This window comes from Sminthopsis crassicaudata, chromosome 1 (genome assembly GCF_048593235.1).
Source record: "Sminthopsis crassicaudata isolate SCR6 chromosome 1, ASM4859323v1, whole genome shotgun sequence".
NCBI lineage: Eukaryota > Metazoa > Chordata > Mammalia > Dasyuromorphia > Dasyuridae > Sminthopsis > Sminthopsis crassicaudata.
Window position 1 is genome coordinate 334744054 of NC_133617.1, and position 144179 is coordinate 334888232.

Sequence of the window (144179 nt, forward strand, 5' to 3'; positions counted from 1 at the left end):
AGTTTGATAACTTTTTGAGCATAGTTCCAAATTGCTTTCCAAAATATTTGGATTTGTTCACAGTTCCACCAACAATGTATCAGTGTCCCAGTTTTTTCACATCCCCTCCAACATTCATCATTATCTTTTCTTGTCATCTTAGCCAATCCAAGAGGTTTTTGCATTTCTCTGATCAATAGTTATTTGGAGCACCTTTTCATATGACTATAAATAGTTTTAATTTCTTCATCTGAAAATTGTCTGTTCATATCCTTTGACCCTTTATCAGTTGGGGAATAGCTTGAATTCTTATAAATTTGAATCAATTCTCTATATATTTTAGAAATAATTTAGAAATGGTTCTTTATCAGAACCTTTGAATGTAAAAATGTTTTCCCAGTTTATTGCTTTTCTTCTAATCTTGTCTGCATTAGTTTTGCTTGTACAAAAACTTTTTAACTTAATATAATTAAAATTATCTATTTTCTGATCAATAATGATCTCTAGTTCTTCTTTGGTCACAAATTCCTTCTTCCTCCACAGGTCTGAAAGGTAAACTATCCTATGTTCTTCTAAATTACTTATAATATCATTCTTTCTGCCTAGATCATGAACCCATTTTGACCTTATCTTAGTATATAGTGTTAAGTGTGGGTCAGTGCCTAGTTTCTGCCATACTAGTTTCCAATTTTCCCAGCAATTTTTGTCAAATAGTGAATTTTTATCCCAAAAGCTGGGGTCTTTGGGTTTGTCAAACACTAGATTTCTATAGTTAACTATTTTATCCTGTGAACCTAACCTATTTCCCTGATCAGCTAATCTATTTCTTAGCCAATACCAAATGGTTTTGATGACCGCTGCTTTATAATATAGTTTTAGATCTGATACAGCTAGGCCACCTTGATTTAATTTTTTTTTCATTAGTTCCCTTGAAAGTCTTGCCCTTTTGTTTTTCCAGATGAATTTTGTTGTTATTTTTTCTAGGGCATTAAAATAGTTTTTTGGGGGAGTCTGATTGGTATAGCACTAAATAAATAGATTAGTTTAGGGAGTATTGTCATCTTTATTATCTTTGTTCAACCTATCCAAGAATTTACCACCTATAAATTTACCATATTACCATATGTTACCACTAATGGTAAATTTTTTAACTTGAAAAAGCTACAAGCTAAAACCAAACTGGAAGAAGTGTTGCTTTATGGGTTTTTTTGTTTGCTTATTTGTTTTTCAGATGATTATTTACTTAATGTAGCTTCCAAAGCTGAGATGTAACAAAGTACAGATGATTCTCAGCTACTTGTGATAATTTTGGCCTAACAAGGAACACCAAGAAAAAAGGTCCTCCATCAACCAGCATCAGAGCTTCATTGTTGGATGTCTGTGAAACCTGGATAGTATACCAGCTCCCACATCAGGAAACTGAATCACTTCCATTTGAATTGTTTAGGAAGATTCTGAAAATCATCTGGCAGGATGAGACACCAGACCCTTTCTGGCTAAACTGCAAAGAGCACAACTCCATTGTTCTGGCCACATTTCTTGAACGCCAAAGATATGGTTCCCAAAAATATTTTTTAGAGAACTCACACAGGGCAAATGCTCACAAGGTAGTAGAAAAAGTCATACAAGGACACTCTCCAGGTTTCTCTTAAGAATTTTAGAATTGATTGTATGACATTGGAGACACTGGCATACATGGATACCCTCATCAGAGAAGATGCTGTGCTCTATGAGCAAAGCAAGATTGAATTAGCTCAGAAAAAGTTAGAGAAGCTACTCACCCCAAATTTTAGGGATTATTTGTGTCCGCCCCATGGCAAAGCATTCTCTTGTTGGTCTGATCAGCCGCAGTCAGATATACTGTAATTTGACTCCAACATAGCGATGTCATTTTGGTCCTCCTTGAGAATGAAGGACTAATCAAACAACCTCTTACTTCTCCCAAAGTAGGCGACAGATATGAGATTTCCCTGTTTTATTTGTTCTAACAGAGAATACTTTTGTTACTATTTTCCCTTCCTTGATATTTATGTAGTTTCTTGTTTATATTGCTTAGTTAAATGTTATACATTGGATTTTTTTTAGGTTTGAAAGTAGAAATATAATATATTGGAAGAGATGGGTCTCTGGCAACGTGTTATGTGATGGGTTATTTCAAAACAGCCACACTAAACATGGGAGAAGCAAGGAATGCTACATATGGCACTAGCAATAGTTTCAGTTTAAATTTTTATGCCTAAACAAGTTTTAGGAGGACCTGTTTTACCTTTTGCTTGCTGGAAAATACAAATATATCCAGCAATGTAAGAATCTTCTTTCAGTAAGTCTTTCCCTTCTTTGACAAAAGAGTTTCATAAAGTGTTTAAATTCATTCTCTCTAGCAAGTAACTAAAAAAATTAGTATGAGTTAAAAGCTAAGAATTTTTAAAAACATTATTTTAAAATTTGTCACTAAAAAGACTTGTCAGCAGAAAGAACAAGCGGCTTTTATATATTAATTTTTGTTTGGGGTGTGCTCTTGTTCTAGAGAAATCGTTGGCTTTTAATGAACTTTGCCTCTTAGCTTTTAAGTATTTGATGGACTCTGCTCCTTGTGGCTAACCAAAGGCTATTTCATTATATAATCAAGTAAAAACAATTTATATACAAGCAACTTGTTGAGTGTTGATAAATTATAACAGATCATTGCTGGTCTTTGTAAGTGGGAGTGGTTCCTGGAAGCATCACACTGTATATTTTCAAAGAAGGAAAAGGGAAAAAAAAAAAAAAAAAAAAAAAAGAAAGAAAATTTCTTCTTTCAGAGTTAGGCATGTATATTTGTACATGCATGTATATTTTTTAAACTAAATATTATATTCCAAAGTGAGACAAGAAGGACAAGCATAAAGGGAGATTTTAAAGTTGTCCATGTTTGCCTCTAATTGTTTATAGGGTCATCAGCTTCAAACTAGAAGGACACAGAGGTTCTCTTAATCCATGTTATCTCATTTTACAGATAAATAAACTGAGGTCCAGAAACTCAAGTGACCTATCCAATGATGCAAAGATAGCAAATGGTACAGCCAGGAGTTTACATCATGGTAAGGAGGTCACCAGTGAATAAAGAGTGTAGGTCTGATGTGCTAAGATAGTCTAGAGTAGAACTTCTTAAACTTTTCCCACTCATAATCCCTTTTTGCCTGAGAAATTTTTATATGATCTTAGGTAAATAGACATATGTAAGTAGATATATAAATCAAACATTTATTGATAATAAATCATAACTTTGCTATCCTCACACTCAATTATAAGACTCCATATGCAGTTGCAAACCACAATTTAAGAAGCTACATTCTAAAGTAAGCATTACTTTTTAGTTGTATCACAAAATTGATACATACTGCACATTGTCCAAAACCACATTATAATAGGTAGAAATCAGTTTGACCAAATTGGTAAAAAAACAAAACAAAAAAAAAAAAACCAAAAAAAAAAAAACCCACAATGGTTGGGAAGGCATCAAAGATATAAAATTATCTCCCAAAATAGATTGTAAACTTCTTAAAGTCAGGAACCATGATTTGTTCTGTTTTTGTATCTACCTTACATGTTGAGCAAATAATAGGAGCTGAATTAATAATGTTAAATTATAGGTTTCATTTATATAGGACTTCATGGATGTATAAATTACCTACATTGAGCTTCATAATAATTCTGTGAAGTAATACAACTATATGCACCTAATCATTACTCATTATTTTTCAATGAAGGCCTTCTACAATAAGTGCCTCCTCTTGCTTTCTTCTTACTCTCTTCTTAATTCTCTCTTGTCTTTTGAAGACAAAAAAAAAAAAAAATGGAGACTCAGGCAGTTAACAAGTGACTTGCTTGTCATTGTTGGGAAACAAGATGTCAGGGCTTCAATATTGGTTTTCTGATTCCTAGGCCAATACTTTTTACACCATACCATTCTGCTTCTTATTGATAGTTAACTGATTTGAATGAATTTTTCTCTTTTAGACTTTTAGAGGGATTTTTTTGGACATTGTGAAATGATAGTTTCAGATTCAATAACAAGGAATGATTAAGAACATGATAAGCATGCACATAAATAACCACTTATTTAAGTTCTTAAATATAGATGGATTTCATGTTTTGATTGAAACTTATTCCTCAAGGCTGCTTGATCCAAGAACCACCTAGTTTTTCCTTTCACTAAATATTTCAATCAGGTAGTGAGTCTTAAGCATTTATTAAACAACTGCTACATGCATAACTCCCTCACAGGTCTCAGAAAGGAGAAATTAAATGACAGCTTCATCCTTTAGATTGCAATACCTTTCAACATTTTAATCTATTTTTCTTAAAATGCAAAAATGTATACATTAATTCATGGTATGTAGTTGGACAAAACTAGACTTTCCAAGTAGGGAAAACTTATTGACATTGGAATCTAAACTTTAAAATTTTCTGTCTTCAATAAGTTCTGTTAACAACCAGAAAACTAAATGATAACTCTCTCAATCATTTATTAATTTTGTTGTTGTTGCCTGATTCACACATTTTTGTGAACATCTAAATCCCTTTATTGCTAATTGATGAATATAAGCAAAAATAAGTTTTAGTGGAAATAAAATGAAGATACTGAGAATCCCAGTACATTGTTTTCTGAACATGATTTTCCAGAAATGATGATTATAGTTTATTTAAGAGAACTGACAACATACTTGAACATGTAATACCTCAGATTTATTATGAAAATTTCATAGGATAATCTCCCCTTTTATTTTCAGAATTTTAAATTTGATATTTAATTGGAGGGGTTAATTTGTTTTTTTTCTAGCTTTTTTCATTGCATGCCCAATTCATTGACCTTCTCTTTCTCTATTTTATGCAAGTAAGCATTTAAATATAGAAAACTTCCCATAATAACTGCTTTGGCTGTATCAGATATATTTTGGTATGCTGTCTCATTATTGTAATTCTCTTGAATTAAATTATCAATTGTGTCTATGATTTGCTGTTTCACCCACTCATTCTTTAGGATCAGATTTATTTAGTTTCCAATAAATTCTTGGTCTATTTTTCCAAGCCATTTATTAATGTAATTTTTATTGCACCATGATCTAAGATGCATTTACTATTTCTGCCTTTCTGCATTTGATTTTGAGGTTTTTATGCTCTAATACATTGTCAATTTTTGTGTAGAAAAAAAAGTATATGCTTTCTGTCTCCATTCAATTTTCTCCAAAAGTCTATCATACCTAACTTCTAAAATTCTATTTATTCCCTTAACTTATTTCTTATTTATTTTGTGGTTTGATTTATCTACTGTTGATAGCAAAGTTGAAATCCCTTCCTAATATAGTTTTGTTGTCTAATTCTTCTTGCAGTTTTCTTAGCTCTTCTAGGAATTTGGATGCTACATAACTTAGTACATATATATTTAGTATTGATATTGCTTCCTTATCTATGATACCTTTTAACAAGATGTAGTTTCCTTCCTTATATCCATTTTTGCTTTTGTTTGATCTGAGATCAGAATCAGATCAGAAACTCTGCTATTTTTTTTTAGAAAGCTTCATAGAGTAAAATAATCCAGAAGTCAGATTCTAGTCTAGCTGTACTTCTATAGGAAACTTCTCTATTTTAATCCCTAAATGATCAATTGTGCAATATCTCCTGAAAAACTCTGGTAAGGGGGAACACCTTGCTTCCTGGTGCAATTCATTCCACTTTGGGATAATAGAATTTTTAAAAATAAAAAAGGAAGAAAAAAGCTTTTTCCTTCAAAAAAATTTTCTAAATCTATTTCTGCAATTTACATTGCTCAGAATTCTTTCTCCTGGTACCAACCAGACAAATCTAATCCAGCACATATTTACTCAATAGAAAGCAAAAGCTGAAATAATAAAAATGTAAATCTACCTAAAAACTTTATACTATCCCAACAGTGTCCACAGTTTCAATGAGAGAGTAAGTGCATGCTTAAGAGAAATCCAACAGGGACGCACATAAGTAGAGAAACCCATATATCTGTGTCAACTCACAACTCTGAAAGGCAAGCCTTGATGCCCTTAGTCTTTTTAGAGAACAATCTTTATTCTAAATTATCTGCAAATGTGATTCTCCTCTATTCATTCACTTTCTGGTCTTTATAGCTCTTCTGCTTGGCAAATCTGCCCCTCTGCTAACAGGTATTACTATCTGAAAGGTTTAGAGGTTTAGGGTTCAAAGTGAGTGTGTTAGGGCAGGGGGGGAATATAAGTAAGAATCACCTGATTTTCTTCTCTTTTCCATTATACTAATATGGGAAGGCAGATTCTTTTTATACTACAGTTTTTTTCCTCCTAATAAATGGCCCAGGAAGCATGATCTTCCCTTTATCTACACCTCTAACTATGTTCTTGGAAACTACAGGTTCCCAAGGTCTAAGCCAGTCAGTAAACATTTATTAAGCATCTATGATGTACCAGGCACTGTGGCAAGCACATGGGATATAAAGAAAGGCAAAAGACAGAAAAAGAGGTAAGAAAAATGGGATACACCCATTATATACACTGCTTTTTCAAGGTGTTTAGCCACATAAAAAAGGAGGAGATATGGAAAAATAGTTAGCAGTGATTGTTCAAATGAGGGTTGTTGTTTTGTTTTTGTTTTTGTTTTTCTTTTGTTTTGTTTTTTTAAAGAATGGGAAGACATAGGTATATTTGTAGGTATTAGGGACAGAACAGAGGGGACAATTATTTATTAAGTGCCTACTACCTGTCAGGCTCTTTACAAATAATTTATTTTATCTTCAGCACAATCCCCAGAGGTAAATGCTATTATTATTCCTGCTTTACAGTTAAGAAAACTGAGATTGATGGAATTGAAGTAATTCACTCAGGGTCATATAGCTAATAAGTGCTATCTTTGCCAAAAAAAAGTTCCAATGGGACCACAAAGAGTTAGACATGAACAAAAAAAAGAGAAAGAAATTGAAGCTAACTGAGAGAATGGAGACAATAAAGGGTGCAGTCTCGTGGAGAATATAGGGTAGAATGGAATTACTTATGCATATAGATGGATTTGCCATGGCATAGAGAAGAGTCACTCTTTGTATGAGACAGTGATGAAGGAGAAGATAGTGACAGGAGACAGCTGGGTGAAGTAAGATGGAGAACTATGCTCAAATTTTTTTTTCAGTAAAATATGAAGAAAAGTTTTCAGGTGAGAGGGTGGAGAAATGGACTAGGAGAAAGTTCAAGGAGGTATGAAAAAGTGTGGAAATGTTGTGGTGAGCAGCAATAAGTGAATTAACTTTGGATGTGTAATAGCAGCACTAAGGGTCCAGTTGAGGTTATGTGAAAAATAAATTATTTGTACTGACCATAATAGGTGCTTTTGCATTATTTTTTCCAGCTTCATTTAGAAACATATGTATAGGTATGAAGGCAGCAGATAGTGGGACTGATCTAGTTTGAAGCCTTGTAGGACACAATTAGTAATAAAAGAGACAAAAGACACAAGAGAATACGGTCTAGGATTGAACTGGTTTACTAAGGGGTTAAGATGGGAAAGGGAAGAGAGTATCTTTATTAGAGGTGGTGTTCTGAGAAAGAATTGAAGGGTCAAGGGTTTGGAAGTTAGGATATTGAAAAAGAGCAAGATTTGGTATTAGAAGGTAGGAGGAGAATGAAATCCCAATAGATTGTGATTAGATAGAGGAAATTTAGAGTGAATGGACATGGAAGTTGGTGCATTTGTGGATAATGGCAAGATCAAGGTTATGATCATCTTTGTATTATTGAGATAAGGTAGAAAATAGATCATGTGAAATAAGTAAATTGAAGAATTAAGAGATTAGGATATTAGAGGCAAAATCAGTATGTATACTGAAGTCTCCTACTATGAGGGGAGGAATTGAAAAGGAAAGACTGTGAGCCAGATTCAAACTAATTTAATCCAGTGGGTATCTCGATTCACATAGAATGTCTATCTGTTCTATTTAATATCTTATAAAAATTATGAATAAACAACACCATAAGCTTCTCTGTTGTTTTCATCTTGAAGCTCCAAGCCAAAATTAAATCTTTATTATGTTCAGATGGCTATCTTGTCTTAGATTTATATATCCCAGTTAATCACTGATACCCTTTTTCCATCCCCCCTTACATGTAATTAATTACCAGACTTGCACTCAAAACAATAATGAATGATCTTAGTTTTATGTCAAGATCAATATATATTCTTTTTTTTTTCCTGAGGCAAATGGGGTTGTGATTTACCCAGGATCATACAGCTAAGGCTCAGTATATATTCAAAGATACAAATTAAATCAAAAGTTTTCAACAGATTTTTAAAAAATAGAGAAACTCTGAATTTAATATATGTCATCTATAGATAAAGGCAGAACTAGAACTCAGGGAAACTAAAATACTTTTCTTTTTTTTATAAGTTAAAATTTATTATTTTCAAAACTTATGTATAGATAATTTTCAACACTCACCCTTGAAAAACCTTGTGTTCCAAAATTTTTTCCCTCCCTTCCCCTAGATGGCAAGTAATCCAAATTTCAAAATGGCAAAAATGTGCAATTCTTCTACACATATTTCCACAATTATCTTGCTGTACGTGAAAAATCAGACCAAAAAAGGAAAAAAAATGAGAAAGAAAACAAAATTCAAGCAAACTACAATAAAAAAAGTGAAAATACTGAGTCCCCACAGTCCTCTCTCTGGATACAGATGGCTCTCTTCATAAGACTACTGGAACTGACCTAAATTACTTTGTGAAAAGAGCCACTTTCGGCAGAATTGATCATCATATAATCTTCTTGTTGCTGGATACATTGTTCTCTTGGTTCTACTCACTTTACTTAGCATGAAACACTCCTAGAAAGTCACTAAGAAAAATAGTTCAATAACAATACATAGAATTTTTTAATGTATTTATTTATTTAAAATTAAATGCAAAATTTAAAAAAAATTAGGAAAAAACAGAAACAAAAGCCATTGCTTGTCATATTACCATCAGAACATCAGGTAGGATTCAAAATATGTAAAAATAAATTTCCATTTCAAGAAAGTATATGTAAATAATAGAAGACATTGCGTTCCTAACTGTCCATCTTTGCTTTCAGGTAGGTTTTCTTTTGTTCTCTGCTGTGCACTTTTTACTTTATTTTTTTTCCTCTTTCCTCCCTTTCATTTTCCCCAAGCAAGCTACACACATATGCACACACACATAAATATACATATATCTAAAATAGTGTTAATATGGTTGATAAATAATGTAGATTTTTCTCTTGATTGGACCTTTTTAAAGCTTGACTTTGAGATCAATGATTACTACCCCTATTTTTTTTTTAATAAATTCTACTTCTAATCATTGTTATTGTGTTTATCTCATTTCCTATCCCTAACTCTTCTACTTTATTTCTACCGTGCTTTACTGTTATTTAACTTCCTTGCTGCCCCTCACCCCCATGGATCATTCCCTTATCTCTCCCCACAACCTTTTCCTTCCTCTTTAACTAATCCCCTTAATTTATACACCCTCCTATATCCCACCTTATCCTATTCCCTCTCCCCTTATTTCTTTATATATTTAGAGTGTACTATACTCTTCTTGGTATATATGTGCAGTGTTCCCTCTTTAATGCATTTCCAATGTGAGTAGGTTTTAAAAACTAACAGCCTTCTTCTCCCATCTAATGTGAGGAAACAACCATAAGAGTCTCAAGATGATGGCAAAGAAAAGAAATACCTCAATTCTTTATGATATCACAATCTTCTGAGGCAGCAGAGGTGTACTTAATCTTTTTGGCTCTGAAAGAGCAGCATAAATGTTACACTATGAAAAAGGTGAACATAATAAAAGTAGAAGTCTAATATTCAACCAAAGAGTCACATATTGTAATATTTCAAAAGTTTAAAGTAGTAAGCTTTTGTACCTTTAAAGTTGCACTGAGATTTTTAGGATATTATCTATTAGCAAATACACATAAGACAGGTGATTTGCAATTGAAAACCAAGACAAATGAATGGATAGAAGTATCCTGGGTATTCTAATTCCATGCAAATATGACTAATTGATAAGTTATTATTTCTCAACTACTCACACAGGCTGATTAGTTGGAGCAGATGGGTCTCTTTAGGATGACTGATGTCAGTTTTTGATGCAGTTCCAGAGAACCTGTTTTGGAGGGTGGGGAACTAGAAGGGAACCTTTTATTAAATACCATCACTCTTGAGCCACAATAGCAATAATTCTTTGTCAAGTGGTCAGATGATGACTGTGTAGGATTCTTAATGAAGCTGAGTAAGGTATTTAGAACTCCCCTAACTCGTCCAACTTCTATAGCTAAGCTGCTCCCTGATCCCGTGTGAGCCCCTTTGCTTGATCTGCCTTCTAAGGCTGGGGAGGAGTAAACGATTACAAAGCATTTTGAAAAGTCCACTAAATAATTAAATCTGTTTGTTGAAAGACAGATTTCAGAATAACCCTTTTTAGTTTCCTAGAAAAACTTGGGGTGGCCCAAAACTTTCGAGTGCCATAAGAAGTTCAGAGAAAGGAATCACCACTTAGTTACAACTTCAAAGTATAACTTTATTATATTGAAGATATCGGATGTGAAATAAAGAACTAACTTTCAGTAACAATGGTTCCTTACACACATCTCCTTTGTCTTTCCACTGACCATCTCCCACCCTGGAATGCCCTCCCTTCTTACCTGTGCCTCCTGGCTTTCTCATCTCATTTAAGACTCAACTGAATTTTGCCTTTTAAAAGAGACCTTTCCAATCGAATATTCACACCCCACTATTTGCCCACTTCCTCAACTTACCCCTGGTCTAGGGGGGATTCCCTCTGTGATCATCTCCTATTTACATTGTAAATGATGAGGTTCTGAATGGTGTTTTGGACAGAGAGAAACTAAAAAGTTGATCCCTGAGGCAAGCAGGGAGAAGGCACTGATAGAGATAACTCCATGGTCCTTCTGGGGAGGTCTTCCAGTTTGAAATCCAAGTTATGTCAAAGCCCTGAGACCCACCCTCTCAGGGGATCTCCAGAGCAGTCTCACTTTGCCAGGTCCTGTCAGGAATCGCAATCATGTCCCTGAGGTTAAATTTTCCCTATAAAATCTACTTATGGGCCATCCCTCAGTTGCTGCCTTCCTTTGGGTCAGTTCACCACAGCACTCTGCCTTTTGGGACTTTCTTCTTATCCCCCCAATGCCATGTGGTATCTCCCCTAACTCCATTATCTTTCCCAAGCTAACTCTTTTAGGGTGTTGAGTCCCTTCAGAATTGAGCCTGCTAGCTAAGGGCTTGCCCCAACCTCATGGGGTGCTCCCTTTCTACTGAGGAACTTTTGCTCTCCCACTTATTTCATATTTACCATTCCTGGTATCTATTGTATCCCTTCTTTTTTGTAGCCTTTCCCTAAATAAATCTTTTGCCAAAGAGAATGTCCATTGTGAATTCTTCACATGACCTAACACCCCAACTTTTGGTGTTTACCATCATCTGGTATCTACATCACCCACATCATTTTGGTGCTAGACTACATCACTTATATCTTATAAGTACAATTTTTGGCATGTTATTTCCTCCATTAAAATGTGAATTTCCTTAAGAGTAGCAATTGTGTGGGGGCAGCTAGATGGTACAGTGGATAGAGCACCAGCCCCTGAAATCAGGAGGACCTGAGTTCAAATGTGACCTCAGACACATAATACTCCTAGCTGTGTGATCCTGGGCAAGTCACTTAACCCCAATTGCCTTAGTAAAACAAAATAAAACAAAAAAAGAATGGCAATTGTGTTTTTGTCTTTCTTTGTATACTCAGTGCTTATAATAGGTGCTTATTAATGCTTATGCATTGACCTTCAGAAAATGTGTTCCAGAAGACCAAAAGTAAACTTCAGCTAAACTGATAAGATTGAGTAAAGGCAAAGGTCAAACAAAATCTGCTAGTTCTGCTAAAAAGACAAATAAACAAAAGCATAACTAACAAAAACTCTAAGTTTTAACCTCAAAACAAGGTCAGAAAGGTATGTTATTGGAGCTGTCCTTTAAACAAATTATTTTCACTTGTGTTTATTTGCTTTTTCTTTTTTGTGTTTTCTCCCTTTTGTACTAAATTTTCATTCACAATATGACTGATATAGAATTATGGTTAAAATGATTGTACATTTCTTATCAGAAATGAGACCAGACAGAGACAGGTTTAGGTACATTCCCCCAAACAATCTGGGGAAGAGGAGATTTCAGTGAGGACTGGAAATTTACAGAAAGAGGGAGCTAACTTCCTGACTATCTAACAAAGAGAGACATGTAAGGAAGGTCTGAAGTAGTAACCTGAGGGGTGTCTTTTTGTACAAAAATCAGGATAATTTCTAAAAGCCTTTAGGAGTAAGGGTCTGAACTCTGCAATAATTCTCACCAAGCCTTAAGAAGATGGGTAACTTGGCTTTAATTTGCTCTTAGTTACTAACTTTGTAACTGAAATAATATATGCCTGATTATTGCTGTAAATAATTATAAACTTTAAATTTGACTGAATTAATGTGAAACCTTGAAATACATTTTCAAAGTCAGTTCATTTTTGGGTGTAGGGTTTCCAGCACTGATATTGTTAAGAGTGAAAGACACCCCAACAATGTTAGGGTCTCCAGGTTGGCATGGTGAAAGAATTAGCGAACTCAGTTTGTCTCCAAGTTAAGGGACAAAGATTTATTACACTGGCAACAGCTGGTTGAGTTCCAAAAGGATTTGAAAAGAACCAGGAGCAAGAAAACAAATTTGTAAGAAAAAAGATAGAAAGATTGGGTGCTTCTTGTCACCAATATGCTAATTTTATGACTTAGAGGTTAGATATAGAATTGAGAAGTGGTCTGATATGCACCTCAATATTGAATTTTATGGTTTAGAGGTGATATTGAGTAGTGTGGTGTGAACCTCACCATTTGTCTCAGAAACCCTGTTATCACTGACTAACAGATTGTTTTCTAGCAGCCATCATTGTCTGTGGAACTATAGCACTCCCAAGGCCAGATGGCTTTAGGGTTACTGCCACATCTCCTCCTAGAAGCTGCACCCCATCAGCACATCTATACACAATTAATGTGTATGGAGAGATGGGAATGGGATGATTGTAGTATTGATGGGGTATAGAGTACAGAAGCACTGAACCTTGAAAATTATATTGGGGTTTCAATTCTCTACCTATGTGGTCCACTGAATGTTGGAGAGCAGAGATTGAACCCTAAAAGTACATTGGAGTTTCAGGCTGGTGTTGTGAGGCGTCTCAAAAGAATTTGTAGACTTAGATCTTCAAATCAAGAGGCAAAGATTTTATTATTATACCATTGACTAGTAGGCTAAGTTCCAAAAGAGATTTAGCCATTCACAATGGGAAAGACATGGGCTAAATTCACTAGTGGAACTCCCCATTAATAAGGGGAAAGATGTCTTAAAGTGGGGCAAGTTCATAATGAAAGTCATTGTGATGCTTAGTAAGTGGACTAACTCTAAAGGGAGTTAGGGAGTTAGCGAAGAAGTCGGCTACCAATGGGTTCTTTTTTTTTTTTTTTTTTTAATGGCTTTTTATTTATCAGATATATGCATGGGTAATTTTACAGCACTGACAATTGCAAAACTTTTTGTTCCAATTTTTCCCCTCCTTCTCCCCACCCCTTCCCTCAGATGGCAGATTGACCAATACATGTTAAATATGTTAAAGTATAAGTTAAATACAATATATGTACAAAAAGAATCGGACTTTGAAATAGTATACAATTAGCCTGTGAAGGAAATCAAAAATGCAGGCGCACAAAAATAGAGGGATTGGGAATTCTATGTAGAGGTTCATAGTCATCTCCCAGAGTTCTTTCGCTGGGCGTAGCTGGTTCAGTTCATTACTGCTCCATTGGAACTGATTTGGTTCATCTCATTGTTGAAGATGGCCATGTCCATCAGTATTGATCATCATATAGTATTGTCGTTGAAGTGTATAATGATCTCCTGGATCTGCTCATTTCTCTTAGCATCAGTTCATGTAAGTCTCTCCAGGCCTTTCTGAAATCATCCTGCTGTTCATTTCTTACAGAACAATAATATTCCATAATATTTATATTCCACAATTTATTCAGCCAATCTCCAATTGATGGGCATCCACGTAGTTTCCAGTTTCTGGCCACCACAAAGAGTACTGTCACAAACATTCTTGCATATACAGGTCCCTTTCTCTTCTTTAAGATCTCATTGTGATATAAGCCCAGTAGTAACACTGCTGGGTCAAAGAATATGCACAGTTGGATAACTTTTTGAGCATAGTTCCAAATCGCTTTTCAGAATAGCTGGATGTATTCACAATTCCACCAACAATGTATCAGTGTCCCTGTTTTCCCACATCTCCTCCAACATTGCACATTATCTTTCCCTTTCATTCTAGCCAGTTTGACAGGTGTGTAGTGGTATCTCAGAGTTATCTTAATTTGCATTTCTCTGATTAATAATGACTTGGAGCATCTTTTCATATGGCTAGAAATGGTTTCAATTTCTTCCTCTGAGAATTGTCTGTTCATATCCTTTGACTATTTATCAATTGGAGAATGGCCAATGGGTTCTTTTATGGGTGAAAAATAACCTTGGGATTGACATTATAACTTGATCTTCTGATTAAATACAATAACTGTGGAGCCATGATAATTTTGTATATACAAACAAAATGATCTTGTCAATGTTCTTCTCTGCTTGATTTGGAACTATACTCAAAGGGCTATCAAACTCTGCATACCCTTTGATCCAGCATTGCCACTTCTAGGTCTGTATCCCAAAGTAATCATAACAGAGGGGAAAAGACCCACATGCACAAAAAATATATATAGCAGCTTTTTGTAATGGCAAGGAATTGGAAATTGAGTAGAAGTCTATCAGTTGGAGAATGGATGAATATATTGTGGTATATGAAAATAATGAAATGTTAGTTTTGTAAGAAATGATGAGCAGTCAGATTTCAGAAAAGCCTGGAAACATTTAGATAAATATGAGCAAAGTTAGCAGAGCTAGGAAAACATGAGAGAGAGAGAGAGAGAGAGAGAGAGAGAGAGAGAGAGAGAGAGAGAGAGAGAGAGAGAGAGAGAGAGAGAGACACAGAGAGAGAGAGACAGAGAGAGAGAGACAGAGACAGAGACAGAGAGAGACAGAGACAGAGAGAGAGAGAGAGACAGAGAGAGAGAGAGACAGAGAGAGACAGAGAGAGAGAGAGACAGAGAGAGAGAGAGACAGAGAGAGAGAGAGAGAGAGAGAGAGAGAGAGAGAGAGAGAGAGAGAGAGAGACAGAGAGAGAGAGAGAGAACCATTATAGCTCATAAGCCTGTAAGAGAGTTGATTACTGATGGGATTGGCTTTAAGCCTTTGCCTTGTGCTCTGCCCTGTGGAGAAACTTGCCCTGTAACAAAGGCTGTTTTGGAGGGACTAAGTGACCAATCCTGCTTATTAACCCTACTTCTTTGAAAGCTGTAGCAAGACCCAAGTCCCTGCACCTGGCTGGTAGGGTAGCCACAGCCAAACCCCAGGCCCGGCACCCTATGCACCATGGCGCCATCTAGCTGCCTAGAGTTGGATACAAATGTCAAAGCCAAGGACTAAACTGCCTGAATATTAGGAATTTTCCTCACATAGTTCAGGGACAGTGTACTTTTTTTTCTTCTTTCACATAAAGTCCCTAAAGCAGCAGAGGAAACCACATGCACCTGAGGAACTATTATATTGTCCCAGGCTTAGAATAAGCTAATATTTGTAATTATATTACACATGAATGAATTAAAAAAAACATTTTTTAAGTATTCACTATGTCCTAGGCAGCACTATGCTCAGTGCTGGAGATACAAATACAAAAAAGCGAGACAATAATCCCTGGCTTTCAGAAGTTTATATTCTAATGGGGAACAAGAGACTTAGTATGAAAAGGGTTGGGTATAAGTGTAGTTACAAGGCTTGGAGATTATAGGGAAGCATCAGGGTGTATTTAGGTCTATGTCAGATAAAATAGAAGTTCAACAATCAGAGCCCAACCCTCTGGGTGGGGCCTTTAATTCCTGTGTGAGGTGGAGAGTATAGGTGACATGACATAACAATGATGGCTGGAAAGTAGTGAATTGTAATTACTTATATTGTTCATTTTCCATTTTAACTGTTGATTATTTGTTCTGGGGTAAAATATTTCAATTGCATTGAATATCTTTTTCATATTATTCTTTCTCTATTCTTTTTACCAATTCTGGATTTAGTTCTGATGAGTAATGATCAGTACACAGAGAACTGATTCAGAATTCTACTTGTTTCTAAAAGCACTGGACATGGATTCAGTTGGTCTGAGTTCAGTCTGGCCTTTACTTACTATATATTATTAATTACTTGCTGTATGATATTGGGCAAGTCACTTAACATGTACACCTCAGTTTCTTCAATTGTAAAATTGGGATAATAACAGTAGTTACTATCAGTCTATAGGTTTAGTGAAAAAAAATTTTTTTCCTTATCTATTCATTAAACATGCCTTTTTTATCTGTTATTTGTTTTTTTAATAGTATTTTATTTTTCCAAATATATGTAAAGATAATTTTCAACCTTTTTTTTCTTGAAACTTTGTGTTTCATATTTTTCTCCCTCATTTCCTTACCTTCCCCCTCTCCAAGACAAGCAATCTGATAAAGGTTAAACGTATGCAATTCTTTTAAACATATTTCCATATTTGTCATATTGTGCAAGAAAAATCAGATTAAAAGGGGGAAAAAAAAAACAACAAAAAGGTGAAAATACCATGCTTTGATCCACATTCAGTCTCCAGAATTCTCTCTCTACATTCAGATGGCATTTTCCCTCCCAAGACTATTAAAATTATCTTGAATCAGCTCATTGTTGAAAAGAATTAATTTATCACAATTGATCATCACATAATCTTGCTGTTACTGTGTACAATGTTCTCTTGCTTCTACTCACTTCACTTAACATCAGTTCATGTAAGTCTTTCCAGGCTTTCCTGAAATCAGTCTGCTTATCGTTTCTTTCTTTCCTTTCTTTTCTTTCTTTCCTTTCTTTCTTTCTTTTCTTTCTTTTCTTTCTTTCTTTCTTTCTTTCTTTCTTTCTTTCTTTCTTTCTTTCTTTCTTTCTTTCTTTCTTTCTTTCTTTCTTTCTTTCTTTCTTTCTTTCTTTCTTTCTTTCTTTCTTTCTTTCTTTCTTTCTTTCTTTCTTTCTTTCTTTCTTTTCTTTCTTTCTTTCCCAGTTGATTCATTTTATTTCATTTTTTTATTCTTAGGAGGCTTGTGTTGGAGGGGAAAAGTAATAATTTTTTAAAATAAAAATAGCTTTCTATTTTTCAAACTATATAACAAGATAGTTTTTAACATTCATACTTGCAGAACTTGGTGTTCCAAATTTTTCTCCCTCTCTCTCCACGTCTCCCCTCTCTTCCAGATAGCAAATAATCCAATATAGGTTAAACATGTGTAATTCTTTTAAACATATTTCCACAAATATCATGCTACACACACACACACACACACACACACACACACACACACACACACACACAAATCAGATCAAAAAGGGAAAAAATGAGAAAGAAAAAACAAACAAGCAAACAAACAGCAACAACAACAAAAATGGTATAAATACTTTGTGATCCACATTCAGTCCCCATAGTCCTCTTTCTGGATGCAAATGGCTCACTCTAGCACAAGTTCATTGGAACTGGCCTGAATCACCTCATTGTTCAAAAGAGCCATATCCATCACAGTTGATCATCACTTATAATCTTTTTATTGCCATGTAAAATATTCTCTTGGTTCTATTCACTTCCCTTAGCAACAATTCAGGTAAGCCTTTCTGAAATCATCCGGCTGATTGTTTCTTATAAAAACAATAATATTCCATAACATTCATGTACCATAACTTATTCAGCCATTCTCCAACTTTTTCTCCATTCAGTTTCTAGTTTCTTTCCACTACAAAAAGGACTGCTACAAACATTTTCGCACATGTAGGTCCCTTTCTTTACTTTAAGTTCTCTTTGGGATATAGGCCCAGTAGAAATTTTGCTGAATCAAAGGGTGTGCACAGTTTGATAGCTCTTTGGGCATGCTTCCAAAATGCTCTCCAGAATCTTACCTGTTATTTGTGTGAAAATAATATTTTAGAGTCACCACTTGGTGACAGAATCTGGCTTTCCTAATGGTCATATTTTTGTACCTTTTCTAAACAGTTTATTAAATAAGATAAATTTTTTGTTCACTCTCTGGTTATATGTTATGCATTTAAAATTAGTAGAACCTAAACTATTGAAGTTTTTATTCTTATTTTGAAGCAAATCAAAAGCACTGGTGACCATAGAGATTACTGTTCGCTGTTGTATTCAACTTTCTCTTGGTATTCCATATTTTTCCTTCCTACTTTTCCTCCTTTCTCTGTTGGATTTAGATTATCTGAGAAGGCACATCAGAAAACTCAGATTTTAAGGCAAAAATCTCTAGATGGAACCAGAGCTTAATTGTGAAAGAGGAACATTTGCAACAAAGACAGGCACATTTGATTTTTATTTGGTGTTCTCCTTTACGGTCTCTCCCTTCTCCCCCTGCTATATTCATATGGTTGCAACATCTTCCATATTACTGAAGTCAACTAAAAAGAAATCAGAGTATTCTGTGGCAGTGAATGAAGCCTCCCTTTATTTTCTCAGATTCACTTCCGTTCAGCCAGCTCAGGTCCCTCCCTCTTGCTTCTATTTGTCCATGACTCTTTATCCCCTTCTTATATAATCAGCAAGTCCTTCCCCTCTCAACCACATATTAAGGAAGGCACAATCCGGGGACTGCTTTCTGACTCAGCAGTGCAATTAAAGCGACTCTGCAGCTGTTAAAGAAGAAAGTAAGTGATTTCTGATCTATTCTCCAGAGTTTAGCAGAATAAATTAAGGTATGTATGGGGTACACATGTGGAGCAGAACGACAGGCCACAATAGTTTTGCTGTCATTCATATCTATGTTATGTACACTTAGATATGGCCCTTCAAAGCTTCACTTAAAGTGATCCTAGAACTATTCTGATCTCCTATTGGTGGAGGGTAGAAACATAGAAACGAATGTTGTGGATGCTGCCTATTGAGTTGCTGTCTGTATTAATTTTTTTGCTGGATTGTTTTCTTTGTTACAAGAGAAGACTTTTTCGAGGTGAATTGGAGAGGGGTACACATGAGAAAATGACTGATGTAATTAAATAGAAAGCCTCACATCTCTTACTGTAATGGCAAAAAAAAAAAAAAAAAAAAAAAAAAAAAAAAAAAAAAAAAAAAAAAGAAAGAAAAGAAAAGAAAAAATAACTCCAAAACAAAACTAAAAAACCTCAACCCAAGAGCAAAAACTAGGATTATTTCTGTAAAATTGGGGACTGCATGGTATGAGGCAATTGGAGATTAGGCCATTTCTGAATACTTCTGTTTGAAAAATCAAATTATTATAATAGATAAGACTAACAATTTATCTACATATTTACACTTTTTTTCAAACTGGTTATCATCATGTTAAAGGCAAATGAAAATTGTGCAATATAACCTACGATATAACAAATATTTATTAAATATCTACTCTTATCAGTTATACAGAGCACTGTGCCAGGCCCTAGATCATGTATCATAATAATCTTGTATTAAAAGACAAACCTATAAAACTCTAATATTGTCCGAAGTGAATTTTCAAGTCCCAGGATGATCTAAAGTTAGAAAATTAGGTAGCACTGGACATAAGTTTACAAATATAGCATGCCCCTTCAATATGACACATTCCATTTAAGTCATGGATTATTATCTCAAAAGCAAGCCAAGCAACTTATGGGGAGAAGAGAAATGTAACATGCCCTCCTGGCAGTTACAATTACTAGTCTGTCCTAGGCCCAACAGAGTACCTTTGACCACTGGCCTTTGCAGTGTCAACTCTACCTGGCTCGCCTCTTCTGAGGCCTTCAAAGGCCTCTGGCCACACTTTCTTGAAGAGTAGTTTAATAACCGATAGCCCAATCAAGAACAGCCACGTGTAATCTTAAAAGCCTTTATTATACCTACTCACATAATGCCCTGATTTGTCAGCTCCCTAGTGAATATCTGGTCAGAAGACCCACGTGTTCTCTACTAAACTCCTTACTTCTCGTCTATCCATCAGCTTGGCTTGGCTACCCCAGGTTAGGGAGCCAGGTTAAAGAGAGCGACTACTGTCTGCAGTGGGCCTGTGAGGTGACACACACAGCCAACCAGCGGGAGAGCCATCACCCATTACAAAGCTATCTCAATATGGCCAGGATCCCACCCACAGGGCAGTCCTAATATCCACAGAGAATACTTCCAGGACTCAATCTCCTATTGCGCTGTGGCGCTGCCTATTTAAAGGGCCCTTACAGAGAAATATTTTTCTTTAAATTTTTTAAAATTCTCAGTGACCTTATAGCATATAATTGTTGCTTTTCAAAAATTTGATAAAATTAATGGTAGGAATTTATCTTTCAAATATGAGCAGACAATGGAATGGAGCATGACTATTACAATATTTTTCATAAGCACATAACTAGAAGGATCATCATAGCAAGACCTGCTATCTTTCTCTTTCCACATTTATTTTTGTCTATCACAGCTGGTACATTACAGATGTGAATAGAGTCTTTTTGCATAAAGGAGCATGCATGTATATAGTTTTATTGTCATTCATATGTAAGTTATACACATGTATATAATTATGACACATAAACATATATGTTCAGGATCCCAGTCCTGTTTGCGAGAATAAGTATAAAATGCTATCTGTGTGTACACCCCTCTATGAAAGATTGGGACTAGAATACACTGTCCACAGAATATACAGTGCTCATAGAGATAAATGTTTCTTTTTTAAAGTAGTTGATATAAAGGCAAAAGAGAAATGATTTGAAATTATAAAATACTTCATTATGGATAACACAAGTTTCAAATCAACCCCAAAGGGGAATCAGAAATAATTCCCAGAGTGTACTCAGGATGAAAAATCAGTTTAGAATATGTATTAATAGGAAGGCAATGTTGTCAAATACAAGACTTCTGGCTTCTTAATGGATTCTTGCTGAGAGGTTACTTACTTATTAACCTGTTCTAACTTGACAGTTTAGAAAAATTGGCCAATGAAAAATAGAACCTAATTTTTATGAATTATATCTTTTATCAATGATATACTATGTGTTCAATATATAGTATATAAAAATGAATTAGATATTTTCCTCAGTTTTGATTTGTAGCTTGCTTAATTTCCTGGATTTATGTTGTTCTATTTGTTGTAGTTTCAAGTTTCCCTTTCCATACCCTAAACGGAAGCATTCCTAATGGCTAACGAGGCTCAGCCTTGCCCATGCGACATTGGGCATAAGATTGAATATGGAGGCCTGGGATATGAAGTGCAAATCGAGCACATCAAGGCTTATGTTAGCCAACCACCATCCAACACAGACAAAGCTGTGCTTGTTGTTCAAGATATTTTTGGCTGGCAGATGCCCAATACCAGATATATGGTTGATATGATTGCAGCCAATGGATACACGTAAGTAGGAAACACAAAATGCTGTTTTTCTTGAACTTTTGTTTCCATTTTTCCTAGTACAATTTTTTAAAAGGTTAAAAACTTCCAGGAAGATTTTATTCATGTTTTGGATTCAGATTATGCTTGTAGGAGGATTACACTTTAAAACAAATACCTTTCCTCCAAACATATTCCAGACTGTCACTGATGCCTAACTCTCAATCCGTGGGGTTTTAGGATAAGAGAAACTCTGGAGACCTGTCCTTTGTCCCATAATTTTGGCAGCTGGAACAACTTTTAAGTCAATTTGAAGGCCTTAATAATGAACATAGGAGTCTGCTTTGATTTAATGTTCCTTGAGCCAACTCCCTATTCTGAAGTAGCTTTGAACTTCCCAGTTTTTTAGCTGAAAGTCACTCATTTTTCAACTTTTTGTCCTTTGTTTTGTCCCTACAATTTTACTGAAACTCTCCCACCCCCAGCAATTACCTTTTAATCATTGATTCCAATAACTTTTTCTCAATCTTCATTCTTCTTGACTATTCTGTTGGAGATGACATTGAAGATCTGATTCTCTCCCCCTCTTCCCACCTTTCTGGGTCCTTTCTTATCTTGGATTACCTTTTTCTATTTTTGTTACTTCCTACCAGTCTGGTCACGCCCAGTCTTTGCTGAGTCATTTTCTTCTCTATATGCCAAATATGTGGATGCTCTTCAATAATTGTTGCTGAATCATCTTCTCTGTTCTGTGTCTATATTCCTTTCTTTGGTTGTCTCATGTACTCCCATGACTTATCCAGACAACTCATCTTAAGACAGATGACTCCCATTACTGTATACTTAGTTCCAAATTTCCATTGAGCTCTTATCCTGTACGTCTAACTACCTACTAGACAATGCTACTTGCATGTTCCATCAACAACTCAAATTTAATATGATCCCAAATGAATCTTTTCTTTAAACTTGTACCTCCATGCTTTCAAAAAAAAATCATGGAAAGACTTATACAAATTGATGCAAAACAAAATAAGCAAAACCAGGACGATCTACCATGAATAATTTAGCTCTTTTCACCAAAACAATAATCCAAGTCAATTCTGTAGGATTTGTAATGAGAGGTGCTGTCCATCTAAAAAGAAAGAATTGATAGCATCTAAAAGCAAATTAAAAATATTTTTGTCGTATTTTATTTCCCAGGATGATTTATATGTAAATGTGTTTTGCAATGACTGTACATGTATAACCTATGTCAAATTTCTGGCCTTCTCAATTTAGAGGGAGGAGAGGAAGAGAGAGAATTCAAAATACATAATTTTGGAATAAAAATAATATTAAAAAACTTACAAGTAATTGAGAAAAAAGCCAAAAAACTTGTACCTCCTCCTACTTTCCTATTTCTTTTGATGGTACCATGATTATATTAGTCATTCAGATACCAAAAACATCTCTGACATTTCCTTTTCTTTCATCTCATAAAATCTATTGGTTGCCAAATTATTACTTCTGCTTCTACACTGGTCACATTGTCTCCTCTGTACTCATATTATTACCCTTATCTTCTCTTACAATATCTGAGATATAGTGCTTACTATATATGACTCTGAATAAATATTTAAAAAATGGGATCTTAAAGATAACTTTGTCCCTTTCCAAATTTTCTGTGGGAACTTAGATTCTTTTTCTGATATTGTCATACCTTTGTATTATACTTATATATGCTCCCAAGTAAAATATAAACTCTTTGAGGAAAATCACTGTCATTTAAAAAATATTAAGTTTAATTTTTTTTTTTGAATGAAGATTTGACTTTTCTCGTTCCTGCAATATACCACTGAGAAAGCAAGAAATTACAAATTCCAATTATAAACATATATGGAAGAAAAATAAACTCCCATATTGGACATGTCCAAAAAAATACCTTAGTCTCTATTGTGAATCCATCATCTCTCAAGAGGTAGACAGAATGTTTCATCATGAATCCTTTGGAATTGTGATTGATTATTATGTTGATCAGAATTCCCAAGTTTTTGAAAATTGTCTTCGTAATATTGCTATTGTATACATTTTTTTTTTGAGATTTTCGTCTCCAAATTCCCTCCTCTTTCCCCATCCCTTTCCTTGATTAACTAACCAATTTGGTATAGATTATACAAGTGCAGTTGTGTAAAACTTATTTCCACCTAATATTATTCTTATATGTGCATATGTTGTATTGCTCCTTCACACTCATCCTATAGTCTAGGCGACTATATGTTCCTATAGATCAGGAACTATGTCATTTTTATTTTTGTATTTCTAATGCTTAACAATAGTTTGAGTTGTTTATTTGTTGAGTGAATCTAGTCCTTCTCTCCCTTCCTTCCTTCCTTCCTTCCTTCCTTCCTTCCTTCCTTCCTTCCTTCCTTCCTTCCTTCCTTCCTTCCTTCCTTCCTTCCTTCCTTCCTTCCTTCCTCCCTCCCTTCTTCCTTCTCTCTCTTCCTCCCTCCCTCCCTCCCCCTCCCTTTCTCTCTTTCTTTCTTTATCTTTTTCTGTGTTCTCCTTTGCAACATGTCTAATATAAAGATTTTTTTTTGGTATGACTGCAAATGTTTAATCCAGATCAAAGTGCATGCCTTCTTAAAGATAGGAATTTGAAACTAAAAAATTATTTTAAAAAATATAAAAATTGTTTTTCTGTATAATTAAGAAAAAAAATGAAATGAAAACATTCTTTGAAAAAAACGAAACAGTCTATTTGGTTGCTGGTCAGGATAGTTCTTTCTCCTTATGAATCACTCCTATTGTGTAGGGAAATTTCTGAATCAGTAGAAGGTCAAATTAGATCAGGGCTAAAAAAAATGCATAAAATAAAACACATGTAAAGGAAACCATTTACACTGAAATACGGTTAGCAATTTTTTTTTTTAGGTTCACAGATCCTAAGTTAAGAATTGAAATGCAGTTATTGAAACTTTTTTTATGTTCACAGATTCTAGGTTAAGAATCTTTATGGTTTTTCTGATTCTAAAATATGATTCTTTTCTATATCATTCTGTTATAGGCTTTAAGTTAAAAAATATATCATCATAAAAATATAAATATTAATTTGGCCACTGTGTTGGAGTATAATTGCTTCTTGCCATTTAAAATTAAAAAAGAAAAATGGTCCTTGAGTTAAAAGTTTATTTTCTTGTCCTTTGACATTGAACAGTAAAGAAAAAGTAATTGGTTTGAACTGGGTTGACCTTTTAATAATCAACTTTAATAAATATCTACTTGACAGAAAAATGCCCACAGTGAACAAACATTAGATAAGGAAAAAGTACATGAGGTAATTTCTTTTTTTAATTCTTATTTATATATAATTTTTTTATTTTCAAAACACATACTTAGGTAGTTTTCAACATTCACCCTTGCAAAAAATCTCATTTCGATTTTTCTCCCTTCTTTCTTCCTACCCCTTCCCTAGACTTCAAGTAATCCAATATATGTAAAACACATACAATTCTTCTATATATATTTCCACAATTATCATGCTCCACAAGAAAAATCAAAGCAAAAAGAAAAAAAATGAGAGAAAACAAAATGCAACCAAACAACAAAAAAAAATGAAAATACTATATATCTACACTTAGCTCCCACAGTCTTCTGTGTACAGATGGTTACATAAGGTATTTTTAATGAAGAAAATGTCATGGTCTTACAATTCATATGACAAATCTGTCCCAGAGAGTTCCTTTAAGTAAATAAGCATGTGGAACCACTGCAGAAGACCAGGAGATACCCAGATCTGCTGGGGTAGACAGCTTTCAAACGGGCCAGCTAGAGCCTCCCTATTTTTTCCCCTCTTATGTGACTTTGAGATTTCTTTAGTAGAAGGAACTCTATTGGCACTACCAACGCAAACTGGCATCTTTTCTGCAACTTATTGTCTTAGAGAATTGCCTGGACCACTGGGATTTGTCAGGACAAAATCAGCATGTGTCCAAGGAAGAACTTAGATGGAGGTCTTCCCGTATCTAAGGCTAGCTCTCCATCCTCTAAGACACACTACCTCATATATAATTTATTAGTATTTTCTATAGTATTTAAAATTATTTTTGAATCATATTTTCTGTTATAAGTTTTGAACTAGTTATTGCAGAATCAAGGATTTTCCAATCTGGCAATAGGATGTTATTTTACTGGGAAAAGAATTTTATCTTCATACCCTTTAGTTTTTTGTTTTTTTTTTTCTTTATACCCAAAAATTCTGTCTGTGAAAGGGGTGTAGGGCAGAGTAGGGTGCACAGGTCAACTTCTTGAATTGTATAGACTACCAATTAACTAAGAATTATGTGTCTGATGAATAATAGGCTGGAATACTGAAGATGAATTCACTTTTCTATTTCATAGAGCAATCTGCCCAGACTTCTTTGTAGGGAAAGAACCTTGGCACCCATCTGATGACTGGTCTACCTTCCAAGAATGGAGGAAAACAAGAGATCCTAGAAATACTGATAAGTATGTGATCCTTTTATTCCCTAAGTAGTATGGTTTTAGCAGTTGGGCCTTTCATTTTTTGTATCTCCAGCACCTTTCACACAATATACTTAGTCTTTGAGTTGAATTGAATGGACATGTTGAATGAACCCAATCCATGCCATATGGGACACAGTCATGAAGCAGGAAAGGAGAAGTGGCGATTCTTCCAAGGCTGAGCTGCTGTCCATAACTTCCTGGGCCTATTTAATAGCACAAAGACTCGTATTAGGATGTCTGTGAATATCTGGAAAGTTGCCTGGAGAAGTGAAAGAAGCATAGCCAGTGATTTAATACTTTCTGCTGAGTCCAGCCCAAATTTTGACATGTTCTGACGTGACCAAGAAAGCAGAAGAGAGATTTGACGGGAGAAGCCTGGGAAGAGTAAGAGAAAGCATTGAGTCCTGAGAAAGCTTGACTCAGTTAAAGAATGATGAATGATGGGGTATGGAGAAAATGACATATTGATTTAGTGAATGCACATAAGAGAGGGAGGGAATTACGGTGAGCATCAGTGTTGAGTTCCAGCTCTATATTGAGCCTTGGTCTGGAAGAGGCCACCTGTCGGGGCAGGTGGTGATTTGTTTCCTTATATCACCCACCTCCATCTGCTAAGGGTACAATGGCAAAGATGTATAAACCAGATTTTGTCTATTACAACTCATCTGAATTATGAGCCCCTCCTAATTCTGTTTCAACAAATATAAGGAACAGATGGATGTTCCAAGACATATCATAGTATAAAGCTCTCTTTGGATTCTTCAGAGTTAAATCAGCAACAGTGCTATTTCTGACAGAAAGTACTATGCTAAAAAGGATTCAAGCTTAGGTTTAGCCACAGACTATGTGCTATCCATCAGAGAAGACCAGTCAAAGTAAATTTGGAGAGTCTCAATATCAGTCTCAAGCCAATAGCATTATTTATATATTTATTCATTCACCCACCCACCCATTTATTTATTTATCTGTTTATTTAGCCAATCATGAAGTTGTTTGGTATCAGCATTAATGGAGTACTTGGACTGATGAAATCACAGCTTCTGACAGTTTGCACAGTTTATTAAATAGGAGAAAGGGCTCTCACAACTCCTATTGCTCCTGCTACTGCCACAAATCTCCATGTTGAATCTTTCAGTTTCTTTTCACATAAGAGAGGGGAGGGGGAAAGGCATTGTATCAAGTGCCTCTTTTGTAAGGTATTTCATTCCTAGGATTGTATTGCCCATTTTTGTGTTTGAAGCTTCTGTTACTTATTACTAGTCCCTACACATTCTTTTTTTTAAATTTTTAACATTTTAAAAAATATTTCATTTATTTATTTTTATTAAAGCTTTTTATTTGTAAAACATATGCATGGGTAATTTTTCAAAATTGATCCTTGCAAAGCCTTCTGTTCCAAATTATCCCTTCCTTTCCCCCATCCTCTCCCTTAAATATGCTAAAATATGTTATGTTCAATATATGTATACATATTTGTACAGTTATCTCGCTGCATAAGAAAAATCGAATCAAGAAGGAAAAAAAAACTGAGAAAGAAAACAAAATGCAAGCAAACAACAGAAAGAGTGAAAATGCTATGTTGTAGTCCACACTCAGTTTCCACAGTCCTTTCTCTGGATGTAGATGGCTCTCTTCATTACTGAACAATTGAAACTGGTTTGGATCATCTCATTGTTGAAGAGGGCCACGTCCATCAAAATTGATCATCATATAGTATTGTTGTTGCCGTGTATGATGATCTCTTGATCCTGCTCATTTCACTTAGCTTCAGTTCATGTAAGTCTCTCCAGACTTCTCTGTATTCATCCTGCTGGTCATTTCTTACAGAACAATAATATTCTATAACATTCATATAGCACAATTTATTCAGCTATTCTCCAATTGATGGGCATACATTCAGTTTCCAATTTCTTGTCACTACAAAAAGAACTGGCACAAACATTCTTGCACATACAGATCCCTTTCCCTCCTTTAAGATCTCTTTGGGATATAAGCCCAGGAGTAACACTGCTGAGTCAAAGAGTATACACAGTTTGATAACTTTTTGAGCATAGTTCCAAATCGCTCCCCAGAATGGCTGGATGTATTCACAGTTCCAACAATGTTACCAGTGCCCCAGTTTTCCCACATGACCTTCAACATTTGTCATTATCTTTTCCTGTCATCTTAGCCAATCTGAGAAGTTGTCTTAGACCAATCTCAGAGTTGTCTTAATTTGCATTTCTCTGATCAATAGTGATTTGGAACATCTTTTCATATGACTAGAAATAGTTTCAATTTCTTCATCTGAAAATTATCTGTTTATATCCTTTGACCATTTATCAGTTAGGGAATGGCTTGAATTCTTATAAATTTGAGTCAATTCTCTATATATTTTAAAAATGAGGCCTTTATCAGAACCTTTGAATGTACAAATGTTTTTCCAACTGATTGCTTCCCTTCTAGTCTTTTCTGCCTTAGGTTTTTTTTTTTTTTTTTGGTACAAAACCTTTTTAACTTAATATCATCAAAATTATATATTTTCTGATCAATAATTATCTCTAGTTCTTCTTTGGTCACAAATTCCTTTCTCCTCTACAGATCTGAGAGGTAAGCTATCCTTTGTTCTTCTAATTTGTTTATAATATCATTCTTTAGGTCTAGATCACCCTACACATTCTTACAATGCAATATTCAATAACTCACATAGGTCTGATAACTTCTAAATTCATTTAGTGCTCTTTTTCTTAGGATAAGTGAAAGACAAATAGACAGTGAAGAAAGAATGCTTTGGTTTTACTTTAAAATAGGCTCTACTTACTTACCTCCTGTCTTGAATTCATTTTTGGTTATTCAGTTAATCAGACAATAAACATTTATTAAACCTATGTGCCAGCACTGTGTTAAGTGTTCAAGGATACAAAGAAATGGGAAATAATTCCTGTCCTCAAGAAGCTCATAATCCAATGAGGGAAGATGGTAATACATACAAAAGAAATTGAAAATGGGAGGTAGGAGAAGAAATGGAGGAAAAGGAAATGGAGGTATCTGACCTAAGATTAGAGGGTGGGAAATTATGAGGTGGAAAATAAGGAGATATCTGCCTTATTGGAAGGAATTCTCTAATATCCACCCTCCATTCTGTTCAACCAGAAGGAAGGAGGAAATTCAGGAAAGTATAGATAAATTTCTGGGGAACATGATGAAGACTAGGAGTATGGCCAGATAGGTTATTATAGTGCTATTACAATGGAGGCAGAATGTGATCTATGAACATTTTCTATATAGGAAATGATACCTAGGCTAGGAATATCTTACTCTCTCTCACCAGTATGACCTTAGGATCTTTCTTTCTTAATATTATATCTGTTTTCCACACTGGTAGTTACTTTGTTGGCTGATTGGCCATCTGGACTTACTCCTTAACAAAATCCCTTATCTTCCCTTGTCTCCAACTGTCTAGCCACCCATTCTCATCAGCGGGAAGGCTTGGATGCTTTTCAAGTGATACTTCTGCCTCAGGCTGAGTTATTTTAACCAGGTTTCTGTCATCCCAATGAGCATCTGTTTGAAGGTCAAGGTTCTTCTATTCCCACCCTCCAACTCCACTTCTATTAGTGTGTGCTTATATACTTGGAAAACTAAACAATGATCATGGGTGCATAGAATGGAGGCCTAGGAATTTGTGTATTGACTCTGTTCTTTGCACCTGAGACTTAACTTACAGACATGGAGGAAAGAAAAAACATGTGAAAAGTGAAAAAAAATTGTTTTTTATTGTCTTCTAAAGAGAAAAAACAATGCTGATTTGTTTCCTTGTGGAATCAGATTATGTTCAACATAATGATTATCAGGGTGGTTTTACAGCCATACCTGTGTCAAAGAAAAGGAGAACCATAATTATCAGAAGGAATGAAATTAGACATAAAAACTAGTGTTGTCAAACTGACATTTTTGAATGGCCTTTCATAGTCTGCACAGAAATTTCCATCTACCTCCTTTAATTAAACCTGCTTTTCCTTAAAACCATCAGTGTTTTTGGTTTTAACTTAATTTTTTTCCCTTTGCTTAATTGATAGTAATTATGTCTGTCAGGAAGCTGTGGTGTATAATATGTTAAAACAGTATTTAAACAGTAATTAGATGTATTTAAATATATTTTATATTAAAAAAAGTATATTTTTCTTCTATTTTTTCCCCTTGAAAACATACAGTATTTCAAATACATTACTTTGTTATAATCAGGGAATTTTATACATTTTTACAACCAATGTTTACATCTCCTACAAATTTTCTCATGTGTGGTTCTTGCCCATATTTTCCACAAAAATTCCCATGGAAGATTCATCCAATTAGCTGGAAGCCTTCCTCTTGTTCTTTTATTTTGAGTACTATTAGACTACTTTGTTAATTCAATTGTTGTTTCTCATGTCCCACTCATCTCTCTCCTAGCTATATTTGTCTTTGATTTTGTGTTTTATGCAATATCTCACATAGAAGACATTATTGGTCCCCCACTATGGCCTGAATATTTTTATTCCCCTTTGGGTTACTTGCAATTCAAAATCTATGATTGCATGTTCCTTGTTTGAAAAATCATGTAGTATCACTTAGGGAATATTGATGTTAAACAGATAGGATTTCATAGAGTAAAGCAATTAATTCCTGAGAAATTTCCCAAATGTAAATGAGCTTGATTGCCTTGCTGTACTCCTATCTGATCCCAAATTACTAACTAACAGCAATGCTTAACCAACATATCTTTTTTTCTTCTTTTTTTTTTGTGGATTAATTTTACTGTTTACCCATATAATAGCATATTTGCAATCTAGTCCATTTATAGTTTCCATACATGTGTTTTTCCAGTATGGAGAGATCCATCTCTCTTAAGTTACTGTAGATTTCCAAGTAATAGGAGCCAGTATGGCTAAATTCTTTTCCATAAACTCCTATAAACATATCTGGATATCCTGATAGAGAAAACTAGACAGTCCAATCTTGCTTGATTAGGGAGAAAAACAGGGAGGTATGTGGACACTGAAGGTTGAGGTTGAATCAGGAGAACACTTTGTGTAGCGCTCCAAAACCAAGGAAGAGCCTGGGCACAAGTGCAAAGAGAGACCTGTATCAGGACACCCTAGATGCATACTGGATCACTGCAATGGAGACACGTGCCAATTAGCATGTTTAGTCACCTAGACCTATCAGAAGTAGTTTTACTGAGCAAAGAATCCCTGGGTGGAGTATAGAGGAAGGAGGAAGCCAGTGAAACAAAAAAAGTTAGGGAAAATCATATCACACAGTAAAGGGGCTAAAACACACACACACACACACACACACACACACACACACGACAGAGTTGGGGATAGAAATGTGTATCTCTCAAGAAATTGGAGAGAAAAATGAGAAAGAAGGAGGCGAAACTAGATAGAGGGTAGACTAAAGGAAGAATTAATCCTAAGAATTTGCAAAATTATCTATAGATGTTTGAGGTGGCAAAGAATGAGATTCTGAGGGGATCCCATAAATTAGGGAATAGGTAAACAAATGTAAATGTGAAAATTCTATTGTGCTGATCTCTTTATCTTTTTATCTAAAGATCAATCATGATTCTGGAGAATTAATGATGAAACATCTTAATCACTCTTGATAGAGAGGTGAAGGAATCAAGAGTGGTCAATGTGAAAATTTTAAAACCGGTTTTATTTTTCTTGTGTTCTCAATTAGGGCATAGAGAAGGTAGAAAACAGAAAAATTGAGAGGTAGATTTTGGTTGATAAAAATGATATGTTTTAAATTCCACAATTATCATGCTGCAGCAAAAAAAAAAAAAAATCAGATCAAAAAGGAAAAAAATTAGGAAGAAAATAAAATGCAAGCAAATAACAACAAAAAAGTGAAAATGCTGTGTGGTGATCCACCCTCAGTTCCCACAGTTCTCTCTTTGAGTGTAGATGGCTCTCTTCATCATAAGATCATTGAAACTGCCCTGAATCATCTCATTGTTGAAAAGAGTCAAGTCCATTAGAGTTGATGATCATATAATCTTATTATCGTGTACAATATTCTCTTGGTTCTACTCACCTCTCAGCATCAGTTCCTCAAACTGTTGATCGTTTCTTACAGAACAATGATATTCTATAACATTCATAAAACCGTAACTTTTTCAGCCATTCTCCAAATGATGGGCATCCATTCTGTTTCCAATTCCTTGCCACTACAAAGAGGGCTGCCACAAACATTTTTATACATGTGTGTCCTTTTTTCTTTTTTGACTTTTTTTGGGATACAGCCCAGTAAAGACACTGCTGGATCAAAAAGTGTGCTCAATTTGATAGCTATTTGGGCATAGTTCCAAATTGCTCTCCAGAATAGTTAGATCAGTTCACAACTAATCCAGTTCACCAACAATGCATTAGTGTCCTGGCTTTTCCACATTCCCTCCAACATCCATTATTAGCTTTTCCTCTCATCTTAGCCAGTCTGAGAGGTGTGTAGTGATATCTCAGAGTTGTCTTAATTTGCATTTCTGTGATCAGTAGTGATTTAGAGCATTTTTTATATGACTAGAAATGGTTTTAATTTAATCTAAAAAATTGTTCATATCCTCTGACCATTTATCAATTGGAGAATGGCCTGTATTCCTACAAATCTGAGTCAATGCTCTCTATAATTTATGAAGTCTTTATCAGAACCCTTGGATATAAAGATTTTTCCCACCAGTGTTCTGCTTCCCTTCTAATCTTGTCTGCATTGGTTTTGTTTATACAAAAACTTAATATAATCAAAATTATTCATTTTGTATTTCATACTGTACTCTAGTTCTTCTTTGGTCATGAATTCCTTCCTTCTCCACAGATCTGAGAGGTAAACTATCCTTTGAACAAAGGATAATTTGCTTATAATATTACTATATGTCTAAATTATGAACACATTTCCACCTTATCTTGATGTAGGGTATTACATGTGGGTCAGTGACTAATTTCTACCATACTGTTTTCCAATTTTCCAGAAATTTTTGTCAAACAGTGAGTTCTTATTCCAGAAACTGTACTCTCCGCTTTTTAAAAACACTTTTAAAAAACTTTTGATATGTTATACATCCCTTTGTAGACAATTATTTTATATAGTTTGGTATTGAGTAAACAAGATGTTGAAACATTGTTTACATCTTCCTCATGAAACCATAATTTTGTTACATTCGATATTAAGTATACTTTTGATGAACAATACATTTTTCTGAATCTAACTTTCATAGGTTTTCTTTTTAAAATAGATTTTTTTTATTGATCATCTTTTGTTTTTATATTACTTAAATTTCCCTTTATATCTCTCGTGATTACCACTTACAGAGAGCTATCCTTTATTATAAAGAATTTGTTTAAAAAAATAGGAAGAGAAAACTGGTCAATACATTGAAAAAATATGACATTAAATGCAATATTCCACACATGGAACTTTCTTCCTCTCCTAAGAGAAGTGGAGGTATCTTCTTCTACCTCTTCTCTGAAGCCAAGCTTGCTGCTTGTGATATTTACACTTTCATTTTTAATCATTTTATGGTTATTATCCCATTTCAATGGCTGTAATCATTGTGTAATTTTGTTTTCTTGGATCTCCTTACTATACATCAGTCCCTGTTAGTCTTTTCATTCTTCCTTGCATAGATCATATCCATTATTTCTTACAACACAATAATATATCATTAAATATTAGTCTTTATACAATATCATCTGAAAAATGAAGAGATTGACCTAGTTGATCTCTAAACATCTTCCAGGTCTTACTTGATGGTAGTATATCTCACTTTACAATTATATTGAAACACTGCCCCCTACTGAATATATGGAATTGTGCGGGCTGTCTTCAGAATCCGTTGGGCAGTTTTAAGATTTGTTGAATAGGACTTTAAGCTGTTTTTGATCATGGTGTTCAGATAATCCAGTGATCCTTAAATTTTTCCTTCTTCATCTGTTTTTGATATTATTGCTATGAGATCTTACATTTTCTTCTACTTTTTCGGCCTTTTAATTTTAATAATTTTTGTTATTCCATTAAGCTTATCATTTGGTATTTGGTCCATTCTAATTTATAGGGAGTTTGTTGCTTAGGCAAGGTTTTGTATCTTTTCTGCTAGGATATTAATTATTAATCCCTTTTCAATTCTTCCACAGCTTTCATTTCCTTTCCAACTACCACCTCACACCTCTTAGACTAGTTAAGATGACAGGAAAAGATAATGATAAATATTGGAGGGGATGTGGGAAAATGGGAACACTGATGCATTGTTAGTGGAATTGTAAAGTGATCCAATAATTCTGGAGAGCAATTTGGAACTATGTCCAAAGGGCTATCAAACTGTGTGTACCCTTTGATCCAGCAGTCTGTATTCCAAGGAAATCACAAAGAAGGGAAAAGGACCTAGATGTGTAAAAATGTTTGTAGCAGCTCTTTTTGTGGTAGTGAAGACTTGGAAAACGAGTGGATGCCCATCAATTGGGGAATGGCTGAACAAGCTGTGGTACAAGAAGATAATAGAATATTATTGTTCTATAAAAAATGTTGAAGAAGAATTTTAGAAAGGCCTGGGAATATTTACACAAACTGATGCTGCATGAAACAAACAGAACCAGGAATACATTGTACACAATAACAGCAAGAATGTGCAATGATTAACTGTGAAAGGCTTGGTTCTTCTTAGTAGTTCAGTGATCCAAAGCAATGCCATCTACATCCAGAAAAAGAACTATGAAAACTGAATGTAAATCAACACCTGCTATGTTCACTGTTTTTTTTTTTTTCTCTTCAACATGATTCATTAAGCAATGTGTATTAAAAATAAATACATTTACTAAAAATTTTTTTAAAAAGGAAATATTCTAGGGAAAACAATAAAAGTGAAAAGGTAGCCAAAAAAAGTTTCCTGTTGGTTGGCATAGTGTCACATGTCTCTGATCTGCTTCTGGCAAGGTTAAAGCTGGCAAATTCTCTGAGTTCAGGAGTTCTGAGCTAAGCCTATATCAAATGTCTTCAATTTGGCCCCATTATGGTGAAGTTTCTGGCATATGTTTGGGGATAAGGGTACCAGACTACCTAAGAAGGGGTAAATGTATTGAAGGTTGGAAATGGAATAGGTTAAAGTTTCTCTGGTAATCAATAGTGGGATTGTGCTGTACTTTCTGAGACAGGAAAAGCCAGTTTAAAAAAGTCACTTATGAGAGCCTGCCTCTTTCCTTCATATGCTGTTATCAAGGATGTCTACAATATTTGTATAGATAACACATGATGAACTTAAGTAAAGAGGGCATTATTACAGCTCGTGCATCAAAATGTGTTGTGGAGGAAAGAGCTTGATGGAGATTTTCTAAATTCTTATACAAGTGGTCAGGTCAGTGATCTATTGAGAAATAGGATTACTGATAAGGGAATGAAAAAGGCGTGTAGACTACAAAAAGCCTTCAAACTGTGTATTAAAAATATTTTGCTCATAAACTGGGAAAACATTTTTACAGTTAAAGATTCTGATAAAAGCCTCATTTACAAAATATATAGAGAATTGACTTTATAAGAAATCAAGCCATTCTCCAATTGATAAATGGTCAAAGGATATGAACAGACAATTTTTGGATGAAGAAATCAAAACTATTTCTACTCATATGAAAAGGTGCTTCAAATCATTATTGATCAGAGAAATGCAAATAAAGACAACTCTAAGATACCACTATAAATCTGTCTGATTGGCTAAGATGACAGGAAAAGATAATGACCAATGTTGGAGGGGATGTGGGAAAACTGGGACACTGATGCTTTGTTAGTGGAATTGTGAATACATCCAGCCATTCTGGAGAGCAATTTGGAACTATACTCAAAAAGTTATCAAACTGTACATACCCTTTGATCCAGCAGTGCTACTACTGGGCTTATATCCCAAAGAGATTTTAAAGAAGGAAAAGGAACCTGTATGTGCAAGAATGCTTGTGGCAGCCCTCTTTGTAGTGGCCAGAAACTGGAAACTGAATGGATGCCCATCAATTGGAGAATGGCTGAATAAATTGTGGTATATGAATGTTATGGAATATTATTGTTTTGTAAGAAATGAAGGAGAGAAGTTGGAACAGAAGTTTTTTCAAGGGCCAATGTTGAAAAATTACCCATGCATGTTTTGTCAATAAAAAGCTATTAAATAAAAATATTTTGCTCAAAAAGAACTGGAAAGTAGTAGATGGGGCAAACATTAAATGACAACAAAAAATGAAACATTTTATCTTAATGATTAGTTGTTTGTAATATTCTTCTCTAAAATATGTCCTCTGGGAGCAGGTTTCTTGGTGGGCTTCTGGAGACAGCCTTCCTTTCAGTTCAATAATCATAAATGCAGCCAGGTATTAAAAGTCCAAATCCTTTATTTTCTCCTTTCAAGTATTGTCTCCTTCCTTGAGCCTGGTTAGCTTTCTTAGAGGCCTCTCTCTCCTTGGTTCTGAGAGCTCCTGACACTAGTTCTTTGCCTCTGTCAGCTTCAGTCTCCAGCTCCTTCTGAATGAGCTTCTAGTGGGCTTCTCAGAACTTCCTGCCCCTGACAGCTCCTCCTTATATGCCCCACACTGAGTATACATCAATCATTACATCACTAGGAAACTATTATTTGTTGTAGGATTAAATCAATGCTAAATTAGATTTAACTACTGTCTCAATTTCACTTATTTAGCATCTTGTAAGAATTCTAACAGTTGTTGACAGATTATTTTGAAATATATATTCTCTTTGTGCAGTTAGATCAGCTATTAAGGATAATGATCAAATAAACACTAAATTATAATAAAGATGAGAGGCTACCATTTGTGGATGCATGGTCTTCATAGTAATCTGTTTAAACAAGCTATTGATTCTAGAAAAACCAGGAAATAAAGGTTGAAGACATCAACTCTGACAGTGGAAAAATCACTTGAATTACATCATAGTTGGGTGTAGAAACCATTTGTATGTTGATGTTTGAACTTTGGGATATGTAAATATTGTTAAACAGAGCCTGAGGTACTACTGTGTTGCTAATAAGCAAGGAAAGTGAATGGATGGGGCTAAGGCTTTGCCAGAGACATAAGAAAACTCAAAAACAACTTTTACCTACAGAAACTATGCAAACCCCTTTGTATGCGCTGTAAAGATAGGGAAATCCACTTCAAAAATGCATGCCTTCACTCAGAATTATTTTGCTTACTTTCCTAATGCCTTCCTTTAATACATTATTAAGAATATCATTATGAAAGCAATGTATGACTATATGTAAAGAACAAAATCCCTCAAACTTAATGCAGTGTAATTAAAATGGCTTAGTTTTGTCCTTGAAAAAGAGAGAAAATGCACTTCTCTCCCTTTGTTAAAGTGAGTGGGATAGGATTAGGTGATTTACTTATGTGGAATGGTCCAAATATTGTCTGACTCAGCTGAATGTCACTGCTTTCTTTTTTTCCCAATGTTCCAAGGGCTTAAAGATGTTACAAAAGAAAAAAAAAAGTTATCAATAAAATTAAAAACTTTATAAGAACTCAGAAAATGATAATTTCCTGTTTCATGATTAGTTCTAATTTCTCTTTATTCACATATCTTACAGTATGACTTAATTTTGGCATTGCTAATCCAACATTAGGGTTTAAACAATCTGGTTCAATACAAAACTGCCTTTTAGCATGGTCAGATACAATACACTGCTATTGGTAGAATGGCTATTTTCTTTGTAGTATCTGTGAAGCCAATCCTACTTTAATACCTCTTACTGATTTGTTACAGAGAGGCCAATGTTGTTCTTAAGTATCTGAAAGAGAAGTGTCATGCCCAGAAAATCAGCATTGTTGGATTCTGTTGGGGTGGAATTGTTGTACATGATTTAATGATGAAATATCCAGAATTAAAAGCAGGTGTCTCAGTCTATGGTAAGCCTTTTATTTTATATATGATTTTAAAAATATTTTAGTTTTGAGAGATGGAACCTTAATAACAAAATGGAAAATGAATTCTTGCTAGCATAGCTTTTCAGGGAAACCTGATATAAATATATCTTGAATGTATGAACGGGATAGTTAATACTTTTGAAGGTAGAAATGAGTCTTAATTGAGGTTTTTCTGCCAATTTCTTGTATGACATTGGGCAAATGACTTCATTTCTTTTGGCTTTAGGTTTGTCTGCAAAATTAAGAGGCTCAGATTAGATTTCTAATATTTCTCCTTTTAAAAAATTATATCAAATACAGTTGTATATATAATACTTAGTTAACAATTGTAATTGCTAATCCACAGAAAAGAACTAGCTCTCCCCAGCACCTAAGTCACATATGCTTCAAATTAGGGACCACAGCAGTGACATTCATTCTTAAAGGCTACTATAAAGTATACATACTGACCACTATAGGGAGGTTTCAATTCTCTATAATAAAGGCTTATTCCTAAGATATATCATGTATCATGAAGACCTAGCTTTTACATTTATGTAATCTGCATATGTAGCCTAGAACTCTATTTTCTTTTGGTCCATCTACAATCCATCTTTCCTTTGAAACTGACTTGTGAGAATTTTTTTAGGTTTATTGTTAACAAATGCTGATATTTTGCTTAACACAGTACATTAAAATTCTTTTCAATACTTTCTAGGCATTATCAGAGATTCTGAAGATGTATATAGTTTGAAGAATCCTACACTCTTTATTTTTGCAGAAAATGATGCTGTAATTCCTCTTGAGCAAGTAAGTAGGGTCATTGCGCTTTCCATGAAATTATCTGAAAGGAACTGCATGATGTATATTTGTAGGAAATGCCAGTTCTTAATGAGAAAATAAATGGTAAGACAATGTAAGTATAAAGATTAAAAGGAACATGAATTGTTTTATAATTTTTCTAAGAGAAGACCTGCAACATCCCTGTCTTAACCCATATGCAATTTCAAAATATGGGAGAATTAAGCTCACACAAAAGAATAGCTCTAGCAAAGTACTAACCTTTTAACAGCCCAACATAATGATATCAAAAAAATTGGTATAATTGCCATCTTAATATTAAATTACTTTTGCTACAGGTAAACCTTAAAGTTAACAAATCCATTCTAGCTATACAGCACATTTTGAACAATGGATAATTTGTAAACTGGCAACAAATTGTTAATACAGAGAAATGTTTTGCATTACAGGTCACTCTGCTGACACAGAAGCTTAAAAAACACTGCAAAGTTGATTATCAAGTTAAAATATTTCCTGGGCAAACTCATGGGTTTGTGCATCGCCAAAGAGAAGACTGGAATCCTAATGATAAACCATATATTGAAGAAGCAAGAAAGGATCTAATCAACTGGCTGAACAAGTATATTTAGCCAGTAGCAAGACGTAGCTTTTTCAAATTTCTTCCAAAATTGAATTCTTTACAATTGACTTTCAAAAATCTGGTGGCTATAAATACAAATTTTACCTAGAAATTTTAACTTCTACTTAAAAATTATATGCCTCATTTATTTATCTAACAATTATTCTCTTCATGCTTTATACAATAAACATAGCAGGAAAACAAAAATGACTCTCCTCTTTATACAAGGTTATCATTTCTTCTTTGCAGTGAACTTAAAACTGTATGTTAAAAAGAAAGCAACCTATTATATGAATATTACCCAAAGGTATTTATAAAAGAGAATGTTTGATTTGTAGAACCTCTGAGTAACAATGTGAAATGAAAAACTTTTAAGGAGACCCTGGACAGAGTCAACCAGAGTATAAATTTTTCATGACTTTTCAACTGTTATGGCCTTGCTTATAGCATTTTTTTACATAATTCATATTTACAACAAAATTTTTTAAAGCCATAGATCTCATAGCTATGCAAGGAGTTATGGCAGTTTCTATAAATTTCTAGGTAACCAGATGCTGCTGAACATACTAATATTCTGTCATGTACTTTGGGCTTCACGTCAGAGAAATGAGTGCATTGCCAGAACATCACATCACATCACTGGAAATTTAGTGGGTGGAGAAGGAAATGGCAGATGAGTCCACTTCATGAAATGATCTTAGCTTGCAAACAATCCATTTATAATCTTTATGAAAATTAAGTTTATTATAATAATTATTCAGGACCATGGCTTTTGATTGTTACAGATAATAGCCATCTGTGAAAAACAAAAAGAAAACTGAAACATTCAGAAGACTAAAATATAGTTTTAAAACAAAATTTTATGAATTAACAGTTTTTGCATATTTAATGAATTCTGAGATTTTGTGGGCTAATCATTTTTGGTCTAGGACTCCAGTCACCTTCATCTAGATAGTTAAGTGTTCATTGTATACACTTGCATTTATTTATAATATGAAAATCTTTATACTTAAAACTCTTTATCTGCCATGTAATTTAATTTTAATAACATATGCAAGGTAAGCAAAAGCATTCATATTTCAAAGATGTGTAAATTTAAGCTGTGTGCGCGTGAGCACATGCATGCATAAGATTAGCTGATGGTCACAAGTGAAGGAGACAATTAGAGTTTTCCTAAATATGTATACTTTTACCTCCTCTGCTTTTGAGTGTTAGGGAAGTAAAGAAAGGGGAAGGGAAATAAAGGATTCCCAAGTCTAAAGTCAAGAGGCCTGATAGGAAAGGCTTCTTTGGATAGTAAATATTGTGCTTTAAACAAAAGTAGTTTGAAAACTATGAATTAAGTTTTAACCAAATGAATATTGTTTTACATTTTTTCCCAACAGTATATAATCTATGCCCACTTATCTAATCCCCTCATTAACAGTAATCCTACTGTAGGACCAGTTTTTACTGTCTCACAATTCAATGTAAAATATATTTCACTTTCCTTTGTCTTCCATTTTTCATTTTCACAAATTTTCATTTAAATGATGTCACATGAACTACTCTTAAAACTTGATGAGAAACAGATAAAAGATCTAATTTAAGAGAGAGATCCCTTTAATATAACAAATACAAAAACCTCTATGCCAATCTCTCAACAAATAGTTTTTGATACAAGCTATGGTTGTTAAACAGCTAATTTATTGTATTTAGTATATAGCAATTACAGTGTCAAAAAAAGGGAAAAAATAATAAATAGCTGTGATTGCAACACATGACTCCTGTTTATTAATTGCAGTAGTAAGCTTTACTACATTTTATTCCAACTTAAGTTTTCATTCTTCAGACTCTCCAGGTTTACGGATATCATCAATCTTCAGAATCATCCTGACCATTTGTGTTGCAAGAGAAATCTGTTGTTTTTTGCCAATCAAAGTTTCTACAACATGTTGTTGTCTCATATCTGGAAAAACAAATATTGTGGATGTCACAAAACCACCTATAATTCGATATCAAAATTTTTTTCAACTACTATAATAAAAACACTTTAATTCTGATAAATGTAAGATAAAATCAATACACTGAAAAGAATATTCCAAATGATCAAAAAAAAGAACATTCAGAGGGTTTCTTTTATAGTCAATCTGTAATTTAGCCCTTGTTTACACACAATAAGTATAGGCTAATTCTTTTAAGTATACTATACATTTTTTTTGAAGTCTCTTTTTTTCCTCAAAGAATGGAAATGGTAAAATCACAATCACAATTATCTCCTATTAAAGTCTCCATTTCATAGAATTTAATAATCAGATTTTGCCATAGTTAAAATGCAAATGACTCCAAAATATTCCAAATGTGGTCTGAGAAGCAGAGCAAAGTAGGATGATACAAGCATCTTAGAACCTAAACATGATTTTCTACTGATCTTAGTTTTGTTTTCTTTTTTAAGAGAATCAAAATTTGTTCATGTTAAATTAAGGTTAGCTTTTTGTAAAACCCCACCTGTTTTCCTTCATTGCCAAACTTCTTGGAAAAGCTGTCTATATTAAGGTACTTCCTTCTTTACCACATACCTTTACCATCTTGCAATTTGCCTTATCCCCGCCCCCCCTAACTGAAACAGTTATCTCAAAAGGTCACAAATGATTATCAAATCTAGTGGTTTGGTTTTTTTCCCCTTTCCAGTCCTCTTTCTCCAAGTTAACAATATTAAGAACCCTTGGCTCCAGAGACATTGAACACTATTCTTAGTATCACCCATCCAATCTTCAAAGTTAATATCATGCTATTACCTGTAACTATTTTTCATTGCCCAGTTACCCAATCTTACTGATGCTTATTTCCTGTAACCTATTTTCCTCTTCTTTTTACCAAAATATATTTCAATTATTTCTCCCACTTGCTCCAATCAAATTGGCCATTTGCATCACTGTCAAGGTGGTGTGGCACAGATAATGAAATAAGAACACTAGATTTAGAAGCTAAATCTCTTCATTTGTAAAATGAGATTAAACTTGATTTCTGAGGTCCCCTCCAGATTTAAATCCTATGATTCAATATTTCTTCCACATACACATGCCTGGCCATGCTCTATTCTTTCTAAATGTCAATTGGTTGTTTTTTTTTTTTTTTTTTTTTTTTTTAAATACCCCCAAGTAAATTTTAAAATCCTTTGCCTGGCATTCTAATTTGTTTAAAATCTGACCATATTACTTTTTCAGTCTTATTTCATATTATTTCCCATTACATATTCCATGCCTTTGCTACGCTGGGCCAAGATCTCACAATTCTAGGATCTAGCTCAAGTCATTCCTTGTGTCTAGAACTCTCTGGCTAAAAGTTCAACATAAATGCCTGCTCTCTGGACAAAGTCTTTTCTGATCTTCCCTTTACACTCAGATTCAAGAAAGCTACAATCTATATCTATGTACTTCATGCCATACTTTTCTGTGCATTAGTTTTATCTGTGTCAAGGGTTTAGCTAGCACCTTTAAGTCTCTAAATGTGCTTTATTCTAAATTGTGCATGCTCCCTCATCCTCACAAAGCACTTTACTACAATGTTAATGAATAAAAATTTTTGTGTTAACTGCCTAGTTCTATTCTGAAAATAGTACACAACTAAGTAATACATAAGAAATTATTACCTAAGAACTAGGCATGAAAAAGAACCTGTCACAATACAGTAATTATTGATCGTTTCAGTGGTATAAACTTTTATTCTGCTAATCAGTTTTTCAAATGGATTAGTCCCTCTACAAAATTCCAAAATTAAAAAAAGGCAGACTTATAAAAATAAAAAATATATTCCAACTATTCAATTTAAATCAAATTAAAATATCACAAACATTATAAAATCTCTTACCATTTGTACCCTTATGCAAGCAGTCAATACCAAGGGCAGGATTCATTTCTTTCACTTGTCTGGCTCTAACATCAGTCATAGTTTGGATGGGATTCATACCACTATTTTCAGAAAGAGCCATGGGAATGACTTCTAATGCATCTGCAAAAGCTCTCATAGCATACTGCTCCAAAGAAGGACACTGAAATTCAACCCAAAAGATTTTATTAAATTTGACAGCAGAAAAACAAACTGACTAAATAAAGCACCTAACATTCACTTAAGAGGAAGGAGAAAAGCCATTTAAGAATCTATCAAGCGGGGGGCAGGAGGGTACAGCTAGGTGGCACAGTGGATAGAGCACCAGTCCTGAAGTCAGGAGGACCTGAGTTGAAATCTAGCCTCAGACAATTAATACTTCCTAGCTGTGTGACCCTGGGCAAGTCACTTAACTCCAATTGCCTCAGGAAAAAAAAAAAAAATCCATCATGCCCCAGGCATTTACAGCTGTTAATTCACATTCTGGTGAATGTAGATGCTATTAGTCTCCTTTTATAGTAGAGGGAACTAAGGCAAAAAGAGGTTAAGTGACTTGCCCAGGTCACAAAGTTATTGTGTCTGAGATGGAATTTGAACTCAGGGCTTCCTAAATCAATTGTCTATTGTGCCACCTTACTGCCTCAATGAGACAATCTGCCACATCCTGACAGAATATAACTTCCTTGACAATAGGGGCTGTTTCATTTTTGTTTGTCTCCAGTGCTTAGTAGGTGCTTAACAAGTGCTTGTTGATTGCTTAATGTTAAGTTCAGCAAAAACATATTAGACAAATAAAGTTACGAAAACAATTAGTTTCACAAGAATGGATGTTCATGTACCCTGAATAAGTGATAGTGATGAATGCAGGCAGAAGCTCAAGGAATTAAAAGTCACCAGAACTCAAGTTCTAGCTCAGAATGTGGCTGATTCTTCAAAATATGACCTGGGAAGGGAAGTGCATAATGTACAAATGATAAGTGTATATTAAATACATGGACCCACTCAATTCCACTATTGGACTAAAGATTCTTACTCATTATAGATGAGTAAGAAATTAATAGCATTTTGTTTAATCAAATAACTAGCAATGAGGTTTTAGTGTGTTTTTAAATTATTAGTACTGTACTTGCTCTATTTCACAAGCAGCTTCAAGTTATACAAAGCATTATAGAAGTGTCAAATTTTTAAATATAAAAGTCCAACATAAAAAATGTTACTAATACTTTCATTTACCTTATCAGCTTCTTCACTAACAGCTAAAGCACAAGATATTTCAGCAGCACCACCTCCATATACCACACGATTATCACGAACTAGGTTTCTGATTACACAGAGAGCATCATGAAGAGATCTTTTTGCTTCTTCAATTATCTGGAAGCAAAATGTTTTAAATGTAAATTAATTTTAATCAATGCCTATACAACTAAATATAGATTAAAACAAAGATGTCAAATACCTAACTCATTGTTTAAACACTTCTAATATTAAAAAAGTATTTGTCACCAGAACTTTTTACAAAAACCGTTCACCAATTTCTATCATAAGCATGGATGAACATCCCAACATCTGTAAACTGTGTAAAACTTTTTGGCCCGCCCTTTATACTAGAGTAGAAGTTTGAATTATTAAGGAATTAAAAGATAAAACTTATGCTGGTATTATACAATACTATACATATTTTATTCACATTTGATTTCTTCTGCTGACATGATATATCAAAACTACAATGGGGCAAGTCACAATCTGAAAGAAACAAATGTACAATTTATATATTAAGATAACTACCACCACCCCAAATTTGCTTTAAAATTACTTTTCTAGTACTAATAGTTCATAAATTTTAGCCAATTCTAATCTCAAATTGTCTACATTTTCAAGATAGCAAGCTAATGCTGAAAGTGTAATCTACAGTCAGTGAATGGAACAGAACCATGCCATAGAAGAATTAAATCAGTTTTTTCATCTTCCCTGTCCTAAAGAAACAAGTCCCAGAGGTTGATTGCAATACGATAGAAGACACTGTTACTGCCTATAAGTCGTGTTTTATCAATGAGCAGATGCCAATAGCATCATGTGGGAGTTTCATCAGGTGGGGGAAAAAAAAACACCACCTTTTACTTGAAGAAATAGCTTGTTATAACATGAAATTGTATGACCCTAAAATTTTGATATTCCAAGATGATTATGTTTTAACCTAGCAATGCAGGTTAGGAAAAAAAGCTCTAACTACAGAAATTTTGTGAACTATTTAAAAGCTCAAACACACATACTCTGAATACCAAAAGCACACACACTGGAAAACAGTGGAAGGGAAGGAGGCCTAAGTGTAAATTAAAAAAAAAAAAAAAAAACTTTTCTCCCATTATAGCGTTAAGTAGAAAGTTTTAGAATATTTGGGATTAAGGAGTAAAAAAAGCAGAAAAAGAACCACATCAAGTATAAATAGTGAGTTACTCAGAAGCACCTCAATCTAAGCCATCAAATGAACTGTATTCATTTAAGGAAGTAGGCAAACTGTATATTTATTAAAATGATTATGTAACATGGTCTTAGGCAAATGAGGTTTCACCTCATATCCATTAAATTGGCAAACATGGAAAAAGAGAAAGAAAGGGCTGTGAAAAGACAGGCAAACAAATACAATGTTTATGAAAAACAATGAAATTAAGTTAAAAAGTGACTGAAATATCCATACTCTTTACCCCTTAGATGTCTCTATATAACACTAAGGTCAAAGATGAAAAGGAACCAAACTAGATAGGGATAAGGGAAAGGAAAGGCTAAGCAAACTGTGGAACAGAAATGAAAAAAAAAAAAAACAAAAAAACAAAAAAAAAACAACTGAGAATCAGGGAAAAACATATCGACTAATGCAAAGTAAGCAGAACCAAGAAAATAATATATGTAATGGCAAGAAAAATGAAAAGAACACACAAAAAGGTCAAAACTGCCATCATTAAGAAAATGAACACCTTATGGGCAGAAAGATGGCAGAATGGGTAGAGCATCAGCCCTATCAGGTCAGGAGGACCAGAGTTTCAAATCCAGCCATATCACTAGCTTGTATGATCCTAGGCAAATCACTTAAACCCAACTGCCTTAAAAAAGTTTAAAATTAAATGAAAAAACAAAAACACCACATCCTTTCCTTCCCTATAGGAGTTTCAATTATATTTTAAACAGAGTTGATATAGTTTTTTTTTTTTTTTTTAAACTTTTTAATTTTTCTTCTTTGTTACAAGGGATAATGCTCTGGGGAAGGGAGAAGAGAGATATATTCACAAATGAAGGCAATATAAAATCAAAACCTACAAAAGAATATCTAACTTTCTATGTTGGTAAGCAGTAGTTATTAACAAATTTACTTATGTGTTTAATTATGCCAAGTTCAGATATTAACTTGATAATTCCTTACCATTTTATTTCCTCCTCTAATGAATATGGTCACAGCCCTGGAATTCTTACATTTCTCTATAACAAGCATTTTGTCTTTGGTTGTTCCAAATGAGATCTCTTTTACCAGACCAGCAAAACCAAGTTTCTCAGGTGTGAGTTCAGAGAACCGAGGAACAATGCGCCCTCCTGTTGCAATGGCAATCAGCTAAAAAATAAAGGGAAATTTTTTTTTAAATGAATTTACAAGTCAAAATCTAAGTCTTAGCACCCATATTATATTCCCCTTTCCATTTCCCTATTTCACCATTGACCCTTCAGAAGGTAGCCACACTAACACTGCATCTTTGCTTCATTTGTAATGCCACTTATATATTCTGAACAGTCCTGTCTGTCTTCTCCCCCCGCCCCATCCTTCGATAGCTATCCTTCTTATGGACCTCTTGCACTCCTTTGGTAATAATCTAGTTTCTAGGCCTATTTTTTAGAATATCACAGCTTGACAGCACCCGCTAGTGCTTGCATTCTACTGGCATATCTTTCAAGAATGGGCATCATGGGGCAGCTAGATGGCACAATGAATAGAGCACCAGCTCTGAAGTAAGGAGGACCCTACTTCCAGTCTCAAGACATTTAACACTTCCTAGTTATGTGACCCTAGGCAAGTCACTTTAGCCTCAATTGCCTCAGCCCCCTCTTCTCAAAAAACATACAAACAAACAAACAAACAGCAGCATTGTTTTCCATGTTAAAAGGAACTACTGGAATAGAATTTGAGAGAATCAAGAAATGGCAACGGCCTCAGAAAACCATGAAACACATATGGTGAATGTTAAGAGGCTAAAGATTTTATTAATGACGAACTATGACTGAAGCAGCATGAAATAATTTTGGAAGAGATGTCAGATGCTGAGTAGTTCAATCCCCCTCTCTCCCAGAGGCTCTAACTCCTACATTTCTGACAAATAGGCATCTAGCCTTAAGTTTTTAAGGATTTGCAATTATGATGGGAGAAGAAATTCTCCAATACTACCTCCAAATTTGTAACTGTACCTTTTGTATCATGATGGAAAATTGTGAGCTTTCAACTAGTAACTTCATAAAAAAAATTTTCATACCTTTTATAATTGAAAAACAAAAGGCTGCCTTGTGAGAAGACCTCCTGTTCACTCCTTTCTCCCCCTAGGCTGTTTAATAAATATTCATTCTCATTATTCCTATGCTTACAGCTAATAAACTTGATTAATTTAAGCCTCAACTTGATGAGAAAGGAGCAGATAAATCACAATTAAAACATCATAAAATAGATTTGGATTACCACCTCTATCCTTCAACACTACCAGCATGGATTTTGTCACATTAGCAAAGGCTATGTAAAGCTAGAATAGCAATGGAGCACTAATATATTTAGGGCAAATTAAAGTAAAAAGCTGGACAATTTGAAATCTTGAGAAATTGTGAGAATAAAAGGAAGAAGTTTAACAAGCTAGGAATACTGTCTATGGGTATCAAGGATTTAATGAGAAAACAGGAAGAATTGCAGAGGATGAAAGAAAAGCATTTAAATTTACACTGGTGGAGGAAATACATTATGGATCTGAATATCAGTTACAATCTTCCCTTTAAACCATAAAGATGAAATGTACAAGAAAAATTAGAGCTTCTTTGAGAAAAAAAAAAAAAAAGCTAGAACAGGTACTCTTCACTGTGACAACAGTGTATTTTATCAGACATAGAATGCCAACCATATAAATCAAGCAAAGATGAAGAAAAAAGTATGCAAAATGTCTAGGAAGTCTCAAGAAATTAGATAAAAAAGATAGAACTTACTTCAATTTCAGGTCCCCCTACCCAACGGACAGCAGGTAACTTATTCTGAAGGAGTAAATGATTTGCTTCATCATCAAAACCCCACTGGCAAATGGCTAGGTTTGCACCAGTGAGTTTAATCTGAAAAAGAAAAACAAAATCCAATGCAAAACACACAAACACACCCCCCCCATCAAGACAATATACAGCTTATAATTTTGTGTTCTTCAAGGCTAAGTACTATTCTAATACTTAACTAAAAACCATTCTTCAAGGAGTAGAAGCAACCCTAATGACTTCCCTGTCATTGTCAACCTTTTATCAACAAAGGCCATATTTAGAAATCTTAAATTATACAGAATGTTCTGTCAAAATATATTAATCTTTAAAGAGACTAAGATAGCACAATACTTAGGCTTACTATATCTACATAGTCAAAACCACAGTAAGACTCACTTGTTCAATCATCTCTTCAAACTTTTCCTTTTCATACTTCTGCAGGGCCTTGTAATCTTCTACAGAAGTAACATCAAGCTTATGTTTAGTTTTTGGTTTGGGTGGCTCAAATGGACATGTTAAAATTGCAATTTTAGCATTTTTTACTTCCTATAGGGGGAAAAAACACTTTGTTTAGACGATTTAAAGAGTTAAAAAATATTACGCTACAAAAGGAAAAAAGGGAAATTACTTACTTTAGGCATTTGTGGATGACTAAAATCCTTATCCACAATTACTCCCTTAATAAGCTGAGTGTCTTCAAGTCTTCCTCCTACTTTGCCTTCTACTTTGATAAGTTCAAAGTCAACATCTCTCCGTTCCATATCAGCTACTGTCAGGACAGCATTTACAGCAATTTCAGCCATTTGTTGGTGGCAACTGTTAACTCTGGGGAAAAACAAAACAAAACAAAACACAACACTTTAGGAATATCTTTGAAATGTATTTAGTAAATTATCAAAAGATACATAAAAAGTCTTATAAAATGCAATGTCTTTTTCCAAGTTCCTTATATTAATGAAATCACTACTTCCATTTGTTACAGTGCTGAAAATAATTGCAGTAAGAAAAAGAATTTAAAGCAATAATCACTAACAACAAAGGATTGTAAAATCTGAATTATGTAATTATTTGTCTTTCTTTAATACAATGTCAATAAAACTTGAGAAAATGGAAAAATACATACCTTGTACAATAACATCAAATGTATCAAATATTTGGGTTATTAGTTTCATAAGAACTTTAAAAGATTTCTGGTGGAAATGAAGAATCCTATAATCCCAATTAGATGAGTATCACCTATTCATAGTTATTTTAAAGAGTAAAACTGTTAACATTTCCCCTAAATTAATTTTTAAGTTTAATGTAATATAAACCCAACAAATTAGACATTACTGGGCTACTTTATAGAATTAGAGAAAACTAACACACTTCATATGGGGAAAAAAAAAAAAAGTCAGGCAAGGATACCAAGAGAAATCACTGGAAAGAATTGAAGGAAAACTTGCGCAGAGATCCCTAAATAAATTTCAAAATTTGGCTAAGGGAGGAAGGCATGAAAAGGCAGGTTAGTTCAGATTTATCATTTAGTCATTTGTCAGTAGTGTCAGACTCTTGTAATTCCCATTTACATTTTCTTGGCAAAGACATTGGAGTTTGCTATTTTCTTTTCCAGTTCATTTTACAAATGAGGAATTGAAGCAAACATCACTAAAAGACTTGCTTGTGGTCAAAGTTAGTATATGCTGGATCTCAACACAGATCTTAACTGTAAGACTGACTCTCTCTACCCACCAAACTACCTACCTGCCCATTGTCAGATTAAACACCCTAGTAATTATGCTTAACAAATGATTATTGAATGAAACACATAAAAGAATTCTAAATGTTATGTTTGGAAACCCCAAAAATGGTTATTTAAAGGTTATAGCAAAGTCCAATATCCACTGTCTTAGAACAGAAGCTATACTGGCTAATAAGCAAAATTAAGTTCTATAAAACTGAATTTTTACTTCACAAATAACCTATCATGTAAATAGTCATTATTTTGGAGCTTAAATGCACTGATCACTATTCATCATGCATGGGCTACTAGCCATGACTACATTTAATCAAAATATGAAACACAAATAAGGTTTCAAATTAAGTGATTTGGTCCAGGGTCACACAGCTAGTTGGTGTCAAGAACGTGGATTTGAACTAAGGCCCTCCTGATTTCAGGTCCAGTGTTCTATCCATTGTACTACCTAACTGCCCTGACACAAAGTTTCTATACAAACAAATGGAAAATATTAGTTATGAAAAACTACATTAAGTCCCCCCCATCCCCCAAGGACTTTTTGTCCTCTTATGGTAAACTTCAGCTTAGTTTTCCCCAGCAAATATATTTATTTTTAACAGTGGCATACAATCAATACAAATACTGGTGATGTTTTCACTATTAACTTACACTTTAGAACCAAGAGTTGTTTTTGCAGTTTGGATAAGAGGTTCAGTGTTATGAACATCAACTGGAAAACTATCACTGATTTTGTCCAAATGTTCAATGGCAATTCGAGCAGCCTGCTCATAACCATCTGCTATTCTGATTGGATGAATACCACGATCCAGCAGTTGTTCAGCTTCTTCTAGCAATGCACCGGCCAGAACTGTGAAACAAACAAACAAAAGTAAAAATCTAGGAGAGAGCTATTTAGATAAATCTTAAGCATTTTATTTATGAATTTACTGTATATAATTTTTGTAGCAAGGCAACTTGGTGTAATGGCAAGTGTCCTAAAATTGGTTGCTATTAAGATGTTTTGTCAAACTCACTTAAGTTTCTGTAAACCTCAGTTATCTGACTAGAGCAGTTCTACTAATAGTAAAGTGAGATAAATGGAGTAGATAAAATCACCAAAAGAGAGCAAAAGACAATGCACCGAGACACATATACACTTAAGATAATTAAGTGTTGTCCCAGACCTCATGGAGCTTACCATTTAGCAAAGGCCCAGGCCAACTACTATTTACCGCTCTCCTGCCTCATCTGGGTCTTTGGACTTTGCCAAAATGGCCATGGAATTGGTCTCTTTTCTTTAAGTATAATTTCTTTCATTAAAATGAAAATTCTTGGAGAGGAAGAATTTTTTTTTTTTTTTTTTTTTTTTAAAGGAAAAGGGGCTTTGGGGCAGCGAGGTGGCGCAGTAGATAGAGCACCAACCTTGAATTCAGGAGGACCCGAGTTCAAATCTGGTCTCAGACACTTAACACTTCCTAGCTGTGTGACCCTGGGCAAGTCACTTAACCCCAGCCTCAGGGGAAAGGGGGGAAAAAAAAAAAAAAGAAAGGAAAGGGGGCTTTACTTGTATCCTCAACACTTAGTGTAGGGCCTAATATAAGGTTTAAGTGCTCAATAAATGCCTGATGACTTAAAGCTAATAAGTAGAAATCAATACTTTAATAGTTCCTTTGACTCATTGTTGTACATCTTTAATGATTACAAAATTTTTCCTTTTATTAAAACTGTAATCTGTCTCACTGTAATTCCTTCCACTAGTCTTGGATCTACTTCCTAGAACAAGAGTTCATAATCCTTTTTCTCTTATAGACAACTAGGCTTATCTGGCGAGTGCTATGGATGCCTTCACAGAATGTTTTTGTATGCATAAAATAAAATATAAGGCTACAAAGGAATATAATTTTGTTCAACTATAGTCAACAACAACAACAACAACAACACACACAAAATTTATAGATGCCAGGTTAAGGATGCCTGTTGTAGAGAAATAAAGAACAAGCCTATTTCTTGCAAGTATTTCGAGACAACCATTTTGTCTTCACTTCCAATTATTTATCTTTAGTTCTTCCAAATTTCCCCATAACACACTTTCCAGACTATCACCATCCCAGGCACTATCCTCTGAATTTACCTATTTTGTCTGAGAAATAGGAAATAATCCAGATATATACATTGCTTCCTAAAATTTATTATTAACTACACTTCAATTAATTCAAGCCTGTTAGTACTAATTTTTAAAACAACTTGGCAACAACTTTGACTCATGCTTAATTATGTCCTTACATGAAACAGTTCTGTGTAACTTATTTCTGAGCCTCAATTTTATCTAAGAAACTGGGGTGGGGGGGAAGGGGGGGGGGGAGAAAGGTGACGAATGCTATAATAGCTATTAGTACTGACCAACCCTAAGTCAGTAATCAACTGATGCAGTGAAAAAAGTGCTGGACCTTGTCTCAGAGGACTTGCACTAAAAATCTGGCTATGCTATCCCTCCGACACTGGCTCTGTTTCTGAGCATGAATATTATGCATAACATGAAAAAGCATGGCACATAAAAGACTAAGTCAAGAAGACTTACAATAATTGTGTGGCCACACATTTGTTTAAATCATTTAACCTTTAGGCTTCTTACTCCACAAATGGATCAGATATTATTGGGGATAATAATGCTATTCTCTAAGTTTAGCTCAAGGGCTTTTTGTGAGAGTCAAATAAAAAAATCTACATAAAGCACTTTGCAAATTTCAGTAATTAGGGAAAAAAAAAATCAGCTGAGTTGACCAATGGTTTAAAATGGACTTTCAGTGAATAGTTTTCATTTGATTAGAAAGTTAGTGTGGTTAAGAATAAAAACCATCACCTCTTATTTCTCATTCTGCTTACTTGTAGATTTTTTTCTTACCGACTACTCCTGTAGTCCCATCTCCAATCTCATCATCTTGTGATTTGGAAAGTTCAACCATCAGTTTAGCAATCTGATGATCGACATCCATCATGCTTAAAATGGTGGCACCATCATTGGTTACAGTCACATCACCATCCTTATCCACCATCATTTTGTCAAGCCCTAAAAAAAAAAAAAAAAAAAAAAAAAAAGTAAAATAGTTTAGAAATTTGAAGTTCAGCAAATAAAACTCATCAAAACTAAAATCTGGACTCTTACCATTAGGTCCAAGTGATGTTCTCATCGTATTTGATACAGCCTTTGCTGCCATTATGTGAGACTAAATGAAACAAACATAAGAAATTAGTTTGAAACTGGTTCATGTTGTTGGCAGGGGAAAAACCCTCAACATTACAAAAGGAGGGAACTTACAGCCATTATTGCATAATTTAACATTGATATTCAATAACTTATAAGAGCTCTGCAATTTTGAACTATTATTAAATGTTTAATATGTTTATTTTGCTTCCTCTATTTTAATAAATTCTCAATCTTAATGACTTCTTTTACCTCTAATAGTACCCACTCACAATGTTTCATACTTATAAAACTGCAGGCTCAACAAAATATATTAGTTTTAAAAAAATTTTCACTATTTGGTCAATAATACTTTGATTACCAATCATCTAAGCCTGGAAACTTCCAAACAAACCTTGACTCTTACCACATCTACTAACCAAATCATGCTACATATTATTTCTTGTAACTTACATCCACTTAAGATCTTAGTTTAAGCACATATTACATAAATACTCTATTATTTCTAATAATTTCCTTGCTTCTCCCTTCAAATTTTCCTAAAATTAAGTTATTTTCTTGAAAATAAGTTTTGATCTTTAAGACTTTGACCTGAGAAATAACATATCTTCCAGGACAAATCCAAACTCTCACAATGTAGTTCTTATTTTCCTTTCCTATATTCTCTCCTATAGCTTACTTCTTGTCCTAAAGTTAACATCCCTTCTATTTTCTCTTCTGCTTGTTAGACACACCATCTACTTAGAAAAACTGCACTATTTGATCTCTTCAACCATTTTTTAAAGCTAAGTTAAAAAATAATTACCTTTAGGTAGAGTTTTAGGATTCCAAGTCAGAAATGATCTTTACTAGTTTTGAACTGCTATTTCTTCACTTATGCATTGCTGTCTTAAACAATGTATTTTTGTATGAATTTAATCTCCTCCGCTGAATATTAAGATCACAAAGAGCAAAAACTATGTATGTATTATTTCCTTTATGTGAGGTATAGAAAATACAAAATATTTAAGTGAATGAAATCAAACCAGTATAACCATTTCTTACAATAGTAAATCAACTAATTCTGCACTACACAATTTTATTTTTCATTATATCCATTGAGAGACTTTCAAATACAAGTGCTCCCCCCCCCCAACCCTAACAAGCTTATTACTACTTCTGCTTCCCTCTTTCCCAACCACCTTATAATCCTTGTAAAGGCCACATTCTTGGTTTTTCTCTTTACCCCATAGATAGCAAATGAATTAAATAAATACAGACAAGATGACAACCATTCCTCTAGATCACAGGTTCTTAATTTTCTTTCTTTCTTTCTTTTTTTTTTTGTGGAGACCATGGACTCTTGGTCAATGTTACGAATTCTTTCTCAGAAATGAATTAAGCAGTGCATTTCAATTAGATCTTGAAAAAAAACAAAGCAAAACAAAACTCTCCCCCAAGGCAACAAATATCTATTAAGCCAAGTTTCCTCCCTTTTTAAAAAAAAAGGGGGGGGAGGGGGAGGGAGGAGAAGGGGAATACAGAAGACCAAAAAAGGAAAAAACAAAAAAACAAAAACCAAACTCAAAACAAAACCAATTGCTATTCCTGATCTCAAGGAACTCAAAATCAAATGGAGGAGACAAAGGCAAACAATTATGTACAAATAAAATATGGTCAAGAAAAACTGAAGATCATCTTGGGAAGGTCCTTAGACTGAGGAGGATTAGGAAAAATCTTTTGTAAAAAGTGGGGCTTTAGCTAAGGAAGACTGAGATAAACAGGCTAAGAAGAGTCCCAGGAATAGGGAACCAGTAAAAATACCAGAATTTGAGAGACAAATAGTCTTTTTTGAGGAACAGCAGAGACCAGTTTCACTGTATTAAAGATATAATTATTTCCTCCATCCAAGATTCCTAGTTAAGAACCCTTGCTCTCATTTGATTTCAGGAGCCCTTCACAATTTTAAAAATGAACTCTTAATTCTCTTTCCTCCCCTAGCTTTTGCTATATGGGTTATCATCTATCCATATTTACTCATTAGTAAAATTAGTAATTCAAACATCTTAGTATTATAATTCAAAGTTTTGACTTTGTGGACTCTTTTAGGGATGTGCAGGATGAATCCAGGGACTGGGACCACACTTTGGAGAACATACCTACCCATCCTTACCCTCAAAAGGTGGTTGTTGTAAAGTAATTGAGGCAGTGATTACTAAACATCCAGGTATCCAACTCCTTCAAAAAAGAAGTCAGTGATAAATTAAGCTATTTTTATTTATCTATTCCAATCTCTTTTTTGGAAAAAAGTAAACTCCTTAGCTTTTTACAGGTACAGCTATTTATAAGGAGCAGAGAATGATAAACATGGTCATTAGCCTCACATCATTAAATCAAGAACATCTTGTACCAAGAAGTGGCATCTGAATAATGTTTTAAAGTTTTGGATCATCCCTCTTTTCTAGTTAGCATCTAGTTAAGTCTGAGAAATTTGCCTACATCTTATTGTTCAATTGCTTACAAATCTTTGAGTTTGTTTTTGGCAAAAATACTGAAATGTTTTGCCATTTTCTTCTCCAGCTGGTTTACAGGAGAAACTGAGGCTAACAGGATTAAGTAACCTGCCCAGGCTCACAAGAGGTGCTAAGATTGGAAGGCCAAATTTAACTTTGGTATTCCTGACTCCAGGCCTGGAACTCTACTGAGCCACGTAGCCTAGTTGCCCTATTAATTGTTATTAGATGAAAACTGAAATTTATGATAGAATAACTTTTTTAATCAATGGCTTATTCCATTATCAAAATACATGAAGCTAATACCCTAAAATTGATCTTATTTATCATTATTTTATATGTTTACACCCTATCTACTGTGCCACCTAGCCTAGGTTATTTGATGCCTTACAACTCCAACAGGTTGGGTACCTAGAATATCAAGCTACCCAATCAAAAGTCAACAGGATCCAAAAGCACTGTTAGAACTGAAGATAAGGAAGTCAATGTAAAAACTATGAAAACTCATATAACAATTTAAAAAATATATCTTATTTAAAAAACGAACGTTTTCTCAAGCTTCTACTTCACTATGCAATGTCTAAGCTAACCATTTTCACTTAAAAGAATATATATCACCATTTCTTTTGATCAAAAACCATCTTCAAAAGAAAATTAAAACAAAACAAAAATCCTCCTAAGTCCAGAATTATTCAACAGGGGTATTTTAAAATAAGATTATGCTGTGCCACAGGTAACTTGAACTCGACCCTTCCTGTTAAAAACCTCTCATTATGGTCCAGCCTTTCTTAACTAGTCTACTACTTGTTCCTCAAAGATGCTCTTTCCTGCCTTCCTGACTTAAGTTTCTGTTCTCCCCATCCCGTGTAGAAATCCAACCTATTCTTTAAATGCCTCAAGTCAAAATTTACTTCCTTAAGGTCTCTCCTCATCGCACCTGACAAAGAGAGACCATTAAATCCTGTGGCCAGGAAACATGCAGAATGTATCACATAATAACCTACTATCAATAGCAGATATTTTATACACACATGGTGTAGAATTTATAGAGGACAATTGTACATTAGTGGAATCCGGGGGAGGATCCCTAGAAGCTATCGTTCCAATTAAATAATTTATCTGTGGAATAGTCAGTCCACAATTAAACACGTTTAAGCTGTGAGGACTCTGAATATAAAAATACAAAAACTGGGTCGGCGGAGGGCCTAAGACCCCTGGACGGAAGTGCTGCTTCTTTTAGACACAATCTAATAAAATATAGACTTCCAAATTGCCCCACCCACAGTAAACTCAGGTTAACAATTATGATCTCGGTACTTCGAGGGCCCAGAGAAATTATTTTTTCCGGAGATCGGGAATTGGGGGGAAGGTAAGGGTGCACGCGTGTGCCTGAGTGGGGTAGGGAGATCAATAGGAACCGGGGAACAGGAGAATTTCTCGGTCTTTCCCAAGAGCACATGGCGGAACCTTCCTCAACCCTCGCGCGTGCGCAGGGGCCACCAGGTCCCAGGGCCTCCCGTTCTTCGGGGGCCAACGAATCCGGGATCCGTTACCTTTAGGGCCTCCAGTCCCATAAGGCGAGATTTGCGCTCTTGGTCCTTGATGATGAGGAAAGGACGGCCATATTCGTCGAATGCCAGAGTCCCCATAGAAGACATGGTGGAGTTAGCAGGGATCTCTCCCAGCAACCAGCAGAGACGAACTAAGTAAGAGGGAAACTACCGCTTGTTCTCGCGACTGACGGAGTTTCAGCACTTCGCGCAGGCGCAGCTGACGCTGGGACTTATTTTTTTTCAGGTCGAGACTAATTACACGCCGCACAGCATTTTCTGGAATCGGCTGCCCTCGGAGAAAACCATTATATTGAAAATGGCGGGGGGTGGCAGTAAAGTCTGAGGATTCTGCTAAAGGCTGATAGGAATTCCTTCCCCTGCACGCAGATTTTTTTTCCTAAAGAGATGAAGTATTTTGTTTCTCTCTAAAGCTAAAAGCGTCCCAAAGATTTTGGATACTGAGGCGAAATAAAAAATGCTATCTCTGTGTCTTCTCTTTTTCCTCCCCGGTCTATCCCGCGGAGATGGTCGTGCTCCCCTCTAGGGGCGGCCGGAGTTCTCGCGATGGGGGAAGGAGGAGGTGAGGCCAGTAAGACTGGGGGTTATCACGGCGTGTTCTGTTCCCACAGCCGACGGGAGAGAACCGGGGAGGGCGGGATGCCTCTGTCTCAAGTGCCGGCTCAGCCCCTTAGCTTGAGTTGCGAGTGTGGTGGCGCCTCCTTGTGCGTAGGGCTGGCAGTAGGGAGCCTCAATTCCGCTCCCCTTTTGGGCGCGCGTGGCAGGCCCTGGCAGTTGGGAGCGCGTTCGGCCGTTAACGTGCCCGAAGTAGGTTGGGCTCGAGCCTTGGAGGTCTGCGGGCGAGCCCATGCCCATTAACTGTAAACTCCCGGCATCCTTTGGGCCTGTGGGTCTTGACCCCAGTCACCTGCCGCGAGTCTCAGCCACTGTGCACTGAAACCCCCACCCATGTTCTCAGGGCCCAAGTCTTAGGTGCTTCCCTTGATTATTAACTCGATGAGTTCTTGAGGGCAAATTTTAGGTGCATTGCTTATTGATACTTGTTGTAAGTGATTAATAAACGCTTGTTAATCGATAGAATTAAAAGCAGAAGTGATTGGCCTGATTATGTATTGGTGAAATGAAATTAAAACAAATCCTAGTCGGAGACTGGGGCCGTTGTCTGCTGGGGGGAGAAGCCAGTGCTGCTAAAAAACCTGCCCTTTAAAGGGATTAAATTTTGAAACGTTTTAGGATCAGTGTGGGTCGTTTTCATGTTTGTTTCTTCAAGGTGGCTTAATAGTCTCATTAGTGGCCTATTGCGTCAATTTATATTTTCAATGAATCCACAAATCACTAATGAAATAGAAATCAAGGATGATTTTTAGTTTGACATTTTGGGGTGTTTTTTGTTTTAACAAACATTTGAAAGGAGCTTTGGACTGGTTGTGGTCAGTGTTCTCTTTGGAGCAACAGCATCCTTTATTTAAAAAACGTTTTTAATATTTTAATATAGTTGGTTTCTTTTGTAACCTTTTTTTTTTTATTTTAATAAACTTGTGAAGGCATCGGTGGACTGATTTATCACCAGTTAACCAAAGACATCCATGACAAAGTTTAAGAAACTCTATTCTATAATTTGTCACCTCATGAGGAGCCTAAGAGCCTCCCACTTTGTAAAAACTGCTGATAGTGATTGAGGGTTTGTGCTCAAGCAAGAATGAATGCCCTCCACTTCAGAAGCCAGGACATAAGATAAAGATTATAACAATGTCTGTTGAAGTGAAATGAAGTATACTTGGAAGCTTTTCTGTATTTTAATAAACACAGCTTTTCCAGGATCAGAGCAGGTAAGCATAGCCCTAAAAGTTGTCATTAGAGTCACCTTAGGAGCTTCTGTTCACCAGGATGTCTTGAAGTCCAGCACATATTGATCCCTTTTGTGAGTCTTAAAAGTTGCAACACTACTGATATGGCTCCACAGGCCTTCATGTCCCATCTTTCTACCTATAACTCAATTCAATTCTGCAACATTAAAACAAATTTAAAGTTTCATTGCTCTCTTTTGTTTTTACATAGCATATATTTTCCAGTGAATTCCTTTTTCCTACTCTTGGAGAGGCGTTTCTCTCTTTTTTTTCTTTCCTTTTCTGAGGCTTGGGTTAAGTGACTTGCCCAGGGTCACACAGCTAGGAAGTGTTAAGTGTCTGAGATCACCTTTGAACTTGGGTCCTCCTGAATTCAGGGCTGGTGCTCTATCCTCTGCGCCACCTAGCTGGCCCGAGCCGTTTCTCTTAATAAAAAATGAGGAAAAGCAGTTCAGAACTAACCTATTTGTTGAAAAAGGATCGTGTTATGTGCAGGTTTGGGGAAGTACTTTCTCATTTCTCTTTTTTAGGCTTCAAGCTTGGTCATTATAATTTCACAGTATTTAGAACCAATTGTGTTATTATTCTCCATTTGTAGCTGTGTGGTTTTTTTCCTGCCTCTATTTTAGGACTATTTTATTTAGTAAATATTAACCCCCATTCTTTGCTGGGCACTATGCTAAGTTTTGGAGATACAAGGAAAGGCTAAGGATAACACCTACCCTATCATAATGGGGGTGATAACTTGGAAATAATGATGAACAAGCAAGTTATAGATGGAACTATAGGAAATAGCCAACAGATGGAAGGCACCAGAATTAAAAGAGATTGGGAAAGGCTTTCTTTAGAAGGTAAGCTTTTAGTTGGAACTTGAAAGAAGCCAGGGAAACCAGGAGACAGAGATGAGTTCACAAGTCTTTTCATGATTCATCAATCTTTTTTTCTTATGGCACAAGTTATGTAATATCTGTAGAGTATTCCAAAAGTCTTAGTGCCATTTTAAGAAACCTGCATTAAGATTTTAAAATTTCAAATTAAGCTTTTTAAGGTTTTTTTTTTTTAAAAGCTTTAAGACTTTTGGTATATACAATATAGAAATAACTATAACTATGTATGAGAGACTTGTCTATTAAGATGCTATATATGAACTAACAAGAATGGGGAGAGAAGAGGAATATAGCATTTTGTGTCTGTAAAGATCAACAGTAAACATTATCCTCAAATATATGAAAACATTTAATTTGATGGTTATTATTTAACAAATTTTTCCCTCCATGATTTAGAAGCCTTTGATGTGATTTTTTTTCATGTTGTGAACCATTCTTCTTAACGGTATAAAGCTTTGTTCTCTCAATCTCCTAATCTTCAGGAGAATGTGACAAAAAGATATATAATTTTAATAAAAAAATTTTGTCATGTGATCATTAGATATGGAATAGAGTACTATTTGAAATTTAGAGGATACCTCTTAATTGGTCTTTCTAATTCATGCTTCTCTTCCTTTCAGTTCATTCTATTACTATTACTTCCAGGGATGTAGAAAGCAGGGCAGCTCAACTACTGTTTGAATCTCTTTTAAATGCCAGTGATATAGTAGATAGTAAATAAACTGAAATGAATTTTAGGAGATGGGACATAAATTTAAGAAGTTAATTGACTAATCTTTATTTATCAAGTTAATTTTTTTATTAAGTTAATTTTCTTTTCCTTTTTTCTTTTTCTTTTTTTGTGTGAGGCAGTTGGAATTAAGTGAGTTGCCCAAGATCACAAGGCTAGTAAATGTTAAGTGTCTTAAGACTGGATTTGAACTCAGGTCCCTGACTTCATGGCTAATGCTGTATTCACTACACCATTTAGCTGCCTTTCAATCCTTATTATCAGTGATTGTTCACCTCAACATCCAAATTTATGTGAAAGACTTTAAAAAGTATTAAGTGCTGTCTATGTGTGATAAAAGTATCAGGTTTTTTTTTTTTTTTTTTTTTTTTTTTTTTTTTTCAGATTGCTGATATTTGAAAGTAATTATTAAATTGTCAGATTGTACTTGGACACTTTTCCTGCCTAGTACTTTAATTACTTGTCTGATAGTTGGATCATTTATTAGGCTTTGTTAGTGCATCAAAATATTGTTAGTTGATCATATATACCACTGTTGAACATTGATGCCAACTATCTGTAATATAGTGAAGAGGTGGAGGTGTAAGGGAAATTGGGTACCACATGTAGTGACAACAGAGAAAAATAGAGTTATTGATGGCAACACAGATCTATTAAAATATGTAAGTTTGGGATGCTATTATTTAAAATGAATTTGTGATTTTATTAATGTATATATAGTTCACAGCTGGGATTCTTAAACCTTTCCCACTCAACTCCTTTTTGCCTGAGAAATTTTTATGTGACCCTGAGTATATAGGTTTATAAAATAGATATACAAATCAAACATTTAATGATAAGCATAATTTCATAACCCCCTACATTCCTTAATGAGATCCAGTTTAAGAAGCTGGGGTTTATGGAATCAATACCAAAGACATTAAACTTCAAGATTCTCTATTGTCTGATCCCACTCTGCCTATTCAATATAATTTTTACTCATTAACACTGATTATACAGGATAATCTTCTATCAAAACACAACACTTATTCCAAGTCTGTTCCTTATGATATTCCCAACCTCTAGAAGGCTCTTATTTGTTGAAATAAACTTCAACCATTTTTAGTTTGAAGATTCCATCTCTTCCCTTTTTTAAGAAAGTGAACAAAATGTGTTGTGCTAGTAATCTTCATCCTCCCTTATTCCCTGCCTTCTACATATATCCAATCTTTAACCCTTTTTTACACCAATTCCTGAATTGCCAATTGCATGTAATCCTGTTATCCAAACTACCATAAATTTATATTTAATCTCATTTTAGACTTCACTTTTTATTCTTCTCTGAGATTTTGTTTTGCTTTTTTTTTTTTCCTGAGGCAATTGAGGTTAAGTGACAGCTAGGCAGTGTTAAGTGTCTGAGGACAGATTTGAACTCAGGTCCTCCTGACCTCTGTCAGGACTGGTGCTCTATCCATGCACTACTTAGCTGCCCCTGTTTTATTTTTTATAGTGGATGTTTTAAACTTGCTGTCTGTTTATGCCCTCAAGATCCACTGAGAAAAAGTTTTTGGCATTAACTCTTAATTTTTCTCCCTCCATTTCACTCTCCCTCTCCCTCTTCTCCCCCTCCCCTTTTCTCTCTCCCTCTTTCTCCCCCCTCTTTCTTTTCCCCCTCCACCTCCTCACTCTCTCTCCTCTCCCCTCCCTCTCTCCTCTCCCCTCCCTCTTATCCTCTCTCCTTTCCCTCCCTCTCTCCTTACCTCCCCCTTCTCTCTCCCTCTTCCTTTTCTCTTCCTCCCTTCCTCCTTCATTTCCTCTCTCCCTTTCTCTCACCCCCTCCTCTCTCACCCTCATCCTCTCTATCTTGTTCCCTCCTTCCTTCCTTCCCTCCTTGTCTTTTTCCCTCCCTCTCCCTTCCTCCTACCCCTTCTCCTTCTCTCTCTCTCCCCTTCTTCTCTCCTTCTCTCCCTTTCTCCCTCTTTTTCTCTTCCCCTCTCCTCCCCCCTCTTCCTTCCTCTCTGTCTTGCTCCATCCCTCCTTTCTTCTTCCTTTGCACTATTTTCTGCAAGAATTAGATTGGTTCACAGGTCTTATCAGGTAGCTCTTTTTGCTAAAACTAAGCTTTCTTGTCTCACAAAATGACATCTGAGGTCCTTTTCCATTGTAGAACTATATATGTCTAAACCCATCAAGTTTTGCTCTAAACCTATCCAAATTTTCTTATTTCTATTTTAAAAGGGTTTTTTTGGGTATTTTTTCTTGTTGTGACAGTTATATCTTGATACAGCTCTTCATCCAGCTTTGAATCTTTTCTTGAATCAAAACACTGAAGTAAAACCAACTGATAGAATAACTGTCTAAAAGGGCAAGTCCCTTGCATTCCAAAATCCTCTACCTTTCTGCTGAGAAAAGGGGGAGGCATTTGCTATTTTATTATCTTGTTTCTGGGACTAAGATTAATTAAATAAGTTCCTTTAATTAGCTTAAATTCTAACAAGTTTTCTCATATGTAAGTTTATCCATAAATAGAAGCTACAAAGCAATTACAAGGTAATCTTGGATGGATAATATCTATCCAGTTACTTAGGTTTCTAACCATTCAGTTAATTTATTTTTCTCTTTACCTCTCCCATACCCCATTAGTCATAAAGGTTTGCCATTTCTACCTTCATATCTTTTATCTGTCCCCCTTTTTACTCACGCAACTACCACTTAAGTTCTCTTTATCTTTTCCAGGTACTTCCTTCTTAATTAGTTCTCCTTTTTCTCTATCTTTTCCATAGATGTCAAAATAACCCTTTGACAATAAAGGCCTGATTATGTCTTTCCCTCTTCAAAAAACTTCAGTGGTTGTCTGTAGCTTGTAGGATTAAAAACTATATTCTTTAACTTGTCATTTAAAATCTACAATTTTGCTGCAACCAACCAATAAACTTTGCCTTTCAATCGTGCTGGTCTATCGGCTACTTTCTTTACTTAGATCTTCTATATATCTATACAAGCTGTCTCTCATACCTAGAGTATTATATTCTTCCCATTATCTGAAAGAATTCTTAGCTCTCTTTAAGATCCAACTTTGTATTCTTCCATAAAGCTGTCCCTGATTGCCAGATATTTTGGCACCCTATATTCTTTTTCCTAGAGTATTTCTTTTCCTACATTGATTTACTGATAAAAACTTTGAGGTCTTGGAATTTCTTTTTGCTTTTGTATCCCTAGCATAATGTATTTTATGTATTAAGTGCTTTACAAATGTATGATGAATTGGATTGAAATGGAATGCAAGACATCCATGTAAATTACTTTGAAAAGATGTTGCTATACTAATTAGGAGTCAAACTATTTTTTTATTTCCTTGGACATAAGGAATATATTATGCTTGATGTGCTATAAGCATTCAGGTCAGCATTGAGAACATTTACCTTACAAATAATGATTTGTTTCTTCCTGAACTAGCTATAAAATTTCACATACTGATTTGTGACTTTTTGTGGGTTGTAGTTAGTAAATGCTTTTAAGGCCTTGATTTTTATGTCCTTTTTCATTATTTTGTTCTTCTTGTGCAACCATGATCAAATGAGCTCTATTTTGATGACTCCTTCCCTTGAAACTGTGATATTACTAAATTTATATTTTGTTTTGAGTTATAAATGCATGACATTAATGTTCCAAATCTGTATTTGTGTTTGTGGATATTGAAATAATAAATTACCATCAAGATGTGAATAAGCTGTCAATTAAAGACACCTTTGGTGACAACAAAACACCCTTATGCTAGAAGAAGCAGATACTTGTATTCAATTAGTATTGATTTTTTTTCCAAGAGAGTTTAATATTTTCTTAGTGAAATATATGATCTTTGTTTGAAATCCTACATTTGAAATAAGATTACAAAGCTGAATTGCTCATTGTAATAAAGAAAAGACAACCTATACAAGGAAGCTAGAAGTGGAAAATGGAGGGAAGAATGGGAACCAAGGGTACATTGAAACTGCAATATATGATTAAAACTCATATGATTAGAGTCCAAGGCTCCAGGGTAGGTAGACTTGAGTTTCAGATAGAGTGGTAATAATTAATATTGAGTAGAAAAAAATAATTGTTTTCATTACAGATTTGGTAATCCTTTTTTGGGGTATGTGGGGGTGTGTTTCTCTCTAGGTACATTCGTAATCTCAGAAGTATCTCAGGAAGGAAGACTGGCAGAACAAGATTTGCCTCCAAATGTTGATGCTGGCAATTTGAAAAAAAGAAGTTGGAAGTTATTATTATTCCCTGGGATAGTTGGTGGGACACTAGTAGCTGTGTATGCAGTTGCTACTCCTTTTTTAACTCCAGCCCTTCGGAAAATTTGTTTGCCTTTTGTACCTGCAACTTCAAATCAGATTGAAAATGTTCTGAAGATGTTACGATGCAGAAGAGGATCCCTAGTAGATATTGGTAGTGGTGATGGTCGTATTGTAAGTTATACTTTGACGTTACTGTGATTTGTAGATTCCATTATTGTCAGTATCCCTAATGCATTTTTTTCTTTAAATTATTTTGTTTTTGAAATTAACAGCCTGCTTTCTTTGCCTTGCACATAGTGTCCCTCCACCAAATTAGAAAGAAAAACAAAACCCCTGTTAAAAACATTTATTGTCAAACAAAACAAATCGCTGCATTGGTCATATTCAAAATGTCTCTGTGCTGAATTCAACACTTCTTTTATTAGGAGGTAGGTAGCATGTTTTATGAGCCCTTTAGGATAGTGGTTGGTCACTGTTGATCAGAATTTCAATGTCTTTTAAACAAAACACATCACTGCATTGGCCATATTCAAAATACGTCTCTGTGCTCTGAATTCAACACTTCTTTTATTAGGAAGTAGGTAGCATGTTTTATGACCCCTTTAGGACCGTGGTTGGTCACTGTTGATCAGAATTTCAATATCTTTTAAAGTGGTTTTTCTTTACAATAAATTATTATTTTGCTTTTTCTGATTTCACTCTGCATCATTTCATATAAGGCTTTTCAAGATTCTTTGAAACCATTCCCTTCAGCAGTTCATTTAGCAAAATAATATTTCTTCACATTTATGTATCATAACTTAGTCATTATTCCCCAGTGGATTTCCTCATTGTAAACTGAGGCTGTCCCTCAATTTCTAATTCTTTACTTCTAGAAAAAGAGCGGTTATAAATATTTCTGAACAAGTTTGTTTTACTTAAGATTAATTCTTCCCTTAATCTTCCCACCTTCTGATTCCATCTTCTTCCTTCTCTTCTTTCTATCCTGTTTCCCTGTTAAGTGACATGTATATCTGCACCTGTTTATTGGAGAGTGAGATTCAAGTACTGTCCACTACCCATTCCCCATTCCTCCCTCTTTGTTTGTATAGATTTCTACTTGCTTATTCCAGTTATGTGAAATAGAATTTTCTGTACTTTTTCTCCTCTGGAATATTACTCTTCCTTTCCCTTTTCATTATTTTATGATTATCAAGACATAACAGAATCTCTGTGAGGCATTCTGTTTATAAACTCCTAATTTTGATAAGGTTCAGAAGGGATACTTGCATTATCTCCTTACATTAGAATAAAAATAATTTATCTTTTTTTTTAAAAGGCCCTTAAGGTTGTTATAGTTAGCTTTTTGTATTTCTTTTGATTCTTATGCTTATACTTCAAAGTTTTTCTGCAGCTCTAGGCTTTTCATTGGGAGGTGGAAGTCTCCTCTTTGATTAAAAGTCCATTTCCTAATTTTTTTTCCAATAGTATTTTATAGTTTTGCTGCATAAATTATTCTTGGTGGCAAATTTTCTCAGATAGCCAGCTTCTCTGTTCTTTTATAGTAGTGGCTGCTAATTTGTATGTGATTTTGACTATAGTTCCTCAGCACTTAAATTCTTTGTTTCTGACGGACTGCAATATTTTTGATCTGGAAGGATCAGGATTTGATCAGGATTTTGATTATAATATTCTTGGGAATTTTCATTTTAAGATTTCTTTCAAGAGGTGACTACTAGATTCTTAACATTTTCAGTTTGCTTTTAGAGAGTTGGGCAGTTTTCTTTTTTTTTTTTTTAATTTGATTTAATTTTTTGAAATATGTCTAGGCTCTTTTGGGGAGAAGTCATGACTTTCAGGTAGTTCAAGGATTCTTAATTTATCTTTCCTTGTTCTATTTTCCAGGTGAGTTGTTTTTCAATAGGATACCTTCATTTTTCTATTTTTTAATTTTTTGATTTTTTAAAAAAAATTTTTTGTTATTTCATGAAATTACTTTTTATTTTGTCCATTCTAATTTGGGGGAATTTGTTGCTTGAGCAGTTATGTATTTCTTGTGCCAAGCTGTTAATTCCTTTCCTGGTCTTCCAAGGCTTACATTTCTTTTCCATTTTTAAAGTAGTGCCTTTATTTCTTTGTAAAAACATTTATGAACTCTTCCCCTTCCTCTATCTCTTCTAGGAATTCTAGTTGAATTTATACCCAAACAATGTTTTGCTTTGAGGCTTTGCTTATATATATCTTGGGATTATCTTCTTTTGTGTTTGTGTCATAAGCACCCTCCCCCTCTTTCTTTCTCTCTCTCTCTCTTTTTTTTTTTTTTTTTTTTGGTTTGTTTTTTGAGGTAATTGGGGTTAAGTGACTTGCCCAGGATCACATAGGTAGAAGTATGTGTCTGATGTCAGATTTAAACTCAGTCCTTCTGACTAAAGGGCTGGTAGCCACCTAGCTGCCCCATAAGTGCTTGTCTCCATAATAATTTCTCATGGTGATATTCTTTTTTTTTTGGTTTATTATTCTAGCCTATTTCCTAATTCCACATATAGAAGCCAGATCTATACACTTCTAGAAGAAATTTTAGGGCTGCTCCTTTTACTCTTTTCTTGCAGTTATTTTCGGATCTCAGGGCAAACTCAGAATAGAGACCTGTTAGCATTCATTGCTCCCAAAGTGGTCTGATTTAGGGCAAAAACTGATTGATGTCATCCTAGGCTAAATTTTGCAAATTGCTAATCTGGATTTGGATTTGATTAACATACCTATGAGCTTGCCCTGGTTGGAGTTCTAGGATTTAGTTTCTAGCAGCCAACTGGAAAGATCTGTTGGTTCAGAGTGACAAATTCAGGCTTCCTTTTAGTTTGGAATGTCTGCCCTGGTTATTTCCCTAAAGGCTTTAAACCTGACTGGAGGTTGTAACCTAGGCCCTGCTCTGATTCTGCTTAGCTACTGCTTGCTATTAAACTTGCTTCTTGTTGGGATCAAAGCCTAGATCTGAGGCTGCACCTAGGAGAATGCTATCCTTGGCATAGGACACTTCCTAGATTTGCTCTGTATCTCTGTCCTAAATTTGAGTAGTAACAGAAGTACCATTTGTTAGCTATTCCTATGTGCTGCCCAAGCTGGGCCTCTTATTTCCTTAACACACAGCTTCTCCCTGCACTGGAATGCTCCGTGGCATTCTCTGACCCCAGTGTTTGTAATCCTCTTTTTGCCTACCATATGGACCAGAATTGGAAAAAAGACTCACTGAGATAATTTTTAAACTTATTTTTATTTTATTTTTTTATTTTTATTTAAATTTAAAGTTTTTTTAAATTTAAATTTTTATTTTCTGATCAGTACTTGGTCTGGTACATTTTTAGATCTGTTTGGAGGACCCATGGTATAGAGTTTGACTATACTTCGTCTTGTTATGCCCCTGTTTACATTTTTCTTACAAAAACTGGGGCTATTCACTGAATCAAAATGTTAAAATTAAAGCATCTATTGTATATTGTCTTTTATCAGACTCTAAAATCCTGTAGTTTGAATAAGTGTCTTATTTCTTTAAATTATTAATATTTATTCTAGAAAAATGTTTTTATAGGTCATCGTCATGTAAATACAATACAAGACTAAATTAGTATTTGATATTTAGAAGGATATTTAGGCACAATTGTTAAATTATGCAATTTTAGCAATTAGCAATTCATTATAATACATATATCCACATTTTTATAGAATATTTTCATGGGGTTTTGAGGGGAACAATGAGCCATTTATCTTTTCTTAGACTTTTTTCCCCCCCCTGAGGCTGGGGTTAAGTGACTTGCCCAGGGTCACACAGCTAGGAAGTGTTAAGTGTCTGAGACCAGATTTGAATTCGGGTCCTCCTGAATTCAAGTCTGGTGCTCTATCTACTTCGCCACCTAGCTGCCCCCCTTTCTTAGACTTTAAATAGTTTTCCCTCATCTGGAAGACAGCTGACAATAAATGTGCCTCTGTCTGGCAAATGACCATCATTAAATTATGCTTTTTGCCCAATACAGAGGTGTTAAAACAGATGGTCTGTGCAATACTTTGAGAAAGTGCAAAGTGCAGTTCCAGATTAAAATGTAATTAGAAATTATTTAACAAAAGTACAATAGAATATAGATAATGTTAATATGGGTTTTTCTTTTTTTTAAATTAATCTATTAATTAATTAATTTTTACAAAAAAATTTATGTATAGGTGATTTTTCAGTATTGAGAATTGCAAAACCTTTTGTTCCAACTTTTCCCCTCCTTCCCCCCACCCCTTCCCCCAGATGACAGGTTGACCAATACATGTTAAATATGTTAAAGTATAAGTTAAATACAATACATGTATACATGTCCAAACAGTTATTTTGCTGTACAAAAAGAATCAGACTTTGAAACAGTGTACAATTAGCCTGTGAAGGAAATAAAAAAATGTAAGCGGACAAAAATTTAGGTATTGGGAATTCTATGTAGTGGTTCATAGTCAACTCCCAGAGTTCTTTTGATGGGTGTAGTTGATTCAGTTCATTACTGCTCTATTGGAACTGATTTGGTTCATCTCATTGTTGAAGAGGGCCTCATCCATCAGAATTGATCATCACATAGTATTGTTGTTGAAGAATATAATTATCTCCTGGTCCTGCTCATTTCACTCAGTATCAGTTCATGTAAGTCTCTCCAGGTCTTTCTGAAATCATCCTGTTGGTCATTTCTTATAGAACAATAATATTCCAAAATATTCATATACCACAATTTATTCAGCCATTCTCCAACTGATGGGTATCCAATGTGGGTTTTTCTAAATCAATATGTAAGTTACATAGATTTCCATTATGATTTAATTACTATTGTTTCTCTTTGGCTTTGACATCACTAGCTTAGTTTGTCTAAAACTGGTACCATTTGCAGGCCATAATTCAGACTATCCTGTAAATTCGAAGCTACAGGCTACACTGAAGGAGTAATAGCTGTAATAGAAGGAAGGGGTAGACAGAACTATGCAAAGCAGACAAAACACACAAAAGATAATTTAGAAGCAAATTATTTGTTCATATTTCAATCACTATGAACATCAGGATGCACTAGATATTGTGATTATTGAGATTTATAACGATGAACATGAATAATCAAGAAAAGGTTATTATATTCATTGAACTTTTAAAGAATGGGAACAGTATGTAACAATAGGGAGAAAGTTAAATGATCAGGTTACCAGTTTAAAATATTCCTATATATATTTTAATGGAATTCCATAAAAAATAGATTTTCATTAAGATGATTACAATTTAAAAGTTTTAGACCCTATAACTTAATTTAACCCCCCCTACTTTGCCTTCCTCCTCAGGAGAATTCTTATAGGTAGAACATTCTGTGCCTTGACAATGATGGGTAAATTTAATTAAACATGGAAAAGCAAATTATCTGTTAGTATTTGAAAATTACATGATAAAACGTATGGCAAAAAAGGACCCCTGTTTGCCATGAAGACATTCTCTTCTGAGTTAACACCTCTGTTTATTTCTCTGCCAGGACTCTCTCAGGACTTGTTACTCAGACTCTCTCAGGACTTGTTACTCAGAAGTCAGTCTAGCAAAAGCTGACTTCTGTAGTGCCAACAATAAACTTCCTTTTTTGCCACCTAAAACTTTTCGGGTTTGTGAATTCTTTCATGAAGGACCTATGCTGACCAGAAAAGGGATTCCCACTCTCTGTACTGCCACTAACCTCATCAAATACATTCCACTTGTAGAAACTAATTTTTAGGAAGTTTTTCTCATGGATTTTGTTTTACTTATTATCCTGTCTCTAATTTGTCATCTTGCAAAACATTTTTGTTATTTTTGGTTCCATATTCTCATTTAAATTTCTCACAGATATCTCCACTTTGTTAATTTTTATTATTTTGTCTTGTTTTTTGCTAACTAATGTCATATTTGTCTTTACTGACATAACATCCATCTTTTTAAATTTTATTTTTACTGTTATCAGGTACTCTTATTGCTCCCATTATTTATGACTCTCTTTAATATGTAAAGGTCCACATTTATTTTCAGTGCTGTTGCTATTTACTTAGTGATCCTGACTTTTGTTTGTTATTTTTCCCTTTTGGAATCTATATTTTAATCATTTTAATACATAATATTTATTTGTTGCATTGAAGGTATTTTCCCTCTGTTTTCTTAATTCTTTGAATCTTCTTTTTTTCTTTTGTGAGAGGCTATTTTATAGAGACTTTTTGATTACCTCCTTATTTTCAATTCATTATCTCCCCATTTTTATTTTGAACTTTGTTGTATCTATTCTTGTGGAAAGTACTGGGGAACAGAATTCTCTTAATATTAATCTTCTATCTTGCCAGAAGTGACCACTTGCCTTAACATTCTTCATTTTTTTTACTTGGTTTTAAAGTTTGAGTATTATTGTCATGTCAAGAAAATTATGTAATATCAACAGCGAGTTATTCAAAGATATTCACGTTATCAGAGTAACTTCTAGAAGTTATTTCCATGTACTGCAGAATTTTGACAAATTATCTGCAGTTTTCTATTAGCCATATCAATGAGTTCCACTATAAATGTTGTAGAAAACATCTGTATGGCAGCCTTATTGATAACTAAGGTGAGATGCATATAATGCATGGAAGATAATAGGCTCCTAAGGAATCTAGTTATATTTTTATTTACATTTAGCATCATATCTTTGAAAACATATCTTTTAGCAATATCTTACACTTAGTGGATACTCACATAATAGTAATTGCTTGATTTATGTTCATCATTACAGTGAGTTGGATTAGGAAATACTTTAGTTCTTAGCCTTAGAATAATTGTTGATTTTCTTCTTGTGTTTGAGTTAAGTGCTCGTTTGTTTTCTGTAGGTCATTGCTGCTGCAAAAGAAGGATTCAGAGCTGTTGGTTATGAATTAAATCCTTGGCTAGTTTGGTATTCCAGGTATCGTGCTTGGAGAGAAGGTGTCCATGATGTTGCAAAATTTTATATTTCAGATTTATGGAAGGTAGGTATATAGAAAGAAGACAGAGCTTATGGAAGCTATGTATTGCTATATTAATTTAATTTAATAATTTAAACTTGTAAATATAGTATAGTAAATATAATATAGTAAAATATAAGATAGTAGGTGTGAAGACAAGGGGAAAACCTATGGAAAGTAACAAATTTTAAAAATAAGGTAAAAATAAAATAGTATTATAATCATTGTTCATTATACCTTCTGAATCTTTTAGCAGATGAAATTTAGTTAGTATTTACACATTAGTTGTTAAATTAAGTCTCCTTAAAGTATGAATCAAAATTTTACTTTGTTAGAAATCATGTGCATCCTAAGTATTGATTGAAGTTTAAACTATTTGTCAATCTCTACTGCACAGTGGTGGCAGTAAAGTCTAAACTCATGTAGTATTCTTAAAGATTGTAACTAAGATTTTAACTCTCAGACATTTCTGGTAAATATTGACTTTTTATTTAAAAAAGCTATTTTTTTTATTTTGAAAAATTAATATTGTATTTTAAAAAGTAACTTATTTACCTGAGGCGAACTTCATATAACCTAAATGAATTTTCTTGAGTAGGTATCTGTTACAGGAAACTTTTTTCTTGAATAAGCTTGACTTATTATATTAATGATGAGTTTCAATGAAACAATATAGTTTTGCTTATATTTTAATTTTAATATATACCTATTACCGATCTTTTAATAGAACTTAGCAAAGATTTTCCTGAACTTCCTCTGCTAAACCATTTTCTGTTTTTCTATTTGAAGATCATTTCATTATTATATAATAATCTAATACTGTAAGAAAGGAGATAATAGAATTTCAAGAAGAGTTCAGTAATTTGGAAAAAAAAATAGAGCCTGAATTTTCTGTTAACTTATTTGCATAGATCACTTTGATGAAATAATAAAATGAAGTTGCTACAATTTTCATTCCACTTTATTTCCATTATTTGGTCAGTTAACAAATGCTTATTTATGAGAAATGAGAGAAACAAAGTTTCTGGCATTGTGTTGGGAATTGGGAATACAAATAGAATCATAAAAAACAGAATTTGTCTACTAGGGCCTTACTTTCTAATGGGAGAAAATAGCTACATAAAAAGAAGCCAAAAAAAGGGTTTCTGGGAGAGAGTGGAGGGAGGAAAGAAGGTACTTGTTACTTAGGCATGATAAAAACGTCCTAGAGAAATGAGTCAGCCCTGTTTCTTAAAGGAAACCTATAATAAATAAATCCTCAAAGGACGAGGGTTTCCAGTGCATGAAAGTAGTCCAGGGGTGGAGTGAGCTTCTGTATAAAAAGGTCATTACGGATAGTAATGAATCAGTAATTCAGATTGGAAAGGGAAGAGCTTTATTATTATTGGGTGTTGTTACGCCACAGTTCTCTTTTATTGTCCTGACTCAGTTTCCCTAAATTGTCCTGCCTCAGTTTTCCTAATTGTTTTGCCTCAGTTTATAATTGTTCTGCTCAATCCTGCAAAACCACCCCTCCCTCTTAATCAGAATATTTGATAAGGATAAAAGATCTTATATTTTAGAATATCAGAATGCCTCTCCCCATCCCAAGGTTATTAGAATATTAGATACTATCTTATCAAGATGCCGCTCCCCATCTCCATGGTGCCTCCCCCCATTTTGTCATCCCATCTTTGGTGGCTTACCCCTCCCTATCAGAATCCTGTTCCCACTTTCAGCGCCCTGACTCCAGCCCTGCCTCAGATTATCCCCTGAATCTTTGAGAATTCACATTGTTTGCTGTATTCTTGGAGACCACAGTCTTATTCAGCTCTGGGACCAAACCATGGATCCGTTTGGTCCCAGTAAATCTCTCCCTTTTAAATAAATTATTAAATGCTCTATAATCTCTATCTTGGCTCAGTTTCTCCAGCATTACAGTGTCAGGGTCACCACTACCACTACTAGCACCATTTTCATTATTTCTAGTAGTGACTGGAGAAGAAAGTTTTTCTGCTGTTTTTCTATAAGTTCTTTTCATTTAGTGGCTTTTTCTAATCAGTTGTCTTAGATAACCATAGATTTAGAACTAGAAGAGACATTGGAGGCTAACTGGTCCAAATCCTACATTTATTAAGCCTTTATTTAGGTTATTTTTGTTTAGAAATGAGTATTAGTTTCCACAGACTCTTCCTTCCCCCCATATAGCTCCACTATAACAAATAAATATAGCCAAGCAAAGCAAATTAATCCATTGTTTTTGTAGGAAAATGAGGATTCTCCCTTCTCCCTCCATTTCATTCTAAAGATGAAGTGAGGCCTAAAGAGATTAAGTGATTTATTTAAAGTCATTATGGTAAATGTGTCAGTGTCAAGATTCACAACTTTTGACTTAAAACTCATGATTTCTTTCACTACACCAAGCTTCCTATTCTCTCTCTTTTTTTTTTTTTTTTCATTTTTTCCTGAGGTTAGGGTTAAGTGACTTGCCCAGGGTCACACAGCTAGGAAGTGTTAAGTGTCTGAGACCAGATTTGAACTCTGGTCCTCCTGAATTCAAGGCTGGTGCTCTATCCACTGCGCCACCTGTAATTTTAAAGAAAACTGCCTTTGTAAATTGACTTTCTTTTTGGCTATCAAAATTGTCACTAGGCAATATGGACAGGGCACTGCAGTAGGAATCAGGAGATGTTCTCTGCCCCTTAGTAGCTGTGTGACTTTTGGCACCCTTGTTGAGTCTTGATCTTCTTATATTGAAGCCTGTTGGAGTCCCTTTAAGAAACTGTATTTCCTATTGATCTGTGATTCCTTTCAAATTCCACCCCCCCCCCCCCCAGTTGTCTTTCCAGGATGCCAGAGCCTTTGATTCAATTACAAATCCTGGTCAAAAAGCATCCCTTTGAATTCCAGTTCCGTGCTTGGGATGCCAAAGGCCTCTATCCACTGGAATATTCTTTTCCAGTGTTATCCTCTCTTTATCCTCACTTATTTCTCTAACCAGACTTTATGGCTCTCTGTCAGGATTTCTAACCTTACTCCCCAATTCCTATAATAAATTTCTTATCAATCTAGGTTTTCGGGTCTCCCCACCTGAAGGGAGTCCCCAAAACTCTCTACCCTTGTGCCGAATCCCAAGGAGTTGCAGAGGAGCCAAACCTCTCCATTAGGTTCCCTGAACCCTGAACCTGCCATTAGATCTTATCATTTAACTCCCTGACCACCAGAAACCCTAATCTCATTTTGGTTCCCTAAACCTAAACCTTATCAATATGATTACATTTCATGCATACAGGGTTGTTGTGAAGATCAAATGGAATATGTGAGAACATTTTGCCACTATAAAGTTGCTATATGAGTAAACTGTTATTAACTCCTGTTTCCATGTTATTTAACATTAAAATTTCTCAAATTAATCTATAAAACTTTTCCCCCTCTTTTTCTTAGGTTAGTTTTTCACAGTATACAAATGTAGTTATTTTTGGAGTGCCTCAGATGGTAAGTGTAATTCTCTTGTTTTTTTCCTATGTGACAGTTTTGAAAAGATGTTAATTTCTGTATTTACTATAATTATTGATATATGAAATGACCATCCACAGATTTTTAGTATCCATTCATTTCCCTAGTTTGATAAAATAACAAATTTTGCTTCAAGTATCAAGTATCAAAAATTTAAAAGTAAAAGATGATGTTATACTTAAACACCTATTACAGAAATTTCAGTTATTTAATCCTCAGAGTTTCCAGTTTGAGTATTACTTCATGAAATACTATTTGTCTAGTATAATTCATATTTGCCATGGTATGACCACTTTTGTACCACTTAAATTACTTGAAAAAGTTAAATGAATGTATGTTTGAAGTTGATAATTCTTCAAATTTTTCAGTGAGATAATTTTAGGGCAGATAAGCATTGACTACTTTCAGTTTGTTTCTGTAGAATGATTTCTCAAAAGACAGAATATTGAACTTTGATTATATACTGTCAAAAATGAAAGTGCTGAATTAGTATGTGGTAGTCAGTCTCATAAAAATCTTAGCCTTTGGAAATACTTTTCATGTAATTGTTGGTTTAAAGAGCTTGAGAGAAATATATTTTTTTCCATTTTTGGTGAAATTATTATTTGAGACACTACTGTTCAAGTGTTATTTTTAAAAATAATTTTTAAAAAGTTATTTTTTGGTATGCTAATAGTTCAGACTGTTTTATATTTTTCAAATTTTTGTAATTTTTATTATCTGATTAACTCTTAATTTATGTAATAAGCCAATGTATTTTTTTAAATTTTATTTTAAATATTAAATTATATTTGAAGGAATTGAGTTTATATATAATATGTAGTAGGATAAAAATGGATTTTAGACGTCATTAAATTTTAACATTGAACAACTAAAAAGTAACAGGTATTGTTATTGTATTTAATCTGAATTCTCTGCTATAGAATTTTTATAACATGTTTACTGTTAATTGACTTTTGATCCTTCCAAAGAGGACTGATTATTTTAGTGAGATAAACAATTTTAATTTTGTTAACAGTACTTTTTAAGACATCCAAAATACATTTATATTTTTGTTTATTTTAAAATTTATATTTAAAGTTTATATTAACTAAGATTTGTTTTATGTTTTCTGGAATGGTGAAATTTGTAATGGTAGATTTATTACAATCATCAACCATATTCCAGAAGAGGGCAGTAGAGGTCTTTGCTGTAGTCCTCACTTCAAGTTGAGAATGCATGGTTATTGGGTTTTTGATGAGACCTCTAATTGTTGCATTTTGGGGAACTAGTCACTCAGAGGATATTAGAGTACCTTTGATTTGCTTGGGGATCTGACAGTCATTGTTGATTTCATTCATACAAGCATCTTTAGTTAGAAATTTTGTCATTTTCGGATTTATAAAATATAAAGGCATAATAATTGAAGGACCATATAACACTTAACAGAAATTCAGCCAACTTTTGATAATCTCTGCTGGTTGAAGCAGTACAAATAACACCCAAACATTAAATAATATGAAACATTGTTTCTTTTTGATTTGGGGGAATATTTTAAATGATATTTCTGAGAAATACTAGATTCATATTCATCATTTTATTTTATCTGAAGGCAATGTGGTACAGGGGGAGAAATTGGGGATTTGGGTTGTTGGCAGCCACTATTTAACTGTCTAAGTTTGGGCAAGTTCTGGGCCTTATTTTCTTTAATTAACCAAGAACATATTAGGCATCTAGTGTGTGTCATTTGGAGACTATATGTAACACAGTAAATAGAGTGCCAGGCCTGGAGTGAGGAAGACTTATCTTCCCAAGTTCAAATCTGGTGTCAGACACTGATTGTCTTTGGGATCCCAGACAAGCCCCTCACTCCTCTTTGCCTCAATTTCCTCATTTGTAAAATGATTGGAAAAAGTAAATGGAAAACCACTGCAGTATCTTTGCCAAGAAAACCCCAAATGGGGTCACAGAGAGTCAGACAGTACTGGAAAGACTAAACTAGTCCCTGAGATAGGGGTGGGTAAGCATACAGAGACTAAGGTAAGGTGGTCTCTGGCCTCAATCAACAAGCATTTATTAAGTTTTTCCCATGGGCTACTCACTGAGCTAAGTGCTAGTAACAATAACAACAACAAAAATATCTCTGCCTTCAAGGAGTTTACATTCTTAAGGGGGAGACAGCTTGTCCATAAATGATACCTACAGAATAAATAGAGTAGGCAGAAGGTGCCTTAGAAGAAAAGCACTCGCAGGAAAGCCTGGGAAAGGCCTTCTTCAGAAGGTGGTGGCTTAAAGTGGTTCTTAAAGAAAGCCAGAGATTCTCCCAAGTTAGGGTGGAGAGCCTTCTAGGTATGGGGGACAACCTCTGGAAAAGCACAGAGGAGACACGGAATGGACACTATGGAGATACCGCAGTTAGGCCAGTCTAGCTGCAGGATACCATGAGGGAAGGGTAATATGACATGGAAAGATAGGGGACAAGCTTGGAAGAGATTTAAATATAAAATAGAAAGGCTTATATTTTATCCTTAAGGAAATGGCGAGTCACTGGAACTTATTGAGAGGATGTCTTAGTCAGACCAGTGGTTTAGGAAAATATTTTGAAAACAAGAATGAAGTGGAGTGAGAGATAGTTGAGGCAGGAAGTCTAGTCAGAAGGTTACTGCAGATAATGCAGGGGAGAGGGGATGAGGGTCTGACCTCAGGTGTTGGTATTGCGGTATATTTGAGAGAGGTGGGGAAAGGTTGGTTATGAGAGATAAGAGAGAAATTGGGGGTATGAGTGTGAATATGTGTGAGAAGAGAGAGAGTGGTGCCCCTAGTTATAAGAGAACCCTTTGGGAAGAGAGGATTAGGAGTTATATTTTGGATATGTTGTGTTTGAGATGCCTTCAGGCCCTGCAGTCTAAAATATCTAGTAGGCTTAAATACAGAACTAGAGAGACAATGCATACATATTTGGTTAGCCCAAATATTGGTATATAAAAGTACATGAAAAGCAAATAAGGTAACCTTGGAGGGGAAAGCACTAATTATAAAAGATTTTTAAGGAACTTTACTATAGTATTCCAAAATTCTGATATTAAGAATTTTGTATATACTCTTGATTACCAGGGAAGCTGACCTTACCTTTGGCCCTAAGTGGCAAGGGAAAATCTGATATTAACATTTTCTTGTGGGTTGTTTACACATGGATGATTAATACTTGTTGTTTCTAAATCATTTTTCATGGAGTGTTGTAAAGGAACTTAGAGAGAATCAAGATGAAGAAACAGATTAAATAACCTGCCCCAAATCAAATAACTATTTAGTATAGAATAGAGCTCCTTCTCAGAGCTTCCAAATATCTATCATCGTTTGTCTGGAGATCATGTTTTTTGCACCTTAAATCAAGAAACATGACTTATCTATGGATATTTCTTTATACAAAACTTAAAGAATTTTTTTTTTTTGAAAAACAGACTTTTCTGAAAATTCCAGGGTGTATGTTTTCTCTAACTACTATTCTACCTTCAGGAACTAATTTCTAGGCAGTACTCAGTATTAGAGTCTTAACATTTAAATAATAAATGTATCTAACATAAATTTAGGAATCAGTGTTTGAGTATATTGCATTAACAGGAAAATAAATAATCTCATAAAAGATTTAACTTTTGGAAAACAAACTAGTAATGTCTTACAGTAAGTAGATGACTTTTTCTCCTTTTTTTTTTTTTTAGGTTATTAAATTTTATTATTTAAAAGAACGACCAGTTAAAATGTTGGTCAAATTTTAGCCAAGCAATGTAATAGATTTTTCTGTTTAACATGTAAACTCCACAAAAATGAGCACTGGCATGAAGTAATTGAAGAAAATACACTTATCAGTATTTGTGATATAAAAACTTATATCTAAATATTCAATATTTATTCTTATTAACAACTTCCTGGTGAGGCCAATTAATCTTGAGATTTCTTTGAACTATTCAACTTATGTTATTTGAAATTTTTAAGGTGTAATTGGACTTTGATGACTTTGCCTCATTTTCAAATCTGTAATTGTATGAATACTTTTGAATTCCATTAAGCAGATGTGCCACTTCATTGCTTCCCTTTATGTATAATATCAAGAATTAGATTTGTTGCATATTTATATGCAATTTAGTCAGCTAATTTCTTATGATTGAAATAATTCCTTTCATTTTCAGGTTTATCTTGACTTGGTACAAGACACAAAGTCATTTTTTGAAATAAAAGGAAGTGCAAAAATGAAAAGAATAATAATATGGATAACTTTATAATTATCCTTTTTATGAACAAAATTACCATATAAATCCTTGATGTTTTGGTAAAACATCATTCATGTAATATTGCATCCTTCTTTGAATTTCACTTATTTCAAAAGTGGGATCCGTAATCTTTTTTGCAGGTAGACTTATTTTATTATTTAAGAAAATATCTTAAGCATATTCTTTATCTACTGTTTTTTAAAAATAAGTTCCTATCATTTAGCTTAATATCTTTGTTTCTTTCATTCTTGATCTTAATGAATAATATTAATATTTGAACTTACTACAGATATGACTAATGCAGTCTTTACCAAACAAATTTAGAATGGACTGTAGGTAGGTAAAACGAGTTCTATAGAAAATCTTTAGAGATGAATTGTAGACTTTGCTTATATTTACATACTGTTATAAGGTTATCCTTTTTAAATGTAATGACTGTCGTAGAAATAAATACTTTAAGGACAAAAAATAAATATTTACCATGTTATTTATGGGAATGATGGAATCATGTCAACTTTTATAAGCTTTTTTTTTTAGAACAAATTAACTTGTATTTCATAGAATAATGAGAAAAATATACTACCTTTTGCATTATTTGAATATTTTTAAAAATGTACAATTTTTTTCACTATATTTCTTCTATTGATGAAGACCATAGACCATCTACACCTACATAGTTTTTGTGAGTTTTTAATGGCTGATAAAGTTCATTATCTAATGACTGTCATCTGGTAATCATCTCTTGTTTACATTAATAATGATAAGTTACATGATCAGTTGATATCTGATTAGAATTCTGAAGACATTCTTCTTTGATATTGCACCCTCTCATTTCCTGGGTATATTAAGGCTTTTTTTTTTTTTTTTTTTTTTTTTAATGAGCATACCTCCAAAGACTGAGTCTTATGCCTCTTTTAAAGATAGGATAACGGAATTGACTTATTTTTAGTCTAGAAAGAATTTTAAGGACTTCTTAATTTTCATTGTTATGTTTTACACTTATGTCATTTTCAATTTTGAATATATTCTTCCTTCCCCTTTTTTAGTGAACCATTTCTGTAACAAACAATGAAAAGTAAACCAGAGAAAAAAATGGTTCAGTATGGTATATGGAATATTTTCTGTCCACAGGCTTGTATCTCTAGGAAAAAGGGAAGGAGGTACATTTTCTTATTCTACTCAAATCTTGGTCATTATAATTATACATCTTTCAATTTGTGTTTTTTCATTTTTACCATTTACGTGGATTGTGTATATTGTTTTTTAGGTATTTTACTCTGCTTCAATATGTTTTCCCTTCTGAAGTTTAAATATTCATTATTTCTTATAGTAATAGTCTATTACATTAATATTCTACAGTTTAAATATTTCCCAATAAATGAATATCCTGAATAAAACAATTTTGTAGTTAATTGTATTTGTAAATATTGATAGGCAAATGATTTAAAACCTATTTGCATTGTAAATGTAGTCATAAAATTAGAGCCCAATATATATATAAATTATCTAATAATTAATAATAAATATATTTTATTTATAAATTATAACCATGTAAACAACAATAATAAGATATAATAAATTAAATGAAAAATAAATAAGTTATATGTTAAATATATATCTTATTAAATTGGCATATTTTATAATTGATATTTTAAGACAGGATAGTCACTGCTGATACTTAGTTTTATGTATTTTTAAAATTATTTTATCCTTTGTATATGTGTGGCCTGAAGTGATCTCTTTCACAAAATATGATGATTTTCTGACTAAAGAAGAAAATTGCAGCAATTTTCTAGAATTATAAAATGCATAAGGAATTTCTAAACAGATATAAAAAAAACATAGCTTGCTTTTTTATCAGTGATTGTTTTATTCTCTACAGATGCCACAGTTGGAGAAGAAACTTCAGTTAGAATTAGAAGATGATGCCAGAGTTATTGCTTGCCGATTTCCTTTTCCACACTGGAACCCAGATCATATTACAGGAGAGGGGATAGATACTGTATGGGCGTATGATTCTAAGACTTTTAAAGGAAGTAAAAAGAACTGCCCCTAAAACCTATGCCAAATGTGCATTTGTATTAAGTCATCCAAGTGAAGGCTTTCTTTAAAGCAGAGTTCTTGATTGTTTCTGGTATAAAGTACATTTACATTTTGTAGTGCTTTTGTAATTTATTTACAAAACTGTACCTTAATAAAACTCACATTAAAAAAAAATGGATCCATTCCTGTGGAATGGATTAAGAAATTGTTTTCTTTTAAGAGGGCAAGGGGAAAAGAAATTAAGTGGATTATGAATGTATGATGAAAGAGTACCTAAAGTGGGTTAAATATAATGTTGTGCACTTGAATTCTCAGTAAAGATGAATTAGTGGTGATGATTTTCATGGGTAGAACAAGACCATAGTTAAGAACAAATGATCCTTTTCAAAGATTTTTTTTGTTAATATAAATGTAAATTCTTGTAACAAGACACATGTCACACACATACATGTATTATTAGTTTTTAAATGTATCCAAAATGGTGTTAACAGGAATTCACTTAAAACTGCTGCCAAATTCATAATTCATAAACATTTCTGTCATATATTTTGTAATAGTACAACCACTATCATGTAGGGGTTCTATCAGTTTTTTCATTTAAAATGTTAGGGATTCCATACTTAGTTAATACTTTGAATACAGCCATTCGCTTATCTTTTTTGTTGGGCACAAAATATTGTTGAAAGTGAAGTGAAGGAAAAAATTCTGTCTTATAAGAAGACAGGCTTCATATTTAAGTTGAAAACATGAGCTTATTTATTTTTCATTAGATATTAGATTATATTAGTGATTGCTTTTAATAAGACTTTTAAAATGCAGTGCCTGATGGTTCTGTGATTTCATTATTATGAAAACTCTTGCCACCAAGAAATTTTATGATCTTAGGTTTCATAGATTTAGAGCTGAGGACTTTGTCTAGTATAGTTCCCTGACCTCTCTACCCTCCCTTTTTTTTTAAATAGATGAAGGAATTTAGGCACAGAAAGGGGAAATGGGAAATTATAATTATCAATTTCTTGTCATCAGTTTACTTGATAATTATTAAGTCTCTACTTCATGCTATGTAAACTGCTTTTCTTCAAGTGATGTAGTATACTATTGCATGAATAGCTGTCACGTAGATTAAAAGTTCTATAACTTGATAAATAGTCCCCAAAATTTATATTCTTAGGCTACATTTTTATAAGAGAAAGGGATAATCAGAAACATTTTAGAATTCAAAAGAACCTTACAGATTATGTGATTGAAATCTTTAATTTCATGTTAGAAAATATAGGAAGGTGACACTTCTTAGTATTTTAGTTGGACAGTAACTTAAAAATCATCTTAGTCCAAACTTTTTCATTAAGGTGATATATATGAGGGCACAGGTAGCAAGTAGTTAGGTCAAGATATGAACTTTTCTAAGATCACATAGTTATTTAGTGGCTGAGTTGGAAATAAAACTCAGGTCTCCTAAGCCTGTGCATATATGGTTTTTAGGTTTGTAATAGGTTTTGGTGGTGGGAAGTGATGCTAAGAATGTTAATGCTTAGAAATGTTAAGTTTACAACCTAATTAAACATTGATTCAAACACACATCTAGCAAACTTTGAGGAAGAAGCAGCCTAGCAAGTAAAAATATGTGAATATTGTAAATAAGTAGAATATATAAATAAGTGCAGAAGATAACACCAAGTAGAGAAAGTTAGTCAGTGGAATGACGTTGAGAGGCAATGTGTAGAAAACTTGTCTTAGAATCTGGAAGCAGTCTGAATCCTGCCTCTAACAACAGCTGAGTGACCTTGCACAAATTACTTAAGCTCAGGTTCTTAATTTGTAAAACAGAAAAACCTACATTTACCTCAGAAGGTTGTCGTGGGGGTCTCAGTGAAATAACATATATATATATATATATACGTGGGGGTCTCAGTGAAATAACATATATATATATATAAACATCCCTCACTTCTTTGCTTCTTTGATTGTAATACAGAATGGCAGAGCTTTGGGCTGGGGTTATGAGAGTTTGATGCCAGAGTTATTGCTTGCCAATTTCCTTTTCCACACTGGAACCCAGATCATATTACAGGAGAGGGAATAGATGCTGTATGAGCATATGATTCTAAGACTTGATTCGGGGATTATAGAAAGAGCTGCCATATTCAAAATTGAGAGGAATGCTGAGTTTGCAGTACTGTTCTTTGCTGTGGCTGGCTCTTGTGGTTTATTCCCTATTATTTGATAACGGTCCATGAATGGCCAGAATTGATCACAAGTTTTTACTTACACAAGTGTAATTAGGAAAATCACTAATCTTTTTTTTTTTTTTTGGGGGGGGGAATTGTAAATTTTCTTTTTATTTCTTTTTTTAAATTTTTAAAAAAAATTTAAATTTTATAATTAAAAATTTTTTTAACAGTATATATGCATGAGTAACTTTTTAATAACATTATCCCTTGTATCCATTTTTCCAAAATTTCCCCTCCCTCCCTCTACTCCCTCCCCTAGATGACAGGCAATCCCATACATTTTATATGTGTTACAGTGTAACCTAGATACAAAATATGTGTGTAACTCCAATTTTCTTGTTGCACGTTAAGTATTAGATTCCGAGGGTATAAGTAACCTGGGTAGATAGACAGTAGTGTTAACAATTTACATTCACTTCCCAGTGTTCCTTCTCTGGGTGTAGTTGTTTCTGTCCATCATTGATCAACTGGAAGTGAGTTGGATCTTCTTTATGTTGAAGATATCCACTTCCATCAGAATACATCCTCATACAGTATTGTTGTTGAAGTGTATAGTGATCTTCTGGTTCTGTTCATTTCACTCAGCATCAGTTGATGTAAGTCTCTCCAAACCTCTCTGAATTCATCCTGCTGGTCATTTCTTACAGAGCAATAATATTCCATAACCTTCATATACCATAATTTACCCAACCATTCTCCAATTGATGGACATCTATTCATCTTCCAGTTTCTGGCCACTACAAAAAGAGCTGCCACAAACATTTTGGCACATACAGGTCCCTTTCCCCTCTTTAGTATTTCTTTGGGATATAATCCCAATAGCAGCAATGCTGGATCACAGTTTGATAACTTTTTGGGCATAGTTCCAAATTGCTCTCCAGAATGGTTGGATTCTTTCACAACTCCACCAACAATGTATTAGTGTCCCAGTTTTCCCACATCCCCTCCAACATTCATTATTATTTGTTCCTGTCATCTTAGCCAATCTGACAGGTGTGTAGTGGCATCTCAGAGTTGTCTTAATTTGCATTTCTCTGATCAGTAGTGATTTGGAACACTTTCATATGAGTGGATATAATTTCAATTTCATCATCTGAGAATTTTGACCATTTATCAATTGGAGAATGGTTTGGAAAATCACTAATCTTTAGGCACTCCATTTTACACTGGATCTTAAATTCTTTGCCTTGGAGCGAGCCAAAGTTACCTGTCCAAAAGTTTCTACGCCTTCAACTACCCCTACCAGAAACATGAGTCAAACATTGAATAGAAACTTGTGTGGTACTGTACTCACCCCTTTGGCTTTTAATGTGGATAACCAAACAAATTCAAGCTGTGTATTTCTGAGCATTCCTTGGTTTGGAGTGACTCTGTGCACTTTTTGAGAAAGTAGCAGGGGCTACAGTCGATCTTTTGTTAGATGTTTTTATTCTATGCTAAGAGGAAATGTTTCATGTATTTAAACATGTTTGATTTGTGGAGAGGCAACTCCTTTATGCCAAGGTTATAAAACTAGGGCCCAGGAAATGCAGCATTTGTGTTTGAGTAGCAGGCAGGGATTGCTAGTAGGTAAGAGCGTCAGAAATTATTTCTGATGGGGTAAGTTCTTAGGTGCATACAGCCATAAAGGAGCAGGCCCTGCACTGCAGAGAGATGAGGAGCTAAGTGGTGCTGGGAGAAGGCTGTGGTGGAGACGTTTGGAGCAGAAGAGTTCGCTGCACTCACGGACCGACAGCAGGGGGCGGTGTAAGAAGTGTGAGCATCTCTAGCTTCAACTTTTCATGTAGCCTTGATGGATCCTATTGGTTTTGAGTTAAAATAATTGTATAGGCTGATGCTCCTTAGTCATTTCCCTGCCTTTGGCTTCACATGAGTATGTGTATGTGTGAATATTTGCTCTGTTGGCCCACAGGCCAGAATCAGTGGGTAGAAACTTCAGAGAGGCAGATTTTGGTCTGAAATAGTGTTCTAAAAATTAGAATCAAGACAAATTTCAGTAAGATGCCTTAGAATAGATCTGAAATCTTCAAGGACAAGCTAGGTAATCTTTTGATGGTGGTGGTGGTTTAGACCATGATTGACACTCAGATTTCATTTAGACTAGATAACCTAAGAAAGTGAGTTCTAAGAAAGATTCTGCAATGCTGGGATTCAGTGTGAAAGTCCTAAACGTTTATGCCAGTAGGTATGGAATTGAACAGGCTAAATTAAAGGCTTTAATCTAGCATGATGCAACCTGTGACTTGGACTCATCTCCCTGTCAGCACTGGACACCCAGTCCAAATGAACCATCTGGTCCCCAGCTGCTTTGCTTCAAGCAGTAACACAGGGATTCTGTTTTCAAACCTTGTCTAAGACACATGAATATTTTGTGTTTCAACTTTCCATCTTCCTTCCAGCCCTGATTTGGATCCAACTTCGAGGGGAACAATTAAAAAGAAGGTCAAAATAATAATGGAGCATGAGGCAATTCAGTGAAGGGCAATCAAAAATAATCAAGAGGAAAAGGAGGCTAATGTCTGAACAGACTAAATACATTTGAACTATCATCAGGAAAGGTGAAGGTTGAGGGAGATACGATTTAAATTTTTAAAACCTTGTAGGGTAGGAAGAGGATAGACACTAAGTTCCAGATTGTCAGAATTAAAGGGATAATCTTTTTCTAAAAATCATACAATTTTCTCCTTAATATTAAACTTTGATGCAACCAATTAAACTTAACTTTGCGACTATGTAAATTAGCTTCAACACATAAGATACAACTTTTCAGTCATCACTTCCAAGTCTCCATTAGGACTCTCCTTCAGAGTTTTTGTCATTTACTTTTCCTGTTGCCCATGCTGTCATTCTGGTTCTGCTCTCTCTATGTTATTTCATTATGGCATTCCCAGACTGCATCCTTTATACTTGTTATTCCTAATGACATTATCATATTAAGTCACATGAATGTACTACCATTTATTTAACATCCTCTCATTGTTGGATATTTTTGGTAGTTAATGAAGGGTAACTAAGAGATAATACAGCATCACAAAGTACTGTACATGGCATTAGGAAGATCTGAGTTCAAGTTGTACCACATATACTCATTTTCTGATATGAGAAAATTTGATGTCCTGAATTTCAGGAATGTTATATAAGAATTATGTACTAAGTTGTGGAGGAGATATGATTATCACTGGAAGGAATCCCCACACTGAGGAATCTCATTTTTCAGTATATGAAAATCTCTGAATAGATCCCTTTTTTGGGTCTTTTAAAAAATACTTCCAGAGTATACACCTAAGAATGAAATTATTAGTTTAACTGGCAACTTATTTAACTTGATAGTGCCAATTCTGCCAGCAATGAATTAAGTGTACTAGTTTGCCTTCGATCCATTAGCATTGAATTTTGATGTTTTGAATTATTGTTGCCTATTTGATATGAACAAGGTGGTATGTCCTAATACTACCTAGGTGCTATTTTTTATTAGTGAGCTTGGGTAGTTTCCCAAGTAATTATTAACACCTGGTGACTGGGGAAAACTTCCTGAAGACTGAATGAAGTACATCAAAGAATCCTTCATTTATTTCCTCCAAAAGGTCCATGATTGAATTGGTATGGTTTTTCCTCTCCTGTTGCTGTTTGAACTCCTTTTGCATTTTAGTAAATGGTTCAAGACTTTATATAGCCAAACATATTCAATGGACAAGATTTAAAAAAAAATTATTTAGACTGTTTACTAATTTGGTAGACTTTGCTTCTTGGTAGGATCTGTCTCAGGGTTGGTGTCACACCACAATTAGAAATAATAGCTGGACTTTTTTTTTTTTTTTTTTAAAGCGATTCACTTAACAAATATTTACTGAATGTTTTTTATGTATAAAGAACTATGCTAAGATGCTGTAGAGATTATAAAAGAAAACTAAAGCATGGAAAGTGCTATTTTATTTAACAATTTATGAATTTTGAGTCTCCAAAAGATTAATGAACATAGGATTGATTTATTCCTCTCTGTTTTCTTCAATAGACTATTTCATTCCTTCTCTCTTTTTCATCTTCAACCTCTGTCTAAATACTGAGTCCTTCCTTATTACCTTCAAACATGAACAAGTGGGATCAAATGAGAATATTTGTAAGTTCTTAGCATAGTGCCTGGCACAGAGTAGGTGCTTAATGTATATTCCCTCCCTCCCTCCTACATTTCCTAGGTCCTTAAAAAAACCTCCACTAGACTGTGCTATCCTCAAACTCTTGTCCTACATTCCTGTTCTCTTCTCTTAACCAAACTCCTGGAAAAGACCATGTTAAACTTATTGCCTCTAATTCCCCTCTTACTCTCTCCATAACCTTTTGTCATGTCTCTGACCTTACAATTCAACTGAAACTATTCTTTCTAAAGTTACTGGGTGAACTGGCAACACACTCTAGCAGTGGTCCTCAGACTTTCTAAATAGGGGGCCAGTTCACTGTCCCTCAGACTGTGGGAGGGCCGGACTATAGTTAAAACAACAACTCACACTCTGTCTCTGCCCCTCAGCCCATTTGTCATAACCGGGCCGAGCCGCATAAACATCCTCAGCAGCCACATCTGGCCTGCGGGCCGTAGTTTGAGGACCCCTGCAAAAGTTACCAATGATTTTTTTCCATTAGATAAGTTTTCTATTTAAAAATAGGTTTGTAATTACTACATTTCAGTGACAGGAATTCTTACACATTCATAAAAGCATTCAAAGAATTATGCATCAAAACTAATATGGAAAATGTCCACATAACAGTAAAAAAAAAAAGGTCCAATCAATATGTACCCCCAAAAAGTGTAATTAGTGATTTCTTAATCCATAAAGCTGATGGCCTTCTCATCTTTCTTGTGCTGCATTTGAAACTGTTTTGACCCCTCTCCCCCTCTTCCTGAGTATTTTTTCTTTTCTGGGCTATTGTGATACTATTTTCTTGGCTCTTTTTCCTTACCTGTCTGATTGCTCCTTTTCAGTTTTGTTTTTGTATTTACAGGCTCATTAATTATGTCATCCTTTTAATATATGAATGTTGTCTCCTCAATTCTCTTCTCTCTCTTTATATTCTCTTGGTTATCCCATTAATTCCCTAGGGAGAGTAAATCAAGCTAACAAGTATTTATTAAGCATTTGCTACATGCTATTCACTGTACTAAGCACTGGGGCCACAAAAATAGACCAAAAGCAGGTCCCACTTTCCAAGAGCTCCATCTAATAAGGGTATCAAAATGTAAACATCAAATTATGTAAAAACAAGCTATATACAAGATAATTTGGAGATAATTTAAGAGTGACAATACTAACAATAATAGGGATCCAGAAAAGACTTCTCATAGAAAGTAAAATTTTAGTAGGAACTTGAAGGAAACCAGGGAGGCCGGGAGATCGGAATTGGCGGGGAGAGAATCCTGGGCATGGGGGAAAGCGGATGGAAATGCATCTAATCAAGAAGATTATTTTGTGTGAGTACTAACAATGAGTCCAGCTTCACTGTATAATAGAATAAGGGGAAGACAGTAAGATATAAGCACACAAGATAGAAAAAGACCAGGTTATGAAGAACTTTAAAAGACCAGGTAATGAAGTTTATATATTTTATATATATTCATATATTTTATATATTTGAGCCAATCAGTGGGGTTTATGGAATAAGGGAATGATGTAGTCAGACCTGTACTTTTGGAAGATCAATTTGACAGTTGACTGGAGGGTAGATTGAAGTGCAGGAGAGACTTGATTACTGGGAGACTATCAAGTAATTAAAAAAATCTATATATTTTCAGCTTCAAGACCTGACCTGAATTTCTACCCTGTATCACCTGGATGTTTCAAATTGGATGGAACCTTCAACACACTCCTCTCATTCACTCCCCTATTACTGTTGAAGATACCTCTATTCTTCCTGTATCTCTGATTCTTTGCTTACTTTCAATCAACCCACATAACTATTACTGTAATCTTGGATCTGACACCTCCTCTCTACTCACACACCTACAATTTAGGTTCCCTCATTCCCTCATGTCTAAATTATTGCAGCAATCTCCTAATAGATTGCCTTGCTGGATGAATTTCTCTACTCCAAACTCTCCTCACAAGTTGTCAAGTACTGATTTTTCTTAAATGGATATCATATCATGTCAATCTCCTCACTAAATCTCAGTGGCTCCCTATGTATTCAAGGATAGAACTTGCTAATTTTTTCCAACTTAAAAAAAAATATCCAGTGATTCCCTATTATCTCTAGGATCTCACTCCTTCATTACTTAGCTGTTTGTTTACCACCCCCATCTTTCCAGTCTTAGATCTTACACCCACTCACATACTCTCCAAGTGACATGACCTCCTTATTAATGCTCAAAGAAGAGATTCCATACTCCAGCCTTGGCCATTTTCCCTTGCTACTCCTGTTATTGGAACATTCTCTCTCTTCATTTCTAACTCATGACTTCCTTCAAGTCCTAGCTAAAATGCAGCTTTCTATAGGACATTTCCAAATCCCTCTTGATTCTACTTCCTTCCCTCTGTTGATTACTTCTTGTTAATCCCATTTATAGCTTGTTTGTATGTAATTGCTTGCATTTTTCTTAGGTTGTGAACTCCTTGAGAGTAAAGACTTTTTTGCCATTTTTTGTTATCCCTTCCTCCCATTTCATTTCATATATAAGTTCATTGCATTCACACTCACAGGTGTGATCCTTAATTGTATATTTCTCTCTATCCTATTTATCTTATATTTTTCTTTCCCTTTGCTCCCTATTTTCTCTTTATAAAGAAGAGGAGGTTGAGAAAGTGTGCTCAGAACCAGTGCTCTGGGTCTGGCACATTGCTTCTGCTGCTCTGCCCTTCTACTCTTTCTGCCACCCAAAGCCAAGTCACAAGTTCTTATCCTTTCTTTCTATTCATTTAAACTCCTCTTTGAGAATCACTCTTTTTTAGTCAGTTTTTTTTTTTTTTTTTTTGTTTAGGATTAGTCTGTCTTAACCGGCCCTTCCTCTTAGTGCACCCTCTCACTCATTAATACCCAATTTTTTATACTCAGTTCTGTGTGTATATTATTCTTTTTTTGACCAATTCAAATGAGAATGAAATTTCTCTGTCCCTTACACCTCCTACCCCTTCCTTCTTTTGCAGGTAGCCTTTTACTTGCATACCTCAATCATATAAAAGAAATTTTTTCAACCTTCCTTTCCCTTTCCCTTATCCACCTAATCGTGCTATTGCTGGGTCAAAGGGAGTGAGCCTTTGAGCCAGCAATACCATTATCAGCTCTATCTCCCAAGATGTTAGGGAAAATTTCAAAGAAGAACCTACATATTCTAAAATATTTAGATAATCTCCCTTTGTTGGTAAAGAATTGGAAACTGTGGGGATGTTGATCATTTGGGGAAAGGCTAAACAAATTGTGGTATATGTTCTTTTTTAATTTTAATTTTGTAATTATAACTTTTTTTTGACAATACATATGCACGAGTAATTTTTTTTAAATAACATTATCCCTTGCACTCACTTCTGTTCCAATTTTTTCCTTCCTTCCCTCCACCCCCTCCCCTAGAAGGCAGGCAATCTTATACATATTAAATAGTTATAGTATATCCTACTTGTTGCACAGGAAGAATTGGATACAGAAGGTAAAAATATCCTGGGAAGAAAAATGCAAACAGTTTACACTCATTTCCCAGTATTTCTTCTCTGGGTGTAGCTGATTCTGTCCATCTTGATCAATTGGAACTGAATTAGATCTTCTCTTTGTCGAAGATATCCACTTCCATCAGAATACATACAGTATTGTTGTTGAAGTGTATAATGATCTCCTAGTTCTGCTCGTTTCACTCAGCATCAGTTGGTGTAAGTCTCTCCAAGCCTCTTTGTATTCCTCCTGTTGGTCATTTCTTACAGAACAATAATATTCCATAAAATTCATATATGTGGTATATGTTCTTGATGGAATATCACTCTGCTATAAGAAATACGCTTAATGATTTTAGAAGAGCATAGAAGGAACTTCATGAAATAATGGAGAGAAATGAACAGAACCAAGAGAACATTATATTGTTTTAAGAACAATTTTTGAACAACCTAGTCATTCTAGTTATTAACCTCAAAGATCCTATAAAATACTGTGGTATAGGAAATGATGAGGGGGTTGTCTAGACAAACATGGAAAGACTTGGACTTATGATGGAAGATGCTATCTATTTTCAGAGAAACAAATGATAGGAAGAAATAAGCATAATATGATCTTACATATTTGTAGGCATAAGCATATGTATGAGAGTTGGGGGAGGAAAGGGGGGAAGATGATTGTTTAATTATACTTCTCATTATGTATTTAGTATGAGAAGGGGAAATTCTAATTGAAAAATATATTAGTGTTTAAAATAGATGTATATAATATATTATTGGCCAAGTACCTAAGTTTCATATTTTAGAATTTATTTTATATAATAAAGAAAGCGTTCCCTGACTTATAGTTTAACATCTTCCCCAGGTATAGGAATATAAATTGGGTTGGCAAATGGGTTGAATTGTAGTTTGTTTTTTTCCTCTGCCATTTGCCTTTTCTGGAATACCATAACTATTCTTATCTAGTAGCCCTTTTAATGCTAGCAATAAGTCAGAAAATAGGGGTACTGCAATTATATAAGGAATTCTGGTGCCAGTTGCAAAATGCAATAATTTCCCCCAAATCAATATCAGTGCCCTACAGCACAGGTATAGAGGGAGTTTGAGTGTTCAAAGATAGATTGCCGCCCACTGTAAATATGTTGCCTGATGAGAAATAATGCCATCAAATGCATTTTAGATTTTACCTAGAGTTAGCAGATTTAAGTAGAATCACATAATGGAATTTTCAGAAAATAAACAAACATAATTTAAGTGACTGACTGGACATTTTATGCTGTTTAACTTTTTTTTGTTTTTAGTTTCATAAGTATTTAATATCCTGAATTCACTTGCCTCATTTCTTCTTTCTTCATGTTAGTCTACTTTTTTTTTTTTAAGTGTCAGGTTTAATAACAATATAAGAAAATTTTCCTGGTGTATATTTATATAATTTCAATGGAGAATAGAGAAAATATGAATGGGAAGGGAAAGGAACAATGGCAATCTGGGACCATTGTAGTAATGTTGGGACAAATGACTTTATCTACATAATTCTATATGGATGGAGTCATCAAAGATACTAAATTGTATTCAGTGTGCTCTAATTTTTTTTAAGGGAGTCAGAAATATGTTTTGGAAAGATTTCTATCGAAATAACTTAAAATGTGTATATGTTTAAAAAGAGTTAACTTCAGTTATCTAGAAATTCACTTATGTGGAATATAACATTCCCTGAAGATATTGTGTAAATGAAGTGTCACTGTATATATAACATGATGATTTTATTGGAATCAGTGCAATTCAATAGCCTTGAACAATTAATTTGTTTTTGTTTTTTTATTTTTGTTTTTATGAGGCAATTGGAGTTAAGTGACTTGCCCAAGTTCATATAGCTAACAAGTCAAGGCCAAATAAGATCTCAGATACTCCTGATTTGAGGGCCAGAGCTCTATCTACTGCATCATCTAGCTGCCCTGACTTATACAATTTAAGCAATAACAAAAACATTACCTTCATTACTCAAAATTGCCTACATAGCAGCACAGTTTATGTGTAGAGGAGATAAAATTATGTATATTTCTACTCTTGATATTAGGATTTTAAAATTATATAACAAAGATTAATAAATAGCTTATTGATTCTTGATTGTTATCCAAGGATAGACAATATCAAATCAAGCTTCTCTATAAAACCTTCTCTATAGAGTTAGAAATATATAGTCAGGGGGATGAAGAAATCACATGTAATTTCAAAATCAATCAAATAAATTCATATATATATGTATGTGTGTGTGTATATATATAATTTTTTTTCTTTTTGCTGAGGCTATTGGAGTTAAGTGACTTGCCCAGGGTCACACAGTAGGAAGTGTTAAGTGTCTGAGACCAGATTTGAACTCGGGTCCTCCTGACTTAAAGGCTGGTGCTCTATCCACTGAGCAACCTAGCTGGCCCCAATTCCTATGTTTTATAGAAATCCTACATAAAGATAATGATATACCATCATTGTCATCATTATTATGACCTCACAGGATTTTTATAAAATATAGGATTTGGTTTGATTGATTTGAATTTTAACAATATGATGATGATAGGCAACATGACAAGGTAGATAGGTAGTTAGCCTTGAACCAGAAATCCTGGCAAGTCATTTCACATTTCAGTATCCCCAGGCTGAGTTATCTCTGAGATTGTAGAATAACACAACACTCATCGCCCCAAGAAATCTTCAGAATGATTGAAGAGGACAGAAACTCAGCCCAAACATGCTCTCCTGAAGTGTTCAGGGCTTTACCCCAATATAAAGTCCAAAATCAAAAAGGAGGCTGGAGGAATAAGCAAATAAAAACAATCCTACCATAAAAGGAAGAAGAAGAGAATGACTTGAAAACATCTATGGGTAAAGCTTCAAAGGAAAACATAGCATGGGTATAATCTTAATTAGAATTCCTGTGAGAAATGAAGCAAGAGTTTTTATTAAATTTAAAAATGCTTTTTATAAATGAAATGAGGAACTAAAGGAAAAAAATTGGAAAATAAATCTGAATTTATGTAAGAAAGAATTGGAAACAACATTGACAACTTGGCACAAGAAGTGCAAAGCTTTATCCAAGCAACAAATACTGTGAAAATTAGAAATGTACCAAATACCATGAGAAAACAAAAACCAATATATCATTCTCTTACATTTCACCTCACCTCAAGTTGTACCACAGACCACATCTCTAAAACATTGCACTTGGTTGCAAGCAGACCAGTAAAAGAGTATGGGTGGATGTCACTGCCAGTATTGGAAAAAAAAAATCTAAATGTACCTTACTGATGTGTTAACTTCTTCTATTTTGAATGATATCACAATTTTAAAAAAGTATTTAAGAGGCAAATTTATTAATGATGTGGAACTAATCCATAATGGACTTTAAAAATTTTGTAGCTTTATTTAAGAGTTAAAATTCAGAAAAAAATTATGAACCAGAGAAATTTCAGACCTAATTTATCAGTTTTTATTATTCAAAATGTACTAATTTTAGTTTTTGTTATTCAAAATGTATTTTCCTGAAGTTAAGGAAAACTACACATATTTTTTTTTTAGATTTAAGCATCCTTTCTTTTTCTTCCCTTTCCTTATTTTAATTGGATCTCTTCCAGACTGTAGGAAATTTAGTATGTATCCAAGGGAAGGAAGCAGAACCAAGCATACTGTCTTGTTTACTCTAAGGGTGTTTCTCCATCTCCTTTTTGATTGTACATATGGCTTGTAATGAGGAAAGGGTGATGCAGGGAAGGGGAAAAATGAAGCAGAGAGATGTATAATACAGTAGTTTCAGTAAAGGAATGAACTTGAAAAAAAATGGGACACATATGAGGTCTCCTTTTTCTGAATTACATAGGGCTTATACTTCTATCATTGCACTTTAATATTCTATCATATTTTTGGAGGGAGTATGGTGTTGTAGAAAGCAACCTGGACTTGAGGTCAAGAGAAATCTTGGTTCAAATCTCTGCTCCAACACTTACTAGCTGTATGACCACAGGTAACTCATTAACCCTTTCAGAGCTTCATTTTCCTTATATATAAAATGAGGTTACCCTGTCTGGCAAGGGACACAATTTTTTCTGTCACAGCTGCTGTGATTCCTATTAGACCAGACACTTTTCACTGAAATTATTTCTTTTCCTTTAGCTTGCTGAACTTTGAGAGAGAATGAACGTACCCAACTCAGTCTCCAAGAGAGTCCTGATTGACTTTTTCTTTGTCCAGTACTCTTCACATGTTAAGGCACTCATGAAGCATCCTATTTCCTCTCACAGTATCTCAGATCCTAAAGAAGATCACCCCATCAGTTCTGAGATTCGAATCACTTTATATTATCATTGACTGCCTCTTCCCCTAGGGTAGCAGGTAGGAGCAGCGGGGTAGTCGCCTGCTTCTCCAGTGTGCCTTTTTTCAGGTTGCTTTACTCTTCCAAGGTCAGGGGAGGTATAGGAGCTCTAAAATGCTAAAATAGCATTATCTGAATACATACTGTCTCTCCTTCTGAAACTATAAGATCCAATAATGTAGGTAGATACTCTCTCTTATTCTGCTTTGTCTCTAACACAGAGGAAGGTCATGCCCCTAGCAGGCACTCAATACATGTTGTTGAACTGAATTCTTACCTACTAGTGAGAATCACCTCATTGATCATCACCTTCCTTCTGGCTCTGGGATAGATTCAAATTGTCAGCAATAGGTAAGTCCTGTCCCAAAATATGCAGCCAGATCAGAAGCAATGACCTTTCTCCTTTGGGCTTTGCATAGTTCATATGAAAACTATAAAAACAACCAGCAAATGGGTTAACTGGTACTATGAGAATCACAGTAGTTAGGCCAGAAGGGACCTTAGGGACTAGTACAATATCTATATATGCTACCTAATCTTGAGGAAACATAATGGGCCTCAGAGGCTGGACTATTGCATCTATTCCCTGTTCTAAAAAACCCAGGCAGGTGGTTCAGACCAGGGTCAGTTCTGGGAAACCCACGCTCTAATGAGATGCCTTATTCTCTCACGCTTCAGTTCATTAAACTGATAGATGAAGTTATGGATCATATCTAGTGTTTTCTCAAAGAAGGCAAGAGTAAAATGTATTCAGTATACAATATGAATCAGGTAGAAGACAAGTAATTTATTCTTAACATAGAAAAGGAATTAAACATACGACATGTGTAATTGTACTCATAATTTGACAAAAAAAGCCCAAGCTAAAACATGATTAAATAACTAAATTTTAATAAATGTTACAGTCTTCTTAGGGGCTGATACTTAAACATTATCATCAAAAAAAAAAAACAAAAAAAAAACAAAAAAAACAGTTTGCAGGACTCCAAATCAGGCATTTCACAGTTCTCTTCATCTCTGCACTGTCCAAATAATTTTTGGTGTGTGTTGGTTGGTCAGATAGCAGTTAGAGGTAAACTTTTTCCAACTCTTCCCCTGCCTCCATTTTGCTTAGACTTGATGGGAACTTGCACTTTCAGGAATACATTTTGTTTGCTGGAGTTACTGAGTGGGAGGGAACATGATCAGACCCGTGTTTTAGGAAGATCAGTTTTGGGGTACTGGAATCCATAGAAATAATAAGAAACATCCCAACTGGCCTCTTTACTAAGTTGTTTTCAATCCTTACTCCTAAACTTCTTGCCTTTTTCTTTTTTTTTTTTTTTCCTCCTTGCTTTATTTTTGGTGGGGACAATATGGCTTTGCTCTTCCATTACTTTTCCTTCCTTCCTTCCTTCCTTCCTTCCTTCCTTCCTTCCTTCCTTCCTTCCTTCCTTCCTTCCTTCCTTCCTTCCTTCCTTCCTTCCTTCCTTCCTTCCTTCCTTCCTTCCTTCCACCTTCCCTCCCTCCCTCCCTTCCTCCCTCCCTCCCTTCCTTCTTTCTTTCCTTTGTTTTTTTTAAACTGAAGCAATTGGGGTTAAGTGATTTGCCCCTCTAAGAAGTGATGTGTCTGAGGCTAGATTTGAACTCAGGTCCTCCTGACTTCAGGGCTGATACTCTTCAGTTTCTCTGCCCTTATGTTTTGATCTGTTCTTCTTTGCCTGGATCATAGGCATGTGAGCTATAGAATTCAACTAGAATAAAAACTCTGCCTGACAGGCTGGTTGGCTTACTCAGGCATGTCACAGAGCTGCTTGCATCTCACAAAAGACTGCCTTTCCTTTACCTTTCTATCCATGGAATTCCAATGGTGTGGGTTTCTTGACTGAATAATGATGTTGGGTTTGGGATTTTCAATGTAAAATTCAGCTGTTATTGTCCATGGTCAGGGATTTTGAGTGCATTTTCCTTCATTAACCACCCACCCTATTCAGTAGACATTTGGGTAAGAATAGAATCTTTTCCCATGCTTGTCAAAATTTAATTATGACTGTATTTTAAATGTACCTATCACATTTATTTTGAAGTGTGGATAGGAGGTGTTAAATCTTGCATAATTTATTTCTAAATTACCCCATTTTCTTTCTTTTTTTCTTTTGTGCATTTACCCTTTTCAAATTATCTTTTCTTTTGTATACATTATTTACTTATCTGTATTCTTTTCTCTTTCTTTCAGCATTGGAACTCAAATTCTTCTGCTTCACTTCTTCCTTTGTTGTCTTCTGACCCTTAATGTCCTCCCTACATGTGAGTGGCTCATTTAGACTTGTTAAGGCCTTAGATTTTGTTCTCTTTTGTCTTTCTCTTATTCTTATTTTCTCCATGCTTAACTTTTCCTTGGTAAAATTCATGACCAAATGACACTTCTTCTTATATCTCTTTTTCATTGTAGTCTGATTTTTAATGTTATACTTTGCAGCCCAGTTGCTGATGCAGCATCACTTTTGTTTTCAGTAAATGAAAGAAAAACATTTCTACCCACTGGTACTTAGGCAAAAAGAAGTGGAGAAAAAGCCTCAGAACTCAGAATTTCTCTGTGTTTAGATGATGGCTTTATATTCTTAGTCCATTTCCCTCTTTGGCAAATATAGAAATTTTATGTTTTTGGTAGTTTGGTGATTATTTGTTGAGGTGGATTTTACTTGTTTTCCTTTCAAGATGTAAATTTGTACTTCTCAGAAAAAGGCTTTCCATTAAAATACTCAAGATGGTCATTACTCTGCAGTTTTTCAAAATTATTGAGTTATACAAGCCAAAGGATTATGTTTGGGCTGATCAAAATAAGCAGACTTCAAATCAGCCAGGAAGATTTTGAGCAATTCCTGTACACTGCAAACAGAAATGTAAATAATTCAGACTGCTTATGACAGCAATCATCTTAATTCTAACATCTGAATAAAAATTTTAACTCTTAGTTTTTATGTGGAAAGAAGTGGTAAAATAGAAAAATTTCTTGATCACAGAAGTTATTCCCTTTATTTTTCTTGGGTTGCAGAAGGTAATAGTGGAAAGGTCAGGAAGATAGTAAGTCAGTAAAATCCTTTGATCAGAAAAATAAGTGTGTTCTCTCAAGGAAAGTAATACCAAAGCATTAGAGACTTCAAACTACTACGAGAGACATTGAAGATCATCTTCTATTATCCCTTTATTTTATAAAATTAAAATCTAGCTTGTATAAGCAATTTTCTGAAGATCACAAGGTAGTAAGTAGAAATTCAAATACATTCTCTTTTATTAGAAATATAACATTTTTTGCTTTCTAAAAAAGATTTAATATTTTATTTCCCTCAATTATATGTAAAAACAGTTTTTTCACATTCTTTAAATTTTTTTTTAATTCCCTCTCTTTCCCTCTCTTTCTCTTCCTTCCTCCAATTGAAAAGGTAAGCAATTTAATAGAACTTATACATGTGTAGTCATGCAAAACATATTTCCACATTAGTCACATTGTGAACAAAATCAGACCCTCTGCCGCCCTAAAACCCGAAGAAAAATAGAGAAGACGTATGCTTCAGTCTTATAGCACTCTTTCCAATACAACACCTTATTTTTCATTGTATGGCAAATGCCAGTACTAATAATATATTAATAAAATTTTCTGTTTTGGAGGTCTTATTAGCATATTTAAAATAATTTTAAATTAGAATGATAATGTTGAAACACTGAAATCCATGTACTATTAGTTTCTAAATGTCTTCTAAATTTAAATGCTACATTTTTGTTTGCTAACTTTTGATTTATTTCTTGAAGTTCATTTTCTTTCAATACCCAGTGGCTTAATAAAAAAGAATGTCTTTCAAAGAATTTAATCAGTTAGCAGCCTCTTTGGCCTGGAATGCTAACAGAAACTTAAAGTAAAATAATTTGGATGGCAGTAGCAAGTGGAAAGTGCAGCCCTTTTGCATATATAGTAAGTAACTACTTAATAAAAAATATTTTGAGAAATGGAAGCTATAAGGGAGCCCCAACCTTTATAGTAAAATAAGAATGTAGACCATTTGCTTATCAGGATGAGATTAGGGTCTTGACGAAAGAGGAGACAGTCGACTAGTTACTATTAGAAACATGCTAGACAGTTAATTAAAAATGAATAAAAGGATTGCTACTCAGCTTTGAGGGTCCATTTAAGATGATTAGACTAGGTATTTAATTTTATCTATATATTTTTCAAAAACTTGCTGCTAATTATCTTCTGATTCTTTAGTATTTTTTCTTTTAAACTTGCTTCTAATGACTCATCCACTTCATTCCTTTGTTTGACCAAGGCAATATGCTTCACTTTCTGACTCTTTGTCATCTGTAAAATGGAGTTAATTATAGCTCATAGAATTTAATAGTAATGTCTATAATATGCTTCAGAAATTTAAAAGCACTAAATAAATATAATCTGTTATTATTAACTGCAGATGTCAGTATTATATAGTAAAAGTAGTCATTTGTAGTGTCAGAGCTGAAATAGCTCTAGAACACACTAGAAAGGAGAAATCCCTAGGGCCAAAAGATTTAGTTTTTGCAGAAAAAAGCTCTCAGTTTTTGTTTTAGATGGTGGCAGAAAGCCACCAACAGTAAGGTCACCTTCTGTTGGGAGAAAGGTATGTTAGTTACTACAATGATTCATTGGTCACAAAAATAAAATATAAATACCTAATGATAAGTTTGGGGACTCCAGCCAATTTATTCTTCCCTACCTACTCTCCTCATTTATGCTCTTTGTTTTATGCAACAAGTTTATTTATCATCCTTTATTCATAGTCAACTCCTTCTACACTAGGCCACATAGAGTCAGTTTGCACCTTCAGAACACTGTTCAAAAATAATCTTATCCATGAAAACTTCCCAATTAGTTCCAACTGGCCCTAGGGAGGCTGATTTTTAGAGCAGTTTCTGAATAATTATTTTTACCTTTAATGACTGTAACTTCATTTGAGAAGACATTTCTTTTTTTTTTTTTCTTTTGATTTATTTATTTTTATGGTTTTTATTTACCAGATATTTCATGGGTAATTTTACAGCATTGACAATTGCCAAACCTTTTGTTCCAATTTTCCCCCTCCTTCCTCTCCCCCAACCCCCCGCAGATGGCAGGTTGGCCAATACATGTTAAATATGTTGAAGTATAAATTAAATATACCATATGTATACATGTCCAAACAGTTGTTTTGCTGTACAAAAAGAATCAGACTTTGAAATAGTGTACAATTATCCCTGTGAAGGAAATCCAAAATGCAGGCAGACAAAATTAGAGGGATTGGGAATTCTATGTAGTGGTTCATAGTCAATCTCCCAAAGTTTCTTTCACTGGGTGTAGCTGGTTCAGTTCATTACTGCTCTATTGGAACTGATTTGGTTCATCTCATTGTTGAAGATGGCCACATCCATCAGAATTGATCATCATACAGTATTGTTGTTGAAGTATTTAATGATCTCTTGGTCCTGCTCGAGAAGACTTTTCTTACCTCAGTGTTGCCCCTCAAGAAAAGGGGACTTGGTGCACACATTCATACCAGAGGTTAGGTTTCCAATAGGAGACCAGTTCTCCTCTATGTCCATTGTCACATAGAAGAACAATTCTAAGTCCCCTACTCGTTCAGGAATGGAAGTATAGAATAATGTCTTCAGGCCGCTCTTGAATAGCCCATTTGCAGGGAGCCACAGAATTCACCAAAAAGGCTTTTTGAAGGAAAGATCCCCAATACTCTAGAACAGGGATTCTTAATCTATGGTCCATAAATTTTTTTTTTTTTGATAACTGTATTTCAATATTAATAATTCTTTGCAATCTTATTTTTTATTTAATGCATTTAATATTATTCTGATGAGATATATAGGCTTTATTGGACCACCAAAGGGATCCATGACACAAAAAAGATTAAGAACTCAGAGAACATTCCAGCATGATGATTTTAGCTATCAGTCTTCTGAACTCTCCTGCTCTGCATTACCCAGTTTCAGCAGGCTGAAGCTCACCACCAGTGTTAGAAACCTTTCTCTCACTAGGAGGACTAACCCCAGGATAACTAGAGGAAGTTGGACTGAACTATGAGAATAAGGATGACCCTTTCTCTGTATGTACAATCATTGTTGCTCAGGCCCCCCTTCTGAACTGCCAACCTGAACTCTTTTCTCTTTTGTGCTGGCTGGCTGTATAATGCTATCATGCGGCATACAGGCTCTAGCTCAATGACATGAGAGAAGTTTATTTTCTGCTGAGTTCCCAGTGCATTTTCCTATTGTTAAGTGAAGGAAACTTATGCAGCTTATAATTTGATAGCTTTTTTGGGTGTTAGCTCTAACTCGAAATTGTCTCAGATTTCTCTCCCTACTTACTTCATAGGATTGTTTGTACTATTAAGTTGCAAAGTATTATGGAAATATGAATTGATATCACTATTTCAGACTCATTACAGAATAAAAGAAAAATATATTGGCATTTCTGTCTCTTTGCCAAAAAAAAAAAAAAAAAAAAAATTTGCCAAGACAATTCCAATAGAATTGGGATAGAAAATGACATCTGCATCCAGAGAGAGAACCATGGAGATTGAATATAGTTCAAAGCATACTATTTTCATCTTTTGTTGTTGTTTTCTTGTATTTTTCCTTTTTGTTCTGATTTTTGTAATATGATTAATATAGGAATATGTTTAAAATGATTGTATGTATATGACCTATATAAAAATTTGGAACTCAAAATCTTTCAAAAATGAATGTTGAAAACTGTCATTACATGTAGGTGGAAAAATAAGATACTATTGAAATTTTTAAAAATTGAATTCTGGGTCAGTTTATTTCTGAATCAAGAAATTTAGTTATCTTTTGAGAATTGGTCCTGTTAATCATAATTATTAGATTATTTTCTGTTTGTTTGCCTAACTTTTCTAATTCCCCCCTCACACTCCAGAAATGTAAAGAAATTACTCTTCTGAAATGTAGAATATGGAATTCTTGAGTTAACGAATAAGAAGATGAGCTGGAGAAGAGGACTTTGATTTAGAAACCAAGTATTTATGTTCATGAGTATCTTTCAGATACCATAAGTTATCATGAGTTGGTGTGTATATGTATCTTCCTTTCTTCCTTCTGATGGGAAACACGGGTTAATCCCCCAAATATATTGGGGTTTGGGGCCAGTATCATATTTCAAAAGAATTTGTAGGCTTAGACTATCTCCAAATCAAGAGGCAAAGATTTTATTACATGTTGGCAAAGGACTAAGTTCCAAAAGGGAGTTAGACTCGCTATTACCAAGGCAAAAAAGGGAAATAAATTGATGCCATAAGGCAGGCAAAGTTCCTAAAGAACATGCTACTATAAAGTGGGCAAAGTTCCTGATGGACCTGGAATTGTGATGCTTCATGAGTAGGCAAAGTTATTAAAGAACTAAAAATTGTGATGCTTAATAAGTGGGCAAATTTCTTTATTCACAAGAGGAAAGATTGACTAGACACCATAAAGTGGGCTAAATTCCTAATAAAGTAGCAATTAACCAAGGGGAGGGGAGAGCCTCATATAGTAAAGGAATAACCTTGGGGGTGGATATTCATCTTGCCTCTAGATTGGATACAGGAACTGTGGGATCAAGATAATCTTATCAATGCAAGGAATTCAACAAGGGCCACTTAAGGATACTGAAATTCCACACTGGCTCTCTCTTGTCAATGTTACCTTCCTATGGTTCACATGATTACCAAGGACTTGGTCTTTTTTTTTTTTTTTTAACTTTGTTTTTTATTAATTTTTATAATTATAACATTTTCTTTGACAGTACATATGCATAGGTAATTTTTTTTTTTTTTTTTTTTACAACATTATCCCTTGTATTCCCTTCTGTTCTGAGTTTTTCCCCTCCTTCCCTCCACCCCCTCCCCTAGATGGCAGGCATTCCCATACATATTAAATATCTTATAGTATATCCTAGGTACAATATATATGTGCAGAACCGAATTTTGTTGTTGTTGTTGCAAAGGAAGGATTGTATTCGCAAGGTAAAAATAATCTGGGAAGAGAAACAAAAAACAAAACAAAACAAAACAAAACAAAACAAAACAATGCTCACAGTTTACATTCATTTCCCAGTGTTCCTTTTCTGGATGTAGCTGATTCTGTCCATCATTGATCAATTGGAATTGGATTAGCTCTTCTCTATGTTGAAGATATACACTTCCATCAGAATACATCCTCATACAGTATCATTGTTGAAGTGTATAATGATCCCCTAGTTCTACTCGTTTCACTTAGCATCAGTTGATGTAAGTCTCTCCACGCCTCTCTGTATTCCTCCTGTTGATCATTTCTTATAGAACAATAATATTCCATAACCTTCATATACCATAATTTATCCAACCATTCTCCAATTGATGGACATCCATTCATTTTCCAGTTTCTGGCCACTACAAAAAGGGCTGCCACAAACATTTTGGCACATACAGGTCCCTTTCCCCTCCTCAGTATTTCCTTGGGATATAAGCCCAGGAGTAGCACTGCTGGATCAAAGGGTATGCACAGTTTGATAACTTTTTGGGCATAATTCCAGATTGCTCTCCAGAATGGTTGGATTCTTTCACTACTCTATCAACAATGCATCAGTAAGGACTTGGTCTTTCGCTAGCATCTTATTCACCCCCAAATTCCTTTGTTCCTTCGTTCCTTCGTTCCTTTGTTCCTTCATTCCTTCGTTCCTTCGTTCCTTCGTTCCTTCCTTCGTTCCTTCGTTCCTTCCTTCCTTCCTTCCTTCCTTCGTTCCTTCCTTCCTTCCTTCCTTCTTTCCTCCCTTCCTCTCTCCCTCCCTTCCTCCCTTCCTTCCTTCCCCCCTCCCTTCTTTCCTTTCTTCCTTCCTTCCTCCCTCTCTTCCTCCCTTTCTTCCCTTTTTCCTTCCTTTCCATGTCTATACATATAGATGGACTTTTATATCTATCTAATTGTGTCTATCTATCTCTAAATAAATATATTTCATTAGGGAAAAAAACCCCTACAACACGGCTCCTTAAAGATACCCTTAGAATCCTAAGAGGGAGAAGTAGTCATAACTGGGATCCAACTAGCCAGTGTGAGCTGGAATCAGAACCATTTGGAGATTATATGACCATATTTTTATTTTCAGTTATTTTTCAATCATGTCTGACTCTTTGTGACTCCATTTAGGGTTTTCTTGTCAAGGTAATACAGTAGTTTGCCATTTCCTTCTCTAGCTCATTTTATAGATAAGGAAACTGAGGCAAACAGGATTAAGTGACTTACTGAGATTTGAACTTGGGAAAATGACTTTTTCTGATTTCAGATGCGCACTCTACCTGTGCTGTGCCATCTAGCTGACCCTAGCTTGTAGTCTTTCCAGCTTTGCAAGCTTTTTGCAAAAGCTTTGCTTTTGATCCAGCTGATGAAAAGAAGCTACTTCTACCCTATTGATAGGGGCCATAGGGACCTTCCATGTTAATCAATCTGGGCATGTATAAGCAAGCCCGGCAATATTTATAACCTAATAATATCTCATTCCATGAACATACCACAATTTGTTTTTGTTTAATCTTACAATTGTGTCTGACTCTTCCAGACTAAGGATTCCCCCCACCCTCCCCACCCTAGTGGATTAAGGCTAACAGAGTTAAGTGACTTGCCTTGGGGCCTACAGCTAATAAGTATCTGAGTGAGGATTTGAATTTAGGGTTTCTAGACTTCAGGCCTAGTGTTCCATCCATTGAGTCACTTAGTTGCCAACATTCCTTAGAAAAAAACGGGAAGAATTCTAGTCTAACAATAGAAAAGATTGATTTCCTGCATTCTGTTCCTCTTAACACCTACAACATGAAAATGATATGAAGTATTTCATGACAATTGCTCTAATCTGAATGGCTAGTTGAGATATATTGAGATAAACTTACTTATTCTTGAGTGTTCTTCAGTTATTTTGGTAGTTGTTACTCTTTTGCAAGTAACTTCAGTGTGAAATATTTGAGCATTATTATCATAATGGATAGAAAGCTTATGATTAAAATTTTCTCTTTGTCCAGGGAACATGAAATATGCCTTAAAGCAAAATGTTATGATTTTCAGAGACTTACTCATGAGGAGATGAGAGTAACTTGTTGAAAACCCTAATATGCCTTTATCTCTAATCAACTTTTCACAGAACTTTTTTTGACTGAGAAATCATTTTCATATTTCAATGAACAGTTTACACAGGTAGTATTTGATACTTGTAGGGAAAATACCCCACCAATTAAAATATTATGCCTTTGCTCTTTGGTTTTTAGCCCAAAAAGTTTGATTATTGAATTCTTCTTAATAAATAATTCTAGTACATAAAAAGAACCAAAAATATTAAGTAAAAACCTCCACCGACAACAAAAGAATAAATACATGCATAATATACCACTGTTCCAGGTTCAGGAAATAAGAGTGATGGGGAATGTTGGAGATAATGTTCTGTGCTAATTAATAAAAGCCATTGGTCAAAGAAATAAACTATTAATATAAGAACAGAAATGTCAGTACATGTATATATTATCAATCTGTTAATCCTTGAAGATAAGACATGTGTTCAACTATAACTATATACTAGCATATAAATAATTTCATCTGACCAACATAAATAATCATTTCATAGATAAAAGAATAATATTAGTCATCATTATTTTTATTTTCCTATCAAAAAATTTACTAATTCTTATTATACTTTCTGGCCACTGGTTTTTGTCTAAATAATTTGATGACTTTGTAAATTTTGAAGGCTGATTCTATCTTTTTTTGGACACTCACATGGCACTTTGTATGCATTATTTCATTTGAGGCCTGCATATTCCACAATAGTGCTTAGATTTTAATTTTCTGTAATTTTATAGTAGAGGAGACTGAAGCTTGGTAAAGTGAGGTGATTTGGTGAGTCACACTTTTAGTAAAAGGCTGGCTGGCAAGGAATTTGAATCTAGGTTCTTTTCAAAATTCATCTACAAAGCTATAGAATATTCATGCTTTGAGCTGATAGCAAAACAAAAACACAAATCACCGAAGTATTATAATCTATTGATTAAAGCTATTCAAAATGGAAAACATTTATTTTGTGTGTTTCAAAAATATATTTATTCGATATTTTATTTTTCCCCAATTACATGTAGAAATAAATTTTAATATTCATTAAAAAATTTGGATTTCAAATTGTAATTCTGCCTCTCTTCCCTTCCCCCCATTGAGAAGGTAGCAATTTGATATAGGTTACATGTATGTAGTCATGAAAAACATATTTCTATATTAGTCATGTTGTGAAAGAAAACATAACACTCTCCAAAGAGTTATAAAGTTAAAAAATATGCTTTGATCTGCATTTAGATTCCATCAGTTATCAGAAAGATAGCATTTTTCTTCATAAGTCCTTTGGAATCATCTCAGATCATTGTATTACTGAGTAGCTAAGTTATTCACAGTTGATCATCTTTTAATAGTTCTGTCGTTGCATATGATGCTCTTCTAGCTCTGCTCATTTCACTTTACATCAGTTCATATAAGTCTTTTCAGGTTTTTCTGAGAGAATCTTGCTCATCATTTCTTGTAGTAAAATAATATTCTATCACAATTATATACCACAACTTATTCAGCCATTCCCCTACTGTTGGGCAGTCTCTGAATTTTCAATTCTTTGCCACCAGAGCTGCTGTATATACTTTTGTGTGTGTGTGAATCAGTTCACAACTCTACTTCTCTAATCAATAGCGATTTAGAGCAATATAAGCATTGTTGGTAGAGTTGTGATAATCATATTTTCTATATATCTATAATTATATTTTCACATGATTATAGATAGCTTAGGTCATATAAAAATTGCCCCTTCATAACCTTTGACCATTTTTCAATTGGGTGATGACTTTTATTTTTATAATTTTGACTCAATTCTCTACAAATGAGGCCTTTATCAGAGAAATTTGCTGTAAATTTTTCCTCCTTCTTTCTATTTCCCCTTATTTATTCTTCTCTCTCTCTCTCTCTCTCTCTCTCTCTCTCTCTCTCTCTCTCTCTCTCTCTCTCTCTCTCTCTTTCTCTCTTTCTCTCTCTCTCTCCACCCTGTCCATTCTCCAAAGTGTTGCTTCTGATTACTGCCTCTCCCAATTTAAGAGTTCCACCCTTACCTCCTCCATTTCCCTGTACACTATAAATGCTCTTTTTGTACTTCCTTTATGTGAGAAAATACTCCATTCCACCTTTCCCTTTCCTCTTCTCCCAGTGAATTCCTTTTTCTCACCTTTTTATTTTATTTTTTAAGGATCATCCCATAATATTCAACTCACATTCATGCCTTTTGTCTAATTATAACTCCTAATTACCCTAATAATGAGAAAGTTCTTAGAAGTTCAAAATATCATCTTTTCATGTAGGAATATAAACAGTTTAACCATGTTGAATTCCTTATGATTTCTCTTTCTTGTTTAATTTTTTATGCTTCTTTTGTGTCTTACATTTGAAAGTCAGATTTTCTATTCAGTGCTGTTCTTTTCATCAAGAGTGTTTGAAAGTCCTCTATTTCATTGAATATCCATTTCTCCCCTGAATAAATTTATATTCCATTTTGCTGGGTAGGTGATTCTTGGTTGTAATCCTAACTCCTTTGCTTTTTGGGATATCATATTCCAAGCTCTTTGGTTCTTTAACATGGAAGGGCTAAATGATATTTGAATTGTTTCTTTCTGGCTGCTTGCAAATACCTGCAATTTGTCTTCTTCTGTGGTTAGGTTTTTTGGTTTTTTTTGCTCATTTTCTAGCCTATTTCTTGACTTTTAACTTCATGTTAAAATTTGGCTCTTCTCTGGGCTGGAGAAGGAACTGTCCTAAGTTCCAGTGGTTTTCTTTGGTATGTGTCTGTATACAGTTGTTTTCAAAACTTCTTCTGGGGGATCTATAAATTTTCAGTTCTTCTGAGGCAGTATGACCTAGGAATTCTCTTGGCCTGTGCTTCAGTTTGTGAAGTACTCTTTTACATCCTAAAATTATGACCAGGGCCCCTACTCCCCTGTGGCCACATGCTCTGGAATGTTAATGCTCTTCTTTGTTCTGGGACTGCAACCTGGGACCATGAACCAGGACAGCAACTTGAATCTGAGTATGGACAGTGCAACAGAGTCCCAGCACCCAGTACTAGCAAAGGAACCCTTGTAAACTCCTTTTGATTAGTTGTCTGACTTCTTTCCCATCTGAGGGCTGAGAGCTCCAGAAGCCACTGGTTGCCCTCATATCACTTTGCACTGGACTGTGCTCTAGTCTCATCATAGGGTGTATAACAGACCTTTCCTGCTGAACTTTTAAATTAACTTAGACTAGAAAATTATTTTATCTCATCCTTTTGCAAATTCTGCACAATTGAGGAATTATTTAAAGTTGTTTGGAGGGTAATTTGGAGGAATTCAGGATATTCCCTGGCTTCCCCACCCCCACCCCACCCCCAACATCTTGGTTCTTGAAAGACATTTTAATTAGAAAGATTCCTGAATTTTCCTATCATTCTAATAAAGAGTTTTGCCAATTCTATTCCATTTATAAAGGACTTTGAAAGTGAAAACAAACTATTAATAAGACCCATCTGAAAGCTGATATGATAGCTTATCTCCCATGAATACTGTCATGAGGTTATCTAAATGACATTATTTAAACAGTTAATATCTTATATCATGGGTTTTAAGGACATCTGTGTGGTGAAATGCAACCTTCTTGATCTCATCAATTTCCACATAGGATCAGAACCATAAAAGCACTGTCTCTCACTAGGCTTTCATGCATCTCTCTTTTCGATGTCCCAAAGTGAGCAACTTTTCTCTTCTTCAGGATTGTGATTTATATACACATTGTATTGGAATAATGCCATTCTTCCAAGAAGTTCAAAGTATTTCATCTCTGTGATGGGAATTCAATGTCAAGAAATACTTTGTGGCAGATGGCCAATATGTACAAGTCTCACATCTTCCATTTTTACAGCTCAGAGGGGAAGGGAGGATTAAACATCCAGCATCAACACAACAGGATTCTAATCCCTTGTTAAAGAAGAAAAAAGGAGCTGGGCTTGACCTGATAACACTGAGCAGGCTGGAACATAATCTTCTCTTCTGGGTACATTCTGACTCTTCCCTTATGTGATTAGAGATCACACAGAGAGTTCATTTAACAAGAATTGGGTGCTGTAAAATCATCCTTCTTGAAACTAAACCAAGTCTTAAGAATTTTGGAATGCAAATCTCTCTCTCTCTCTGTCTCTCTTCCCTTATTTCCAGAATGTGTATATAACCATATTGATATCTATTATCTATCTATCTAAAGACACATACACACAAATATATACATATATGCATATACATACACATATACACATATATACACATATATATATATATACAGAAGGTGGCCAAAAGTCTTAGTGCAATTCTTAGAGCTCAAATCTGCACACTAAGTCATCATATCTAGATACATATGTAGGTATCTAAATAGGAATATGTGTCTGTAAAGTCTTATATTTGCAAAACTTGAGAGGGCTCAGTGTAATATATATGTAGCTTATAATAGGAGGATTGTGGCTCCCCTAATTTGCTACTAATAGTGGCAGGAGACACAGGATTGACTTTAGCAAATACTGGCTTGGGACAGTTGACACTATACTGCTTTTTTTTGTTTGTTTTTGCACAGGGAAAATAGGTTAAAATAAGTACCAATATTATCCTTGAAGAGGAAAAAAAGAAAATTTAAAAGGCCCCTGAAGGAAATGTGAAAAGATACTTGGCTTTATAAAAGGTAATGGGATGATGTTATGATCATATGATATGTATGCTTTGTATTTTTTTAACTAAAGCTTTTTATTTTTTAAAACATATGCACAGATAATTTTTCAACATTGACCATTGCATAGCCTTGTGTTCTAAATTTTCCATTCCTCCCCACCCTCCACTAGATGGCAAGCAATCCAATATATGTTATACATGTTAAAATATATGTCAAATATATTTATATGTAAATATATTTATACAAGTATGTAAACATATTTATACAATTATGTAAACATATTTATACAATTATCTTGCTGCACAAGAAAAATCAGATAAAAAGGGAAAGAAAATGAGTAAGAAAACAAAATGCAAGCAAACAACAACAAAAAGAGTGAGAATTTATGTTGTGACAAGACTTGAGTCTTAAGAAAAGGAAATTAATCATAAAGACCAGTCTGGCTTATTGTATTTATTGTTAGTTTAGTTAGGAAGTATAATTAATTTGAATAGAAAGCCACCAGTCATACTTTAGTTGAGATTCTGATAACCTTTTTGCTTCTGCCTATGTTCCCTGCCCTCAAAAAGGTCTTACTGACCTTTTTGGATATTGGTATATTGGATATATGTGGGGTGGTCATTTCACCAAGTGAATAGTCCTGCTAGTGATAGCTCTGTATGAGGTGATACTTTATATGTAGTTGTGGACAATACTTTAGCCTTGGAGCAACATATTCTATATGCTTGTTTGAGAAAAAAGGATTTTGTAGTCCACTGATAAAGAAGAAAAAGCTTTAAGTTATATTGACATGATTTCTCACATTGCCTTTTGAGTCAAGAGTGAGGAAACACTATCATTATGTGGAAAAGAAAAAAAATTGTCTTCTCAAATAGAAGAACAGTCCAGGAAGGACACTCAAGGAAAAAAAAAAAAACTTATTACACAGCCTTTTTCACCCATAGTTTGACAAGACATACTGAACCTGACATGAAGTTGCTAGGGAGGCAGAATGCTGGAAGGAACTAGAGAAAGAAAAGGGCACAGGAAATCACAACTTGAGTAAGATGAACCTTGACTATTTTATTTTTCTTATTCCTTCAAATGTAATTTCAATAAATAAACATCTTCATTCAAGTCTTATACATCATTACCCCTTCATACACTGTACTAGTTATGTCTTGGTTTGGTTTGGTTGGTGTGAGAATGTGTTTCAATTCATTCACATCCTCTCACCCAGGTCCTCTGCCTCCTGGGTCTAGTAGCATGCATTTTAACACAGCTGGCCAGGATTAGACAAGCAGTCTGGCTGTGGAAGTGAGCCAAGCCCTTGTCTCAAAGGGGCCCAAACTTACTATATTGGACCCATTTGCATTGTGCTTTAAGCATTTGATCTAATGAGCCGCAGAGAGAGAAAACTAAGAAGCAAGGGGTATTTAAAGCTTCTATATTTTTCCTTTTTATCGAAATCATTAGCGGGAAACTGGGAACATGATAGGTAACAGACAGAGTGGGAGTTTGAGAAAACCTAGTTGGATCAGGGGAATACCTGGTGAAAGACTATGTAAATAAGTCTGCTTCCAAGATACTCTTTCTATTTACTGTTCCAGTAACATGCTGCTCAAGCACTTTCAGTAAGCAATTTTATGCATTATTTTATAAGTAGACTTTGAGAAGAAAGGTTGTTTCATTTTAGTTATTTTGAATCTGACAAACAGCAACAAATATGAGTATTTCCATGCACAAAAACATAAAAAGAGGTTTGTCTGTAAAATCATGTCTTTATTTATTATTTATAACTTATTTCCCTTTTGTGTGTGTGTATGTGTGTGTGTGTGTGTGTGTGTGTGTGTGTGTGTGTGTGTGTGTGTGTGTATGAGAGAGAGAGAGAAAGAGAGAGAGAGACAGAGAGAGACAGAGAGAGACAGAGAGACACAGAGAGAAAGAGAGAGATGTCTCCATTTTCCTCTTGACTGATTGGCTGCCCCTTTGTCATGTTTACTGGATAATTCATGTTCTACCTCCTAATTGTGGTTTTTCCCTTAGGCTCTGTCTTGGACTTGAATTTCTCTGTTTACAGTCTCTTTCTCTCAGTGACTGCATCAGTTCTCCTGGGTCCAATTTTTATTTGTAATGAGAGTGATTCTAAGATACATAGATTGAGCTCTAATCTCTACTCTGATTTCCAGGTTACAGCACCAAATGTCTGTTGGATATTTCAAATTAGATGGCTCTTAGATATCTCAAGCTCATCATATCCCAAACATGTTTTATTATTATTTCCCTTAAATTCACCCCTTTTCCTAACATTCCAGTTTCTGCCAAGACCAGCATCATTCTGCCAGTCACCAGGCTGACAAACTTTAAGTTAAACTCTGACTCTTCACTCTTTTGTCATTTCTTAGTGATTTGATTTACATAACATCTCTCAAATATACCCCCTTCTTTCAACTCACATGCCACAATTTTAGATCAAGTTTTATCACTTTTTTTCTTTTAAACATTTTATTGATTTCATTCTGTATGTAAGAAATAAAACAAGAATTTTATCACTTTCTTTTCAGATTATTAAAATAGTCTCCTATTTGGTATCCCTGTCTCAATCTCTGTATCCTCCAATAATTCCCCTGCAGAGCCACCAAATTGATATTTCCAATATACAGGTCTAACCATGTCACTTGCGTGCTCAGTAAGCTCCAGTGGCTTCATATTGATTCTGGGATGAGCTACAAACTTCTCTGGCATTTAAAAATCCTTCACAGTCTGGGTCCAGTCTATCTTTTTGAGTTCATTGTATGTTGCACCTCTTTACTCTCTTTTTCAGCTATTACCTGCTATTCCTCATAGGCAACATAATCTGTCCTGTCTTCATGCTATTGGATGGGTTATCCCTCATGTCTCAAACTCATTTCTTTCTCTTTTTTGTTTTTTAAATTCCTGATTTCCTTAAAAACTCAGCTCCATCCTTAAAAAAAAAAAAAAAAAAAGTCTTCTTTTCCTTCCATATTCTATATCCTCCTCCACCCAGCTTCATATATTCTTGGTATATGTTTTTTATTATTTATTTTTGCACATGTTATTTTTTTGCAATGGACTATAAGCCCCTTGAGGGCAGGGACTTTTGCTTTTGTCTTTCATATTCACATTACCAAGTATAATATCTGGCACATAGCAGCTGCTTAATAAAGATTTGTTGAATTAAAAATAATACTTGGCATTTATATAGGGCTTTAAAAACATTATCTCATTTTTAAGCTTACAACAATCCTGGGAAGTAAATGTTATATTATTATATCCGTCTGACAGATGTGGAAATTGAGGCAAGTAGAGGCAAGTATTTGGCTAGGGTTATTCAGCTAGTAAGTGTCTGAAGCAGAATTTGAACTCAGATTTTCCTGATTTCAGATGCAGAACTCTATCCCTACACTACTTAGATGGTAACATGAAGGCTTAGGTTTTAATGTATTGAGCAGTATATCTTTAGCAACTGGGTTCCTCTTCTAAGTTTAGAGAATTAAATATACCTAGTAACATATACCATTGATAGCTGATGATAGCATAACTACTTCTTTTTGAATGGGCACAATCTTGAATTAGTTGGCAGCAGGATAGTTTCTTGACCCTTCTTCCTTTCCTGAAATCAAGAACTGTCTATTTTAAAACGAGTTAGTAGTACCTGAGGACAAGTAGGTGGTAGAGTGAATAGAGTGCTAAATCTAGAGTCAGGAAAACCTGATTTTAAGTGTAGCCTCAAGTCTGTATGACCCTGATCTTGTCACTTCATTCTATTTGCCTCAGTTTTCTTATTTGCAAAATTAATGAGAGAAAAAAATGGCAAACCACTCTAGTTAGTATTTTTGCCAAGAAAACTCCAAATGGGATCATAAAGAGTTGGATGTGACTAAAATCACCAAACAATAGCAATAACACAATTCCTGAAAGCTTTCAGATTTTTCTCTGTTGCATATATTTGAATTAGAAGGTTCCTCTGATGAGAATATTTTTTATAAACTTTTAGGAACATCTCACTTTTCTGTCTTGTTCCTGTTCAGATGGTATAGGAACTGATGTAGTTACCAGCTTCCTTTATAAACTTAATGGGCTCACAAGGATCAAAATGAAGACACATATTTATAAGTTAAGGAAAATAGGATTTGTATCAGAGTCTATAAACAACATTTATATCTGCTAGTGAGATAACAACACTTTTAAGAACCTGGATAATCTCAGTCACTTACTTTTCTGGGAGGATTCTAGCAGGGAACATTGGAATGTCAATGTATGGCCAATTTGTCTTTTGCTGTAGTATTGGCCCTTTCTGATAGCTATCACCTCCATCTATTTTCAATAGGCTAGATGGGGTTGATAATTCTCTTCAAGATCCTTCACAATGTTGCAATTTTTTAGCAGATAGCTGATCTCAATTGCAGATTCCCTTGTTTTGGCCTTTTCCTCCCCTCTTCCCCCAGTTCTTCTTGTATTCTTTTCAGCCTCCTAGTCTTTGACACTTGTTCCATTTTACATGGGAATACTTTTCTAAAAATATCCTATAGAGGAAAATTACTCTGGAACCTGTGTTTCATTCCAATTATGTCTATAACTCAAAATGAATATCAAGACTAGAATGCCTCTATTTTCTGAAGCTCTTGTTTCATCAACCTTACACAGAAGATGTCTTTTGGAGCTAGAGAAACCATGTCCCTTTGTATCTTATAAGTGAGTTTCTATCTCCAATTTTGTGAAAGTTAATTGTGGCTTGTTACAATATATATCCTCTCTTTCCTACCCTACTAGATCTAAGGACTGCACTTTTTTCATATTTGTCTTTTGGTTGTCCACATTTCCCTCTAGGGTAACTGGGTCCATTTATTAAAATTACCTCAAATTGTTTTTGGAAACTTCTGGAGGATGGATGAAGATGCTGGGAAAAGGAGATATGAATTCCCCTTTACCTTTGGCACCATTTCGACTCTGAGAAGAAAAAGATTTGTAGTCCTTGCTACAATTAAACAACAATTAAAGAAATGGAGCACATAATGGTAATATTAAAGGTCTCACTTACTCAAACATTTAATTAGAACTGAGTGATATACTTTGGTTTTAACTGAAACTGCCTTACAAATTTATAGTTGTACAATTCTCTCTGTCTCTCTCCCCCTTTCATTCTTTATTCTTTATTCTTTTCCTTTCTTTCTCTTCCCGTTTCCCATCTCCTTTTTTATACTGTCTCACATTGAATTTCTGATTTCATTGGTTTAGGGAAATCTAAATGAGGAAACTCCCCCTACCGAAGCACATGTTTACTTCCTTTGTAACTACCGGTTTTAGAAAGTTGCCTCAGGGTACTGAGGATGCCTAGGTTCGCTCCGTCAGTGTGTCAGAGGTGGGAATTGAATTCAAATCTCTATGATTCTACACAAATGAAAATACAAGTGAAAACTCAAAAGATAAATGATCAATATAGTTGGAAATATTCAGCTATTTGGCAGCCATTTAACCACTGTTATCTTTATTATCAATTGATATGTGTAGGGCTCTTATGATGGCTTGTATAAAATTTCCAAATCAAATTTGATGCTAAATGTGGGCAATTTTTGCTAGATTTAATAAAACATTTTGACTGTGACTAGTAGATGGAAAGGTAAAGCTGTGCATGGAGAGTATGCACACACACATATGTATATATGTATATTATCACTTAAAGTCTGTTCTTTTCCTTCCTGGAACTATAACTCAGTGCCAAACAGCATATGTGGCAATGAAAATTGGGCTGTGTGCCACCTTTGGCACGTCTGCCTGAATTTCTAATCTTGCCCTATCCTGCTATTATGACTCTCATCCAAATGAGCTCATTCAGCCTTAAAGCATCAGCATGAAATTTAAGACTGGAAAACTTATTTAATTATAAAGTAAAAAATTAGTGAAGCAAAGAATCATAGAATGTTAGAGATGGTGGGATGTTAGACATATTTTAGTCCAAACTCTCTCATTTTGCAGATGAAGAAAAAGACCCAGAGTTCACACAAGTTACAAGAGACAGAATAAAGTTTATGTGACACTAATATAGTACTCAGCAAATTGAGTTAGGAGAGAAAAATTAGAAAAAAAGGAAAAAATATAAAGGCTATAATGAAGATAGTCACATAGTTCTTTGGGCTTTGCTCAGAAACTCAAAGTCTAAAAGTTTGAAAGATTATCTAAGATCCTGTATTCAGCTGATGCTTCTGTTGTATTTGTCTATCTTTATTCATACCATAGAACTGTATCTTCTCTTGATTTAGAAATTGACAGGCAACACTACTCAGTTTTAACAAATGATCTAACAGTAGAAGCAGGAACCCACTGGTACCTCATGAACTTTTTGGAATACAAATGCATATTTCAGAGCTGTTATCAAATCTCTCAGCAAGCTGAGTTTGGATGTTGTTTGGAAGAAGTGAGAGACATCACACTACAGCAAGTTGGGGATATTCCCTTGGGGTAATATTATAAAAAATCACAAGGTTTTCTATCACTTGTATCTCCAGTGGGTTTTGAACAATTCTCTGATAAAGCTACTTTCTGAAAAAATCTTTTGAGACTTTTATGATCTCAATAGTTATAAACAGCATGCCTAGAGGTATTAAAAGAGAGTATCAATGTTTTTTTTAAAGTTTTATTGGTGACTTTTGTTTTAACATCACAGCCATTTCTGGAAACATCTGATTTCTCCTTGCTTTGGCATTCGAATCATCCCCTGGAACAAAGAAAACCAGTTAAGACAGCATGATGAGCCTGACAATGTGTTAAGATTCTGTTATATAGTCCTTTATATTTTTTCTAAGAAAAGGAAAGTAAACTTTATTATTTATTTTCTGGGACAGAGATTGGTTGTTATAATTACTCCAAGTTCATATTTCTTTTAGTGTTATTTTAATTTACATAGATGTCATTGTGTATATTATTTTTGTGTTCTTATTTGTTTTACCAAATATTAATTCATATAAATCTCATGTTTTTGACTTCCTCATGTTTGTCATTTCTTTAAAATAATATTTCCTTATATTCTTATACCACAATTTTCCAGCTATTCTTTAATTGATGGGTACCCATTTTTTCTCACTTCTTTGCTACCACAAAACGTACTTCTGTGGATATTTTGGGAAATACTTTCTGTCTTTAATTTTCTTAGGGTATATACCAGTAGTAAGATTACTGGGTCAAAGATTTCAAACAATTTGGCTTGCTTTCTTCATTAATTACTAATTATTGTCCAGAACACTTGAACCAATCCATAATTTTACCAATAGTATGTGTCTTCATCCAACATTGTTTTCACTTTTTTCCCCATATTTTTCCTGTAACTCCATTTTAAGGAGTACTCCCTAGCCAGAAATATTTTCATTCATCTTCAGGATACATTCCTGACTCTCTGGACTCTCTCTACCATGCATGTCATAGAAAGCTTTTCACCTTGGAAGTTCACTTCACATCTGGACTTCTCAAACTGAAAATACTCTCTGCACTATGGCCTCTTTCTCTTATTTTCTGATTCTTCCGGGAATCTTCAATTGAAGGAGGATGCTCAGATCAACTACTTCTTTATTCCACTTCAGGCTGTATAATTGTTTCTCCTTCTCTATCAAGATCCAAGGTGGTGCTCCTGCCCACTTTCTTTTAAAATTAAAAAAAAAATTTATTCTGAACTTAAATAAAATAAACATTTCTATAACATAGTAGAAGAAGGAAAAAAAAAGAGATAGCAAATCGATTATGTGCAATTTTCCATTCCTTTCAAATATGCAATAGTGTTATCATGTAGCTCTCTCTCTCTTTTCCTTTCCTTTCTCCATCCCAAGACTACCATTAGACACAAATATGTTTATATATGTAAAATCATTCTCTACATATTGCTATTTTCACTTCCTTTTATGTGTTGCTTTCTTTCATTAGAATGTGAGCTCCTTGAAGGCAAATATAGTCTTTCTCTTTGTGTAGAATGTGAGCTCCATGAAGACAAGTATAAGCTTTCTCTTTGTGTTTTATTCCTAGGACTTAGCAAAGTGCCTATCACAGAGAAGGCACTTTTGACTTGTTGACGGTAACTCAGTTTTCAAAAGAAGTGAAAGAAAAAAGCAATGTTCTTATAACAAACTATTTCTAATGTGAATATCTTGGAAATTTAGTTTCAGAGGTAAAGGACCTTTATGGACAAAAATATTTATAGCATCCATTTCTATAGCCCCAAACTGAAAACCAATATTCTACCCACTTATTGGTGAATGGTTCAACAAAATTAGACAAAATGGTTGGACAATTTATATGGTATATAAATTTTGTAGAATAGAATAGTGCTATAAGAAATGACAAAATGGAAAGTTTTAGAGGAAGTAGTAAACATCTGTGAACTGATACAGATGGAAGTAAACAAAACTGAGAGACCAATTTATAAGGTAACAATATTATAGAGTAACATAACTTCAAAAGAGTTTAGAATTTTTGTCAGTGCAATCACAAACCATGAATTTAGAGAACTGAAGATGAAGCATATTACTCATTTTTTCATTAGAGAGGTAATGAACTAAACAACAGTATTAGACATACAATTTTGGACATGGCCAATGTAGAAATTTGTTTTATTGCACTATACACATTAGATACGAGGACTTTTTTTCTAAATTGCTTCATTAGAGAGAGAAATGATAAATATTTGGAATCTTTTTTTAAATAAAGAAGAAATTCAGTTTTGGAAAAATAAAACAGTTTGTATAGAAAATTTAGAATGACAGAAATGATGTAATAGTTTGGGTCAAAATTTTTTTTTCCCAGGCAGTTTATCAGACAAATGAATTTTTGATGGGGTGGAAATAAGCTATTATCTGATGTGCATTACTTTAAGGGCACTATGCCATATATGAACTGTATTGTGTATGGATTATCATTCTAAGACTCATACCATCTATAAATTTGATAAGCATATATCCTGAGCTTCTCTCCAAATCTCCCTTTAAAATGTTGCACAATAGAGAACAAAGGACAAATGCCTGTAGTACTCACTAGAGAAAGCCTTCAAAATTGATATTTTCCCATTAATGATTTCTCTTTGGGTCCATATATCTAACTAGCTTCAAATCTACCTATTTTTTCTCCTTCCTATTCATATATACAGCATAAGATTGTTAAATGCTTTCTGTGCCTAGTATAGTATCTGGCACAGGTACTTAATAAATGGTTGTTGATTGATTGCCACTATAATCTAAGTATACTATGTCTATCTTATTTACCTGTTTCCTTATGCAATCAAAAAAAAAAACCCCAAAAAAACAAAAAACAAAGAAAGGTTTGTCAATTATCAGTGTTGTAAAATTATCCATGCATATATCTGGTAAATAAAAACTATTAAATAAAAAATAAAAAAAGAGAAAAAAAAAAGGAAATGAGTTTAGTTTTCTTAATGAAACCATAATAGATTTTTAGGAATCATTGCTCTTCTTTCTAAGTGCTAACAGCCTATCCTCTTAATAATGTATTATAGAATTTTGCCAAGAATTGAAGTCAAACTTATAGTCTATAATTTGCAGACTTTTCACTTTTGAAAATTGGTATAACAGTCACACTTCTCTAGTTCTGAGATACCTATTCTATTGAGCTCAGAAATCATAGCTCCTAGTTCTGCTTCAAGATTTTGACCTGAACTCTTAGAGGACAAGTAGATTGTATCTTACCATTTATCTTGGTGGCTACTTTTTGTTAAATATGTTTGTTCTACACTTCTTTGGCCAGAGAACATTCTCTTTGGAAAACAAGCAAAATTATACTTCATTTACTCAGATTCTTGTTGTCTTCTATTATCATAATTTCATCCAATCAGAATAGCATCTCCTATTTCTCCTATCCAAAATTCAGGATTCCTCCCCACTTCTAGATTTTAATATTTTTGATAATTTTAAATTAATAGATATTTATTAAAATATCTATTTTAATTAATAGATATTTATTAAAAGATAATTAATATTTTTGATAATTTTTTAACAGATTGTAATGCTCCTTCTTTGATATCTTGTTTTTTTGTGCCTCAAACTGTAAGCTCTTTATGTATCCACTATTGTCTCTTTATTTAGTGGGTACTCTTTTGAACTTTCCAGAAGTATTTCTGCTTCAGATTTTTATTCTTGATAGTTTTCAGTTTCTTTTCGATCACCTTTCCCTGGAAAATATTAGATCTTTGAATTCTACCTATACTTTCTTTATCCCTTTGAAATCTCTTTTATTTGCATGCTGTTTAATAGGACATAGAAGAAAACAAGTCTGACTTGACTAGAGTTTGTTTTGGGAAGCAATGATAGAATAAGATCAAATTATGAATGGCCTTAAATGACAATCAGCATACTTTCAGTCTGATGCAGTAGATAATAGGGAATCACTACAGATTTAGGTTACAGGAGAGACATAATACAAAGAGTATATTAGAAAGTTTAATTTGGCAGAAATATGTGAGATGAATTGCAGAAACCTGAATCATGCAAATGAGTTAGGTAGCTGTTGTAGAAATCTAAGCATGAGCTCTAAACCGACCTTCAGTTAATGTGGAAAAACAACAACTTCTAAATGGAATCCTATAAGTGTACTTGAAATCTATTGACTATGAAAACTAATTTTTTTTTGAGCTGGTTGGGTATGGGGTGAGGGGAGTTCCTAGATATTTCTGCCTTTAGACCATATTTTAGGATGTTTAGCATTGGAGTACTTTTCTCAGATGTCCTATAGCTTCAGTGTCCCAATTCACCTTCATTTAATAGAAATGCCTCATTAAGTATGAACTCTTCACTGGGCCTATAATGAAGAGGTCACTAATAGTAACAGCCATAAGTTATGAGTGGAGGGTGTGTGTGTGTGTGTATGTGTATCGAGTGGGGGAGGTCCATTCTCAAGTATCTTGTTTCTTTGAGAGTAGTTTGACATATTTGCCAATCTTGAGATTAAAGCCTGAGGTGGCAGATAATGGACGTAATACTGGTAAGGTGATGAAAACTTCTTTTAAGAGATAATCATGGCAATATGCATAGAAGCAGATGCATTATAATTTGTATTATCATACAATGTTACATCAGTGACATCACAGAACCACTGGTATTTTTTAATAATAACCACATTTATTGATATGTTTCTTGGGTAGACTCAGTGTACCTTATAAGACTAAACACAGGATTCAATGGAAGTAGGTTGGTCCTAGTATTTTGGGGTCATTTTCAGGGGATCAACCTCCTCATACCACCTGACATGTCTTATAGGAAAAGCTTGAGCCTGATCCCTTATGTGTGGGGGACTGTTATCTGCCTTTTTAAGTTACCATGCTAATATTTAAAAAAAAAATAATCACTTCCATAAACTTCTCTGGAAAATTTTTATAGGTTTGGAGGGGAATTCAAATAATCTTGAAGATGCATTGATTTGTCATAGAATGTTTGATATGGTTGATCCCCTTTCCTAGGCTGGCTTCTTTTATCAGCCACTATCCTTTATTGTATCTTTTCCCAGAGTTTTTCTGTACTGCCTTTTTTTTTTTTTTTTTAACCTATCCAGCCTTGCCTTATTACCCAACTATCATGAGACTCTCAGACCAGATATTTTGCTATTTTCTGAAATATTACAGTTATATCAGTCCCATTTTATGCTCCATACACTTTTCTTTCTCCCTTCCCGACTTTAGATGTGCTACATTTTCCATTTTACGATATCTCGCTTCCTCAAACTGTCCTTTATTACTGCAAGTTCCACACTGTAATTTGAAAAGTAGAACACTAAAATATCCATTTCTGAATGATACACTAACTAGTTGGCTGTAATTGTATTCATGGTGGATACTTCATCTAAAACTTTAACAATTTGATTCAAGTTGAGGGGCATTTTTTTTTTTTTTTAGTGGCTCAGTTCCTCTGATGGTTTAACTTCAAGCTTTTCTCTTATATGTGTATGTGTGATACTTAGCATATATAGAGTCAAAAAAGTAGACTGTGACAGATAAATTAAATAAGTAATAACATCTTATATTTCTTTAAAATTTCTGAAATCCTGTTTTTTCAAGTTAGATTTATAATTAAATGGCAAATTCTGGTAAAGCATCTGATATGGAAGACACTTGAACCAACTGTGCTAATCCCTCCAGTTTTAACCTCTTAATGTATTAACTGAAAATGGAATGGGAAATATGTTCAGGTAAATGACCTGTGATGAAAATGAATAGATACCATCCAGCTGGAACATGAATTTTACTCCTTTGTGTTAGGTTAGATTTCTCATTGATGGCACAAGAGAATTGTTCTTTCTGCTTTCCCATAAAGTACATTCACATATGTTATTTAGAAGGTAGGGACAACCCAATGTAATATAAAAGGAACTAAATTTGGCATCGGAAGAACTGGTTTCAAGCTTGGCTTCTATGATACTATTGTGTTACTTTGGGAAAGTCATTTAAACTTCCAAAGCCTAAGTATTTTAGAAAACAAGAAAACATTAAATCACTTGTGTGATGATGTGGTCCAGTCCATTTTCACTGGTAGCACATCATACTTTCCCCCTAAGCATGTAGATATCTACCTATTCATTCTCTAAATTGATTAGATTACTGCCACATGTGCTTATCCCAAAAGGTCTAGGCTCCCACAGATAGACTGCAACTAACTAGGTAAGCTCAAATTTTCTCAGGGTTTTAAAACCCCATTGAAAGGAAATATATTTTCTTTATCTACCATTTTAGCTTTTGAGCTCCAACCAATGTATTTGTATTACACAACCAGTTGCTTATGATAAACCTTAAAAATAATTATTAACAATAAAACAAAAAATAAAAAAAGCATAATGATAATTTCACAGATACTAAAAATTTTAAGTGAATAAATGATTAAATACATTATTATTTATATATAAACCTGAGTCATACTTTTTCATTAATGCACTCAGGATCTGTGGAGGATCATGGACATACTTTAAAGGGAACTTAGGAGGAAAACATGGTAAAGGAGAAAAATGCATGTGCTTGGGGGCAACCTACAACTCTAGTCTGTGGGCTTTGATGTTACTGCTGATTCAATAATCACCTCCACACACACACAAAAAAAAAGACTACAAGTTCTCTCACTGAATCCAGGGCCATCTCTAATTGTTCTAAAGTACATCTTCATCTAGTCATTGGATACAAATCCAGAAGAGGAAGTAAGTAAGATTTTATATAGCCCTCCCTCACTTCAATTCAATTAATTTGCATGTTACCTCCCTAATGTCATAGTTCTTTTTAAGAACAAAGGACAAACAACAACAAAAGCAACAACAACAAAACCAACCACCTATATTCACTTTCCTAACTGCTTCTCTGTTATTATTCACTGCTTTTCAGTTAGACAAATCTTCTCATTTATATAAGATGTTGTGTTGTCCAAACGGAATTGAGCTCACTGCAAATAGCTCATATAGACTCTAAAAGCAAGTCAAGTCAATCTTGACAAATCTTACATAGTAAAGTGCAGTTGTAATTCAGTAGTATCCCATCTTTCCCTTTTCTGTATTTCCTTCTTGAACCAGAGGGACAAAAGAACAAATTTTTTTTTTGGTTTCTTGAAAATTTTTCACTCTGATTTGTTTTTTTTTGAAATTTGTTAATAATATTCCTATATGTTTTCCACATAGGATCTCTTTGACATGGTGATATATATATATATATATATATATATATATATACATTTCTATTTCTACTTTCCTCTTGTGTTCTATCACTCCAGGATAATTTTCTTTAATAATAATAATAATAATAATAATAATAATAATAATAATAATAATAATAATAATAATAATAATAATAATGATGCTGCTGCTGCTGATGAACCCTGGTCTTCCCTATTCCCATTCTATGGTTGGATTCTTTTTCTTTGTTTACTTATTTTTTAAAATGAGAACTATTAATGTAAGCACCTCTAACCCTGGGCAATGGTACCTCTACCTTCACTTTTGCTTTCCCCTCTGACCTTGAACCCCAAACCAAAAGCTCCATCCTCCAACAAGCCAGCAACATTTCTGCCTCACTACTAGTGCACTTACCAGTGTTCTATTCCTTCTTGCCCAGGGCAGTATCTATAATATTTGCAGCACAGTTAGTTCTGGTGTTACTAATCAGCAGAGGTTCCCTCAGTCTTCCCAGACTCAGACCTCTGATTTCCCAAGTTGTCTCAAAAGTGAAAGTTCCTGTGGTTGTGGCTGCAGCAACTAAAGAATGCAGATAGCCGCAGGGCCTCCCCCCTTATAGTATCTAGAGAGGTAGCTTGGAGATATTTACAATTCACACTGAGTTTTTTTTCCCAATCTTCTGGGGTTGTTCCAGAGGACCCCTGTTATGCCCCAAGACTTATTTGCTTCTCAAGGTGTATGCTCATTCTGAGGTACAAATTTGTTCTGTTTGGGGGAGAAATCTGAAGAGCTTGAAATTTTCTGACCTACTTCTTCCCAGAATCTTTCCCTACCGGGGTCTAATTTGTTTGTCATATGTTTCTCCATTATATTTTGAGTTACCTATCAATTTGCATAGAGATAACCAAATGGATGAAAAATTTCTGCTGCCTAGATATGGTATGCAGTTGGATAGACAAACCATATAGCTGGTTCACTTGTATATAAATCTTGGATAGGTACTATAGATTAACAATGAATTGAGCTAAAAATAAATAAAAGAAGAGAACTTGCTTTTGAAAAGTCATTCTATTCTTTTAATTACCCCAATCTTTTCCCTAAAGCAAAAGTCCATATAGTTTTTTTTTTTAACATCTCTATTTTTCTGATGCCACTGTAAATCTAAGAGTGATGATTTTTAATAGTCAAAGTTATGGGTCTCACATCATCAACAACTCATATTTATTAAGAACATAGCATATGCTAAGTTGCTGTTTATCCTTTGTGCTTGATTTGGACTAAAATGACATTTCTATGTCAATACAGTGTGTTTAGCTATGGCTGATCAGACTAATTAATGAGCTTGGAAGGCCCTCCACAGGTTGGGTACAAATAGTCCATGTGACCATGTTAGAGGGAGATAGCTCAAAATTTGTACATCTCACATTTCTTTTGAGGTGCTACAATTCTGCTTTGCTTGTGGAGCTCTGTGCCTGTTTGACATAGATATAACATTCTGGATGGTCCTATCCTAGTGTTTTCCATGTCTTATTATACCAAATACTTCAGAGAAATCTTGAGAACATCTTTGTATTTCTTTTTCTGACCATCCTGTGAACGCCCACTTTGTGTGAGTCCTCTAGAAAATAGTCTTTTTGGTAAACACATTTTTGACATTTGAACAATGTGACCAGCCTTTAGACTTATATTCTCTCTGGTAGAGTTTGAATACTTGGTAGTTCAGCTTGAGAAAGGACTTCAGTGTCTGGTACCTTATCTTGCCAGGTAATCTTCAGAATCATCCTAGAATTATTCAAATAAAAGCAATTCTATTTTCTGGCATAGTACTGGTAGACTGTCTAGGTTTCATAAGCATGTAACAATGAAGTCAGCACAATGGTTCTGTAGACCTTCAGTTTGGTAGGTATCCTAATACTCCTTTTCTCCACATATTCTTTCTGAGTTTCCCAAATGTTGAACTAATTCTGGCAATGTGTGTACCAACCTCATCATTTAAGTGTACATCCTTTGAAAGTATACTGCAGTAGCTCACTGCTGCATTGCTTTGTGGTAAGTAAAATAGTAAGATAGTAAAATAATAAATAATAAAGTAGTTGAATAACAAAATAATAAAGTGATAAAATTATAGAATAACAAAACAATAAAAAAGCAAAACGATATGTGTGGTGACTTTTGACTTATGTATAATTTGGATTTAAGTGAAGCAGAAGAATTGAAGTTCAAAGTCAAAGCAAAAATCAAGATGACTGGCGATGGCTCAGGATACAGTGGATGTCTTTGGTGTCTTCAGTGGCTGACCATGCTCTAAGTGCTCTATAGTTCCTGTTTCTTTTGTTTTAATACCCTGTTGAAACAAAATGTTCACATCTGCCTATTCTGCAAGGGAAGTCACATGTTTGAGGTAGACATCCCTTTAACTCACCAATATGTTTGAGGATGGTGGTTATTCTTTACCTGTTTTTATCCTGTTTGCAGAAAAGGTTTATTGGGCTGTGGCCACTGCACATGCTGCAACTTCTTGGAGCTGTAAGTGAGAGTTGGGTGGCAGGTGGACACCAAAGGTGAAGAATTGCACTGAAAATGACTCAGGAAGCCTTCACTTCAAGGTTATTAGTATTACTTTGAACACCACATAAACCTCAACTATGCTCAGTACTAAGGATACAAAGAAAGGCAAAATCATTTTAAATGGGTATAAAACATGAAAATAACTGTGACCAGATTAAACATATAGAATATAAATAGAAGATCATCTTAGAGGGAAGGCCCTGGAGGATGGAGGAAAGGATTGAAAAAAAAACCAATAACCTTTTGCAGAAGGGTATCTCTTGAAGGAAATCAGGAAAGTGTGGAGGTAGAAGTGAGAAGGAAGAAGGTTCTAATTATGGGGGCCAGCCAGTGCAAAGGCATGGCATCGGGAGAGGAAGTTTAGTGTGCAAAGAACATGGGCTGAGCTGGATCCCTGGGATATACTGAAGGGAAGAAAATGTAAGAAGATCTGGAAAAGCAGGAAAGGGCCAAGTTGTGAAGGGCTTTGAATAGCAAACTGAAGATTTTATAGTTGATCCTAGAAGTGAGAGGGAGTCTCTAGAATTTACTGGATAAGAATGTGACATCATCAGATTAGCACATTTCAAAAGATCACTTTGGCAACTGATGGATAGATTAGAATAGGAAGAAATTTAAGACTTCTAGGGATTAACCAGAAGGCTAGTGTAGTAGACTAGGTCTGTATCATGATGATGGCTATATAAGTGGAGAGAAGGGGACATATATGAAAGATATCATAAAGGTAGAAATACCTAGACTTGGCAACTGGTTGGATGTTTGGGGTGAGAGTGAAAATTTTGCATGACATCATAGTTTTGAATCTGATTTAGAGACTTTAAAAAAAACCAGGAAACTATTTTAATATATAGGCTATAGAGTTTAAATCTGATGATTGGATTCTCTATTGAAAATGAACTTTTCTAAGTAGAAATTAAGACTTAAAGTAATTTTATCATTTGTTGTTGTATGTACCTATCTGCCACACTGGCCTGGATAGCACAGGCTAAAGGAGGCAGGTATATTTCAAAACAGGCTCAAAGTAGCATAAGAAGCTCCATCACTATCCCTTGTTTAACATTAATAATAGCTGATATTTATACAGTGTTGTACTCATCATCTCATTTGTTCCTCACAACAACTTTGTGAGATAGGCTCTGTAGTTATTATTATGTGTGGAGGTAGTTCAGCATATTTTACAGATTAAGAAACTGAGGGAGTTTTAAGGGAGGCAGCACAATATTATGAAAGAATTGTAGTCAGAGTGAGGGTCTGGATTCAAATCCTAATTCTGTCACCTCTTACTTGTGTGACTTCAGATAAATCACTAGAGCTCTCTGGACCTTAGTTGCATTATTTGTAAAATAAAAATGCAGTGGCTGGACTAGATTTTTAAGTTCTCTTTTAGCTCTAAATCTGTGATTTTTTGGACACGTCATGGTCAAAGCTCTTTCTACTTTATGGGACTGTTGTTTAATCTGTTGCCTCTTCTGATTCAAAAGGAGGTTTCTAATGCAAAGATAGCTTAGTTTGAGGCTTAGCTCTGCTTTATAATTTTTATCACTTTGGTTGAACAATTTAACTTCTCTGTGCCCTATGTGCACAACAAGGCTAGTGATATTTGTAATACCTACCTCAGACAATAGTTGTTAAATAAAATAATGGGTATCCTTGGCCCCTGATGTGGCTATAGCTCAATCCACAGCACAAAAGATCCCATTTCCACTAAATTTCATCTTAACTAGAGAGAATATATCATTACTACATTGAGTTAACCAAAGGACATTTACTCAAAGCAGAATGAGAGTATGATTCTCTTCCTCAACCCCCATCTATGCAAACAGGAGGAAGAGAAAGCTGAACATAAGGGATGAAGAAAGAGCATGTTTAATATGAAGCCTGATGCTACTAGATACTGCGGTCCAGCATGCTAACTTTTCAAAGGGAAAGATAGGGGAAGGAGTTCCCTCAAACTCCAAATGGCCAATAGTAGGGAAGCAAGTTGCTTTTGGCTTTCAAGTTATTTTCTTATTATGGAATTTTTATGGTAGTTCTGGGCCCTCAGGGAAGGCTCAGAGGTGACTGGTGGATGTCTATAATGCTTTGATGCTGAAGGAGTAGGGAGAGCACAGCAGTAGCTGGTGGTAGAAATAGAGCAGCCAGAGGAGGAATTGACTTCTGATCCATGAGGAGTCTAGGCCTTGAGCTATCAGAATCTAAGCCTCTGATCTGTGTTTCTTTGAGCTCTAGGTTTGGCTTGGCTACTGATAGGGAGGGGACAATGGTGACAGTGAGTCTGAGAACCTTAAACTTTTGAGGTTCTGACTTGTTTGGAGACATCCCTCCTTCCCCTCAAAAGGGCTTGGTATGGGTGGAAACCAAGTGTGTTCAGTTTATATGAATAATTCAATGCATTTAGTTTTATTCCTTTTTCTATAGCCATCACTAAAGAGCTATGTACTATGTTTGGAGGATTAAAATCTATTGAAAAGCATCAAGGAAGAGGAGTGTGTTTTTTGTTTTAAGAAGCTGAGGATTATCAAATAATCCCACACACATCCAAATCCTTAGAATAAGGAAATTAACATTTCCATTTAGGAAAGGGGCAAAGCCAGAAGAAATCTGTTTTCTGAAAGACTTAGAGAGTTTGGCCTTTATCCCAGAATGCTTTTTGGTATCAAGTAGAATATTTAACTGCTGGGGAGAGTGTGTGAATGATAGCATTTGCTCCATACCTCTGAATAAGATCAGGCAGTTATTTAGCAGTTACCACTGATAGTTAAACAAGTGCCCCCCCTCTCTCAGGACCTGATAACGTCTTAATCAATCAATAAACATTTATTAAGTGCCTACTACATGTCAGACTTTGGGCTAAGTGTTAGATATACACAAAGAGTCAAAATAGCGAGAGAGTTCTAACCCATAAGAAGCTTACATTCTAATGGGGGAAACAACATGCCAGCCAATATATACAAAAGCAAGGAATATATAGAATAAATAGGAAATAATTGAGGTAAAGCACTGCAATTAAGATGGATTTTTGTAGAAGGTGTGATTTTGGTTGGGATTTAAAGGAAATCAGGGAACTCAATGGGCTGAATGAAGAAAGAAGATTTCAGGCATGGAGGATGACCTGAAAAAAGTCTGGGGCCTGAGAGATGGGGTATCTTGTTCATGGTATAGCCAGGGGGTCATGTCACTGGTTTGTGTTGACTGGACAGGTAAGATTGGAATAGGTTACAAAGGGTTTTTGAATGACAGGCAGCAAGATCTGTCTTGTAAAGTCTTGTAAGGTCAAGAGAAAGAGTGTGGTTGAAGATGGAAGTTGACATTGCAGAACAGGAGAAGGAAGTATTTCTCCCCAATAATTTTCTTCTTCCTTTTCCTTCAACAGCACAGCAAGAGATGGAAGACTTGAAAACAAAGGGAAGGTTGTTCTTTGTACTAGGGATTCTCTGTAATCCACTTGGAAGATTGGTCTGTCAGCAGCATACGGTTTCAGGGATCTATGGTATACTTAGGAGTTTGTAGAAGTTTCTATTCTTTTGTTGCCATGAACTCAATCCCCCATCAGCTATGTGCTTCTAGTTTATTAGAGGTCAGTGACCATTATCCAGTTCTATTAAACTAACATCACTTGGCTTTTTTAAAGAGATATTTACTTCACAGATACAAGTATATTTCTTTTTTTTTTTATTAAAGCTTTTCATTTTAAAAGCATATGCATACATAGTTTTCAACAATCACCCTTGCAAAACCTCATGTTCCAATTTTTTTTCTTATTTTCCCCTCACCTGCTCCCATAGATGGCAAGTAATCCAATATGTTAAACATGTGCAATTCTTTTATACATATTTCCACAATTATCATGCTGCACAAGAAAAATCAGATTGAAAAGGAAAAAAAAATGAGAAAGCAAACAAAATACAAACAAACAACAATTAAAAAGGTGAAAAATACTCAGTCCCCATAGTCCTCTCTCTGGGTGCAGATGGCTTTCTCCATCACAAGATCATTGGAACGGGCCTGAATTACTTCACTGTTGAAAAGAACCACATCCATCAGAACTGATCATTGCATAATCTTGCTGTTGCTATGTATAATGTTCTCCTAGTTCTACTCACTTCACTTATCATCAGTACTATAAATATATTTCTTCACAGAACAAATGAATAAATATTTTCACTGATATCTCTCAGCATAATCTTTCCTACACCACCTTGATCTCTAAAGTGGGAGGGAGAGGAGATTAGACTCAAAATTTAGGTTGACTCCTAAGTAACATCAGTTCTACTAAAATTCATGTCCAAATGGGAATGGCCTCTTCATTCAGCTTATATCCCAGCTTATTCTGGACTGGATTTTTGAAAGTCACTCCTCAAACTTATTCCTTGCTTCTCAGTTTATCGATACTCTTCTGGTTGTCAAACAAACTCTGGAACGATGGAATGAAATACCTTTGGGTGTACTTGAACTTTCTCATTTAAAAGATTAGAGACAGAAACTGGACACTGAGCTTCCCTATGAATACTGGCCTAAACATAAGTGAGGCTGCCCACTATTCTTTGAATGCCTCTGCAGCTGGAGTCTCTTCTCTAACACATGGTTAGTCAACTAGAACCAGTTCCAAGATGTCTATCTGTAATCCATAGTCTCTTTCTCCAAAGTATCTCCCTTATATACCATTATGATTCTCCCAGAAGAAGCTTCCTTTTGTCTTTTTCCCTGTGGAATGATGCCATTTTAGAGAATTTGGAATGCTCCATACCTCCATTACATCAAATCAATCACAAATAATGAAATCAAGTAGCAAAAATGATGGGAATCACTTCCAAAGTTACCATCTTTCAAATCTCCGGGGCCTTCAGTTTATTCTTTCTATACTTATATCTCTCTAGAGGTATGAGACGTAGGCAGTTTTACTGACTTCTTATTAATCCTTCCTTCAGAAGGAGAATATCTTAGTCCCAATGGAAGATAGGAGGGTGACTTGTTTGAAGTGTTGGACTCCTCAGCATCACCGAAGATAATTTTGCATATATCATCAGCTTCCAGGATTGCTCCCCAAGGCTATTCCACATGTGCCTCTTGCTTCCCAGTGCTGCTTTGCCTTCTCCTTGTTGCTGCTTCTCTCAGAGAAGCTGGTATTATAAGAATAAGATAGAACTGAGGAGAAATGAGGAAAAATGGCTCCTTCTATTAACTCTAGGGGTTACTAAGATCAACTTTTCATTTTTTCCTTTTTCTTTATTGCTTCTTCTATCTCTTCCATATTTGAAAGGCAGGCCTTTGTTCATTTTTATTGAGTTGTTCTGGTTGTGTCCAACTTTTTCCTAATTCATTTGGATTTTCTTGACAAAGATATTGGAGAAATTTCCCATTTCCTCTCCAGATCATTTTATAGATTAGGAAACTGAGGCAAATAGTATTAAGTGATTTGCCCAGAGTCACACAGCCTATAAGTGTCTGAGGCCAGATTTGCATTCAGGGCAGGTACTCTCTCCACTGTGTCACTTAATAAAAGTGCAAACCTCCTTGTAAACTTGTAATATTTAAAAGCTAGGAAGTGCTGTGGATAAATTTCTGAGTTTAGAGTTGGAAAGTCTCAAGTTTAAATTCAACCTGAAGGCATTCACTAGCTGTGTGATGCTGGGCAAGTCACTTAACCTCTGTTTTAGGTCCCTCATCTAAAAATAGGAATTATAACATCACCTACTTCTCAGATTAAAAAAATCAAATGAGACAATAATTTGAAGTGATTAACTGTTAGAAGATGCTTTTTCTTCCCTCCCTCCCTCTCCCCTCCTTACCTTTCTTTTCTTCTCCTTTGTTTTTTCTTTTTCCCTTTCTTCCTTCCCTCCCTTCCTCCTTTTATTCCTCCCTCTCTTTCTTCCTTCCTGTCTCCCTCCCTCCCTCTTTTGCTTCCTTCCTTCCTTCCTGTCTCCCTCCCTCCCTCTTTTCCTTCCTTCCTTCCTTCCTTCCTTCCTTCCTTCCTTCCTTCCTTCCTTCCTTCCTTCCTTCCTTCCTTCCTTCCTTCCTTCCTTCCTTCCTCCCTCCCTCCCTCCCTCCCTCCCTTCCTCCCTTTATTCCTCCCTCTCTTTCTTCCTTCCTGTCTCCCTCCCTCCTTCTTTCCTTCCCTTACTTAATTTCTCTGTTCCCTTTCTCTCTCCCTCTTCCTTCCTTCCTTTTCTCGCTCTTTATATTCCTTCCTTTCTTCCTCCCTTCCTTCCTTCCTTTCCTTCCTTCCTTCCTTCCTTCCTTCCTTCCTTCCTTCCTTCCTTCCTTCCTTCCTTCCTTCCTTCCTTCCTTCCTTCCTTCCTTCCTTCCTTCCTTCCTTCCTTCCTTCCTTCCTTCCTTCTTTCCTTCTTTCCTTCCTTCCTTCCTTCTTTCCTTCTTTCCTTCCTTCTTTCCTTCCTTCCTTCTTTCCTTCCTTCCTTCTTTCCTTCCTTCCTTTCCTTCCTTCCTTTCCTTCCTTCCTTCCTTTCCTTCCTTCCTTTCCTTCCTTCCTTCCTTCCTTCCTTCCTTCCTTCCTTCCTTCCTTCCTTCCTTCCTTCCTTCCTTCCTTCCTTCCTTCCTTCCTTCCTTCCTTCCTTCCTTCCTTCCTTCCTTCCTTCCTTCCTTCTTTCCTTCTTTCCTTCCTTCCTTCCTTCCTTCCTTCCTTCCTTCCTTCCTTCCTTCCTTCCTTCCTTCCTTCCTTCCTTCCTTCCTTCCTTCCTTCCTTCCTTCCTTCCTTCCTTCCTTCCTTCCTTCCTTCCTTCCTTCCTTCCTTCCTTCCTTCCTTCCTTCCTTCCTTCCTTCCTTCCTTCCTTCCTTCCTTCCTTCCTTCCTTCCTTCCTTCCTTCCTTCCTTCCTTCCTTCCTTCCTTCCTTCCTTCCTTCCTTCCTTCCTTCCTTCCTTCCTTCCTCCCTCCCTCCCTTCCTTCTTTGTTTTTATTCTAAAGAAATTAAGGACTCATTAAATCCTGCAGGCAGCTAGAACTAGATACTGCATGTTTTAGGACCTATCTCTCTCACTGACCCTTTCATAGTTTAAGTGACATTATATAAAACCTACTTTGAGCTTGTGACAAATCTGGACAATTCTCCTTGGTTGCCCAAGTTAATTTCCTCTTCAAGTCTGAACCTACAAATTTACTCTTTATGCATAGTACAAGCAATTAATATATGTTGGTTCATTTGAGTTTGCTGAATTAAATTATTAATTTGAATGATTAATGATTAATAGTACCTGAATGGCTGTGCTTGCTTTTTTTTTTTTTTTTAATTCAGTCTTTTAAGTGAGTGATTCCATGATAAATTTGTGTTTAATATGTGAATGGAAAAATAATAGCAAATAATGTGTTTAAATTTGTCAAAAATGCCATTGGTAGTACTGTTCTTAAAGATAAAGATTATATATATCCGTTTATTTCAATACTTCTTCCCTCAGACCTGATAGTTTTGTTTTATATATATATATATATATATATATATATATATATATATATTCTTATATATATATGTAGATTGTTTTATAGCATTCTAATGGGTTTATCATGGAATTTGATATATTCTATCTCTGTGTTGCTCTCTCACTTTAGTCGACTGTTAGTTACTTGAGGTGAGGGCAGATATTAAAACTTTGATCTCTCTGACTACTTACAGTTTAGGATGATATTCATGTTGCTATGGCTGAAATAACTTATCAGTGGATGACCAATCTTTCTGAATTTTAGTCTGATCCTCAGATGATAAATCTACTTTAACTTTTTCAATTTTGTTAATGTTTTCTAGATTTTGAGGTCCACATATCTTTTGAAAATTTGTGGTAATCTTCTTGGAGTAATCTAAATGGAGGATATGTCTGCAGATAGTACTTTTTCCCTGCTGAACCAGTTAACTATAAACATACCTCTGTACATTTATATGGACATACTTGTTTGTATTTATGTTATATATGTGTACATATTTATATCTGATATATAAATTTATATAATTTATTTGGAAATTCTCTCCAATGATATATATTGCAGCCCATCTGTGCCTGTTAATTCTTTGCAGTCCTCTCTCCTTTCTAACATCTCCAGGGTACTAGTGAAACATTCTGGTTGTTTATCTGTTATCCCTTGTTTTTGTCATGTAATCTGCCCATCTTTTCTTCTTGTTTCCTTTATTTGATGATATCTTATATTCTTGTTCTTTTTCAAAATTCTTCATCAATTATATGTTGCAATTTGTTTGCATTCATTATGCTCTATTTTAAATTCTTGGGAGACTTTTCTGTCAGGTTCCATTGCCATATAACAAAGCCAGTAGAGTACTGATATTAAGAAAAGAGATCTTTGTTTTCACAGGAAGTTTAGGGTCATGGGGTCATAAAGTAAGCTTTCAATTTTAAGAAGGCAATCCAGTCAGTTTTCCTCCTGTTCCAAGTCTAGGTCTAATTTGCCTATTTGTACTTTTCATCCCAGATATATATGCTGATTGACAAGCTTTATCGATTGTCCATCCAAATACAAATTGTAACTTGACAATAGTATTCTTCACCTACTTATTCATTTGTTCTTTCCTATGTGGTTAGTTAGGTCAAAATTATTTGAATAATTGTAGATATCTTCTTACATCATACATATAAATACACATGTACACAAGGAGAGCAAAAAATGTTTCTGTGCTGGAAGTTACACACAAAGCAACAAAATCACAGGTTCTGACAAAAATACACCTATATGTAATATATGTGTTTATGTCTATGCATATATTTTATATACATATATGATCAAATAGATATTTGACATAATTGAGTTAAAAATTATATATGATCAAAATATCTTTTATATGTAAAGAATAGAACAGGGAGGAGACTTATGCTTCCATAGGGTATTCTGGGTAAGGAAATACCTTTTCCTGATGCAGGTCAGAGCTTTCTTTGCAATTTAGAGTCTGGAGTTGCCTAGAATGTTGAGAGACTAAATAACATGCATTTAAGAGGATTGTTCATATGTAACATTTACATGGCTATATATGACTTGCATATTATATATCATATACCCATATAAATAAACCTCTCAAAGAGCACAGCTCAGTTTGAATATATATTGATACTATATAGACATATATGTATGTATATGTACACGGATATGGGTGTATGGTATATGTGTATGTGTGTATATGTGTGTTTGTGTATATACACATATGTATGTGGGAATTAGTAACCTCTCCCCTTCTGACTGAATTGTCTGGCTCCAGAGCCTTTAGTTAAGAAGTGACTCAGCACAATTTTCCTCTATGTTTTTCACTAGCTTATTGCTTTTGAACATATTTAGAGCTTTCTATCTTGCCCTTGAGTTGATTACCTTCTTTCCCCTATCCCCTTTCAATTTCCTTCTCTGTGTTGTTTTCCCTCCTTGGAGTGTAAGCTTCTTGAAGGCAGGGCATGTCTTTATTTTTTTATTTTTATCTCTAGCACTTCACACAATGACAGGCACATAGTAGCTGCTTAATAAATGTTTATTGATTGGCTCTCCACAGAGATGGTTCAATAACTCAGAAAGTTTCTTAGGGCATTGATAGGTCAAATGACTTATTTGTTTTCATATACTTAGTATGTGCCAGAAACAAAACTTGGAACCCAGTGTTTCTGACTTCAAGCTATGTCTTCCAACCTATACACCATGTTGCCTTTTATTCATATGTGTGTAAACATATTTATGCACATGTGTGTGAATGTATGTATATCAAACAGAGACAAGCTTTATCTTTCAGGGTACCACTACAGAGTGACATTTCCCCTTGGCAGTCCATATTTGAGTTGAGTCCTTTGCTGCTTTGTTTTATTTTTAAATTAAAAAAAATTTCATTTGTCCCTCACTCCTATCCCCTCTCTTGAGTGTTACACTTTCCAGGAGTCCTGAATGAAATCTGGTCCAAATAGACTCCTGTGGAGAATTGTATTTCTTGGCACCACTATGTTACTTTTCAGGTTATTGACAGCTTCTTAAATGGATGCACCCAGAAATAGTTCTAAATAAAGTGGGCTTTCAAGCATTTGTCCACTCCAAGTGCTGTTTTTCTCAACATTACCTCAAAATCCCTAAATTCTGTACCAGATTTTTCTGCATCTCACACAAATTTTATAGACTACTTTAAAAAAAATTCCACCAAGCTCCATGACCAAAATCTTGGATATGAATTTTTCAGAGTTTATTATCATTGCATATTATTTCTCAGGTAACCATTTGGGGTTTCCTTCCAGTGAGTTCTGTTTGAAAGTATTCTATTTCCCCCCCTCTCTCCTCAGGCTGCCCAGGGTCACCCAGCTAGGAAGTGTTAAGTGTCTGAGATCAGATTTGAACTCTGGTCCTCCTGAATTCAAGGCTGGTGCTCTATCCACTGCGCCACCTAGCTGCCCCTGTTTGAAAGCATTCTAAACTGAATTGCAATAAAAGTGGGCGTATAGAAGTGTTAGCTGTATTTTTACTTTTGAACAGCAGTATCCTGAAGTTCTTATCTGATCCTTAGAAGACATTTTTTTTTTTCCTGATGTACTTTTGTCTCTGTTTAATTTGTTGTTCAGTCATTTAATCATGTCTGATTCTTTGTGATGTCATTGTCTATAGAGCTTTCTTGGTAGAGATACTGGAGTGGTTTGACATTTCCTTCTCTAGTGTGTCTCCATTTACTGATGAGGAACTGAGGGAAATAGGGGTTAAGTGACTTGACCAGAGTCACATAGTGTCTGAGGCTGGAGTTAAAATCAGACCTTCCTGAGTTCAGGTTAGTGTTCTATCTATTGCACTACTTCGCTGACCCTTTGTTTAATGTTGTTCAGTCATTTCAATCATGTCTGATTCTTTGTGATTCCATTTGAAGTTTTCTTGGCAAAGACACTGGAATGGTTTGCCATTTCCTTCTCTAGTACATTTTACAAATGAGGAAACTAAGGCAAACAAGGTTATGACTTGTTTAGAGTCACACAATGTAAGTGCCTGAGTCCAAATTTAAACTCACAAAGATGAATCTTCTGGCTCCTGTATCACTTAGTGTCTTTGGCAATATCCTATGTACATTTTTAAAAATAAGTTTTTGTTGATATCTTTAAAAAAGTTCAAATTTTTAATAAAAAATTAAATTTTATTTTATTTTCAAATGAAGATTCACTGTTTTCCTTTTCATCTCCCGCTTGCCTTCAAGAAAGAAAAAAACCTCCTACAACAGATATGTATAGTTAAGCAAAATAAATTACTGTATTGTCCATATCTGAAAAAATTGCTCTCAATCTGTACTCTGAATCCATCAGCACTTTTTAATATAATTATAACTTTTTATTTTTCAAAATACATGCAAAGATAGTTTTCAACATTCACCCTTGCAAAACTTGTATTCCAAAATTTTCTCTTTATTTCCTCATCTACTCCCTCCCCTAGACAACAAGTTAACCAATATATATTAAAAATGTACAATTTTTCTAAGCATATTTCCATATTTATTATTGCTACACAAGAAAAATCAGATCAAAAGAGGAAAAATGAGAAAGAAAAAAAATCAAACAAGCAAATAAAAACAACAACAAAAGGTGAAAACAAATAAGTTGTGATTCACATTCAGTCCCCATAGTCCTCTCTCTGGATGCAGATAACTCTATCACAAGTCTACTGGAATTGCCTGACCCATCTCATTGTTGAAAAGTGCCAAGTCCATCACAGTGGATGATCACATAATCTTGTTGTTGCTGTGTACACTGTTCTCTTGGCTCTACTAACTTCACGTAGTATGTAAATCTTTTCAGGACTTTCTGAAATCAGTTTGCTGATCATTTCTTACTGAACAATAACATTCCATTACATTCATATACCATAACTTATTAAACCATTCCCCATCAGAAGAGCATCCACAATCTATCACCACTTCATTAGGAAGTGGGCAGCATGTTTTATCACGAATCCTCTAGAATGTACTTGGATATTGTATTAATCAGAGCTCTTAAATCTTTTGAAGTTATTAGTGTTTACAATATTGTATAAATTATTTTCCTGGTCCTACTCATTTTTTTCTGCATCAATTCATAAAATTTTCTCAGGTTTTTCTGAAACCATAACATCCATAATTTCCAGTGCTGGATTAATTCTTTGCCACCATAGAAACTGTGGCTACAAATATTTTTGTTCACATGCATATTTTCTCTCTTTCTTTGATCTCATTGAAATATAGACCTAGTAGTGACATATTCTGGATTATCAGTGGGTCAAAGGATATGCATAAGTTAATAGATTGTAAGCATAGCCCCATTGCTTTTCTGAGTGTTTAGAACTCTTCTAATAGTGAATTAATGTATCTCTCTTTCCACAGCCTCTCCAGAATTTACCATTTTCCTTTTTTCATCAACCTGATGATCAGTTTAATAATATCAGTTTAATAATCAGTTTTGACTGACCATTTTACTGTCTGTTGAGAAATCAAGGCTGAGGTATTTTTGTCTTAGGGGTTAGAAATTGGGCTAGATTTTCAGTTAGCAGAATATGACTTGGTGGAAATACTTAACTTCCTTAGGCTTTCTTATCTCCTGAAGCTATAATTGGTCTGTCTTTATGTCAATACTTTTCAATTAGGAAAAGAAGATTGTACCAAAGAGAAATTTTTGGGGAAAGATAAAGGAGATAAACTAATTTGTAGAACACAGTGATAGAAGAATGAAAGGATGATGACAGTTAGATATGGAGTTTGGAGGGATACTTAAGGGAGGAGTTAATAGAAAGATGGGAGAAATTAGTAGCATAAAAGAAGAAAGTGGCCAATTAGAACTGAGGCATAGTAAAAAGACAAAGGTAGATACTGATTTTTTTTAAGGATGTGGTGATTCAAGAATGAAGCATATAGCCAATGTAGATCAGCACATTCTTTTCAAGTTAGCCTTGGGAAGTTGCCCAGGACACTGAGAAATCAAGTGACTTGTTCATAGCTAGCATGCAGTTAGAAATGGGACCTGGTTTCAGGTCTTCTTGACTTCAAGTCTACTTTCCTCTCAATTAGATCATACTGCTTTTTTATTCGTTAATATATTCTAACTACTTTATAGAAATAAAATTTAAGCCATGCTGATCAGAGAGAAGAAAGTTGGTTTGCTAAAATAAAAAATGAAGAATTATCTCCAGGTGCTATTTCCTAGGGTAAGTTCAGTGTTTTTGAAGCTGGTTTTTTTTTTTTTTTTACTGACTGTTAAGTTTTGTTCTAAATCAAAGAAATTGTGAAGACTCCTTGGCTATAAAATATTCCTGAGGTGAATATTTGTGGATATAACTCCTAAGTGTTTTGAACATTCTTCAGTCCATTAAAGTAGCCCTGGTACATGCTGATATGTGACCAGAAGACTCCGGGGAAAATGAATAGGAATGGAAAAAAAATTCCTTCAATCCTACCTCAATTTTAAGGCTATTCTAGGAGCTTAATTTAGTACTGATTACTTTAAAATTGCATTCCATCTACACACTCAGTTTATTAGAAAACTATATGTGAAATACAGCCTGTTAGATACAATGTCAATCAAGTTACAACTTACCATAGATTTTTTTTAAAGATTTTTTGAGAAGATTTTTGAAAAGAATATACCACTAAATGTACAGGGAAGCTGGCAGGAATAAGACCATGTAAGGTACATGAATGTCTCCGCTTGCTTAGGGTAGCACTGCCCTTCTCATATGTGGGACACATGTATATGTTCTCATCTCTCTCTCTCTCTCTCTCTCTCTCTCTCTCTCTCTCTCTCTCTCTCTCTCTCTCTTTTCTTTGAATATTCATGAATTTACATATGCTTAAATTATAGTTCTTAAACTTTATGTGTCACAAAACAAATGACAACCATGTATCTGCTTTCATTGTGTTTTCTTATGACAATGTTAAGTAAATGCTACTGATCAGACAGCCTACAAAGGGAGTTCCTAGGCTTATAACTTTAAAGCTGAAAGATATCCTAGAAATCATTTAGCCTGTCCCCCCCCCCCCCTCTCTCTCTCTCTGTCTGTCTTTTTAATCATATTAGGAAGCTGAAGCCTACAGAGATTAAATGGAGGTCATGGAGTACTTAGTAAGTACTAGGACCAGTCTTTGAAACTTCAGCCTCTGCCTAAAAGTCTAGCTTCCTTTTTACTCTTGAAGCCCTATAGCACATATGGAGAGTTCTGCTGAATAATACCTTTGATCGATCTTCTATTTATTCTTTCAACTGCCTGGCAACTTATAAGGCAGACATAAAGGACATGTCCAGCTATGACACAGATCCATTGGTACTTCTATTGGACACTATGATGTGAGCGTTAGGGCTGAATTTATGATTAAGTGGAATAGTTGTTCCCTCCCCCAAGACTTTTTTGATATGACCTGTGATTTTATCAGTATATGGAATTTACTCCAGTGCTACAGATCAGCCTCTTTTATAACTTATAGATTTATAAAGTTGCTTGGGATACCGAAAGATTAAATGACTCATATAGACCCCCTGCTGTATGCATTAGAAATAGTATTTGAACTTAATTCTTGTGAATTCCAAAGCTGGTTCTCTATTTATTACTATTAGTAATATGTTGCCTCAGATGGTCTATCATTGATGAGATTGAAATGGCTTCAGAAAAGTTCCCAACCGTTTCTTTTGTGTCTTAAAGTATTTTAAGTATTTTGTGTCTTAAAATGCAACTATTTCTTTAGGGGGGTTGACACTGATCAACTTTTTAAAAAATTCTTTTTAAATTTTTTTGATTCTTTTTTTAAATTAATTTTTTTAAGAGAGGTGGTGCTGTGCTGTGAAGTATGAATTAGTTGAGTGCTAACTACCATCATGAGTGCATCTAGAGTCAAAGTTATGAGGTTAGGAGTTGTAAAAAATTTTCAGGCAATAATGATAAATGTCAATTAATAGATTTTCTTAGGGTTGGTCTTGATAAGAGAAGTCTTGAATTTTTGTAGCTGCCCTCTTGAAATGACATTGACTACTATGACCTATCTAGTCTTCCCTTCTTCTGTAATTGAAGATTTGAAGGCATTAATTTTCCCTCTAAACCATTAATTAGTAACCTCACATAGACACACAGACACACACACAAACACATGGAGGGCATGAATTTAAAGACAACTGTAGTAATGCAGGACAAAAGTCACATTATATTTCACCCCTTTATTTTAAAGTAAAGTTCAAAAGTAATCTGCATAACCATGGTATGTAGGGGACATTAGCTACCAGGAACATTATGTGAACTGAAAAAAATTTGCTCATCCCAACTCCAATATAAGTCAATCTGTGGGAATTCTTACTAGAGGAAAAGGGAAAGAGTAAGAAAGATTTGACAGACTCTTTGTAGTCTGAATGAGGCTTTGGATTTGCCTCACTAAAGTGATGAAATAGTCTTAAAAATTTAAACTGGCTGAAAAAAATCTATAAACACTATTCCAGGTATTCTTAAACTTTTTTTTTTGTTGTTGTTGTTGCTGTTTTGTATTATGGACTTTTTTTTTTTTTTTTTTTTTTTTTAGCATTCTGCTGAAGTCTCTGTATTCATTTTCAGAATATTTTTAAAATAATTAAGGGAAAGGCTAAACTTTATTTAGATGTTAGTGAAGATAAAGATACATTTTTTTCGTGAGTCAACAGATATCCCAAAATCTCTCCAGAGACTTCTGCAAGAATCATGGACCTCAAGAACCCTAACCTAGAAGAAGGAAGTTGATTTTAGCTATAATCTAAAGTGAAACAACATCTTTGCAAAAGAAGCAATTCAACAGATGATGCTAGAAACTGTAGAAAAGCAACAAATAGGATCTTTTAAATCAGAAAGATGTTTCAGCTAGGATTCCACCCTAAGTGTTTGGATTACAAATGTTCACTCTTCCACTAGTGGAATGGGACTCTGTGTATAATGTTGGCTAGAGTAGTAGGGGTTGTGATTTTTTTAAATTATTCACTTTTTGTCTTGTTTTATTAAATGCCTTTTATTAATTTCATATGTCAAATATGATTTGTAAGAAGATATATTCATTGAAGGCTTGAACTGGAGATTTTGAGTAAATATTAACCTAAATTCAAGTGGTCAGTCAGTAAACAAGCATTTATTAAGCATCTATGTGTACTAGTTATAGTGCTAATTTCTAGGTATACAAATATAAGTAAAAAAAGAGAGTACCCGTTCTCTAGGAGTTTACATTTTAATGAGAAAAGACAATATATAAAAGGAGGGTTGAAAAGGTATATGTATGTTGGGAGCAACCCATAAGACGACATGATAACGAAGTCTGAAGAATCAGGGATAATTTATTTGGGAGCCTTCCCTCAAGTCAGACTTCTAAGAAGACTTCAACAATAGAATAAAGGGCTTGTAAGAGTAGAATCAAGAAGCAATTGCACTATGATAGATAAATTTATTTTAGAATAGAATTTGATGCTAGATGTAACTTTCAGAGATTTTCTGTGAGAGAAGCATTAGCTATATTAAATATAATAGCATTTAATGTCTATTGCAACTACTTCTCATGTCTTTCTAATTCACAATGAGAGAATTAACTGAAAAATGTTTTGGGACTGGAAAAATAGAGTTTTAAGTACACATAAGAGATTTCCACTCGGAAGAATTTTTGTTGTTCAGTTATTTTCAATCATGTCTGACTCTTCCTAACCCCAAAGATAGTTTGGCAAAGATAGTTGAGTAATTAATCATTTCTTTCTTCTTCCACAAGAGGAAACTGAGGCAAACAGAGTTAAATGACTTTCCCAGGGTCATATAGCTAGTAAATGTATGAAGATGGATTTGAAGTCAGGAAGACACCTTCCTGACTCCACTCCTGGCAATCTATGCACTATAGTGCCAGTTGCCTCACTCTGAGGAATATTCAGGACAAAAGGTTGAATCCTGTAAGTTTTTTTTTTTTTTGTAAAGTGACCATGCTAATTTTTTGTGTGGTGGTCTGTGGTAGTCTGTGACTTTAAATCAATAGAAGTACCAAAAAAAGAAAAATTAATAATAGTGATAATAATGACATTTTTATAGTGCTTTAAAGCTTACAGATAGTCTCACACAC

At 34.5% G+C, this 144179-nt stretch overlaps 3 protein-coding genes across 4 annotated transcripts; 2 read left to right on the top strand and 1 right to left on the bottom strand.

Annotated features, from left to right (window-relative positions):
• The first annotated feature begins 18782 nt into the window (after positions 1–18782).
• Positions 18783–39568, top strand: CMBL (carboxymethylenebutenolidase homolog). Of its 2 annotated transcripts, none has more exons than XM_074279130.1 (6): positions 18783–18875; positions 21303–21559; positions 25913–26020; positions 37802–37944; positions 38660–38751; positions 39192–39568. In XM_074279130.1, exons 2-6 carry the CDS (start codon positions 21345–21347, stop codon positions 39369–39371), a joined length of 738 nt encoding a protein of 245 aa, XP_074135231.1. In that variant the 5' UTR covers positions 18783–18875; positions 21303–21344; the 3' UTR covers positions 39372–39568. The 2 variants fall into 2 exon arrangements, with proteins under 2 accessions (XP_074135231.1, XP_074135230.1); XM_074279129.1 differs by having other exon boundaries at positions 18788–18923.
• A 1457-nt stretch (positions 39569–41025) lies between these two features.
• CCT5 (chaperonin containing TCP1 subunit 5) lies at positions 41026–58379 on the bottom strand. Its single transcript, XM_074279128.1, has 11 exons — positions 57455–58379; positions 53371–53431; positions 53110–53274; positions 50877–51075; positions 49123–49315; positions 48887–49036; positions 48452–48571; positions 46644–46829; positions 44462–44599; positions 43211–43391; positions 41026–41309 (listed from the first exon to the last, which is right to left on the bottom strand). Exons 1-11 carry the CDS (start codon positions 57557–57559, stop codon positions 41182–41184), a joined length of 1626 nt encoding a protein of 541 aa, XP_074135229.1. The 5' UTR covers positions 57560–58379; the 3' UTR covers positions 41026–41181.
• On the top strand, positions 57773–82135 carry ATPSCKMT (ATP synthase c subunit lysine N-methyltransferase). Its single transcript, XM_074279131.1, has 5 exons — positions 57773–58034; positions 65077–65375; positions 72063–72200; positions 75600–75650; positions 81801–82135. Exons 1-5 carry the CDS (start codon positions 58019–58021, stop codon positions 81972–81974), a joined length of 678 nt encoding a protein of 225 aa, XP_074135232.1. The 5' UTR covers positions 57773–58018; the 3' UTR covers positions 81975–82135.
• Positions 82136–144179: the final 62044 nt, after the last annotated feature.

Coding starts and splice junctions, on each gene's coding strand:
- CMBL (XM_074279130.1), top strand. CDS start 21,345: ATGGCTAACGAGGCTCAGCCTTGCCCATGCGACATTGGGCATAAGATT. Junction 26,021..37,801: donor GATCCTAGAAATACTGATAA/GTATGTGATCCT, acceptor GATTTGTTACAG/AGAGGCCAATGTTGTTCTTA. Junction 38,752..39,191: donor CTGTAATTCCTCTTGAGCAA/GTAAGTAGGGTC, acceptor TTTGCATTACAG/GTCACTCTGCTGACACAGAA.
- CCT5 (XM_074279128.1), bottom strand. CDS start 57,559: ATGTCTTCTATGGGGACTCTGGCATTCGACGAATATGGCCGTCCTTTC. Junction 53,275..53,370: donor AACATCACTTGGACCTAATG/GTAAGAGTCCAG, acceptor TTTTTTTTTTAG/GGCTTGACAAAATGATGGTG. Junction 44,600..46,643: donor TTAGAGGAGGAAATAAAATG/GTAAGGAATTAT, acceptor TTTTGCTTCCAG/ATAATTGAAGAAGCAAAAAG.
- ATPSCKMT (XM_074279131.1), top strand. Junction 72,201..75,599: donor ATATTTCAGATTTATGGAAG/GTAGGTATATAG, acceptor TCTTTTTCTTAG/GTTAGTTTTTCACAGTATAC. Junction 75,651..81,800: donor TTTTTGGAGTGCCTCAGATG/GTAAGTGTAATT, acceptor TATTCTCTACAG/ATGCCACAGTTGGAGAAGAA.